The 104,475-nt window shown below is 37.1% G+C and overlaps 12 protein-coding genes and 1 pseudogene across 14 annotated transcripts; 10 read left to right on the forward strand and 3 right to left on the reverse strand.

Moving 5' to 3' along the window:
* The first annotated feature begins 4,776 nt into the window (after positions 1–4,776).
* Positions 4,777–7,800, forward strand: LOC148158399 (P2Y purinoceptor 1-like). Its single transcript, XM_088007124.1, has one exon. The coding sequence runs from the start codon at positions 4,800–4,802 to the stop codon at positions 5,796–5,798; it is 999 nt and encodes a 332-aa protein (XP_087863250.1). The 5' UTR covers positions 4,777–4,799; the 3' UTR covers positions 5,799–7,800.
* A 677-nt stretch (positions 7,801–8,477) lies between these two features.
* Positions 8,478–11,975, forward strand: LOC106909840 (P2Y purinoceptor 1-like). The gene has a single exon (XM_014976318.2). It carries the CDS (start codon positions 8,741–8,743, stop codon positions 9,737–9,739), a length of 999 nt encoding a protein of 332 aa, XP_014831804.2. The 5' UTR covers positions 8,478–8,740; the 3' UTR covers positions 9,740–11,975.
* A 5,366-nt stretch (positions 11,976–17,341) lies between these two features.
* LOC106909837 (P2Y purinoceptor 1-like) lies at positions 17,342–18,870 on the forward strand. The gene has a single exon (XM_014976316.2). It carries the CDS (start codon positions 17,484–17,486, stop codon positions 18,483–18,485), a length of 1,002 nt encoding a protein of 333 aa, XP_014831802.2. The 5' UTR covers positions 17,342–17,483; the 3' UTR covers positions 18,486–18,870.
* Positions 18,871–19,009: 139 nt separating this feature from the next.
* LOC106910838 (P2Y purinoceptor 1-like) lies at positions 19,010–23,157 on the forward strand. Its single transcript, XM_088007125.1, has 2 exons — positions 19,010–23,002; positions 23,109–23,157. The coding sequence occupies exon 1, from the start codon at positions 21,305–21,307 to the stop codon at positions 22,289–22,291; it is 987 nt and encodes a 328-aa protein (XP_087863251.1). The 5' UTR covers positions 19,010–21,304; the 3' UTR covers positions 22,292–23,002; positions 23,109–23,157.
* LOC106910842 (P2Y purinoceptor 1-like) lies at positions 22,927–26,633 on the forward strand. Its single transcript, XM_014977529.2, has 3 exons — positions 22,927–22,977; positions 23,504–23,641; positions 24,715–26,633. Exons 1-3 carry the CDS (start codon positions 22,927–22,929, stop codon positions 25,705–25,707), a joined length of 1,182 nt encoding a protein of 393 aa, XP_014833015.2. The 3' UTR covers positions 25,708–26,633.
* A 7,180-nt stretch (positions 26,634–33,813) lies between these two features.
* Positions 33,814–35,121, forward strand: LOC106910839 (P2Y purinoceptor 1-like). The gene has a single exon (XM_014977527.2). It carries the CDS (start codon positions 34,001–34,003, stop codon positions 34,991–34,993), a length of 993 nt encoding a protein of 330 aa, XP_014833013.2. The 5' UTR covers positions 33,814–34,000; the 3' UTR covers positions 34,994–35,121.
* Positions 35,122–36,162: 1,041 nt separating this feature from the next.
* Positions 36,163–41,370, reverse strand: LOC106910843 (UDP-glucuronosyltransferase 2B17-like). Its single transcript, XM_088007126.1, has 2 exons — positions 41,025–41,370; positions 36,163–38,713 (listed from the first exon to the last, which is right to left on the reverse strand). The coding sequence occupies exon 2, from the start codon at positions 38,709–38,711 to the stop codon at positions 37,119–37,121; it is 1,593 nt and encodes a 530-aa protein (XP_087863252.1). The 5' UTR covers positions 38,712–38,713; positions 41,025–41,370; the 3' UTR covers positions 36,163–37,118.
* Positions 41,371–47,456: 6,086 nt separating this feature from the next.
* On the forward strand, positions 47,457–50,316 carry LOC106910844 (P2Y purinoceptor 1-like; annotated as a pseudogene).
* Positions 50,317–51,599: 1,283 nt separating this feature from the next.
* Positions 51,600–52,973, forward strand: LOC148158400 (P2Y purinoceptor 1-like). Its single transcript, XM_088007128.1, has one exon. It carries the CDS (start codon positions 51,856–51,858, stop codon positions 52,843–52,845), a length of 990 nt encoding a protein of 329 aa, XP_087863254.1. The 5' UTR covers positions 51,600–51,855; the 3' UTR covers positions 52,846–52,973.
* Positions 52,974–55,943: 2,970 nt separating this feature from the next.
* On the reverse strand, positions 55,944–60,735 carry LOC148158401 (UDP-glucuronosyltransferase 2B20-like). Its single transcript, XM_088007127.1, has 2 exons — positions 60,633–60,735; positions 55,944–57,581 (listed from the first exon to the last, which is right to left on the reverse strand). The coding sequence occupies exon 2, from the start codon at positions 57,577–57,579 to the stop codon at positions 55,990–55,992; it is 1,590 nt and encodes a 529-aa protein (XP_087863253.1). The 5' UTR covers positions 57,580–57,581; positions 60,633–60,735; the 3' UTR covers positions 55,944–55,989.
* Positions 60,736–61,620: 885 nt separating this feature from the next.
* LOC106911944 (6-phosphofructo-2-kinase/fructose-2,6-bisphosphatase 1-like) lies at positions 61,621–78,678 on the forward strand. 2 transcript variants are annotated; one of them, XM_014978765.2, is made up of 14 exons: positions 61,621–65,285; positions 70,418–70,543; positions 70,653–70,749; positions 71,426–71,492; positions 71,738–71,812; positions 72,757–72,813; positions 74,037–74,158; positions 74,562–74,769; positions 75,069–75,215; positions 75,340–75,444; positions 76,017–76,146; positions 76,244–76,306; positions 76,386–76,450; positions 78,056–78,678. In XM_014978765.2, the coding sequence occupies exons 1-14, from the start codon at positions 65,234–65,236 to the stop codon at positions 78,113–78,115; spliced, it is 1,374 nt and encodes a 457-aa protein (XP_014834251.2). In that variant the 5' UTR covers positions 61,621–65,233; the 3' UTR covers positions 78,116–78,678. The 2 variants fall into 2 exon arrangements, with proteins under 2 accessions (XP_014834251.2, XP_014834250.2); XM_014978764.2 differs by lacking the exon at positions 61,621–65,285 and adding an exon at positions 68,805–68,953.
* Positions 78,679–78,776: 98 nt separating this feature from the next.
* On the forward strand, positions 78,777–93,481 carry itih6 (inter-alpha-trypsin inhibitor heavy chain family member 6). 2 transcript variants are annotated; one of them, XM_015003393.2, is made up of 17 exons: positions 78,777–80,485; positions 80,954–80,989; positions 83,147–83,301; positions 85,135–85,245; positions 85,358–85,605; positions 85,959–86,128; positions 86,207–86,323; positions 86,440–86,611; positions 86,695–88,233; positions 88,622–88,648; positions 89,061–89,078; positions 89,176–89,223; positions 89,304–89,327; positions 89,402–89,497; positions 89,575–89,688; positions 90,596–90,979; positions 91,931–93,481. In XM_015003393.2, exons 1-17 carry the CDS (start codon positions 80,378–80,380, stop codon positions 92,176–92,178), a joined length of 3,615 nt encoding a protein of 1,204 aa, XP_014858879.2. In that variant the 5' UTR covers positions 78,777–80,377; the 3' UTR covers positions 92,179–93,481. The 2 variants fall into 2 exon arrangements, with proteins under 2 accessions (XP_014858879.2, XP_087863255.1); XM_088007129.1 differs by having other exon boundaries at positions 89,453–89,497.
* gdi1 (GDP dissociation inhibitor 1) lies at positions 93,246–103,851 on the reverse strand. Its single transcript, XM_015003376.2, has 11 exons — positions 103,533–103,851; positions 101,240–101,347; positions 101,039–101,138; positions 99,590–99,724; positions 99,286–99,484; positions 99,061–99,192; positions 97,925–98,024; positions 97,665–97,836; positions 97,186–97,330; positions 97,019–97,073; positions 93,246–95,492 (listed from the first exon to the last, which is right to left on the reverse strand). The coding sequence occupies exons 1-11, from the start codon at positions 103,575–103,577 to the stop codon at positions 95,340–95,342; spliced, it is 1,344 nt and encodes a 447-aa protein (XP_014858862.1). The 5' UTR covers positions 103,578–103,851; the 3' UTR covers positions 93,246–95,339.
* Between the last annotated feature and the right edge of the window lie 624 nt (positions 103,852–104,475).

Below are 104,475 nucleotides of genomic sequence, written 5' to 3' on the forward strand. Positions count from 1 at the left end.
AAAATAAATAATATTGATTGTATATTCTCAGAGAAATGGGTTCGGTCTTGGAGCGGATTTTTTTTTTTTTTTTCATTAGTGTGCCGCTTACGCTACAACCAGCGGTTAAGAAACAAAAATATCAATGCTCATTATACATGCTAGTTATTAAAGATACGTTGTTACTTCATTTCTCATATCGGACTCTTTTTATAGACTATTTAATTTTACTTGTCTGGTGACATCGCAGCACAAACGTGCGAGGTTTCACAGACGAGAGTCTGTGAAATCGATCGATTTCCCAATGTCTGTGTACAGAAAAACATCCGACATGACAGTTCATGGATGAAAAAATAAACAAATGAACATGGTGTTTTTTCATGTTTATTAGTTTTATTTTGTGTTTTTTTTTAACAATAAGATGTGTTCATTTTTATAATCAAAATCAACGTGAGCAATAAAGAAAATCAGGGTATCTAATTTCAGTAGAAGCTCAAATACATGTAAAGCTTAAAAAAATTTGATATTGAGAATATTCATTGCTGCTTTCTTGTTTTTCAGTGAATGATGACTACTACTCGTTAAAATACATCCTGCTGTTCACTGGAAAAGGGCGTCGACCAAGACCACCGTCCTTGGCCTGCACATTCCAAACAATTCTGCAGTTTGTTCTCCTCAAAAATCAAACTGAGGCATCTTGGGAAGCTGTGTCTAACCTCTTCATGAGTGCTTTGTCTGGTGAAGTGACTGGATGTGTCCAAAAAGAATAAACTCTAGACAATTTTTATGAAAAATGGCACCTTCTTTGGCACTTTTTCAGATGGTCGCTAATAGTGAATTTTCCATTAAAAAAAGGAAAAATCTATATTTTCTGTGCCAGCTTTATTAAGAAAACTACTGAAGATAGCCCTAAGTAAATGTCTTTATCTGATGCAGCAGCCTAATTGACATCTAGGAAGGAAGTTTCTATGAAACGCATAAAACAACAAACATTTTGGAGCAAGTCAAAAATTGTCTAAAATACGAATTTTTTAAAAAACGCCTCAAAATCCATCTTTCCTACCTGCAATATTAAGGAAACTATTGAAGGTAGCCAAAAATGGATGTCTTTATAATGTTCAGCAACCTAATTTACTTGTACTAAAGAAGTTTCATTGAAATCCAATGAAAGATACAAATTTGAGGAGTGGTCAAAAAATACTCAATTTTGTCTATTTTTGAAATTTTGTTCCGTCGGTCAAATTAGCTTAGGAAGCATTTTTGCAGCCAAATAATTTTTTGTTTGACTGTCCCAGACCCCTACAAAAAATTGGGCTTGTTAAAATCACATAGCAGCCTGGGAAAAATGGCTTTTGGGCCTTAGTTTCAATATATATTTTTTAATATCATATCCCAAACATGCCATCTCTGCTGTCAGGGTAAATATTGAAATTTCTGTTATTTTAAAAATTCAATTTTTTAAAGAACCTTCATTTTTAAAGTAAGCTAATTATACTGCACATTTTCATGTTTTACAATATAATTTATATCTATTTAAAGAATGTAATTACAAATAAGTGTTAAATTGATTTATTTTTTGAGTAATCGACTTTCAAAAACCACATCTTTTTCTACTCCAAGGTGTGTTTGTGGGAAGGTACACCTAACCCCCAAAATCTCAAAAACCGTTAGAGATAATGGGCTGAAATTTTTTCTGCTCTTTTCTGGTAATACACTTAGTAGAAAAATGCATTTAGAGTACCAAAAATCTAAAGAAAAAAAATTGGCTGCCGGTACCTACTTAAAGGTGTTTCTTTGTCACTTTAAACCTTGATTTATTATCTTCCAATTTGGTTTGATTTTGCGTTATCTCCTGCTAAAAGTGTCGGATCCTGCTAATGTTGTTTGCTATAGCTACTAGGGGTGTAGTGATACAATAATCTCACAATACGATACGCGACATTCTGCTCATGGTATGATATATATCACAATGTTCGGCAATTGATACACTTTGATACACTTATGATTTTCTGAAAGATTTTAGAGGGACAGAGTGATTTTGGTGATGTTTTGTGTTCATAGGCTTGGATTTAATCAGTTTTCAGTTGGATTTAATTAACTGAAAACTGATTAAAAGCATCAGCTACACCAGTGGTCCCCGAGCCATTGTCATCATGGCAATCCTCACTGCGCCCAGACTCCGGCTGCGGGTTTCCCCTCTTTGTCTTCCAACTCAAAACAGAGCCGTCTGCACGTTCATTCTTCAGGTAATCCTTTATATACAGAACTAGAGGTGTGCCGATCGATCGGCCACCGATCATAATCGGCTGACTTCCGTGAAAAAGTGTATGATCGGTACGTTCATTCTTCAGGTAATCCTTTATATACAGAACTAGAGGTGTGCTGATCGATCGGCCACTGTTCATAATCGGCTGACTTCCGTGAAAAAGGGTATGATCAGTGATCGCCGATCACGGTCTCTTGTTGCCGATCACACAAACCGATCACCTGCATCTCATTTCGCAGCCTGCCTGTGCAGCTGGTCTCCTCTTTCCTTCACACCGCGCAAACGCGTAGCAACAAATCCTAAGCGATGTGGAACTATAACGCACTGAGTGAATGGGGAAGTTTGCGTGTTGCAGCGGAAAATTGAAGCACGTCAAAATGCATCAACACAACGAAGCTAATACGACATAAAAACAATGCCATACTTGACGGAGTTTGGCTACATCGAGGCTCACTGCAGTAAAAAAGACATACGGAGGATCAGATAGCAGGTAAAGCAGCGCACAGCTACAAACACTCACCCGGATTAGCATGACGGTCAGAAAGCTAAACAAATAACCCGCAAAATTATTTAAGTCTTCGAGCTGCGATGTAAGACGCTGGTTCTGCTCTCCTGTTGAACCGCTGCTACGCTACAGGTAGTAATATTTCACAGACGGAGCGCCGCTTCTGCTCCACCTGGTAGTGACTCTCACACCGAACCTCTGCTTAAAGCTGCAGCATCTAACTTAAAAAAAATTAATTTTACATACGTATTAAAACTTTCGCTGTCCTAACATGAGACAGATAATCTCTAAAAAATAATCGATCTCCTCCTAGTTCTGCATAATTACTCCGCTCAGTCAGAAACAACCACTCAGAACCAGCAGTAATCAGCTAGCCGCCATGCTATCAGGAAGTTTTCATTCAGTAACTCTGGATTGTTTATTGTAATGGAACCTGTTTTTGCCTTTGAATGTTTTATACTTTAATTTTTTTGGCAATGTTGAGAGGTTTTATTTTGGCTCTTTGCATTGTTTAGCCTCTTCAGAGCCTTCATATGTTATCAGTCTGTTAAAGATAGTATTATCAATAGCAATACAATTTGCACAATGCCTGCTTTGTTTAGTTTTCTTCTTGGAAAAAGTTATTAAAAACAAGTTTTTGTCTAAATTAAGGTGAATTCATGGTTCCTTTTTCCACATAATGTAACCGGTACTGTTTATGATTGAAAAAATAAAAATTTATATGATCGGTATCGGTGATTGGTATCAGTGATCGGCCCTCATGGGTGATTGGTATCGGTATCGGCAGGAAAAAACCTGATTGGCACATCTCTATGCAGAACAGAAACCATTAAGCTAAAAACAAATTACAAAGTGGATGTCACTGATCGCTTCAATATCCAAACTTTGCATTAATTTTGCAATCTCACTACTTTTGCCGCTACTCCGTTTGCGCTGCTACACCGTTCCACTTCTCTTTCACGGTTACTTGCGCAACCTTACTTCGTTTCTTAGCAACAAAACACAGCCCATTGTTTTTTGTTGAAGATTTGAGATTTCTAAAAACAAAGGAATCTAATGTTGCATTTCATTTTTTACGTGTGAAAGCTCATTCCCTGTCACATAACAGGAAAAGCTGGTTTTTGACATTTCTCTGACATTCTGAAAAATATGGTTTACTTATTTCAGCATAACTCCGGTTTTACTTGGCCTATTAACACAATTTAAAAACTGGTGTGTAGTTTATAATGTGCTCTTTAAGCATAAGTTGAAAGTGAGACTGGCGGAGGCGGAGTCTTGCTGCTATGCCGTCACAAATCAAACATGTAAAAAAGACGCATATCAGCCTAAGGACCCCTCTGGTTTAATGGATCGATATTCGGGGATGAAAAATCAATACCTTCTGAGGGGGGAAAATATCGATACATATCATAGAATCGATTTAATTATACAGCCCTAATGGCAACTATAGTAGATCACATTCTTGTGATCTACTATAGTGTGATCAGCTATCTGCTACTATCACATAGCAGATAGCTGATCACACCTATTTGTTTGAACAGATATGTTGTGAATAACAGCACACAAAAACTTTGAGGCAGTTTATCTCAATCCAGGCATTTTGTGAGCTGCCTCATCAGTCTCCATAACCTTGACGACATTTTATTTAATTTTTGATTCTCTTTGTGAAATGTTGTGAGACTGAGACCCTATTAGTCAGTTATTCTCACCGTGTGTTTCAGCTTTTTGTCAATTTCACTGCAGATGTGCATTAGGTTAACTATGTGGGTTCTTGGGTATTCCTTTTGGTTTATTTATCAGCTATATCTAACATGAATGTTTACAAATAGGCTAGTAGGTTATTCTGTAAAAAGATATCTACAATTGTTGACAGGCAGAGCCCTGCGGAAAGGGTTTGTGGTTGTTTTTATTTGAACTGATAAATTTAGCTACAGTTGAACTTGAGTTTGAAGAGGAAGTTATTTAAGTTGCTTTCGTCGACTCCACCTTCATTTTGTGAGCAGAGCCTCAGAGGAGAAGAGCTGAATTGACTTGTTTCTGGAAGACAAAATGAATAAAACTCACTGTCCTCAACCGGATAAGAAATTATTTGAACATACAATCCTGCCTGGTCTTTACATCTTGGTATTTGTTGTTGGACTGGTCCTGAATGTATGGGGAATGAAGTCTTTGCTGCACAACTGGAAGAAACTTTGGAGTATCAACATTTTTGTTCTTAACCTTGGACTAGCAGACATGCTGTATCTGCTGACTCACCCCTTTCTCATCGTGTACTACCTTAAAGGAAACAAATGGACCTTTGGAGACGGATTCTGCAAGGTAATAAGATTCTGCTTCAACCTGAATTTATACGGCAGTATCGGATTCCTCACCTGTATAAGTGTGTACCGGTACCTGTCTGTTGTCCATCCAACGAGAGTGATGGGGAGATTAACTACGACTCACTCTGTGATCATCTCAGCAATTATTTGGATTCTGGTGAGTGCTCAAAGTCTTCCAGACATGTTCTATCCAAAAACATATCCAAACGGATCAAAATGCTTTGACAGCACCTCTTATGAACATTTTGAGAGTTACCTGGATTACACCATCGCATGGACATTCTTTGGATTCTGCATCCCTTTTGTCACTATTGTAGGCTGCTATGGACATGTGACTTTTGTTATCTGCCGCTCAAATATGATGAAAAAAGACCAGAAACGACAAATCTTAAAACTGATGGCTCTACTGATTCTTCTGTTCTCGCTTTGTTATGCACCCTACCATATTTTCAAGAACCTCAGCCTGTATTCCAGACTTCTGCGCAAGCAGGGAGCATGCCCCAAATGGGATTCTGGAGTTTTTATTGCCCGTCAGGCAAGCCGTGGTCTTGTGAGCCTGCACAATGCTCTTAACCCGCTGGTTTACCTGTGTCTATATGAGGAAATGGTTTCTCACTTCAGGCAGTTGCTGCATGGAGGACACCAGATTTTCAGTCGTCGTTTCAAGTCGAAATCCAGCTCTGTGGCAGTACCACAGACTGAGAAAGAATCTGAATGTGATTTATGATAGCAGGTAGTGTTTTGTCATGAGTAAAATTGTAACAAATAGGGTTAGGGTATGGACATGTGACTTTTGTTATCTGCCGCTCAAATATGATGAGTGGCAGATAACAAATTCAAAATTTGAATGTGTGACATCACATTCAAAATTTACCATTTTGAATGTGATATCAAAATGGTGAAATCTAGTTCAGTATGTTTAACCCTTTTATTGTCAAAATTATAAAGTTTTTGAAAAAATATTTGACTCACTGTAGTTCAGAGAATAGAATACTTTTGCTGGTTTATAATTCATAAAAAGGTTTTTTTTTGATAAATGATAATTGCAGTTCTTTCAACCTTCCACACTATTTCTTCTTACTGACGAAGTGCATTTTTGTTTTTGTATGAACAGAAATACACTGCACACTTCCTGTCTTACAAACTGCATGGTGATTCTTTCCAGGAAACCATGTTGGTTAGTTTATGTGTAAGATAAGAAAATAATTATATTAAGTATGTCTTTTGTGAGCCACACTGTTAAAAAGCAACCTAAGCTCCGCATACAAGATTAGTTTTGCATAGACTATGCTGAATGTCATAGAAATTTAATTTGAAGTCTAAATAAGATGTAAAAAAATTCCTTATATCATAAAAGAATATATTGGCTGGTGTCATGTGGTTTTGTCATAAACATTACATGACATATGGACTATTTCTTTATCTGGAATTTATTTGTTCTATGTACTAAGATTTACATCTACTAGAATTGCATGTATAAAAACAAAACTCTCATTTCAATGTTTCTTTTTAACAGATTTAACCCTTTTTTGGTAATATCACTGCATTTAAGGAAAAGATTGTAAACAATGTACCAACAGTTAAGCCTGGTATTGGTAGCATCATACTGAGGTTATTGTTGCTGCTGATATATTGGACCCTCTCAGAATTAAAGGAAATCCATAACAAATTCAAGTGTTTGTAGTTAAAAAACCCCTCAAAAAACAAAAAAGGTTTTACTGTGCATAACCAGTCCAACATGAGAAGGCTTCAAATTAATCTTTGATTAATTATGTTTATAAATATGAGTGTGTGTTCATTTCTGGTCTTTGTCCTATTTTATTTATTCTTCAAATAAAAATAAAAAGGTGAACACACTTTCATTTTCAGAAAGTTTGAGTTAATAGCTTTGTAATAGACACACCCATGTTCCAAAAAAGATAAGTGTGTGGTTTAAGAAAACTTGCCACATCCTGTTGTGTTTTTGAAGCTGCAATAAGAAAGTCTGCATGTTTCCATCTTGGACATGAATGCCACATTATTTGGGCCCTTTTATTGTTTGTTTAAACCATTTCTTTATCAGGGTGGACTTCTAAGTTTTAAGAACAATATATGAATGTTTTAGTTGGATTTTAACCTACAGATGAGCTAAAGAGTCATTTGCAGTAAAACCCAAGAAATGACACTACCACCATGCTTAAACAGCATACGTATTGAATACCACATTTCGACGCCTCAAAACAGTTTTCATGCCGTATCCAAAAAGTTCAAATTTTTGACCAGAAAAAAAGGCATGTCAATGGAGAAGATGCTAATGTTAAGGGACAGTCGTGATCACTCAGCAGTGATGGTAAATGGCTGGAACTTGTATATGTTGCTAAAATGTTACTTGTAATTTAGTACAAGTAACATTTGCATAGACTACGCAATGCAAATGCGTAGTCCCAAAAAAAAAAAAAAAAAAAAAAAACTAGAGATGACACAAAAATACTGGGTAAGATTTTGTGTATTTGCAGTACAAGGACACAGCGGCTGAGTGAAAGAAAGCTTTTACAAGCTGGTTATCAGAAGATCTATGTTTTTGCTCAGGAAGGACTATGCTTGTATTTAAAGACATACAGGAAATACAGAAAATGTCTAAAAAGATGTTGTGTTTTAAAGCTAAGAAGTTATTTAAAATATATACAAAATGATCTGTCACCAATGTATGCACTGGTTCAATGTTTTAATAAACACAAAATATTTCAATACATGAAGACTTCTCAACCCTTTTTGGCCCAGAGCTCCCTTATCCAAAATCCAGATCCTTTACAGCCCCATCAAATAAAATATAGGCTACTTGTACTAAATATTATTTTATTAAGAATATTATCGCTATTGCCATTTTTGTTGCTTTTTATGATCACATAAGTATTAGTTCCCAATCGGAGACACAAAAAAGCCTGAAATTATTTTTATAGGTGTATTATGAATGAAATAATTCATTTACCATTTTACCATTTAACCAACATTCTACTTAAATTAGGAAGGCAGCAGCCAATCTGAACAGTTTGAATTAAACGTTTTAATTAAAACTGACTGTTTATCAGCCATTCAGTCACTAGGTGGCAGCAGTGTTCAAATTAATCAATAGGGCGTTAATAAATTGAACTTGGAAATTGTTTTAAGACTTACAACCATAAAATGACCTGCAACAACTTAAATTTGAAGTTGTTGCTGCTCATTTTAGTAATCTGTTCTATTAATCAGGCCATAGAATGCTCATGCCAGTGGTTTGTATAGACAAATTATTAAATATCAGATTATCTATAGCATTTCATTTCTGGGAGTAAAATGGTTGCGAAATAAACATATGACAGAAAATAATTGAGAAAGACTGGTCATAGTGGCTGGAGGAGCTATATGCTTGGAGAGAGAGGCGGGGACTTTATTAAATAATACATTTATTGGTAATTTATTGTCTGTTTCACTGCATTTGTCCATTAGGACTTTCAAAAATGTTAGCAACCTGCTAACAAAACCTCTGACAGGAACTGGTATTGTGAAAATTTTATTTAAGCTGATAATTGTGGTCGAGCTAAGCTTGAATTCAAGGAGGAACTTAAGTTGTTTTTGTCGACTCCATCTTCATTTTGCAAGCAAAGCCTCAGAGGAGAGAAGGGCTGAATTGACTTGGATCTGGAAGACAAAATGAATCGATCCTACTGCACTAAACCTGATAAGAAATTATTTGAACATACAATCCTGCCTGGTCTTTACATCTTGGTATTTGTTGTTGGACTGGTCCTGAATGTATGGGGAATGAAGTCTTTGCTGCACAACTGGAAGAAACTTTGGAGTATCAACATTTTTGTTCTTAACCTTGGACTAGCAGACATGCTGTATCTACTGACTCACCCCTTTCTCATCGTGTACTACCTTAAAGGAAACAAATGGACCTTTGGAGACGGATTCTGCAAGGTAATAAGATTCTGCTTCAACCTGAATTTATACGGCAGTATCGGATTCCTCACCTGTATAAGTGTGTACCGGTACCTGTCTGTTGTCCATCCAACGAGAGTGATGGGGAGATTAACTACGACTCACTCTGTGATCATCTCAGCAATTATTTGGATTCTGGTGAGTGCTCAAAGTCTTCCAGACATGTTCTATCCAAAAACATATCCAAACGGATCAAAATGCTTTGACAGCACCTCTTATGAACATTTTGAGAGTTACCTGGATTACACCATCGCATGGACATTCTTTGGATTCTGCATCCCTTTTGTCACTATTATAGGCTGCTATGGACATGTGACTTTTGTTATCTGCCGCTCAAATATGATGAAAAAAGACCAGAAACGACAAATCTTAAAACTGATGGCTCTACTGATTCTTCTGTTCTCGCTTTGTTATGCACCCTACCATATTTTCAAGAACCTCAGCCTGTATACCAGACTTCTGCGCAAGCAGGGAGCATGCCCCAAATGGGATTCTGGAGTTTTTATTGCCCGTCAGGCAAGCCGTGGTCTTGTGAGCCTGCACAATGCTCTTAACCCGCTGGTTTACCTGTGTCTATATGAGGAAATGGTTTCTCAGTTCAAGCAGCTGCTGCATGGAGGTCACCAGATTTTCAGTCGTCGTTTCAAGTCAAAATCCAGCTCTGTGCCGGTACCACAGACTGAGAAAAATGCTGAAAGTGATTTATGATAGCAGGTAGTGTTTTGTCACGAGTAAAATTGTAACAAATAATGTGATGTTGTCGAGGTAACTTGAGATCATCCCATTTCCCCGTGCTGGACATTTTGGTTTAACAGTAACAATACATGAAATTACCTGTAAATTAATCATACAAAGTAGCATCTAGACCAAACTGTAGAATCAAACTTCAGTAAGATCAGTATGGTTGTGCTTTTCTGTTTTATTTCATGCAAATTTTGCTTTAATTATATTTTTTTGTATTTAATCATAAAAAGTCATAATCATAGGCAGAGAGAGAGTGCTGTCTAGCCATGAAAAAGGAACAACAGATTGATTTCCTGAAAAAATAGGAAGTAAGTTTACAGCCTGCAGAAAGTTTTAAAGAATGAATTGTAAACACTTTAAGTGATTGAATAAGACCCGATGCAAAATACTTGTATTGATGTTTTGATTCTGAATTAGAGAAACTAAAGAGTTTATGGATGTGATTTTGACAATGAACTTGAAATGATGTAAATTATGTAACTGCAATCAAAGATCACTGATGTGTGTTGGAGGCAGATACTATGTGAAAGGTTAGGAAACGGAGAATCAGTATTAATCATGTTTAATGTGTTTGTGAATCAGAAATGACCTGTAACCTCAGTAAAGTTGATCAGAGTTTAACACTGGTTGCTGACATGTAGTGTCTCAGAGGTGAGATGGTGCTGATCAGGAAGCAGATGAATGACCCAAAAGAGGAACTGAAACTGCTGAACAGAAGATAGTTTTTTCATGTTGTGGTTGAGGAGTGGACCCAAACTCAGCAGGCAGTAGACGTAGTATATGATGGATATTTTAATGAAGAAAATCAATTAACAAAATTCAAAATCCACAGATACAAGGAAATCCAAAACAAAAATAAACTGGAGGCACAAGGGTAACAAGGGTAATGACAAGTAGAGTGACAAGCAAAGTGATGAGACGGACTGGTAAGTTGTGACTGAGATAGAGGAGCTTTAATACTGGGAGGTAGCAAATGGACTGATGGACCTATCTAGATGAGCCAACTGATTGCAGGTGTGAGTAGTTGGGACAGGAGCTAGCTAAGGGGCAGGGAAATGGTGGCACAGGGAGACAAGTAGATATTCTGGGGAATACAAAAGGGAGGAAACACAAGGGAGCTGAAAGTACTTCTAATACTAAAGAAATACTAAGACTTAAGAAAACCTGATAAACTAGAAGAGAAAAAGACATGAGGGAATACATAAACAAACCTAAACAGAAACAAGGCTCATCTAACAATAAGAACTCAGGAACATAGAGCTAGATTAACTAGAAGGACTAAACAAAGAAATAATCTAACTAGAATTGCTAAAGAAAGATGGGCATATATTCAGACAAAAAGACTAACTAATTTAAAGTGATAGCTTAAGAAAACTACAAATACTACGGGGGGAACTAGAAGGACTTAACTGGAACCGCTAAAGAAAGGTATGCCTAGACTCAGACATGTAAGAATAACTGAACCTAGAGTGATGAAATAACTAAGAAAAAAACATTACTAGAAACTACAGGGGGGCTGAAATAAGGAAAATAATAACAAGACAATTCTAACCACAACAAATAACCTCAAATAACAAAACTAAAATGACTGTGAAGGGCTAATGTAAAGGGAGCTAAAACATAATAAATAAGATGAAAAAGCAAAACCAAACCCAAAAACCCAGAGTTCTGGCAGTTTACAGGCTAAAGGATGGAGTGTGACCCTTGAGCAGGCCCGGGACAAGAATACTGACGTGACATGATGTCTTCAAAGCAAAGATGGATCTGAGGTAATCTATTTAAGCAGACAGCCAGTGGAAAAAGCCAGACTGTGACATGAGAGTGCCCTTTGAGCATTGTCAGGATGCTTAAAAGTCTGCCGCAAAAGGAGAGAAGGAATTTTTTTTCTTTCTGTAAGGTCCTCTTTGACAACTAGACGGATCAACTACGCCTTGGGTCTATGTGGAAGGGACCCAGAAGCTACTGGACTGCAGTGGAGACCTGTACGCGCCTGAGGAAATTCCCCCAAGTTCCAACCCCAGCAGCTTGATTCAGGACTCTTCCAGCATCCGGGCCTGCAGGCCTCAACTCCTCAGTGACCGTGTCCCCCTCGCTCTACCGGGACTGATCCTATGCCAACGGACTGAGCTGAAGTTTGTAGTTCTGTACTACGTCTCACAAATTGTTCTCCAACCCATAATTAAATGAGCATATGAAGGGAGTCACATGGTGGACATTCTTTCTGTGTGTCACCCTGGAGTCCTCTGATAGGTGTAGTTAATCATGGTGTTCGAATAAATAAACCGACAAGGTGCAACTACCAGTGGCTAAGCAAACAGAAGATAAAAATATCTCCTTTACGACTTGTAACTTGACACAAAAATCCTGACCTGGGCAAACTTTAAGAGCATGTTGTGAAAAAGATGAGAACGTCCGTTAATGGGTGTGATCTGTGGGAGTTAACTCGGTTACCTAGTAAGTTATCAAACAGAAGGAAGCGAGGAGGAACATTCTGGAAGAAGGACAGACCCAGGCAAATCTCCTCCCTTAAATCCAGCTGAAATGTTCTGCGTGAACTTGGCCATAGACTGCAGCTGGATGGAGCACTAGATCTAATCCTGAAATAGTGCTGACAACAACAATGTTAATGTGATGAAATCCAGTTCAATATGCAATCTCTTTTTAATCCATTGTCAAAAGTGTAACGTTTTTGAAATGACTCACTGTAGTTCAGAGAATATAATACTTTTGCTGGTTTATAATTCATTGGAAGGCTTTTCGAAAAAAATGATGACTGCAGCTTTATCAACCTTCCACACCTCTTCTTACTGACAAAGTGTATTTTTTTTTAACTTTGCACACTTCCTGTTTTATAAAGTTCATGATGAATTTTTCCAGGAAACCATGTTGGTTAGTTTATGTGTAAGATAGGAAAATAATTATATGTAATAATTGTATGTATTTTGAGAGCCACACTGTTAAAAAGCGTAGTCTATGCAAGATTAGATTTGTATAGACTACGCTGAATGTCACAGAAATTTAAATTGAAGTCTAAATAAGATGTTCAAAAAATTCCCTATATTCTAAAATAATATATTGGCTGGTGTTATGTGGTTTTGTCATAAACATTACATCACATATGGACTATTTTTTTAAATCTGGAATTTATTTGTTCTATTTATTTGCACAAAAAATTACATCTAGAATTGCATGTATAACAACAAAACTCTCATTTTAATGTTTCTTTTTAACAGATTTAACCCTTATATTGGTAATATCACTGCATTTAAGGAAAAGATTGTAAACAATGTACCAACTGTTAAGCCTGGTGGTGGTAGCATCATACTGAGGTTATTGTTGCTGCTGGTACATTGGACCCTCTCAGAATTAAAGGAAATCCATAACAAATTCAAGTGTTTGTAGTTAAAAAAAACAAAACAAAACAAAAAAAAAACAGGTTTTACTGTGCATAACCAGTCCAAAATGAAAAGGCTTCAAATTAATCTTTGATTAATTATGTTTATAGATATGACTACGTGTAAATTTCTGGTCTTTGTCCTGTCTGTGCAGTCCTGTCCTGCTCAGACAGGACTATGCTTCCTGTCTGAGCAGGACTATGCTCAGACAGGAAATACAGGAAATACAGAAACTGTGCAAAAGGGATTTTGTTTTAAAGCTAAGAAGTTATTCACAATTTATACAAAATACTACATATTTTATATTGTCAAATTTTAATCTCAGACCACTCAGGTTTTCTGGTTCAAGCCCAACTTTAATTTTCCAGAAAACTGCACTTGTACTGTTCTTAAAAGACTAAAAACACACTTCTCCAGATTGACTTTGATTAATAATAGCTGAAACACTGGTTTATTTTAGTCTTCATTCCAATATTTGATGTTGATTCTTGATTTTGATGATGGCATTTGAGATGGTGAAGGAAAAGCTAAAGGCCTGATTGCGAGTGGTGCATGAGAAAACAATCTGGCATCTGCCTGAGGGGATCTGCTCTTCTCGGTAATCCTCCCTGATTGGGGCTGATAAAGTTCAGTTAGAATCACACAACCTACTGAATGTGCCCTGCAGAGAAAGTTAAGAGATACACCTTTACTTACACACACAACCTTGTACTTCTATACATACTGAGGTATTTTTATTAACCTCCATTCATTTTGGTAACTGGATTTATTCATAACCTAGGTATTTTTCCTATTCTCCTAATTTGAACCATTACTAGACTATTGCTAATCTTAATTCACACATTACCTCTAAATCTAACTACCCAGCAAATTCAAAAGTGTTAGATTTCCAGTGTAAGTGTTGTATGTTAAAAATACAGTGTTAATTCAACAACATGAGTATTAGTGAGTGTTAGTTTCCCTAAAGAGTTCCAAAGAGTTAAATAAAAAGCAATCCAGTCCAGTGTTGATTTCTAAATTAACACCAACAGTAACTCAGTCTGGTTTTGATTTAGAAATCAACATCAGACAGTTCCTCCCAAAATTGTAACATATTTGTGACATCATTTCAGGGAAGGAGCTACAGGCAGCAGGCCACTGGCCTGGACCTATAGGGGGCCCAGATGGGAGGCAGAACATACCTTCAGGGATCCAACGTTTTTTTTTTATTACATCTGACGAGAACTGTAAAAGGAGAGCCCTCTCCTGTTGAAAACTGTGTACGATACCCCAGTAGGTTATATAGTAGCTTGACTCGGCTCGGCTCTATTTCGGAGTTACCGCGTTTCCACCAGCCCTTCTTGGCTCTGTAGCAGGGTGCCGCCTCCTGGCGGCGGGGGGTGTAGCCTCAGAGTTGTAGGATGTCTCATCAGTGTCCGTCCTCCTGACTTTCTGGAGCAGGAATCACATGAACTCAGTGTGCTGATGAAACATTTCTAATTTAAAAAAAATGTGGCTGATGTTCTTACAGAGTTGAATTGCATTAACAATCTGTTGTTTTTAACTTCTCAATACATTTAATTATGAATCATCAGATGTTCAAGTTTACTGAGAACAAATAAATCCATATTCCTTCTAATTTAACTGGTTCTAGTTTTAATCAAACCGTCCATGTTTTCACATTTTGGTCACTAAGAATTGTTCGAGGGCTTAAAAGTTTAAACTCAGTCGTATTTATCACTAATTAAGGTTACAGGTTTTGGACACATTTTCTCAGTTTCTTACATTGAAGATTGTCCAGAAAGACAGCTAAACAGTGAGCGGATAGAACGATGTTGTACAAATTAGAAATGAACAAATATGACTTGTATTTTGGGTTCTTGTTAATAGCAACCCTAATAATAATGTCAAAATGTCTGGTTTGCTGAATAATGTATTCACTTTTGTAAGCCTTCATTGGTAATCTACAATGTTAAGTGTCAATGAAATATTTATATACTAATATGTTATTTTCACTCTGTCTAAAGCTCCTCACATTCTTGGGAGGATTGTATTAGGACCTTGAAGCCATACAAACTACAATATGTACAATAATGTGTGGAGTGAGTATAAAAAAGAGACTTTGTTCATTGAGACACAACAACTTTTATTTTTCTTCTGTTTGCCTCAACCCTCTCCATGGAGCTCTGCTATCTCTGCTGGTAGCTGCTTCTTCCTGAAGGAGATCCAGTTGTTGTTCTGTCGATTCTCCTCATTGTTCTCCTTCATGTCAGCCATGTTCCTCTTCTGTTCCCTGGGAAAAGTAATCAGATGTCATAGCTTGTAGTACATAAATGTAGATAAATAATAGTTACTAATGTGGAAGTTACATACACAGAAGGAATTAGTTAAAACAGACATGTTACTTTATATATACATAAACACCTTTTTTCCTTCCAGACATACAGAATTATAAATAACTGGAATAGTTGTGTAAATTAAAGACAAAACGTAATTACTTGTAAGTTTTAGACCTATGCAGACATACACCCATGAATAAAATACCACTATTGTTTTCTTCATCCTTCCATCACTTCCGTGTTGCAGCGAGTTTGAAATGTTGCACCTTCATTTTTCTTCTCTCTTTGGTGCTCCGTCTGTCCGCTCAGTGGTCTCCGTCTGTCCGCGCCCTCGACCAATCAGTGGATAGCAGCTGATTGTCTACTGATTGATGGACAATCAGTGGACAAAAATAGCCGCTGGAAAAGCTCTACAAGCGAGCGGAGCGGAGCCAAGCCGGTGGAAAAGGGGCATTAGTGCTGAACTTTACCCTTACCCCCCAAATCTGGTGCCTACAATGTAGTATGCGTTAGGAAAATGGTCCTTACAATGTATCAAATACAAGTCCACACACAGTTGTCCACACAGCTGTGTGGAAAGGACATAAGCTTTTAGAGACATTTAGTGGAATGTCCTCTTTGCACTGACATGTAAAGCACTTTGAATTGTCCTCTTGGCTGAATGAGCTATACAAACTAGACTTGCCTTGAGTATTTTAGTGAAATCTCTACAAAAATCTCAGTTTCATTTGAAGAGAGATAACAATAATTGATGATGCTGTCATTCCCATATCACAGTGTTGTTTCTACTGGTGAATATCAGTGTTGAATTTGTGCCAAACATAATGACAGGAATTGTGGCCTAAAGTTCACTTTAACAGTGGATAACACATTGCATAGCAATGTTTTGCAAGATATTAGGCATGTCTGGACTTGTTCTATGAAAGAAAAGGATTCAGTCTCTCAGCCTTCCCTAAGAGAAGTCTTAAAGTACATTGTGTTAACAGATGACAGCTTATTTTGATTAATAAAAAATGAGGATTCGTGTGCAAATACATGACTTAAAAATTCCATCTTGAATTTTTAAGCTGGAATTCTAAATTCTAAATGTTGCTGCAGTTTTTCCTCAGATTTAGACCTCAGAATCTTTTAAATAATCTGAAAACTATTCATCATTCATTGGTTTGTGACTGTTTTTCTTCCTTTTGTGTACTGGTGGTTATGTAGAAGCAGCATGATATGCTCAGTAACCCACACTAAGCCATATTTCTCCTTCTGGGTAAGGAGATATATTGCCCCCATGGTATAAAGAAGTCTTGAAAGCCCGTCATCTTGAAAGTATTGTGAGCCTGAACTGTGCTCTTATCCTGCTGGTTTATACGGGTGCTTAGTTCAGGCAGCTGCAGCAGCGTTGTGAACAGATGTTCAGTTTCTGTTTCAAGCTGAAATCCAGCTCTGAAATAGTACCATACACTGTGGTCTAACAAGTTTTATTTATTACAACTTAAGTTTTTGTTAAAAGAAGTTTTAAAGTACATTGTGTGACACTGATTTAATAAGAAAAAGGGTGTCAGGACTGCACACAAACACATTATTAAACTCTTCACCTTTACTTGGACTTTTAAGCTGGAAATTTTAATGCAGGAAATTGATCAGAAATTCTGATTTCCTAAGATATCTGAAAACAACTTATCATTCAATGATTTGTGTCAGTCTTTCTTTTATGTGCTGTCTGTTACCTGGAAGCACCATTATATGTTACAATTTTGGGCTGGAAGCCAAATTTAGTTGTGAAACCAAACCTACTTTCTAGGAATCAAAGTTAACGCCCTCTTAGGCTTGAGGCATTTTCTGTACTATTATGTTGCTTTCATCTGAAAGACTGTTGGGCTTGTCTGCCGCTTCACTCATGTTCAAGGAGGTACCCATCTAGGTTGTTTTCTTACTTGCTATCTTTATTTTGTGAGCCGAGCCTCAGACGAGAGGGACAGATAGGACTTGTTTCTGGAAGGCAAAATGACTACAAACAACTGTACGAAACTGGATGAGGAATTACTCACCAATAACAATGTCCTCCCTATTTTTTACATCTTTACATTTGTTGTCGGATTGATCCTGAATGCTTGTGGAATGTTGTGCTTGGTGAATAACTGGAAGAAGCTTCGGATTATTAAGATCTTTTTTCTGAACCTCGAATTAACTAACCTGTTGTTTTTGCTCACTCGGCCCTTTATGATTGTGTACTACTTTAAAACGGCTAAGTGGACCTTTGGAGAACCTTTCTGCAAAGTAACAAGATTCTGCTTTAAACTGAATTTATACGGCAGCATCGGATTCATCACATGTATCAGTGTGTATCGGTACCTGGCCATCGTCCATCCAATCAAAGTGATGGGGAGATTAACTGTGATTTGCGTGGTCATCTCTGTGGTGGTGTGGATTCTGGCGAGTGTTGGAAGTCTTCCAGACGTGATCTACCCCAAACAATCAGGGAACAATGAAACATGTCTTCCTGCCACTGATAAAGAACACATTGAGGAATACTTTGACTACAACCTCATCTGGACAATCTTTGGATTCTGCATCCCTTTCATCATCATTGCAGGCTGCTATGGACATGTGGCTCTTGTCATCAGCCGCTCAAAACTGATGAATAAGAACCAGAAACGAAAAATTCTAAAACCGTTGGTTATTTTGATTCTTCTCTTCTCACTTTGTTACACACCCTACCTTGTTTTGAAGAACCTCAGCGTGTATGCCAAATATGTGGGTTTTAAGAACCCACCTTGCCCCACATGGTATGATGAAGTCTTTACAGCACGTCATGTTAGTCGTGGTCTTGTGAGCCTGAATAGTGCTCTTAATCCTCTTATTTACATGTATTTTAATGAGGACCTGAGTGCTCAGTTCAGCCAGCTGCAGCAGCGATGTTGGCAGATGTTCAGTTGCTGTTCCAAGCTGAAATCCAGCTCTGAACCAGTACCACACACTGATAATGAAGTTGAAAGTGCTTTATGACATGTCTTTTTTTTTTCTTTTTTTTTTTACTGACCATGTAACGAGTGAAATTTTTGCTCACTATGCTTTGTATTCATCTAATTTGTTGCTTCTTTCTACTAGATGCTAGAGATAATTACATAAGAAATTAAGCAAAACCAGTTTCACTATCGCTGCTGTACTGCAATAACAATATGAGAAGGATGAAAGTCTTAACACATTTCATTGAATTCATTGTTATATTTTTGTTCCTATCCACACATGGTCAAAATTATAGAATTTTGAAAAGTATTTATCTTCTCGCATATTTCTTCTGTTCCTTCTTTTTTGTCACAGTCAAATTGTGATAACCAAACTCATAATAAAATGTAATAAAAGACAATTACATCCTGAGTAAAGACAAAAAGCAATTCTCAAATTATGTTTTTATAAAAATGCACGGTTTCCCCCAGTGTATTATAGGCCTGGTGGCCCGCCATGCTTTACTAGCGCCACCACCAGGCTAAGCCTTTCTTGTTTGTTTTTAGGAAAATAATAATAATAAAAAAAAGCTTTTTTTTCTTTTAAGCTGGATTGCAAGGGTCTCTCTTGCTCTTAGTGTTTCACTGGCAGAGCAGATTTATTCCTAAAAGATATGTTTATAGAAGATAGGTTTATAGTTTATGCATTTAAATCTGGACCAATCACACCATTGTCGCCTCTATGCATTACCTAGCGTGCTGCTGCAGCTGGATGTCTAAAGTTTACCTCAGCGCAGATTGCGGGCGCCTTCTTTCACTCAACCTGCTGTGAGGAATTATGATTCTTTCCAGAGCTTTTGATCAAGGTAGGAGTTTAAACCCCACTCTGGTTAGCTCTGGTTGTGCAGCTCTATGTGAACAGCAGGAATAACTTGTAGTCACGCTCTCAGAGGTGCATTGAGCGAGCGGTGAGAATGATTTATATTTGTGAACAAAACATTATGCAGCGTTTTCATTTCAACACCCTGCCCAGCGTGTGGCTCTGTCTGTGCTGATAAAGTTCATGTATGTGTTCCCGGTTGGCCGGACCGTTAGTGGTTAACGAACCAACGCTAATCATCATGCAGGTTCAGCCCAGTGAGGAGCTTTTGCGCTCTCCTTGCAGTCACGCTGGTTTTATATTATTTTATTATTATTTTTCCAGTTACATGATGCATCAAACCGTATCAAATGCTTTGTCCACTTAGTCAACCTGAGTTAATGCGCGCGGCCGCGTGGAGATCTGAGAAAATTGCCCCATAAACTCAACCAACCAGAATACTTTCTGTGTCCCCTTGTTAAAAACTCAACAGACACGAAATAGAAGAGCTACTAAAGACACATTGGCAGCATTGAATTAAATCTCCTGTTTGTTGCGCATCTCTGCGCAGTGTAGCGGATTTAACTCATCATTTAGGACCGGTACTAGGTTGTATAAGGCCTGGAGCAAAATTTGACTTGGGGGGCCCGTTTACTAAAAACATCAGCACCTTTCACAGCTTCTGTGTTAGATTTAATCTGGGAGAAGGGAGTAGTTTAAATAGTCAACCTAAAAATCATTAAGTCATAATTGCAGTTTACTAATTTGTATTTGTGAACAAACAGAGCTCAAACTCAAAGATTAAATTCACAGCATCAGAGTGCAGCTGTGGTAACAAAGCTGCACAGCTGTGTGTTAGAATCATGGCAGCAAACCATCGGGCAATGTCCTCCCATGCTGCCGGGCCTGGTAAGACTGGATGTTAGAAGAACGAATCTTTAGAACTGAATGAGAGTAGGTAATGAAGAGACTGATGGTTGATTCGTCAAAAGACGGAAATGGGAGATAATAGGTTGCATGAAAAAATCTGAATCGATTCCAACCGGACAGATAAGCTGATAGAGTGTGGGGAGCTAAGCTGGTGAGGATACTGAAGAGAAAGCTGGAAGCCAGGGTTGTTTGGATGACTGTGGTGCTGATGCTTGTTGAGGACCTGAGGATGAAAGCAATTGGAAAAGTCTTAATTTATTGTTTGAACAGCTGAAAGGAATTCCTTTGTTTCTCACGGAGCGTTGGAGGCGAGCGACTGTCCAAGACTTCAGAAGTTGGCATGTTGAGAGATCTGGAGAGGACCGCTGAGATGTAGACGGGTTTACGTTCTGAGGTTGAGAAGCTCGGTAATGGTGCTGAGATCTGGGAGAACGAGTTTGACGATTACCACCACGACGCAGTCCGCGGCCGCGGTGTTGAGATGAAGTTGAAGGAGAGGGATGAACCGTGGTCGAACGGAAAACTGCTGGAGAAGAATGAGACTGGGTTTGAGGATCGAAGATCACAGAGCGCAAGTGTTTGGATCTTGAGACTTGTCTCCTAACTTCAGGAGGAAAGTTTTTTGCAGCAGATGGAGATTTGAAGAGGTCGTCCGAGTCGGAGGGGTTGAGCTCAAGAGTCAGGGCATCTTCCATGGTGAGTAGATTCTTGATGAACCAATTTTTTGCGAGTCTGAAGTGATGAACATAACGTTGACGAAACATAACTGACAAGGATGAAAAGCGAGCAGGGTATAAATAGGTTACTTGATTTAACAATATGAATATTGTCTCGGATAAAAAATAAAAATGTCTGACACCTTATGGTATGAAAAAGCATATCTACAAATATTTGACATTCAAAAATGTGCAACCTGCTAATGAAACCTGACAGGAAAGGGTCTTGTGGTAATTTGTATTTAAGATGACAATTGTGGTCACAGCTAAGCTTGAGTTCAAAGAGGAAGTTATTTAGGTTGTGTTTGTCTACTCCATCTTCATTTTGGAGCCTCAGAGGATAAGAGCTGACCTGACTTGTGTCTGGAAGACAAAATGAATGCATCCAACTGCACTCAACCCAATAAAAAATTAATTGAGCATACAATCCTGCCTGCTCTCTACATCTCGGTGTTTGTTGTTGGATTGGTCCTGAATATATGGGGAATGAAGTCTTTGCTGTGCAACTGGAAGAAACTTTGGATTATTAACATTCTTGTTCTTAACCTTGGACTCGCAGATATTTTGTATTTACTGACTTACCCCTTTCTCATCGTGTACTACTTTAAAGAGAGTAAATTGATCTTTGGAGAACCTTTCTGCAAGGTAACAAGATTCAGCTTTAAACTGAATTTGTACGGTAGCATTGGATTCCTCACCTGTATCAATGTGTACCGGTACCTGTCCATCGTTCATCCAATGAGAGTGGTGGGGAGATTAAGTACGACTCGGTCTGTCCTGGTGTGGATTCTAGTAAGTGCTCAAAGTTTACCAGACTTGTTCTTCCCCAAGAATTCAGTGAACAAGACTGAAAAATGCTTTGATACAACTGATCATTATCATGCTAAGGAATACCTGACCTACAGTCTCTGCTTGGCATTCTTTGGATTCTGCATCCCTTTCGCCATCATTGTGGGCTGCTATGGACATGTGACACTTGTCATCTGCCGCTCAAATACGATGACAAAGAACCAGAAACACCAAATCCTAAAACTGATGACTTTATTGATTCTTCTGTTTTCTCTTATGTTGGTTTTTTTGATTCTTTTATTTACTTTTTGTTATGCACCCTTCCATGTTTTCAAGAACCTCAGTCTGTATTCCAGAGTTTTGATTAAGCAGAAGGAATGTCGTACGTGGATTAATGGAGTCTATAATGCACGTATTATAAGTTTTGGTCTTGTGAGCCTGAATAGTGCTGCTAACCCGCTGGTTTACCTTTGTGTTTCTGAGGACATGGATACTCAGTTCAGGCAGCTGCTGCAGGGATGTCAACTGATGTTCAGTTGTTTCAAGCTGAAATCCAGCTCTGAGCCAGTGTGAGGAAGAAGCTGAAAGTGTCATGATTCGTGTTTCTGTGTGTTTATTTTTTCAGTCCCGTTTTCCTGTAGTCTCTGTCCTGTCCTCCTGTTGATTGTTTCCCAGGTGTGTCTCATCCCCTTGATTACCCCGTGTGTATTAAACCCACCTGTTGTCCTTTTCTCTTGTTGGATCCTTGTCGTATGTCGCCTGTTTCTCCGTGCTGGTCCCTGGAATTCATCATTTTCACATACATCCTGGGTCTGCATGCGTCCGCGTCCTCACCTCAGCAAACCACATCATGACAGAAAGTGCTTTGTGGTAATATTTCTTTTTAAATTGACCATGTCATGATTGAAATTTGTGGTCTGTTCTGTTTGCTTTTATTTGGTTAATTGGTTCACTTGTTTACTTTCAGAGATTCTAGAAAATTAATAATAAGAACTTAAGCGAAACTATTCTCCCTTGCAAGTGAGTTTCACCTCAGGGGACGGGGGTTGAACCGACTTGTTTCTAGGAGTCAAAATTAATAAAACCAGCAGTGCATTAAATGATGAATTATCTGAATAAACTACTGCCTACTATTTACCTTTTGGTATACATTATTTGTAGCTAACAGGTGGATATAGCATTTGCAGCACAACTTTCTATTTTACAGAATGGGAGTCACATTTGTGTCAATCAGACTCTTCAGGAACGTCCTGATGTCCGTGACGAGGACAGAGATGCAACTGTGTGAGAGTATCTCTATTTTAGAATGTTGATATTTTATGCTTCAATATTGTTTATGTACAAAATGTAATTATGCTATGTATTGATGATGCACAAAAATGTTTTCCAGCTGCATCCAGGACCTACTGCCAGTCATCTGGATGTAGCTAAATAAAGATGTAGGTAAGATTTATTACTAATCTAGAGATGTCACAATTCCTTGAGTGATTAAAGCACTGTGATTTATTAAAATCCATCAAAGCAAATTATCTGCCTCAGAGTTTGTTGAACTATGTTTTGCTATTTATTACCAACTGCTTTTAATTATTTTTTTCTTCCAAGTGTTTTCTCTTTTTCATTAGTTTTTATTTTTTTGTAAGAATGTATTAATGTGTTTTTTTTGTTTTTGTTTTAATGTCTCATGTGTGCATACTAAGCTGGAAGTTGCCAAACAATTTCACTGTAGTTTCATAATGACTAAAAGATGCCTGTAGCTCGTAATGATTGTCTGTTCTGTATTAACAGCTGATGGAGGTGGCATTCTGGGAGGATGGCAGCGATGAGGCGGTGTCAGGATGGACCCCAAGTTCCTCCAACCAGGAGCTCAGTGACATCAGGATTACATTACAGGAAGAGACGTCAGGTCTATGCTGCAGGAGAGATGTTGGGCCTGTCCTGAACGCAGCATAATGTTTGGACAAAAAAACACTGCCAGATGGTCCAGAAAGAGACAAGCATTTATCTTATTTTGTGTGCAAACAGTAAAAAATAAAATGAAAGATAAAAAAACTTCTTCGTCTCCTTTATGTTCCTCATATATGAACATGTTGCATATAAGCGATATCAAATGCTTATACAATACAGCATTTATTTTTATAGAGATTTTTTAAAATGCAGCATTAAAAATATTAATGATTGGGGCAGGGTTTATTTATAAAGTCATAAGTGCTATCCAATGGGCAGCACATCAACCAATCACATGTCAATGATGAACTGTGATGTCATTGTTTTTCATCCAATGACTGAGAATCCACGTGGGTCTGCTGAAGTGCCTTTGCATATGCTAGGGCTATTCGTATGCTAAGTAGAGTCGTTAACACCTCCTGCTCCCCCGCACCGCCGCTTCTCCCCTCCAAGGATTCCACATTCGACAGAATTCGACTCCCATGACTGAAAACGTTGATTGCTGATGTCGGTCGCTGATGAGCTGAGTTTGCATCAGAAATAGGATGTTATGAGTGCAAATAAACACATTATTGAACTCTTCCTGAATTTTTAAACTAGATTTCTAAATTCAAGGGTTATGGCTGTTTCTCTTATTTGCATGTCAGAAATTCTGATGTTCTCTAGACAATTTCATTCATTGAATTGTATCTGTTTTTCTTATCTATGCCAGCCATTATGTGGAAACAGCATATTCTGTTAAGATTTTAGACCTGAGGCCAACTTTACCAGACTTATCTTCAAGGAATCAAAGTTATCGACCACATACAGTTCAGGCATTTTATCTGCTACTACAGCAGTCTGTAAAAAAATAATTCACTGGTATTTGCATTTCTCTAAGCACGGCAAATAAGGAAAACAGAAATAAATGGCATGGATTTTATTCAATTTCCAACATTCCTTGAAAATACTCAATAGAAGACTTGCATTCAAATAATCTGCTATTTTCACCATACATTCCAGATTATATCCATCAGCTACTTTTCAACTCAATGTCAGCTTAAACCACACAGCTTAAAACGAACTGCACACTGGATAGGTTATTTGAACAGAGAGTCCTGCCTGCTCTTTACATTTTTGTTTTTGTTGTTGGATTGGTCCTGAATGTATGGGGAATTATATCTTTGCTGCATAACTGGAACAAACTTCGGAGTATTAACATCCTTGTTCTTAACCTTGGACTAGCAGACATGTTGTATCTGCTGACTCACCCCTTTCTCATCATTTACTACCTTAATGAAACTAAATGGACCTTTGGAGACGGATTCTGCTTGGTAACAAGATTCTGCTTCAACCTGAACTTATACGGCAGCATTGGATTCCTCACCTGTATATGTGTGTACCGGTACTTGGCTGTTGTCCATCCAATGAAAGTAATGGGGAAATTAACTACGACTCTTTCTGTGGTCATCTCCGTCCTGGTGTGGATTCTGGTGAGTGTTGAAAGTTCTCCAGACATGTTGTTCCCAAAACATTCAGGGAATAAGACCGAACGATGTTTTGATACGACTAGTTCAAAAAACGTTACGGCATACTTGAACTACAGCCTCAGCTGGACATTCTTTGGATTCTGCGTCCCTTTCGCCATCATTGTGGGTTGCTACGGACATGTGACTGTTGTTGTTTGCTGCTCAGATACAATAAAAAATGTCACAAAACAACATATTTTTAAGCTGATGGTTTTTTTGATTCTTCTCTTCTCTCTTTGTTATGCACCTTACCATGTTTTCAAGAACCTCAATCTGTATTCCAGAGTTCTGAAAAATCTGAGCAAATGCGCCGCATGGGATTCTGGGGTTTATGTTGCCCGTCAGGCAAGCCGCGGTGTTGTGAGCCTGAACAGTGCTCTTAACCCGCTGATTTACCTTCATGTAGATGAAGATATGGGTGTTCAGTTTAGGCTGCTGCTGCAGGGATGTCGACAGATTTTCAGTCGTTCGTTCAAACTGAAATCCAGCTTTGTGTCTGTACCACAGACTGAGCAAGACGTTGAACGTGCTTTATGACAGCAGGCGGTTTTCTGTTAAACCGTCCATGTTTCCAACGTTTCACTTCTACATGTTGACTCTTGTTGAAATCAAGCCAAACTAGTTTCACCGTCACTGCTGTACGGGAATAACAGTTTATGTACATATATACAGACACACAAACACACTCATCAGTTGTCCTGCTCAGTTGCTCTGATGTCACTACCTGGAATTGGCTTCGCCAAGCCAGGATGTTTGAGTTGTCACAATTCTTAAGTATTTGCCTTTTGTTTTCGGCAGAAGTACGTAGTAGCTAATAGCTTTTACTTTGTTACATTTACTTAGGTAACATTTTGGGAAAATACTTTTTACTTTTACTTGAGTAATATTACTATGAAGTATCACTCGTCTTACTTGAGTAAATCTTTTTTGAGACATTTGAATGTGAAAACTTTACAGTAAACACTACATTGTCACTGGAAATTCTTTACCCTGTGTTATATTGAAGAAATTATTTGGAAAAGTGTTTTTTTTTTTTTTTTTTTTTTTTATTTAATGTTTTTATTTAACTACTTCATAGTTTCTGCCACAATACTTTTTGTCTGCCTGATGATATCATTTTAAAATATTAAATCAGATGTTCTTGTCAGTTGCTTAGTACTTGAATAGGCCTTTTTACCAAATGTTTTTTTTTTACTTTCACTTGAGTAACTTCCTAGGTAGATAGTAATTACTTTTACTGTTTCAGTAATTCATGCTTCATAGTTTCTGCCATATTGATTCGCTCCTTAAGGTATTTTTTCATAGTTCATTTGCAGAATATTCTTCTTACATTAACCTTTAACACTGGTTAAAGTGGCTGACATGAGGATTTGTATATATACGTGTGTGTGTGTGTGTGTGTGTGTGTGTGATCTGTTAGCAGAAAATAAAGAAATACACAAATAATAAACAAATAAAAAACATTATTTGTGTGAAATAATTGTCTTCACAGCACGAATAGGTGACATACTTTCAGCATTTGCCATATTTAACTGTCAGCACCACAACAGCATATTAACAAATTACTGTAACCATTACTCATAGCAACAGAAAATTATTTATAACAACATGAGGCAACGGCCAAAAAAACAGCTAAAAAACAAACATTGGCATTAGTAACATTAGAACAATAATCACCTACTCTAATGGTTAGGTTCATAAACAACACATGATGAATATAGCAGTAAAACGTTAAACAACACTTACTTCCTTTCATGAATACATCAGTGTAAATAGGTCCAGGCGATACTCAGACATCCACTCACACTGATCCCAGTCTTTCTAACATTATAGTGTTCACTTTCCTAAATATTTTTCTTCCTTAACATTTTTTAAATATTATATGCAGAGAAAATTTGTGGTCATTGAAGAAAAACACAATTTTATTTCTGTTTGGGTCTTAAAAGAAAATAAAAATTTAAAGCATTTACAAAAAGAGAATTGGTACAATTAAACATTACTGGAACTTTAATGACCATTTGATGCAGGATTCTTTTCCATACAAAAACAAAGAGGAAAAAATACTGCGTTTGTTACATCTATATTTTAGGTTTTGAACTGTTTAAGTCAAATTATTAGGAGGTGTTGGAGGAGGTCCATAGAGCTACTTACGGGTCCGAATCCTCAGGTTTCAGATCCATGCTCTAGTTGCTGATGTGTACAGTTAGAGCACTTTGGATACAGACTGACAGGCTGCACAGCTGTACGGCTGTACGTATGCGAGGCATATTGATGGGGAAACAGATTGTTGTAAGACATATTAAAACACCAGAAAAAGAACAGATGTTACACCAAAGGACATTACTTTTTCACAGCCCTCTTCAGGTGAACTTATAGATGTTCTGTCATATTTAGTTCTGGGCTTATGCCAGGCCATCCAACTGACAGGAAAGGGTCTTGAGGTAATTTTTAATTAAGGAGATAATTGTGGTTACTGCTAAACTTGAGTTCAAGGAGGGAGTTAAGTTGTTTTCGTCGACTCCATCTTCATTTTGTAAGAGGAGCCTCAGAGGAGAAGAGCTGAACTGGCTTTTTGATTCTTCTCTTCTCATTTTGTTATGCACCCTACCATGTTGTCAAGAACCTCAGCCTGTATTCCAGAGTTTTGATTAGTGAGGGAACATGCCCCGAATGGGACTCTGGAGTCTTCAATACTCGCTATGTAAGCCGTGGTCTTGTGAGTCTGAACAGTGCTCTTAACCCGCCGGTTTACCTGTATGTATATGAGGAAATGGTCGATCAGTTCAAACAGCTGCTGGAGAGTGGTCGACAGATTTTCAGCCACTCTTTCAAGCTGAAATCCAGCTTTGTGTTTGTACCAAAGACTGAGGAAGAAGCTGAAAGTGCTTTATGACATACAACAAGAAGTTTTTTGTTAAACTGACCATGCCATGAATTAAATTGTTGTTCAGTTCTGCATGTTTTGTATTCTTCTAACTCGTTGACCATTGTTGCCACATACTAAAAAAAAATCATAATTAAATCCTAAATCAAACTACTAGTGCTATTGATTTTGCTGCTTTTTTGGAATAATGGATAAATATGTGAGGATGTGAAATCCAGTTCATTATACAGTCTATTTTTACCCATCTGAATTTATTTATTTTTTTTGTTCTTGTCCTCACACAATCAAAATTATGAATGCAGGTGTTTGAAAAAGTATTTCTCCCCTTGCATGTTTCTTCTGTTACTTTTTTTTGTCATCGATCTTTGATGTTTGATCACGACAATCAACAAAAATTTTTTATGTTTTAGCTTGATCTCGGTGTTTTCTTAGAGAAAAAAAAATTCTGTCTTGCAACCAAACTTTTTGTCCAGAAATATGAATAAAATAGGAGATTTTGTTGCTTAAACACAACCAGCAGTTTGAGAAATGTCTTCTCAGCCGCTTGTCATCCTCACTCACCAGTTTGAGTCTATTCATTCTGTACAATTACTGGTCTTTTTCTTCATTGTGTCATGGAGTAAAAAATATATTTTTCATAAATTCACACCATCATGACTGATACCTTTATGCAACTGAGTTTTTTGAATCCTTTGTAACTTTTTCATCTTTATCTTTGTTACGTCTCCAGATGGTGCTTAGGAAATGATGGGGATATAACAATAAATGATGTTCTGGGAAGAATGAAAAGCCAACAGACAGGAAAATAGCAAATTAATGGAGTTTATTAATAAGTAAATAATAATGTGGCTTGAGCCTCCCAAAAGAAAAAGTTAATTTAACACCTTTACTTTCCAAACAAGAGTAAATTTGCAACCTAAGATACTCCTCAAAAATAAGTGAGATCTCTAAACCACACAGCAAATGCCTCTGCCAAACAAGCCAAAATGGATGAGTGGAGGAGTGAGAAAAGAAACACACTCAGTGCTGCATGTTAAAATCTGAAGGAAACAAATAAGCAAAGGTTAGGAAAATTCCTGCGAAAACAGCTAGCTGTTCTTATTTCAGGTTAATCATATTCACTGTGTTTAATGACAGGCGTAAACTCAGTACTGAAACTGGATGAAAAGGTGGTTGAACAAGGTGTTGTGTGTGCAAAGTCATGCAAACAGGTTATTGCAACTTTTGTTTCATCTTCTCCCCCAACCAGTTTGTTCATATTTCAGTTTAGCTGCAGGACTCCTGGCAACACTTGTCCAACATCTACATCAGCACTCACTGTACTGCACATGTTGCCTGAAAGCAGCCAGCAAGAATACATTATCCTAACTTCACAGTTAGGCTAATAAAATTATTTATAGCTCACAGCTAGCACAGATCACCTCTCTTCGCACGGCTCCCCTACTGCAGATGTCGGAGGTTTTCTTTTCAGTACATCTGTGTATCTTGCACTGCGTTCTGTTTAGTCTGCTGCTCTTTTGATTTCTGATGGTTTAGTTTAACACCTGTCTTGATGGCTGCAGACCCATGTTCATTCCCTTTACTTGTGACCAAAATAAGAAGAAATTATAAATTCTGGGGGCGTTTAATGCATATTTACAGTTTTAGACAAACCCTGTGGATGTGTTTGTTTTATTTAGAGGGTCTCTAACTGCATTAAGGTGCCAGAAATATGCATAAAAAACTCAATTAATACTCAGAAAAATGAAGAAATGCTGTAAGTTTTAATTATTTTTGATAAAAACAGCACATTGTAAGTACACTCTCTTTAGTAGGAGAAATTGGCATGGACATTTGCATGGATGGAATGGTAACTTTTTAAACATTAGTCAGTTGTGAGTGACATTTTTACCAGTAATGTAAAGAGTTGAGAAGGAGGACTTTAGCAATTAAACAATTATTAATATGCCCATTGAATCAGATAGTAACCGTTTTATGCATTTAATTTTATATTAAGATAATCTTGACCATGTTGTGCTAGTCCTTGGCCTGCAGTGGGCTGCTGCATGAATGAGACTTAAACATTGGATGTATGCAAACCTTTTGTTTTGCTGTCTGCAGCCTTGCTGAAGGATTCATCACAATGTGTCACATTAAATCACTTAAACATTTTGTATTAAAAATATTTCAAATATGTCCTGAATTTACACATTTTGTCTGACAAAAACTTACAGGAACTAAGTTAACTCTGTGTCTCACAGGTAGGATCTTGACTTCACAAACTTCGCCAAATATATTTAATCACTGAGTAACATCGCCCTGTTAGGATCTCAGACCACGGATTATATAAATAACCCATTTCATGCACAGCGGACAGTGGACAGCCAAAAGCCGTTTTCTTGTGAATATGTGAGTTTTTATTTTGTAAATGCACACAGACCACTAAAGTGAACACAAGTGCATCATGCAATACACTGGCATCTACTGGCCATCCACTGCAAGTGAAAGAAAATTTAGTTAAATCCAATATGGCAGACAGATGAAAAAGGATGCCGACCATCTCAGGAATATCCAGTCCCTCCTTCTAGTGTAGAAAACTCTTGCAGGTAAAAAAAATATTGTGACATCAAGCAACCCCTAAAGACTAATACTACCGATGTATTTTCCAAATAACAACTTTGAATTTGGAGAAATTACAACTGATCACCTGTCCACTGAAGTGGATGGCATACATTAGTGGCAATATTTTGACAGGTATTTATTGATGTCATTGCTCTGACTGTAGATCTACAATATGCACCATTACCAGCAAATATTTTGGCTGTAAAAACATTGACTTATATTTTAGTTCTTACCTTGAATATTTAAGGAGAAAAGTCAATTGTTGCCATTTTAATTTGTAACAAAGTTAGGCTTTATTGTGGTTCTTAAAATAACTATTTTTATTTATATTTGAATGTTTACATCTTTCTAAGATGACCATGATGGACAGAGTGACTTTAAAGACCAATACATTAAAACCCTTCTCTTATATTCTTTTTAACTAGTTGAAACCTTTAATATAATGTGTGTTGTTCTTTGACAAAAGCTGAAACACAATAGTTCGCTTTCCTTATATCCAAGAAAATTGGCATAGTAGCTTAATATTTAGTTCTGCGTACATTACCCGTAAACGTAATATTCAGCTACCTAAATCAGAATTTAATATCTAGTTCGTAAGCTAAATACTTAGCTTGCTAAATAAATATTTTGTTTGAAACTGTGGTATTTACCAATGGATGAATAACATTGTGATAATATGACTGAAAAATGAACCTCCATTGTTTTCTCTATCAACAGGCTAAATTACCCAAATTATTGCTGGTAATCTGTGACTGTGTAATTTTATAGCATGTTGGAGATTATCCTTTCTCCAGCTTGGTTGGAGATGTAACGTATGAGGTTCAAGAAGAGTCAGCGAGTTGAAATCAATACATCGCTGATCCAGCGCCAGGTTTCCTTAGGGGAAAAACCTCCGCCTTCTGTCTAAGGTCCTGATGTCATTTCCTTAATTTATGTGTGTATACACGTGCATGCGTGTGCAGGCATGTGTGTGTGTGCTTCCACGGCCCGGTCCCAATACTCAGGCTGCACCCTACGCCTCTTGATGAAGTGTGGACTCGGTTGAAATGCACATAAAGGTTTGAGTGCGCAGGTGTGCAAAAATGTGAGAATCGAGACAGTACGCACCGTGACGTAACTTTGAGATCCAAAATGGCTCGACTGGTCGCTGCTTAGGCATTTGTGCTGCTAAAAAGTACAAATATAACAATAAAAATATTTTAAATGTACTTTAAAGGTATTTTTGCTTTCCAAAGTCATCGCTGGATTTATATTACAGTTCAAATTTGTTTTATGACTTGTCGAATGCAGAACAAAATTCAATGGAATGACACATGTTTAGTAGATTGAAACAAAAATTATTTCAATACTTTTGAAAGCTGATTTTTTTTCTTATTTTTTGCAACAGACCCAGCTTGCACCTGTGAACATTGCCATATTTCCAAAATGGCAGAAAATATACATTAAAATGTACAAATGTTCAATTTAACAGTCTGCGATTTGACTAATTAGAAACATGATTACATATTCAGCTGTTACTCGGAAAAACAAAAAACTATTTTATGCAGCTATAATGATTGCTGATGAAAGACTGGCATTAGCCTGTGTGTTCACACAATTGGAAAAAATTTATATTACAACAATAGTTTTTTTATTTTTACTATACCTAATGTGTATTTTTACACAATGAAGTGAGATTTTTTTCCCCATTTAACTGGAGATTTTTGCATGGAAATGCAACCTTTTGCTGCTGCTGCTTTCTTTTTTCTCCATTCAGATGTTTTTATTGCTGAAAATTCTGCAGCTCTATTGGTTTTGTTGCTGCAGCATATATGTATTATGTATCCTGCACGCGCACCCATCCACACGGCTGTTACTATTGAACCAAAACAAAAGAATGCATTATTGTGGTATACATGATTTACTCAACAGTTGCTCTGCATTGTTCTCCATTTTTAATCATTTCTATTTATTTATTTATTTTTGTATTTCTTTCACTTTCAAACGAATAAAGTCTGCTCAACAACTGTAATAACAACAAGCCTACACTAGCCAGATCTGGACAGGATATTGCAGTTACATGCACAACCAAATCTGCCTGCGGGTAGGCAGGGCATCAAAAGAAAGTTATTTAGGGCGTGTTTTCCCGGTTCCCGGTGAAGGGCTGAAAGGACTTGTTTCTGAAAGACAAAATGAATACATCCAACTACTCTCGACCCAATACGAAATTATATGAACATACAATTCTAATACATGACAATACTAATACATATAATACATATAAATAATTTGGTTTAAACACAAAGTATTACTCAGTTTTACATGGCAACCCCACTGACAAGGCCCCAAGCTATTTCTAATCTTTACTCTGAAATTTTTTGGAACTGAAAGTATTCAACCAGTATAGCATTGGATCTCTTCAAAAACAAAAAAGAAGCTCCTTACTGTTTTTTTTTTGGTTGAGAGCTTATTTTTGCCCTAATTTTATAAAGTTACTGTATCATTTTTGTTTTTGAATAACTTCATTTCTAACTAAAAACTGCATTGTTTCCAACTGCCTTCTCTCTTCATTACCAGACCTTATTTATTGTGTGAAACCGGACCAACGGGGGACATAATGGTGTAAATTACTCAGAACAATTGAGGAGATAATTGAACTCAGTGAAACTCAGGGACAACCCAAGAACAAAAAAATCTTTAATGTAATTGAAACTGATGGAGGACCAGAGCCAACATTCATAGTAAGGCCATCTTGTCACTAGTATGCAATTAGTCAATAATTCCTCAGTTGATGTAAAAGTACTTGTTCCATTGGCATATTATTTCATTTATAAGAAGACATTTATCCCATGTCATATGTTAATATTCCAGTAGAACTCGTATTTTATCAATATTAAGGAATTATTTACTAAAAACAAGCTTATTTCAAGTGTACTAAGATATTTACAGTAGAACCTAGACCAAAAAATAAGATTTTGTTTTTGCAGTGCACCTGTTCTTTTGTTTTATCTGAAATGATGAATTAAAAATTACTTGTCATTTTTAAGGGCTTTGCTACAAAGGTCATATGTCATTTCCAGGTTTTATTATAATGAATCATTTGCACTTCTTAATTTCTCTTTCACTTCCAAAGAAGTAAAATCTGCACCATAACTTAGTGTGATAAGACTCTCTAGACAGGTTTGGACAGGGTGTTGTAGTTTTTTTTCTTTTTCTTTTTTTTTTACATGCACAGCTATATCCGCCTACAACTAGGCGGGGCTTCAAAAAGGAAGTTATTTAGGAGTGTTTTCTTTCAGTTTATATTCATCTGTGAGCAGAGCCTCAGAGGAGAAGGGCTGATATCATTTGTTTCTGAAAGACAAAATGAATAATACCAGTTGTCCTCAACCAGATAAGAAGAAATTATTTGAACATATAATTCTGCCAACTCTTCACATCTTGGTGTTTATTGTTGGACTGATTGCTAATGGATGGGGATTGAACTCTTTGCGGCGCAACTGGAGGAAACTGGGGAATATCAACATCTTTGTCCTAAATCTTGGACTAGCAGATATTTTGTATCTGCTCACTCTCCCCTTTCTGATCATGTACCACCTTAAAGGAAATACATGGATTTTTGAAGAAGGATTCTGCTTGGTAACAAGATTTTGCTTCAACCTCAATCTGTACTGCAGCATTGGATTCCTCACCTGTATAAGTGTGTACAGGTACCTGTCCATCGTCCATCCTATGAGAGCAATGGGGAGATTGACTACGACTCACTCTGTGATCATCTCAGTCGTTGTTTGGATTCTGGTGGGAGCTCAAAGTCTCCCAGACATGTTCTACCAAAAAACATTTCAAAACGGATCAAAATGTTTTGACAGCACCTCAAATGAACATATGGAGAGTTACCTGAATTACTCCATCATATGGACGTCATTTGGATTTTGCATCCCATTCCTTATCACCATTTGGAGCTACGGACATGTGACTCTGGTAGTCTGCCGCTCAAAAACGATTGACCAGGACCTGAAACAACGAAGCTTGAAGCTGTTGGTCATTTTGATTCTTCTCTTCTTGCTTTGTTATGCACCCTACCATGTCTTCAAGAACCTCAGCATGTATTCCAGAGTCCTGATACATCAGGAGACATGTCCCAAATGGGATTCAGGAGTCTTCATTGCTCGTCAGGCAAGTCGTGGTCTTGTAAGTCTGAACAGCGCTCTTAACCCGCTGGTTTACCTCCACGTTTATGAAGACATGGGTGCTCACCTCAGGCAGCAGCTGCAGGGAGGTCAACAGATGTTCAGCCGATTGTTTAAGTCAAATTCCTGCTCTTCGCCGGTACCACAGAGTGAACCAGATGAAGTGTGACATTTTTCTTTTTGATTCAATATAATAATTGGTACCTTTTTATATTTTTGTATTGTTTTTTATGTTTTGTTTTCTTTTTTCTTATGTTGTCAGATGCAAAAACATTTAATAAATTTAAAATGAAGTCAGATCGGTTTCGATGTTTTACTAGAATAGCAATAGAATAATGAGAATCCTATTATTTTAGAATAATAAGACCTTGTACAATGTTAGTTAGTCCACTTTTGACTTATGCTTATATTGGTGTGTTAGAATCTGGACTAGAGGGAATATATTTTATAAAATTAAGTGGTATACTGATCTGAAAATATATTTGTCACACATACAGTTTCAATATTTACAAACACCCCTCCCAAACATGAACATCTTAATTATTTTATGTTTTATGTGATTCATCTTTTATCAAAGATCTTGATTATTCACCGCAGAATTGCAGTGCTTACAAAACGGTTTCAGTTGTCGTACATGAAGCAGCATTTCTGTAGAAATGTTGCAGGTACCAGAACCTTTTTGCCAGTTCATTAGAAACGACATTTTTCTTTAGATGGCAAACCAAGTGTTACTAACAATTTTAAGGAAACAGCACCAACATTCATATTCATGTCTGAAAGCAAAAATAACGGTTATACTTTTAAAGCTAATTACAGCTTTACATTTTGAACAGTTTTGATCTCATTTACATGTTATTTAGGAAATTAACTTGAATATAGCACATGAACCGCTGTCAGTGTCACTGTGTCAAATCCTGAATGTGAGCTGAAACTCTGCCTTCTTCTTCTTCCAACAGATAAAGTAGTCATGCACACCCTGACTGGAAATTATAGCAGTGCAGAATTATAATTTGTTGTTTTTCTTCTAGGCACTATAAGTGTTTCTAAAACAGGAAGACACTTTTTTTAAACAATGTTTGGTGTGGTGTCAAGACGCAGTAGCTTTTTCCATCTGATAATGCAAAACACATTTTTTCCTGTTACCAATTTCTGCTTTTCTGATGTACCTTTCAAGAATTGTGTGATTATAAACCTGCAACAGTTTTCTGCACTAGCCTCATGCATAGCAGCAATAGATTTAGGCAGGACTCAGAAACCTTTGAAAGTATTCATTCTGTTCACACATTGAGTTGAGATTGAAAAACTGCCTTTCTAACCAAAGTAATCAACTCAAACATATACATAAATATTTATATGCTTTAATGAAAACATCAAATAATGACATGCATTGATATAGTTGTACATGTACTTAGTTTAGCCATGTGGCAGCACTACAGAAAACTCTTTAGCAGCTTTCTCAGAGACATATTAAGGATTCCCATGTGAACTTATTTCATTTTAAACTTTGAGAATTTACATCTTACAATAATTAAATATTACTCATTGCTGATATGGAAACTAAGTGAATTTGGAGGTTTTGTTGCATATTACTTTCCACTCCTGTATGCTCTCCTCAAAGAATCCATAAAAATGCATTTTGCAAATGAGCAAAAACTAGTACAGTCTTTGATTGTTTTGGCAGCACTAGTCAGTCACTATCGCTATTTACAGTTTGAGACATTTGTAAATAATTAAACTTTTCATAACGACAACAAAGTTCTAAGATTTCCAAGTGCCACCATATTGACAGACACATTAAAATAGCAATAAAGCTAAACAATCCGTTTTCATTTTTCAGTATCTTGCTACAAAATAATAACAATACAAAAACAATTAGAAAATAATCTTAAACTGCTGAATAAAAATGTGATATGCAGTAGTGTTGGTGCTGCCTTTGCTAATGTTTTTCTGCTTTGTTTAATAGCAGACAAAGACTCTGGGTAATGGGTTTTGTATCCGATTCATTGTTTCCATCTCACCAAAAGAGTTGCCTTGTTGCCCAAAAAGTTAACATCGAAACTACTAATCTTCTGATAAGTAGTAAATAGTAGTAATAGTTGTTCCAAAATGTTTTTTACTGGAGTATCAAAAATGGTTTCATCAGGTATATACTGTGGTGTTTATTGAGGTTAAAACTTTTTTCACCATATTATTGTTTAGAGGACATATTGTGTGGCTCATGATAGTATTCTCAAGAAAATGTATATGGTAATACCCTGTACATTTTTGCTCTTGCTGACTTACAAGAACTACCTCTATTCAAGCTTAGACTTCCTGTTTCTTATCAAACTGTTAAAGCAGGCTCTACAGGAAACCAAGATCAACAAAATGATAAGTAACATAATTGCTAAACAGAATGCCATCACATCTAGGCAGTAGTAGGCATACCATGGCAGCTTATAAAATTCGGAGCGCAAGTGTGGCGCACCCCGATGCCTCATGACATACTCGATCCAGAATACAGCACTGTCAAGGGCTTTCATTGGTTTGTCATGATGAAGCTGTGATAGTTTGACCATGTTCTGCTTGTAGGGCTTTTCTGGATCTAAAATGGACTTCAGAGCACTTTTCAGAGAGTCGACAGTCATTTTTGTCACGTCGACTATCTCAGCCACACCTCTTGCCTTCAGACGGATGATGTTGTCGTACTGGTCAAAGATGAGTGGAATGCCTAGAACTGGTACACCATGGTAGATGGCCTCGTAGATGCCATTGGTGCCTCCGTGTGTGATGAAAACCTTAGTTTTAGGATGGCCAAGGATGTCATTTTGAGGCAACCATTTAACCAGCATAGTGTTGTTCCCTAAAGCAGCTGGTTGTTTACCAATATGTCTCCACAAAACTTTCTGAGGGAGGCTGGCAAACACTGATGCAAAGGTTTCTGACATCTCAGGGCCAAGGTCGCTCAGCAGAGTGCCCAGAGTCATCACAATTACTCCATGTTCACCAGAGCTCTGCACAAACTCCTCTAAATCCGATGACAAAGGCTTAGATGGTTTACCTTGGAAGCCCCCAATGTAGATGACGTTGGGCATAGTGGGGCGAGGGAACTCAAAGGTAAAATCAACCCGCATTAGCCAGAGATCTGCAGCCTGTATTAGAGACAAAGTATTCACGTCATCTCTAAAATATTTATCACATATAACCCGGTATTTTGGACCAGAAACAAAGTATTGCATGTAGACCAACATGCCGTGAAAGATAATATTATGGATTCTTTGGACAAAGGGCATTTTGTCAGAGAAATGGGAGAACACAGCAGGAATGTAGGACAGTGGAGAAGGAGCGAGAGAAAAGTGACCCTCTCCACCGGGAATCCAGCGTACATTCAACACCAAGGGAAGCTTGAGATAGTGTGCCAGCAGCACTCCTCCTGGGGACTCAGGGTCCGTCAGAAAAAGATCATATCCAGTTTCATTTAGCTGCCTTATCAGAGTCTCATTCTCAAAGATGCTGGTGACCATTTTTACTGCACCCTTCTTTCCTGCACCTCCAAACAAATTGAACAGATTCCTGTAAAACTGAAAGAAAGCCCATAATGTTCCTTTATTTTGACGGATTTCCATAGACCTCTGCAGGAAGGAAGTCATGACTTCTTGGCTCTCGAGACTTTCTGGCTGCTCCTGGGCAATCGTAATGGACGTGTAAAGGGGGGAAAATTCAGAAATGTACCAGCTGGTTGAGGAGCGGAACACCGTTATTTCATGCCCCCGAGAATGTAACGCCTCCAGAAGGATTTTCATGTTCAGCCAGTGACTCCCATCCACTGGGAAAACCAACACTTTTCCACTGTCACCAGTAGACAGCAGCGATGCAGACAACAGTAGGATCACCAGAACTGGACTCATTTCTGTGAAACAGACACAGAATGTCAGATTCAGATTAACTTTATTTTGGTAAATTTACAATGTTAAATAAATAAATAAATAAATAAATAAATAAATAAATAAATAAATAAATAAAATGCTATTTTGCAAACCAATAAATTACCAGTAAAGGAATAGGCTAAAGCATACTTTATCCATAGACTCAGCAGCTAATGTCCATATACATGCATGCATGTACACATACACTGATTTATATTTAAATATGCATGTATACACATACATTGCATATATATCTTTACAATAACAGCTAAAAATTTGGATTTTGGATACTTTTGTTTGGACCTAAGAGAAGTATGTTAATTGTTTCCAGTACTTGTGCCACTTTAGAAACATTTGAACTTCTAAAGCATCCATTGCCACAACTGGAGTCAATAAATCAAGCAAATCTCTCTATATAATAACAAAATAATAATAATAAAGAAACAGTGGTGTAAAATTTACCTTTCACAAACTTCTATCCAATTTCTGTTTTTTCCCAGGTTATTTAGTTTTATACTTGATCTTTTGTATTTGAAAATATGTTTTAATTCAAACCCCTTAAAGTTTATTCATCCAGGAACCCAAAAATTAACAGAAAAATCAATCCCACTTTTCCTAGAAAACATCTTGACAATATTGAAGACAAATTGAGAAGACAAAAGTAAAACCTGTTGTGAAGGTGCAAGTCCAATTAAAACAACTTTTCAGGAAAAAAAAAATTAGAAGTTAAAAAGTGGTGGTAGTGGTTTGATGGTCTCTAGCTGCTTTGCTACTTTAAGGCAAGACAATTTTGTTTGCGTCACATATTTTCAGCAACAAGGCAACTCAAAGTGATTTACATGTTTATCTTATCGTAATATATTTTCAAGCAGTCCAGTCAACTCCTCCAATTAAATCAACATCTCTCTCTACTGAATATGAATGACTACAATCAACAGTGCTTGTTGTTTACGTTGGAGTTTTTCCTTTTTTTGATCATATTTCTGTTGCCACTATTCTCGGCTTCGTTGTGACTTTTTACCTGAGCCACATCCTCTAACCAGCAACCTAATAAGATGGTTGCTGGTTAGTTATATGTGCACTTGTTAGCACATATAGCTTACATGTGCAAGCTATATGTTCTCGAGACAGACAAGCCAGAGAGAAACGTGAAAAAAAAAAAGATGAACAGACACAAATACAGATGCAGATACAAACAAATCATGCAACTGTACATGTTCTCAAGTTGGAAAGTTTGATTGCTTCCAAGTTTGATAATGCAGAACATGCATAACTACATGCATGATTGCAGGGTGTATTATTGTGTATTATATGCATAGCGGCCCGCCATACTTCACTAGCCCCCCCTCCAAGTTAAGAGGCTAAGCGTTGCTTGTTTTTTTATGAGAAAAGTTAAAAATCCCCCCTCAAAAAAACAAATTCATAAATTTAATCCGGATTGCTAGCGTCTCTGTTGCTCTGAGCGTTAAAGTTGTAATTGCAGTTTACAAATTTGTATTTGTGAACAAACAGAGCTTAAACTCCAAGATTAAACTCATAGCATCAAATTGTTGCTATGGTAACAAAACAATCTAACTATGAATATTGTTCTTTGAACTGCTACAAAGTAAACTTGCCAGCTCCTTAAAATCTTACATTTAAATGTTAAACATTTTAAAATACTTAAATTTATGTATGCTGAAACCATTAAATCAAATTTAGCAGCATTAACAATCTCAATAAATAAATGTTACATTTATGTATCTGTGGTCTCTGTTAAAATATTAGCATTTATGGGGCCTCTGAACCCCTGGGGGCCTTATGGAGCCACTGACTTAATTTGGATTGAAATGCAAATAATTAATATTCATTTTAGTTGTATTTTTTGATTTGTTGTTTTTAAGACTAGTTGTTGGTTTAAATAGCAGTTCACTGGCAGTGTTTTCCCATAACATATAATTACCCAGTAATATTTTTACATTTCCTGTTAACATGTTTTAACATCTGTTCACTGGCAGTCACGGTAGACAGCCAGTAAATCACCTCGGCGCCCCAACCAACGGGCTTAGCAAGTTGTCTGGGGAAAACTCTGGATTGGTTTTGCAAAGTGAAACAAAAAGACAATAAAGGTGTAGGCAGCGGCCTCCGTTCCTTCAAAACTGAAATGAGCACAATTGTGAGGGGAAAGTACAGCATACAAGTAAAAAAATGAATCAGTGTCTTAGTAAATGTTGCAGCATTTATCTTTGAAATGATGAAATGCAGTATTATCTGCAGTAAGATGAAATCTGATAGGTTGATAAAACTGAATCTCACCTTCAGCCTTGGTAGTTTCCGTTTCTTTCAATTCTAATCCAAACTACTGGCAATGAAATGTCTGCCCTTGTCATGCAGCAGTCATGGTCAGCTGCTGGGTGAAATGCAAGTGAATATATAACTTCATGTTCCTAAATAAACCTGCCCATAGGCTGGCTCTACATGTAAGCATATTTTAACTAGCCCCCACCAGACCCTCTGTAAACACTGCAAATAAAAAACTGTTCCCTCCTAATGTTTGCTTTGCTATTTTTGTGCAGTCTTGCTCAAATGCATCAATAAATCCAACAATCACAGGGTCAAAAGAAAATATTTTTGTCTAAGAATCAAGCTTAATGTACAAACCTGTTCAATAAATCAGAATATTATGAAAATTCATTTTAATTCAGGAACTTTATCACTAAGTCTAACCATTATGCAGATTAGTTACAAACATGGTTGTTTGACAGCCTTTATTTTTATTAATTATGAGGATTTTTCCACTTATAATTAATGAAAATTTATTCACAATTTGGATATTAAGTCAGACCTTTAAAAAATGTCATACATAAATGTAGCTGTATTGAAAAGTTGACTACCTACAATTTTCGAAAGGTACTTTTAATATAAAATTGAGCCTCAAACATCACAGTCAAGACTGGTTAATATCTTTTAAAACATTAATTGTTGTTACAGTTGAGTTTAAGTAAACCAAACAGGTCAAGTTGATGAATGAATATCCTAGTATAACATGAACAATGCATAAGTTTTACTTTATTCAAATCAGTATTATGTATTTTACATCTCTGTTAAGTTGCATGGTGTTTTCAGAATCCAATGTAGGAAGTAAACAGATGAGTGTTTCTTCACTGACCTAAAGTGAAACAGACTTCTCTAGTGTTAAAGACAAAGTTGAAGCTATTCTGTGAATAATCAAGTTCAATTTGAACTTGAAATTATTGTGATTTCACATCATTATAAAAACATAAAAAACATCATACAGTTATAAAACAAGTCAACATTAATGTTCAAAAAGCAAAACATATAAAAAAATCCAGCTTAATTTCTCTATACATGATGTATTTCATTACCATGAAGTCAGAGGTTCCTGATTTTTCATTTCTGTTTGCATATGAATTACTTTATTACTGTTTTTACTTTTCTGTCACACTTAAATAGTTCACATCATCAAAATAACTTCAATATTATATCAAGACAACCTGAATAAAAACAAAAAATGCATTTAAAAGGTTATTTAATTTAGTAAGAAAAATCGATATTTGGCCCTGCATTCAAAAGTAATTGCCCCTAAAAATCTAAAGCCTCCAGTTGTTGCCGGGACCAGTTGTATTGTGTAACTACTACTTGTGTGCTTAGTGGGAACACAAAGTCCTGACCTCTGGACTGTTGGAGGCCTAAATAGCGGCCGGTTAGAGCCCACACATGCACTATGTGACACGACCAGGAACTGATGGACGCAGGGACTGAACAGTAAATACAAAAACTGGTGTTTAATAGGAAATAAACGATTTCTTGGTCAGACAGGCCAGGGTCAGAACCAGGGAATCCAAATCAGGGTCAGGCAATTCCAGATCTCAGGGTCAGACAGACAGGGGGTCAGAGCCAGCAGGACCAAATCCAGATCAAAACGGGTTCCAGATCTCAGGGTCAGACAGACAGGGGGTCAGAGCCAGCAGGTCCAAATCCAGATCAAAACGGGTTCCAGATCTCAGGGTCAGACAGACAGGGGGTCGAAGCCAGAAGGTCCAAAACCAGTGGTGGGGGTCAGGATCGGGGACAGGAGAGGCAACTAGGCAGAAGGAAGAGACAGACAGGTTAGTTACTGGGCAGTTAGCTCAAGTTACTACAGTAGTCCTGACGGTGTTACCGCTGAGGGTTTCACAGCAATCTGACGCCGTGCAGGGGGAAGATCCGTCCTTATATAGCAGCAGCTGGGGATCAAGGTGATGATGATCAGGTGTGAGTGGTCACAGCTCAGCAGCAGCTGTGACACTATGAGAATCTGAAATCTCCTAACGGGGCTAACAGCACCGACAAAATGGACCACAACATTCCCTCAAGCTTTTCCAAGTTTTGTGGGCAGTTGCAGAGGTTGCTGTTTGCTTTGCATGAACTGCAAACAGGTAAAGTTGCCTAATTGCTGACCTCTACTCTACAGCAAACATGCAAAAATATGAAACTCAGTTCAACTTCTAGACCGGAGTATTTAGGCGATATTACCAAAAATAAATAAAATTATGAAAACAAAGTTGGACGAGAATACAAAATAAAATGAGAAAATAGTCGTAATGAGAATAAAATGAGAATTTTGAGAATAAGGTTAAGTTACGAGAAGAAAAACTAATATGCAAATAAAATAACAATATTACAAGAATACTACAAAAATAAATTCGTACAAGAATAAGGTTGAAATAATACAAGAATAATGTCATAACAATATGAGAATAAAATCTTATGGTCATGCAGTGACTTTATAGATTTATTGTATCTGCTGATGGCTCAGCACCAGAAGCTGCTCAGACCTGCTGGATGATTGTGCAATTTTCTGTTATATAAGCAATGAGAGCAAAGTCCGTTTTTAATTGGAAGCTTGTTTTAACATGTCACAAGCAATCTTCCACACAGCTCTACCTGCTTCTGGGAAGGTACATCAAATTATGGCTTTCCCTGGAAAACAGAAACTCTACTTTCTTATCTTCAAGATGGCACTTACATTCCTTCCCATCACCTAGTGATGAACTATTACATAAGACAACAGAACCTAAAATTAATATTTCCTAATATTTCATTGAATGGGAACCACACAGTTTGATTTTAGATCAGGTCGATGTAACTTCTGGTGAGGATGTTAAGAGAAGCACTATACTTTAACTTAACGGGCTCAATCATTTATAGTTTAGATTCTGTATTAACTACATGTATTTCCCAACCTGCTCTGTTTGCACATAGATTAAAAAGTAAGTGAAAATTTAAATGAAAGATTAAAAAGTTATCTTTTTAAGATTACTTAGAAAAATCTCAAAGATCTCCTGTAGAGATATAACAGTCTCTCTTGACTGTTATCTCTCTACAGGAGAGATAACAGTAATGAGAACAGCGACAACATGCAGTTGTTGCAGTTGAACAGCAACATGCAGGTTGGCACTGCATGTTGCTGTTCAACTGCCTTGTTGAACAGCAACAAGGCAGTTCAAAGTGCTTTACATGAATTAGAAGGAAATGCAAACAAAACAAACCAAAGAAATAGACAAAAAGGTAAAAGTATACAACCAAATATTGGTTCCCTGTGTTCAATAAGAATAAGTAGTCCATAATTAATAAATTACTGGCTTCTCTAGATTTTCGTTCTGATAAAGCTCGATGTTGGTTGTCTGTGTTTGGTAAGCATGACTAACTCTTTTGATTTTAAAGCACAGGGACCCTAAAAATATACATTGAAGTTAGTGGTTACCATGTGACAAAATGTTAAGTGAGGCAAGACTTTTGCAAGGCACTTGCCACATTGTCAAAATAAACACCCCTACACACTGTATAGGCTGCATTTTCAGAAAATCCTTGCAGTCTGATTGTATTAATGTGAGGTAACATTCAACCTCTCTGCTTCTCCCAGCAATGTGTGTACATTGTGAACTTTGGCTGTGGTAGACATTAAATAGGGGATGAGAACAAAATCCATTTTTATTTTAGAGTTTTTTAAGAACTTGTTTTAACATATCACAAGCAATCTTCCCCACAGCTCTGCCTGTTTCTGGGAAGCTATATCAAATGAAGGCTTTTCCTGGAAAACATGCATCCTATTTTCTTGTCTTGAAGATGGCATTTACATTCCTTCCCATCACCTAGTGAAGAACTATTACATAAGAAAAAAGAACCTAAAGTTAACATTTCCTATTTTACTGAATGGGAACCTCACAAATTTTAGATCAGGTCGATGTAACTACAAGTGAGGATGTTAAGAAAAGCATCGTACTTTAACTATCGGGCTCAATCATTCATAGTTTAGATTCTATATTAACTACACGTGTTTCACAACCTGCTCTGTTTGCTGTAAGTGAAAGGTTGAAAAGTACAAAAATGCAGTCCCCTTTAATAATTCAAACATCAAATACATCTTAATTTGCATTAACACACACAGTGGGCATCCACAGTCTCACTTATTTGCACTCTTGAGGGTACAGCCGATGTCAAAGAAAATAATGGCACTTCTGGATTGGTTGCTTTACAAATGCCAGCCAGCCACTAGTGTTGGATGGACTTTCTGCAATGAAATGTGAAAAGACTTTGTGCAATTATATTTACAGTGAACTCATACCTATTGACTCTTTCCCTATTTGCAGATTCACCTGTTTGTGGATTTTTCTGTGAAACATGACTCCAGTAATTAACCCATCAATTAGCTGATTTTTTTATTTTTTTGTAGAACGCAGTTAAAATATTTTTTTAAAACTGCAGCTTGGGAAACTGAAATATCAAGGTGCAATGTTACTTGACACACACACAATACACAATGGTGTTGTGTGGTTACCAGCTATATACTTCCTCATGGAGTTACAAATTATTCATTTTTTAAATTATTTTAGACGCTATACAAATGTCTGCATATAATTTCTACAATGAAAAGCCGTACAAGGATCATTTTCTGGCCCTTAATTTGTGTAGACTTCCCTTTCAGTGGAAATCCATGCTGATTGTTTTAATGTGAGACAACAGTCAACTTCTCTTTGCCCTTTGCCTTTTCTACGACCTCATACACGTGCGCGCGCGCACACACGTTTATATAAAACTTGGCAAGGCCATTTCTTATTTTAAAATAAAAGTGTAACCTGTCCTCTAGTGGTGGTTGAAGAAAATTTTAATATAAACAAAGCCAAATGTGCTCATCTAAATTCATGAGCAGTTCCGTCTTTACTTGGGCAACTATTACAACATGTTGCTCGCTCTCTCTCTCTCTCTCTCTCTCTCTCTCACCAGCGTACAGTATAAAAGATTAGGAATAATTAGACATGATTTATTGCTGTCTGAGGTTTTATTTCCCTTATTGTCAAATCTGAGTCTGAAGCAAAGCGTTTGATGTCTGATATTAAGAGTTTTCACTGAAATCCAGATTTGCTTTGCAGAAATTTGAGTTTCCTTGTGTAACTCTTGTTCTTTTAATGAAGTTTAATTATCTAATGACACAAACCTCCAACAACACTGAGCCCTACCGAGCTGGATTGCACCTAACGAATGTTGATTTCCTGAATATTTAACCACTGACCCAGTCCAGAATTACATGCTCTCTGTGTTTTTTGGTGTATGTTTTCCCATCAGCATCTGTGCCTCAGTTCTGCAACTCCCCAACGGTGATTGTGATGGTAGGATTACCTGCGAGAGGGAAGACATACATACATTTTGTTTGTAGAGCACTTTGAATTAATATCAACTGTACAATTATGTTATTAACCGGTTTGCAGGTGGGGAAGAACACCAGCTTGGGCAGGTAAAGTAGTTTTAATATGCAACAACAGGTAGTAAACAACTGTGCATCAATTTCTGGTCTTTTTCTGCTGGCTACCTGCTTGACGTTTCATGACATCTTACCAGCTGCCAATAAGTAATCACAGTATTTTTTTCTGATTGAAGCCGCCTTTATGCTTGAGTTGTTGATCCAACAACTCAAGCATAACCAACATCATGTTGGTTATGATGTGGTAGAATCCCTCTCTTTACTTGTCCATTTTGCCAAATGTAGAAACCGCTTTGCATTCATGACAGAATCTGATTTTCTTGGGTAAATACTTATAAATGCATATAATATACATAATTATATGTTTGAGGACAGTTTGTTTAATTAATAACTGCTAAAAAATACAGATATGTTCATGTAAACACCAGGTGAGTGTAATAATTTTCACCACCACCAGATGGCACCAAAGACTCAATCCAACTTAAAGAAAGGTCAAAAACAAATATCATGAATTTGAGGTTTAAACTGGTTTTAATTTGGTTTAAACACAAAGTATTGCTCAGTTTTACATGGCAACCCCCCTGACAAGACCCCAAGCTGCAATTTTCATAAACAAACCACATAAATGGAAAGTAATCTCTACAGAAGAGTGACAGAAACAAGACCATTTCTAACATTTCCTCTGAAAATTTTTGGAACTGAATGTATTCAACCAGTATAGCATTGGATCTCTTCAAAAACAAAAATAAGCTCCTTAAATTTTTTTTGAGCGCTTCTTTTTGCCCTAATTTTATAATGTTACTGTATCATTTTTGTTTTTGAATAACTTCATTTCTAACTGAAAACTGCATTGTTTCCAACTGCCTTCTCTCTTCATTCCCAGACCTTATTTATTGTGTGAAATAAGTAAGGTCTGGGATGAATAAATTTCATTTATAGGAAGACATTTATCCCATGTCATATGTTAATCTTCCAGTAGAACTCATATTTTATCAATATTAAGGAATTATTTACTTTAAACAAGCTTATTTCAAGTGTACTAAGATATTTACAGTAGAACCTAGACCAAAAATAAGATTTTGTTTTTGTAGTGCACCTGTTCTTTTGTTTTATCTGAAATGATGAATTAAAAATGTCATTTTTTAAGGGCTTTGCTACAAATGTCTTTTGTCATGTCCGGGTTTTATTATAATGAATCATTTGCTTGTCAAATATGCACCATAACGACAGGGTGTTGCAGTTTTTCTTTTAGGGTTAAGGTTTTCTTTTTTTTTTGACATGCACAGCTATATCCGCCTACAACTAGGCGGGGCTTCAAAAAGGAAGTTATTTAGGAGTGTTTTCTTGCAGTTTATTTTCATCTGTGAGCGGAGCCTCAGAGGAGAAGGGCTGATATCATTTGTTTCTGAAAGACAAAATGAATAAAACTATTTGTCCTCAACAAGATAAGAAATTATTTGAACATATAATTTTGCCAACTCTTCACATCTTGGTGTTTATTGTTGGACTGATTGCTAATGGATGGGGATTGAACTCTTTGCGGCGCAACTGGAAGAAACTGGGGAATATCAACGTCTTTGTCCTAAATATTGGACTAGCAGATATTTTGTATCTGCTCACTCTCCCCTTTCTGATCGTGTACCACCTTAAAGAAAATACATGGATCTTTGGAGAAGGATTCTGCTTGTTAACAAGATTTTGCTTCAACCTGAATCTGTACTGCAGCATTGGATTCCTCACCTGTATAAGTGTGTACAGGTACCTGTCCATCGTCCATCCTATGAGAGCAATGGGGAGATTGACTACGACTCACTCTGTGATCATCTCAGTCGTTGTTTGGATTCTGGTGGGAGCTCAAAGTCTCCCAGACATGTTCTACCCAAAAACATTTAATAATGGATCAAAATGTTTTGACAGCACCTCATACAAACATATGGAAAGTTACCTGATTTACTCCATCATATGGACGTCATTTGGATTTTGAATCCCATTCCTTATCACCATTTGGAGCTACGGACATGTGACTCTGGTAGTCTGCCGCTCAAAAACGATTGACCAGGACCTGAAACAACGAAGCTTGAAGCTGTTGGTCATTTTGATTCTTCTCTTCTTGCTTTGTTATGCACCCTACCATGTCTTCAAGAACCTCAGCATGTATTCCAGAGTCCTGATACATCAGGAGACATGCCCCAAATGGGATTCAGGAGTCTTCATTGCTCGTCAGGCAAGTCATGGCCTTGTAAGTCTGAACAGCGCTCTTAACCCGCTGGTTTACCTCCACGTTTATGAAGACATGGGTGCTCACCTCAGGCAGCAGCTGCAGGGAGGTCAACAGATGTTCAGCCGATTGTTTAAGTCAAATTCCTCATCTGCGCCGGTTCCACAGAGTGAACCAGATGAAGTGTGACATTTTTCTTTTTGATTCAATTTAAAATGAAGTCAGATCGGTTTCGATGTTTTACTAGAATAGCAATAAAATAATGAGAATCCTATTATTTTAGAATAATAAGACCTTGTACAATGTATGAACTCCAATTAATTTGATTAGTCCTCTTCTGACTTTTGCTTATATTGGTGTGTTAGAATCTGGACTAGAGGGAATATATTTTATAAAATTAAGTGGATTACTGATCTGAAAATATATTTGTCACACATACAGTTTCGATATTTACAAACACCCCTCCCAAACATGAACATCTTAATTATTTTATGTGATTCATCTTTTATCAAAGTTCTTGATTATTCACCGCAGAACTGCAATGGTTATAAAATCCATTTTATGGACACAAGCTCAAATTGTAGGTTTCCAATTCATTTCTCAACTAAACATTTTCATTAATCTGCATGTGTGTGTTGGTGGGTTAATAGCGAAAAAACTTTACCTTTTATTGATCATATTTCTGTTACCACTATTCTCGGCTTGGTTGTGACTTTTTACCTGAGCCACATCCTCTAACCAGCAACCTAATAAGATGGTCACACACTCACAAATGTCTGTGAGTGTGTGTGCACGTTGGCCAAAGGAAGATGTGCAAGCTATATGTTCTCGAGGCAGACAAGCCAGAGAGAAACGAGAAAAAAAAGATGAACAGACACAAATATAGATGCAGATACAAACCAATCATGCAACTGTACATGTTCTCAAGTTGGAAAGTTTGATTGCTTCCAAGTTTGATAATGCAAAACATGCATAACTACATGCATGATTACAGGGTTTTCCCCAGTGTATTATGCGTGTTACTTTTCCTGTTAACATCTTTTAACACCTGTTCACTGGCGGTCACGGTTGACAGCCAGTAAATCGCCTCAATAAACTGAAATGAGCACAATTATAAGGGGAAAGTACAGTATACTAGTAAAAATAATGAATCAGAGTCTTAGTAAATGTTGCAACATTTATCTTTGAAATGATGAAATGCAGTTTTATCTGCAGTAAGTAGAAATTTGATAGGTTGATAAAACCAATTCTCACCTTCAGCTTTGGTAGTTTCCATTTCTTTCAATTCTAATCCAAACTACAATGAAATGTCTGCCCTTGTCATGCAGCAGTCATGGTCAGCTGCTGGGTGAAATGCAAGTGAATATATAACTTCGTGTTCCTAAATAAACCTGCCCATAGGCTGGCTCTACATGTAAGCATATTTTAACTAGCCCCCACCAAACCCTCTGTAAACACTGCAAATATAAAACTGTTCCCTCCTAATGTTTGCTTTGCCATTTTTGTGCAGTCATTCTCAAATTCATCAATAAATCCAACAATCACAGGGTCAAAAGAAAATATTTTTGTCTAAGAATCAAGCTTAATGTACAAACCTGTTCAATAAATCAGAATATTATGAAAATTCATTTTAATTCAGGAACTTTATCACTAAGTCAAAGCATTATGCAGATTAGTTACAAACATGGTTATTCATTATTTTTGACACAAAAACCTCTTTGGATGAGTAGGAATTTTGTTTATGATTTCTATCGACCGTCATCAGTTTATCTTTTTTAAGACATGTTTATTCAAAATTTGTGACGATATTGTTTATGTTTTAGCTTATCAGAATGGGTGACAATTTTACACTATCTTGAATTCACAGCAAACCCAAGAGCTATGTAGACTTTGTATTTTCTGGTCTTTTACTGCTGGCTACCTGCTTGACTTTTTCATGACATCTTACCAGCTGCCAATAAGTAATCACAGTATTTTTTTCTGATTGAAGCCGCCTTTATGCTTGAGTTGTTGATCCAACAACTCAAGCATAACCAACATCATGTTGTCAGTAGGTGGTAGAATCCCTCTCTCTACTTGTCCATTTTGCCAAATGTAGAAACCGCTTTGCATTCATGACAGAATCTGGTTTCCTTGGATAAATACTTATAAATGCATATAATATACATAATTATATGTTTGAGGACAGTTTGTTTAATTAATAACTCCTAAAAAATACAGATATGTTCATGTAAACACCAGATGAGTGTAATAATTTTCACCACCACCAGATGGCACCAAAGACTCAATCCAACTTAAAGAAAGGTCAAAAACAAATATCATGAATTTGAGGTTTAAACTGGTTTTAATTTGGTTTAAACACAAAGTATTGCTCAGTTTTACATGGCAACTCTCCTGACAAGACCCCCAGCTGCAATTTTCATAAACAAACCACATAAATGGAAAGTAATCTCTACAGAAGAGTGACAGAAACAAGACCGTTTCTAACGTTTCCTCTGAAAATTTTTGGAACTGAAAGTATTCAACCAGTATAGCATTGGATCTCTTCAAAAACAAAAATAAGCTCCTTAATTTTTTTTTTTTTGAGAGCTTCTTTTTGCCGTCATTTTATAAAGTTACTGTATCATTTTTGTTTTTGAATAACTTAATTTCTAACTAAAAACTGCATTGTTTTCAGCTGCCTTGTCACTTCATTCCCAGACCTTATTTATTGTGTGAAACAGGACCAACGGGGGACATAATGAGTAAAATACTCAGAATAATTGAGGAGTTAATTGAACTCAGTGAACTACAAAAACAAAATAAAATTTTGTTTTTGTAGTGCACCTGTTCTTTGGTTTTATCTGAAATGATGAATTAAAATTACTTGTCATTTTTTAAGGGCTTTGCTACAAAGATCACATATCATGTCCGGGTTTTATTATAATTAATCATTTGCTTGTCAAATCTGCACCATAACTTAGTGTGATAAGACTCTTTAGACAGATTTGGACAAGGTGTTGCAGTTTTTTTTTCTTTTTTTTTTTACGTGCACAGCTATATCCGCCTACAACTAGGCGGGGCTTCAAAAAGGAAGTTATTTAGGAGTGTTTTCTTTCAGTTTATTTTCATCTGTGAGCAGAGCCTCAGAGGAGAGGGGCTGATATCATTTCTTTCTGAAAGACAAAATGAATAAAACTATTTGTCCTCAACCAGATAAGAAATTATTTGAACATACAATTCTGCCAACTCTTCACATCTTGGTGTTTATTGTTGGACTGATTGCTAATGGATGGGGATTGAACTCTTTGCGGCGCAACTGGAGGAAACTGGGGAATATCAACATCTTTGTCCTAAATCTTGGACTAGCAGATATTTTGTATCTGCTCACTCTCCCCTTTCTGATCGTGTACCACCTTAAAGGAAACAAATGGATCTTTGGGGAAGGATTCTGCTTGGTAACAAGATTTTGCTTCAACCTGAATCTGTACTGCAGCATTGGATTCCTCACCTGTATAAGTGTGTACAGGTACCTGTCCATCGTCCATCCTATGAGAGCAATGGGGAGATTGACTACGACTCACTCTGTGATCATCTCAGTCGTTGTTTGGATTCTGGTGGGAGCTCAAAGTCTCCCAGACATGTTCTACCCAAAAACATTTAATAATGGATCAAAATGTTTTGACAGCACCTCAAATGAACATATGGAGAGTTACCTGAATTACTCCATCATATGGACGTCATTTGGATTTTGCATCCCATTCCTTATCACCATTTGGAGCTACGGACATGTGACTCTGGTTGTCTGCCGCTCAAAAACGATTGACCAGGACCTGAAACAACGAAGCTTGAAGCTGTTGGTCATTTTGATTCTTCTCTTCTTGCTTTGTTATGCACCCTACCATGTCTTCAAGAACCTCAGCCTGTATTCCAGAGTCCTGATGCATCAGAAGATATGCCCCTTATGGGATTCAGGAGTCTTCAATGCTCGTCAGGCAAGTCGTGGTCTTGTAAGTCTGAACAGCGCTCTTAACCCGCTGGTTTACCTCCACGTTTATGAAGACATGGGTGCTCACCTCAGGCAGCAGCTGCAGGGAGGTCAACAGATGTTCAGCCGATTGTTTAAGTCAAATTCCTCATCTGTGCCGGTTCCACAGAGTGAACCAGATGAAGTGTGACATTTTTCTTTTTCATTCAATATAATAATTGATACCTTTTTATATTTTTGTAATGTTTTTTATGTTTTGTTTTCTTTTTTCTTATGTTGTCAGATGCAAAAACATTTAATAAATTTAAAATGAAGTCAGATCGGTTTCGATGTTTTACTAGAATAGCAATAAAATAAATAATGAGAATCCTATTATTTTAGAATAATAAGACCTTGTACAATGTATGAACTCCAATTCATTTGATTAGTCCTCTTCTGACTTTTGCTTATATTGGTGTGTTAGAATCTGGACTAGAGGGAATATATTTTATAAAATTAAGTGGTATACTGATCTGAAAATATATTTGTCACACATACAGTTTCGATATTTACAAACACCCCTCCCAAACATGAACATCTTAATTATTTTATGTTTTATGTGATTCATCTTTTATCAAAGTTCTTGATTATTCACCGCAGAACTGCAATGGTTATAAAATCCATTTTATGGACACAAGCTCAAATTGTAGGTTTCCAATTCATTTCTCAACTAAACCTTTTCATTAATCTGCATGTGTGTGTTGGGGGGTTAATAGCGAACATTGATTAGCATACTGTTTTTAGATGTTTTTCTGGCCTGTTTGATCTTTTGAGCAGATCAAATGGTTAAAAAGAGAAGAGCAAAGACGTCTGGTTAAAGTCACAGAGAGATCAAACCCCTGACTGCTGCTTTGGATGGCCGCTCTACATCTACAACATGCACTGCCCTGAAACATTTAAAGCATTGAATATATGCATCATATTTTACCCTCAACATGACAAAAATAAATCATATTAAGCCCTTAATATCTTTATATTTACAGATATTCTTAGGATTGTTTAATGTAATGACTGAAGTGATGATAAACCAAAACATACTCCCATTCATTCATGAAATATCAACATGAATAAATGGAGTAATAGCAATAGGACAATACTAATTCATACACTATTTGCTGGCATTTTCAAAGCATCCAGTCCAGGAGCAGCATCAACCAATCATTGGTGCTGATTGGTTGACTGGGCAGGTTGCCAGTCCATCAGAGATAATAAACCAACAGGAGAAAATAATTTAAGTCACTGGAACCCAGCAATAGCAGCTGGCCACGTCTGAAACTTAAACACAACAAAACAAACGGCACGATTTCAGTTGCATGAAGCAGCATTTCCCTAGAAATGTTGCAGGTACCAGAACCTTTTTTCCAGTTCATTAGAAGCAAAGCAATTTTTCTTTAGATGGCAAACCAGGTGTTACTAACAATTTAGGAAACAGGATCAGCATTTATATTCATATCTGAAAGCAAACATAGGGGTTATACTTTTAAAGCTAATTACAGCTTTACTTTTCGAACAGTTTTGATCAGTTTAACTTCTTAAAGTTTATTTAGGAAATGAACTTGAATATAGCACATGAACCGCTGTTTCTTCTAGGCACTATAAGTGTTTCTAAAACAGGAACACACTTTTTTAAACAGTGCTTGGTGTGATGTCAAGACGCAGTAGCTTTTTCCATCTGACAATGCAAAACCCGTTTTTTCCTGTTACCTACTTCTGCTTTACTGATGTACCTCTGATTGATTATGAACCTGTTTTCTGCACAAGCAGCAATTGATATAGGTAGGACTCTCAAACCTTTGAAAGTATTCATTCTGTTCACACATTGAGTTGAGACTGAAAAACTGCCTTTCTTACCAAAGTAATCAACTCAAAAAAATATACATAAATGTTGAAATATATACAGATTTCTTAGTTTAACCATGTGGCAGCACTACAGAAAACTCTTTAGCAGCTTTTTCAGAGACATATTAAAGATTCCCATGTGAACTTATTTCATTTTGGACTTTGGGAATTCACATCTTACAATAATTAGATATTACTCATTGTTGATATGAAAACCAAGTGAATTTGGAGGTTTTGTTGCATATTATTTTCCAATCCTTTGCTCTCTCTTTAAAGAGTCAAAGGATCCATAGAAATGCATTTTGCAAAGGAGCAAAAACTAGTGCAGTCTTAGATTGTTTTGGCAGCACTAGTCAATCACTATCGCTATTGCCACCATATTGACAGACACATTAAAACAGTAATAAATTAGACAATCCCTTTTTCATTTTTTTGTGTTTCACTAAAAAGTAATAATAATGAAAATACACACCCAACAAAGAAAATGATCTTATAAACTGCTGAATAAAAATGTGATGGTGCTGCCTTTGCTAATGTTTTTCTGCTTTTTGTTCATAGCAAACAAATACCCTGGGTTATGGGTTATGTATCCAATTCAATGTTTCCAAAAAGGTGTGTTGAAAAATTTACTTTGATGCCAACCTTTTGGCTTCAAAGTTGGCATCAAAACTACTGACGTTCTGATTAGTAGTAAATAAATTTACAGCTGTGACTAATAATAAAACAAGAAACATGAAACACAATGTGCCAAACAATTTATCATTACAAAAATGGTGTTAATGCAAGATGTTAAGGATTTTGTATTTTATAACAGTTCACACTCAGACCACAAAACTAGTCAGTACCTAGCCTGTTTTTGTGCTGAACATATCTATGTACATTGCACAGATTCTCTTTCACACTTCAAGCAAGTGTCATTGTTCTTCTGTTTTGGTTTGCAGAAAAGCAGAATATTTTGTATTATTTAAATGGTTACAGACTTGCCTATTACCATGTTTAACATTGGAAATATTGTTATACTAATAATATTCAATTATTATTCAATAATATTCAATTATTTTCATAGTAGCTCAGGGAGAAGGTGGAGGAAATTGATCTTTTCACTTATCTGTCTCATAGCGACAGTTCTAACAAAAATGTATGTAGCTTTTTTTGTAAAAGTTACATACTGCAGCTTTAACACTGGTTAAGACAGTGGAAATATTTCATGCTTGTCTGATTATTTTAATTAAAGTCATATGCCTTCAATAATGTTTTTTCTGCAGTATGAACAATAGTATTGCTTATCAGGTATATACCGCAGTGTTTATTGAGGTTAAAACTTTTTTCACCATATTATTGTTTAGAGGACATATTGTGTGGTTCATTACAGTATTCTCAAGAAAATGTATATGGTAATACCCCGTAAATTTTTGCTCTTACTGACTTACAACAACAAAGTGTATTATCACTACTTCTATTCAAGCTTAGACTTCCTGTTTCTTATCAAACTGCTAAAGCAGATTCTACAGGAAATCCAGATCAAGAAAATGATAAGTAGCATAATTGCTAAACAGAATGCCATTACATCTAGGCAGTAGTAGGCATACCAGGGCATCTTACAAGACTCGGAGCGCAAGTGTGGCGCACCCCGATGCCTCATGACATACTCGATCCAGAATACAGCACTGTCAAGGGGTTTCATTGGTTTGTCATGATGAAGCTGTGATAGTTTGACCAGGTTCTGCTTGTAGGGCTTTTCTGGATCTAAAATGGACTTCAGAGCACTTTTCAGAGAGTCGACAGTCATTTTTGTCACGTCGACTATCTCAGCCACACCTCTTGCCTTCAGACGGATGATGTTGTCGTACTGGTCAAAGATGAGTGGAATGCCTAGAACTGGTACACCATGGTAGATGGCCTCGTAGATGCCATTGGTGCCTCCGTGTGTGATGAAAACCTTAGTTTTAGGATGGCCAAGGATGTCGTTTTGAGGCAACCATTTAACCAGCATAGTATTGTTCCCTAAAAAAGCTGGTTGTTTACCAATATGTCTCCACAAAACTTTCTGAGGGAGGCTGGCAAACGCTGATGCAAAGGTTTCTGACACCTCAGGGCCAAGGTCGCTCAGCAGAGTGCCAAGAGTCATCACAATTACTCCATGTTCACCAGAGCTCTGCACAAACTCCTCTAAATCCGATGACAAAGGCTTGGATGGTTTACCTTGGAAGCCCCCAATGTAGATGACGTTGGGCATAGTGGGGCGAGGGAACTCAAAGGTAAAATCAACCCGCATTAGCCAGAGATCTGCAGCTTGTATTAGAGACAAAGTATTCACGTCATCTCCAAAATATTTATCACATATAACCCGGTATTTTGGACCAGAAACAAAGTATTGCATGTAGACCAACATGCCGTGAAAGATAATATTATGGATTCTTTGGAAAAAGGGCATTTTGTCAGAGAAATGGGAGAACACAGCAGGAATGTAGGACAGTGGAGAAGGAGCGATAGCAAAGTGACCCTCTCCACCGGGAATCCAGCGTACATTCAACACCAAGGGAAGCTTGAGATAGTGTGCCAGCAGCACTCCTCCTGGGAACGCAGGGTCCGTCAGAAAAAGATCATATCCAGTTTCATTTAGCTGCCTTATCAGAGTCTCATTCTCGAAGGTGCTGATGACCATCTTTGCTACACCTTTCTGGTTTTCTCCAAACAAATTGAACAGATTCCTGTAAAACTGAAAGAAAGCCCATAATGTTCCTTCATTTTGACGGATTTCCATAGACCTCTGCAGGAAGGAAGTCATGACTTCTTGGCTCTCGATGTTTTGGGGCTGCTCCTGGGCAATCGTAATGGACGTGTAAAGGGGGGAAAATTCAGAAATGTACCAGCTGGTTGAGGAGCGGAACACCGTTATTTCATGCCCCCGAGAATGTAACGCCTCCAGAAGGATTTTCATGTTCAGCCAGTGACTCCCATCCACTGGGAAAACCAACACTTTTCCACTGTCACCAGTAGACAGCAGCGATGCAGACAACAGTAGGATCACCAGAACTGGACTCATTTCTGTGAAACAGACACAGAATGTCAGGTTCAAATTAACTTTATTTTGGTAAATTTACAATAAAATAAAATGCTTTTTTATAAACTGATAATCAAAAAATACTCACATTGCATACATATATTTACACAATACTTATACATGCATGCATGCATACATACATACATACATACATACATACATACATACATACATACATACATACATACATACATACATACATACATACATACATAACAGTTAAAGCTCACCAAAAAAGCTCATAATTTGAGATCATCATTCAATTCATTCCAGTTTCACCCCGATAACTGAAACACTTTTATATTTGCTTCTCTCTTTAGCATGTTGAAATGTTAACAAGCCTAAATATTTTTATTTTAAACAATGTTCCAATACTTTTTTGAAATGGTATTTCTAATATATTAAATATGCTGCCTCCAAGTAAGTTTGTTGTCCAGAATGATACCTAAACATTTCATCTTATAAACTCCATTTATATGTAAATTTACATTATTGTACATCTGATTACCAGAAAATGCCATAAATTTAGATCCATGGGACCAGATTTTTATGTTCTAAATGTTTTGTTTTTGTTTGTTTTTTTCGTCTTGAAGAGTTGTGTTAATTTGTATGTTTTACATTAGGTTTGTAGGATGTACTCAGTTTTAAATGATATGGACCAACATGTCTGAAACAAACGCAAATTATATAAAAATTATGTGGTACCATTTTATTTGAAGGGGGTTGAATAAGACTGACATGACACTGTCATAAACATGAAAAAGCCTTCATGAATATTTATGACTGTTGTCATAAAGCGTCATTCGGTAAATTATGACACTTTTAATACAAAGTTGACATTATTCAAAATGTCTGTTATGACAACTTGACATTAACCAATAAATCATTACTGATATAAATTTGTTATAAAAGTATTATTGATTGCACTTTAAAAATGAGGTAACTTTGTGTTATTAAAGGTAAAGTTTAAACAGTAATGATTTCCTGGTTAATGTCAAGTTGTCATAACAAAGACATTTTGAATAATGTCAACTTTGTATTAAAAGTGTCATGATTTACCGAATGACGCTTTATGACAACAGTCATAAATATTCATGAAGGCTTATTCATGTTTATGTCATGTGTTATGTCATGTTTATGAAAGTGTCATGACAGTCTTATTCAACCCCTTTCAAATAAAGTGTTACCAAATATTTTTATTTATATAGTGCCCACTCACAGCACCATCTCAACATAAACATAAAGACAACCTTTACACACAAATACATAGTTAAATAATGTAGACAAATTTCAAGCCAGTTATCTGAACAGCTGCAAAGCTTCAAAACGAGACACAGTTCTGTTTGGGTAAACCAGAGTAAACCTGCTTGGCCAAAATAGCCTGCAAAGACTCATACCTGTTGAAAACCACACACACTGCGTCAGTTCACACTACAGCCGTGCACATTTCCTGCAGAAGACATCTAACAACCACTTCTTTCTCAAGGGCTATAACTCAACCTGTAGCAAGCAGTTGATTAAAGAGCATTTGACTAGCCAAAATTTGGATTGTGTTGCTTTTGATTGGATCGAAGAGAAGTATGTTAATTGTTTCCAGTATTCATGCCACTTTGCGAACATTTGAACTTGTATAGCATCCATTGCCACCACTGGAGTCATTAAATCAAGCAAATCTCTCTAGATAATTACAATATTACTTTTATACTAGATCTTTTGCACTTGAAAATATATTTTAATTCAAACCCCTTAAAGTTTATTCATTATTTATTCAAAAATTAATCCCACCTTTCCTAGAAAACATCTTGACAATATTAGAGACAAATTGAGAAGAAAGTGGAATCGGTTGTGAAGGTTTAAGTCCAATTATGAGTAGCATAAATCTAACAGCATTCCAGGCAAAAAAAGATTAAATGTTAAAAAAAAAAAAGTGGTGGTAGTGGTTTGATAGTCTCCAGCTACTTTACTTTAAGGCAAGACAACTTTATCGCACATATTTTCAGCAACAAGGCAATTCAAAGTCATTTACATGATTATAAGGAAAACAAAACAACAAATCAGCAAAAAACATTTCATTACAGTAGCAAAGTAAGGGAAAACAATGACAAGTTGGAAAAAATACTGCAGTTTTTCAGTTTTCTGGAAGTTTGTTCAAGACTAGTGGAACATAAATAAGCCCTTCAATGCTGCTTCTCCGTGTTTAGTTCTGACTCTTGAGAGGTAGCGTAAACCTGAACCAGAAATTCTGAGTGGCTTGGAACATTGATACAACAACAGATCTTTAACATATTTTAAACTAGCAAAAGTATCTCAGGTTACTTTTTATAAAATCTCTACCTCCTGGTAATATTTTCGTTATTTTAGCACGTTTTCCAGCAGTCCAGTCAACCCCTCCAATTAAATCAACATCTCTCTACCTAATATGAATGATTACAATCACAAGTTATTGCTTGTTGTGTACTTTGGAGCTTTTCTTGTTTTGATCATGTCTCTGTTACACTATTTTCTGCTTGGTTGTAACTATTTACACATCCTCTAACCAGCAACCTCATAAGATGGTCTTGTTCATGTTTAGTTGCACATTGGTTTCTGTGTGAGTGTGTGTGCACGTTTGCCACAACCACATGTGCAAGCTATATGTGGAGCACAAAATGTTCTCGAGGCAGACACGCCAGACAAAAACGAGAAAAAAAAGATGCACAGACCCACATACAGATGCAGATAAACAAATTGTGCACCTGTACGCGTCCTCAAGTTGGAAAGTTTGATTGCTTTCAAGTTTGATAATGCAGAACATACATAACCACATGCTTGATTGGTTTTACAAAGTGAAACAAGAAGACATCAAAGGTGTAGGCAGTGGCCTCCATTCCTTCAAAACTGAAATGAGCACAATTGTAAGGGGAAAGTACAGCATACAAGTAAAAATAATGAATCAGTGTCTTACTAAATGTTGCAGCATTTATCTTTGAAATGATGAAATGCAGTCTTATCTTCAGTAAGATGAAATTTGATAGGTTGATAAAACCGATTCTCACCTTCAGCCTTGGTAGTTTCTGTTTCTTTCAATTCTAATCCAAACTACTGGCAATGAAATGTCTGCCCTTGTCATGCAGCAGTCATGGTCAACTGCTGGGTGAAATGCAAGTGAATATATAACTTCATGTTCCTAAATAAACCTGCCCAGTAGGCTGGCTCTACATGTAAGCATATTTTAACTAGCCCCCACCAAACCCTCTGTAAACACTGCAAATATAAAACTGTTCCCTCCTAATGTTTGCTTTGCCATTTTTGTGCAGTCATTCTCAAATGCATCAATAAATCCAACAATCACAGGGTCAAAAGAAAATATTTTTGTCTAAGAATCAAGCTTAATGTACAAACCTGTTCAATAAATCAGAATATTATTGAAAATTAATTTTAATTCTAGAACTTTATCACTAAGTCAAAGCATTATGCAGATTAGTTACAAACATGGTTGTTTGACAGCCTTTATTCTTATTAATTATGAGGATTTTTCCACTTACAATCAATAAAAATTTATTTGCAATTTGAATATTATATCAGACCATTACAAACTGTTTTCATACCGAAATGTATCCATATTGAAAAGTTTAATACCATCAATTTCCACAAGGTAATTTTAATATAAAAATGAGCCTCATTCTAATTAATTGAACATGACTGTCGAACTGACAACTTCTCAGTAAAGACTCATTGACGTCTTTTAAAACAAACATGAGTGTTTCTTCATTGACCTAAAGCATAACTAATGGTCCCAAAATTAATGGTCAAAAGTTGAAACCGTTCTGTGAATAATCAAGTTCAAATATATTTTCAGCAACAAGGCATTTCAGAGTGCTTTACATTATAAAAACACAAACATCATAAAAACATCATGGAATTACCAGTTATAAAATGAGTAAACATTACTGGTTAATAAGCAAAAGCAAAACATATATATAATGGAAAATCCAGTTTCATTTTTCTATTTACCATGAAGTCACAGGTTCATGATTAATTTGCATTTCTGTCTGTCTGCATATGAATTACTGTACAGTTTTGCTTTTCTGTCACACTTAAATATTTCAGATCATTAAAATAACTTCAATATCAGATTTTATCTCAGACAACTTGAGATAAAATCCTTTGAAAAAGATTATTTAATTTATCAAAGAAAATAAGTATTTAAAAAGTAATTGACCCCAAAAATCTAAAGCCTCCAGTTGTTTCTGGCATCAGCTGCATTTTGTAACTACTTGTGTGCTTAATGGGAACAAGAAGTCCTGACCTCTGAGATAAATGCAACCTCAACCAAAGCCCATACAGGTTTTTGGACTGTTGGAGGAATCAATAGCAGCCGGTTAGCACCCACACATGCACTATGAGAATCTGAAATCTTCTAACGGGGCTAACAGCACCGACAAAATGGACCACATTTCCTCAAGCTTTTCCAAGTCTTGTGGGCAGTTGCAGAGGTTGCTGTTTGCTTTGCATGAACTGCAAACAGGTAAAGTCGCTGAGAAATATAGTCCCTCCAGCGTGTCCTGGGTCTTCCCCGGGGCCTCCTCCTGGTGGGACGTGCCCAGAACACCTCACCAGGGAGGCGTCCAGGAGGCATCCTGACCAGATGCCCGAGCCACCTCAACTGGCTCCTCTTGACGTGGAGGAGCAGTGGCTCTACTCTGAGTCCCTCCCGGATGACCGAGCTTCTCACCCTATCTGTAAGGGAGAGCCCAGCCACCCTGTGGAGGAAACCCATTTCGGCCGTTTGTATCCGGAACCTGGTTCTTTTGGTCATGACCCAAAGCTCATGATCATCGATGAGGGTAGGAACGTAGATGGACCAGTAAATCAAGAGCTTCGCTTTTTTGCTCAGCTCTCTTTTCACCACTACAGACCGGTACAGCGTCCGCTTCACTGCAGACGCCGCGCCAATCTGTCTGTCCATCTCCTGTTCCATTTTTTTCCTCATTCGTGAACACGATCCCGAGATACTTAAACTCCTCCAATGGAGCAGAACATCCCCCCGACCCGAAGTAGGCACTCTACCCTTAGAAGAAAGGGTAGAGTGGGAATAAAGTCATAATATTATTATTTTTATAATATTGTGGCTTTATTCTTGTAATTTTGTGACTTTATTCTTGGAATTCTATTTATTTTTTTATTTCTAAGTGTCACCCTAACACTCTGTGGTAAACGTCAGCTTGTTCTCATGAATCTAGTTTTCTTTGAAATCATGTGACTTAAAATAAAAGCCTCAATGATATTACCATGCTGCAAAGCCGGTTAAGCAGTTGTACTTTTTACATGTAACTTTGGCCTCCAAAGTTCCCGGGTCCAGATCTGGAAACATCTGGCAGGTGTGCTAGACAAATATCCCCAATCCAGGAAGGCCGACGCTGTAACTTTATAGATTTATTGTATCTGCTGATGGCTCAGCACCAGAAACTGCTCAGGGCTGCTGGCTTTGCTTTGGAATTTTCTGTTAAATAAGATATGAAAATGTAATCCATTTTTATTTGAATCTTTTGAAAGCTTGTTTTAACATGTCGCAAGCAATCTTCCCCACAGCTCTGCCTGCTTCTGGGAAGCTACATAAAATTATAGCTTTCTCTGGAAAACAGAAACTCTACTTTCTTATCTTCAAGATGGCACTTACATTCCTTTACACCACCTAGTTTTAACTATTGCATAAAAATATAGAACCTAAAGTTAAAATTTCCTATTATGTGTGGTTTCCATTATTGAATGGAAACCACACATTAAGTTTTAGATGTTAAGAGAGGTATCATACTTTAACTATCGGACTCAATCATTCATAGTTTAGATTCTGTATTAACTACACGTGTTTCACAACCTGCGCTGTTTGATGATGCAAGCGAAAGATCAAAAAGTACACTATATTGCATGATGGTTATCTCCTGAGATTAGAATACAGACATCCACATTTGTTGAAGAGCGTTGGCAAATGGACATATTTCTGAAGATTTTAGCATTTTGTCATGTCACAATCACCAACTAATGCATTTTATGAGATTTTATGCAACAGATAAGTGAATAATTGGAAGGAAAATTATGCAAGATAATTGTAAGGGCAATTGGATCACAATTGTAAGGGCAATAGGTCCGACTCCCCCTACTCAGTGTTTACACTCGCACATGGAAACAGCTGTGCAATTGCATCTTTGAAAAGCAGAAGTGGATCCTCCTGCACAACCAACAAGAATGCAGCAGTGGTTTCTGAATGGTAAGTCAACAACAAAACATTTGTCTTTTCCAGCAGCCATTCTACAGTGCAAACAGCGGTAAACCAGCTGACCAAATGTGCTGGAGCTTTGCTAGTGTAGCTAGATAACAGCGCAGTGCCCGTCGAATTTGGCTTAACAATAGGAAGGTTTTTGAAACGGGTCATTTTTTAGACACCAAAAACCATTAAGTTTTTACCAAAACATGACAATAAGGAAAATAAAACCTGATCTTAAAACATTTTTAAGTGTTTGTGATGTTTTTAGAATTGGTAGAAACCCAAATGGAAGTACAAACATGCAGTCACTTTTAATAATTAAAACAACAAATACATCTTAATATCCGCACACACACACACACACACGCACGCACACACACACACACACACACACACAGTGGAAACCATCTTAGCGTTTCCGCTGAAGCTAACATCCACAGTCTCACTTATTTCCGCTCTAGAAGATTCAGCCAATCAGAGCCAGAGAAAATAAATGGCACTTCTGGATTGTTTTGGTTGTTTTGCAAATACCAGTCAATTGTGTCAAATAGCGCTGCACCTTGATATTTCAGCTTACCAAGCTGCAGTTTCTTTAAAATATCCTAGCTGTTGTCTGGAGAAAAAATAAATAAATAAATAAATCAGCTAATTGACGGGTTAATATGGAGTCACGTTTCACTGACAAATCCACAAACAGGTGAATCTGCAAAATTGGAAAGCACCAATGGGTGGGAGTTCACTGTAAATACAAATGCACAAAAAGTCTTTTCACATTTTATTGGTAACACAGAAAGTTAGCAATAACTTTACCTCAGGAGGTTATGTAACTCCCCATGGACTTACAAGTTAGGTGTTTTTATAAATCATTGTAGAGGCAATAAATGGCATGAGTAACTCTTTGGATTTGAAAGCACAGGGACCCTAAAAAAATACATTAAAGTTGGTGGTTACCATGTGACAAAATGTTAAGGTCAAGGGATGGGAAGACTTTTGCAAGGCACTTGTCAAATTGTCAAAAGGAACACCTCTAAAGACTGTGCAGGCTTCCTTTGCAGTGGAAATGCAGACAGTCTTATTGTTTTAATGTGAGGTAACAGTCAACTTCTCATTGCCCTTTGCCTTTTCTACAGAGTTCCCTCTGAGTACTGCTTCTCCCAGCAGTGTGTGTACATTGTGAACTTTGGCCGTGGCAAACATTAAAGGACAAGCCCACGTGCTGCTATCGTATGTCCCGCAGGCCGTGGAAAGTGATGGCTTAGAGAGCAGGGGGCTTGGCTTGAGAATGCATTGGCAGGGGGGGGATCCGTGTCTTTAAAAAGATCTGTGCTGCCACATGATCCTGTTTGTGATTGTGATGGTGCACTGGTTGCTTCACTGGAAGCGTTAGAAAGAATGGAGCCTTCCCAACTGGAATACGTAAGGCGCCGCAGGTGTGACAGTGCAGGTGAGCCCTTTCTGGGGAGCATGCCATTGCACAGTTATCTATTAATGTGTAACACCTGAGTGTGTTCAGGCTGACTGGGTTCAGCAGAGTTTAAAAAACAACATCTGTGCCGTCATGCTTCGTAAATCAAGTAAAACTTCTCTGCTTTACTGTCGAGACTTCAAAGAAGCATGACTAAGAGACAAAGTTAACAGACGTCCATCATAGTTAATCAGTTTAATCAAAATTTCACTATTTTCTCCACAGCTACCTTGATGACTTGTAATAAAAACCCTAATGCACTTTAAGAGAAAATATCTAAGGGGTACATGACGCTTGACATCGTCCAAGTCTCCAAAGCTTAAGGTTGTTTTTCTTCTGCAAGATTAAAAAAAAGGAAAAGATTCATTGCAATACATGGATTTTCCTCAATTTGCTGCAGTAGCCAGTGTATAAAAGGGGACAGAGAAGACAGTGATGAAAGTCTGTGCTGCTGTTGTTTACGGTTGGTTTGGTTGAACTCTTGAAGGCTTAAATATCAAAGAACGTTACGTGCGGTTCATAAGCAGAACACACAGTCCTGTTAGATTTTGAATTCAAAATAAAAACTGATTCATAATGATATTTTATTGGAGATCTTTGAATTGTGGATTTAAATATGTTGTTCCCAGAGGTAGACAGTATAATTCACAGGTGTCAAACTCCAGTCCTCGAGGGCCGGTGTCCTGCAACTTTTAGATGTGCCTCTGCTGCACCACACCTGAATAGAATAATTAGGTCATTAGCAGGACTTTGGTGAACTTACCTACACAAGGAGGAGGTAATTAAGCCATTTCATTCCAGTGTTTTGTACCTGTGGTACATCTAAAAACTGTAGGACACCGGCCCTCGAGGACTGGAGTTTGACACCCCTGGAATTGGTTGTCAAGTTCAGATGCTAATACTTTCTTAGTAGGGAATAGAAACAAAATATGCAAAGACTGTCTCTTCTTGGTCTTTTAAAACATAAAACCAGATCATTTGGGAGAAAAACTTATGACTTGATCTGATGTTGGCATTATTTTAGGTAGTTTGCATTTAAAAAGCAGGTAGCCTATTTTTTGAAACTGTTCAGCAGAAAATATTTTCATCAAGAGAGTTTTTAGTGTGAATGAAATGTATATGACTGAATTACAGAATATTTTAGGACATAAGTCAGGATCCCAGGTTCAAGCAGCTGAACTGATGTTCTTGTATTGAAGGGATTCAGCCTAGATGGGTTTTGTTTTGCATGATTACCACAGATGCATCGCTATGCTTTGGACGTCGTTGACTTCATGTTTTGTGGTTCGCAGACTGTGAATTCGTTGCTGCATCCTGTAAAGCAGAAGTACATCATCATCTAATTATAAAGCTAATTATAGTTAGCCACCATGTGATCAAATCCACTTGCACGGAAAGCGTCAGATGACTTTTTCTAGTCTGAGTAAACTTGAATATATCTTAAGAACAGCAAAAATTATTTCATTTTATTTAACAATGGTGCAAATCTTTCTTAGAAACATAAAATTTCCCTTGTGCTTTAACTCTCAGAATCATTGAGAACTAACTGGAAATGAATAAGAAACATTACTGTAAAAGTGTCATTAAACAGAAACTAAGCCCAACAAAACATAACAAAATGTAAGCTGAGCATCTATTTACAACATCCAACCCAGAAACGTTAATGTGTACAAGTCTGACTTCACATTCGTCAGATCAGCCAGTCATCAGTAGTATTTTTAAAAGTTGGAACTTAAGACGGAAATGTGTTGTTGTCCAATAGAGAGGAAGTTCAGACAAACAACGGAAAATAACTAAGAACTTGTGTGATGGAAAATGTTACCTGATTATTATCAGCAACTTTAAGAGGTGGCACAGTCATCCTGTAATAATAATGGAAATTTCCCATTTTTGTGTTTATTGAGTATTTTTAACATGAGACGGAGGACGTAGTTGTCATGTCAGTCGTACTCAGCGATTTCAGCTTGCAGTAAAGACTAGGAAAAAATGGTTGTATGTGTTCAGAATGAATGTAAATGTTAAAATTCAGTAGTTTCTGTGTTTTTAAAAAAAAAATGGTATAAAAAAGCATCTTTCTTCCAATCATAGCAATCAAACAAAGGAGGGATTGAAGTGACTAAGATGACTTCCTGTGTGTGTCAAGAAACCCCTATTCTGCATTTGCGCAAACAAAACTTACACATGCCTGACAATTGCATGAATCTCTAAAAAACCCTGTTGGTTGTTTCTGCCGTTTGACAGATTCTGAGCAGTGATGACTTTATGGTGGTTTAGCATTTACAGTAGACATCACATATGAGCAGTCAGTGGAATTTTAAAACCATAGATTACAGATTACAATAGAGGAACAGGCCAAATGTAAGTGCTGAAAGATGTCCTGATAAGGAGCTGAAAACATTTTCTTATCAGCTCAGTAACAGAAGAGCCTAACTAAAGACTCATCTGATTTATTAATAAAGCTGCATATTTAAATAAAATGTATGCATTTAAAAAGGCAGACATCTTCTAATTCATTCAGATGCAACAGTGTAAGTAAGTTAAACCTGCTTCCACTTGTTTTAAGGGCTTACACACTTTAGTGATTTGACCCAAATTTGTTTCCTCAAACACCTATCTTTGCCAAGGAACGTATAAAAGTTGAACAGAAAAAAAAACTGTGGTTCTGTTAAAAAAAAGTTTTCTTGCAAGTGAGGCCTGTTGCAGTTCGCCTGCAGGGTTTGCTCATGGTGACACATGACCAGCTGAGTTGTTGGTGTTCTGTAAAACTGCAATGCAAAAGTAAACCGGACCACATAGAGGACACTTTCTACTGGCAATATAGCTTGCATTTCTACTAATTAGATGGTTACACACGCACGCACGCACGCACGCACGCACGCACGCACGCACACACACACACACACACACACACACACACAGATACTTCCATCAACCTGAGGACTTTCCATTGACTTCTATTCACTTAATAACTGGAGGGATGACTAACCCAGATATTCTCAATAATTGAAACTATTATTAATTTGTTCCTAACCTCAACCTTAGCCAAAAAAAATGCAGTTGAACCTCACTTTCTACAGTGACCTCAGTTTGTGGGTGAAAGTGGTAAACATGTCCTCTGTGTGAGGCATATACAATAACACACCACCAGAGGGAAACCTGCCCTCTGGTGGTGAGTTGAAGGAATTTCCCATATAAACAAAGCCAAACGTGCTCATCTAAATTCATGAGAAGTTCCTTCTTGTGTTACTTGCTCAACTATTACGACATGTTGCTCTCTCTCTCTCTCATACCAGTTTACAGTATAAAACATTAGGAATAATTAGACATGACTTATTGCTGTCTGAGGTCAAAGAAGAGGCTTTGGCAGCTCTTACAAGGAGTTTTTAATAATGAAACAGATTGTAAGGCAGACTAGCAGTCTGGCCTCAGGTCCTCTGCGTCTCCTGCTCGCCAAGTGTTTTCCCTTAGCAACAGTCAGCTGATCTGCGGATCTCCATGTAGTTTCAGGAAAGCACACAGAACAGTGCACCTCGGCCGTTCACTCGTTCACTGTACCATGTCCACAGAGCATAAAAACCTCACACAGACCCCTCTGCTGAAGATCTGGGTGCCGTGCATGGGATATAACTTGAATCGCAGGAGAGGATGTAAGTCCTGTGAAGAAACTTTAGTTCTGAAGTGAGATTCCAGTAAAACTTTTATTTAGTTTTAGCATTTGCCTTTTGGTTGAACGCTTCCTGCAGAGGTGGTAAATGCTGATGTTTCTGAACACAGGTTGGGAACACATGTTGAGGTAAACGTTTGATGAAACCTCTGTAAGAGCTTAAAATTTAATTCTGTAACACTGTTTATTAATGTGCATGGTTATTGTATACTTATTGTATATTTAGATATTTTTTTAAAGCTGAGAATGCAACTTTTGTAAAGAATATGTTTTTAAATGTTAAAACTGTCACCATGAAGTGACACTTTAATATGAGACACATAATCTTTGAAAAGATAAATCTCCTCCATCTCCTCCTTGAGTTATTCTTGCTGTCTGCAGAAATGCACGGCTCCCGACCAAAAATGACCAATCAGAGGCAGGAGGAGGGTCTTAGCGCTGGCAATCGAACTCATGTACTCGCTGCTAAATGTGCTAATAGTAGAGAAACAACTCGCTGTTACAGGAAAACCGTTTAGCCACCAACACCGGTGGGTGTTCTAACTAGCATTATCATCTGGAACAGGCTCAGAATATTAAGGTCCAAAAATCTAATTTTGTAACATTGTTTATGGTTATTTGTGTGTAATTATTGCATATTTAGATATTTCTTTAATAGTAAGATTTTCTTTTAGCATGTTTTTGTGTAAAGCGTCCTCTAGTGGAAGTACTGTGTGACAGGAGGTCAGAAAAAAATTGATGTGAAGTAGCTAGCTTGTTCCATATCTGCTCAAGGAGAAAATTACAGGTCATCGTTTATCAGACTTTGTGTGGGTTATTGTAAGTATTCCTTCAATTCATCAACATCAGATGAACAGGAGCATCTAGTGAAAAAGAAACATGTGAACTAAAAACTAAGTTACTGGAAGTAAACAAGGAGACACTGGAACAATATCGTGGCTTTAACTTCAACAGGCTTTAAAGGAGCGCACTGGTTGTTTTGACATCCGTCATGGCAGAGTGGGCAGATTTCTGAGGAGCGTCAAGTGCAAAGGGTCAATAAACTCATTCTTTTAAGTTTCTGCCTGTAATTCACTGGTATCTTTTGTAGGTAAAGGAGTGACAAACTTTACCCAGCTCCATCATGTTTGGATAAGAAAAATAAATGATTTGAAGATCAGGTTTTATTTCCCTTATTGTCAAATCTGAGTCTGAAGCAAAGCGTTTGATGTCTGATATTAAGAGTTTTCACTGAAATCCAGATTTGCTTTGCAGAAATGTGAGTTTCCTTGTGTAACTCTTGTTCTATTAATGAAGTTTAATTATCTAATGACACAAACCTCCAACAACACTGAGCCCTACCGAGCTGGATTGCACCTAACGAATGTTGATTTCCTGAATATTTATCCACCGACCCAGTCTAGAATTACATCCTCTCTGTGTTCTTCTGTGCATGTTTTCCTTTCAGCGTCTGTGCCTCAGTTCTGCAACTCCCCAACGGTGATTGTGATGGTGGGATTACCTGCCAGAGGGAAGACATACATCTCTAAGAAGCTCACCCGATATCTAAACTGGATCAGAGTTCCTACAAAAGGTCAGTTTGAACCTTTAAATTCTTACATGTATTAATTTTTTTAATTTATATAACATTTATTTGAATGCTGCATTCTCAAACTCTGATATTCTCTTTGAATTTCCACCAGTTTTTAATGTGGGCCAGTACCGCAGAGAGGCAGTCAAGACCTACAAGAACTTTGAGTTTTTTAAACCTGACAACGAAGAGGCCATGAGGATCCGCAAGTGAGTGCAAAGCTCAGGAAAACTCATGAAACTGAACAACAGTTGATTTTTCTTTTACTTTTAAGTATTTGACCAGATTTGTGATATAAACTGGTTCGCCTCTCTTGGCTAACTGGGAGTAATTTTTGTCATTTGGAAATTATGAATCTGAGCAAACCAATATTACATGTGGTGTTCCTCAAGGCTCTGTTGTTAGGCCACATTTGTTCAGCATTAACATGATTCCTGTTTCTCAGAGCATTTTATTTTTCTGATGAAATACAGCTTTATATTTCTGCCACAACATTATTACAAACACTGAGAGTGTGTCTGTTGTATCAACAGGTTGATGGAGTATAATTTAAATTATTATACTTCCTTTTCTTCTTGTAGAGCAATTTTAATTTCTATTAACTTATTAAAAGATCAGATAGAGGTTCCTCAAGGCTCTATTGTTGGGCTCTTTTCTGTCATAATTTTGATTTTAGACTATTACACCTTAGCACTATTTATACTGAAATATCACTTTTTATTTCTTTGTCACCTGTTAGCCACAGTGCCCAACTGTAATAATACTGTATATTTTTCTGTAAAGAACTTCTGTATGAACGTTATCATGTCAAAACTGTTTAAATACATTGTTATCTTGCCATTTTTTGTCATTGTTGCCCATTCAAGCTTGCCTTTTCTCTCTCAGGGCCTGCGCTTCAGCTGCACTCAAAGACGTCGCTGCCTACTTCACAAAAGAACTTGGACAAGTAGCCGTAAGTTAACTACTAATTAAAACTTTCCTTCTAATTACTATCCAACATGATTTTGTTGTTTTGGAGGACAGACAATAAAGTGAAACAAAACATTCTGACTTTTTTGGCAGCTATTCACATATTTTAGAGAATTTGTCATTATTGGTGGATCTTACTGCCTGATCTGGGTGTTTCAGATGGTAATTTTTCATCTGAAGTGCTAAAAACAATATGAGTATTGATAGTGATGGAAACATGTAATGCAGGTGTTTGATGCTACTAACACCACGAGAGAGAGGAGGGCCGTCATCAACAGTTTTGCAAAAGAAAAAGGATATAAGGTAAATTACAAACTCATTTTTGGAATCTCTACTACTGATATTTGTACTTCTTAACATAAAAAAAACCTTTTCATATTTTTATTTGGAATACTGTTGAATTTACTAATCATTTGTTAGCTACTCATTAGATAAATGTTATTTTCTGTCAAATGAGGCAATAAGTAAATATATTAAACAATGAATATCCATTTACTGCCTGAATTTTGTATATTTTTATATATCAAAGCACTTATTTTTAATGTTGTTTTAAATTATTTCATTTAGTATAGCATTATTGTAATATAGGAGAAATTTGAAACATCTATCAGTCCTGAAAGGGTTAATGCCATTTTTAAAGCTTTGCTACTCCAGCAAAATAAAGAATACATAAAACAGTAAAAAACCTTTACTTTCATCAGTGAAAGTCATAACAAAAATTGAGCAAAAATTGCATCAGTGGAAGATTTACAAGTTGAAAGCAACAACTGATTGAAAAGTACAAAAGTCCGATGACATTACCAGAGAAAAAACATTTTGATGAGCCCCAAAGCTTTTGAGAAAAACAATCTGGGGACTGAAGAGACAATAAAGTTACCAGTCCAAATACATGTAGCTATAAGCTAAATTAGCTGCTTCTGGACCCAAATACCTCAGAAACATCAGTTCTGCTTTCTTAAAAGAAAACTTTGCAAGAGATTGTTTGACTAATAATTTGTGACTTGTTAGGGTAGGATGTTCTCCCATAATAAATTAAATTATCACTTGAAAATACATTTTTGAAATTTACTCAGGATAACCTTGGGTAATTATACAAATTAGTTTGATCTTATAAAATATTTCCAAAGTGTAAGACCGGAACAAAAACAGGAAGTCTAGAAGGAGGCAAATACCTTTTCATAGTAATGTAAATAATGACTTCAATGTACTAAAATTACAAAAATGTTGAAATTATTTCTTATTTACAGGTGTTTTTTGTAGAATCGATCTGTGATGACCCAGACATAATAACCGAGAATATAAAGGTGAGGCACAAACAAAATATCCATACTTGTTAGAAGTGGGTATTTTAATTAAAACCTCTTAAGCCCGACGATCCCTCGTGAGGGATCACTTTTCGCGAGAACGACATAGACATAATATAAGATATATATATTCTTATATTATGTCTATGGAGAGCGAACGTATGTTGTGTTCGCTTCCACCTGAGAAATGTTCTCCTTCACCCTCACGTCACTTCCTTCAAGGGGCAGGGGGCGCCGATTTTTGTGTCCGCATCCACCTGAATAATATGTAGTTGCGACCCTGCGGTGATGTGTAAGTTTTTTCCCCACAACTTCAGACAAAAAATTCGATGTTTTGGTTTTATTTATTTATTTATTTATTTATTTATTTATTTATTTATTTATTTATTTATTTATTTATGTTTTACTGAAAATATGTTTTTTACTAGTAAGTATTTCATATTTATTTGTTCATTACTTTGTAGTAAAACACTCATAATGTTTTTTAATTACTATTATTATTCTTTGTTAACTATACTTCAAAAATTTCTTTTTTACTGTTTTACTGCTTTTCTATGAAGGTTTTCCAGTTGGAGTCAAAGTAATAGCATTCAGTTCATTATTATTATATATATTATACTGTGCACAATGGTACATTTTGCATATAAATGGGTAAATGTCATGACCAATGGTTATATTACATGTACTAAATGTCATTCAATGGTAATCAGCGATTTAATTTAAAGAAATTCCCAGTATTGATGTGAAAAACACATTTGGCACAGTTTGGAGACATTTTTGGATAAATGTCTCCAAATGACCTCTCCATCTGAGACATTTCTCAGTAAAACATTTATAAAAACTATATTTTTCAACCGATTGAGTCCAAATTTGGTGAACTTTTACCCAACATGTAGATTTAAAAGGCTAACAACTGCATTTTTGTGTGAAAAATATTTTAGTGATGTTTTTCAATATTTATTTATAACAACATTTTGGTGAGGTTAAAAAAATGCTAAATTTATTGTATTTAATTCAGGCAGGGTAGAAGCTACAATAGTACCGACACCAGGAAACCATTCTTTGATGTCTTACCTTTACAGAGGTACCAAAAGTTTGCACTTTAATCTGATAACTGTGAGGCTATTAGTGATTTATTTTGGTATGTTTTTGCCTGCGGACATTTACCTTCCCACCCTTATGGCTTAAGGGTTTATTAAAGTCTAAAACCAACTTTTTTACAGCAAGTAAAATTTGGCAGCCCAGATTATATCGACCGTGACATAGAAGAGGCCATGTCGGACTTCATCCAGCGCATTGAGTGCTACAAGGCGAGCTACATGTCAATAGACGATGAGAAAGACAGGTACTGAGCAACCCATGTGTCACAGCACTGCAAAAACACAAAATCCTACCAAGTATTTTTGGTGTTTCTCAAACTTTTTCAGGCCCAGCAAGACCACTTACCCCATTTAGCAAACACTCACGGTCCACCTATCTTGACATTGTCCCTACAATAACACAACATCTCAATATATATAACCTGAAATACAAAGATAAGTCTCTTAACTCATTGTCTTTATTCCTCCTAATGTGAAGGATGGTGCTGTTTTGTAAATGTGACTGACCACAATAAAACCATGAACAAGTCTACTAGAGACGCTTATGATAGAATACACATGGATATCAAAAGCAGTGAAGAAGGTGAATGGATTAAATATTTCAGTAATTGTTTATAAAAAACGTCCGTTTCTCCTTATTTTGACTAGGAAACTCTCCTACATAAAGATCTTTGACGTGGGCAGTAGGTTCTTGGTGAACCGAGTCCAGGATCACATCCAGAGCCGGATTGTCTACTACCTCATGAACATCCACGTCACACCGAGAACCATTTACCTGAGTCGCCACGGAGAGAGTGAACTCAACCTGTTGGGTCGGATAGGCGGCGATTCGGGTTTATCACCACGAGGACTGAAGGTGAGCTTAGATTTTAAAGCTTTTTAAGCTTTTTTCAGTCCTCAATTTCTCTGAAACTGTAGCAGGGATTCTTACACTTCTGACGGAGTCTCCCAAGTGTTAACTTTATTTTGATACCAAGATTATTGAAATAGAAATTGTAATTGCTGAGAAAAACTAAATTAGATTTGGGTATTTTATTTCAAAAAGAAGCTTTAGAAAACCCTGTGGTGCTTAACAATTAAGGAAATTCTGAAAAATGTATTTTACATTCTGAATAACAACATAAAAATGTATCTTTGCCACCTTTTTTCCTGCAGTATGCTGATGCCTTGGCGAAGTTCATCAGAGGTCAGAACATCAAAGACCTGAAGGTTTGGACGAGCCACATGAAGCGGACCATCCAGACTGCAGAGGCTCTGGGCGTCCAGTACGAACAGTGGAAAGCTCTCAATGAGATCGATGCTGTGAGGTTAAAACACTTTTACAAACATAAATGGTTTTGTCCTAAGCTTGTTTGTATTATGTTTTCTATAAAAACAGTTTTAGACTCTCAGTTTAAATTAACACTTTATTCCTGTTCTTTCTAAGGGTGTATGTGAGGAACTAACATACGAGGAGATTCAGGAGAACTTTCCTGATGAGTTTGCGATGAGAGACCAGGGGAAATATCGTTACCGTTACCCAAAGGGCGAGGTAAGAGCTGCTTTCATTAGACGATGACTTTTTCTTAATTTTATTTTTCTATTTAATGGTCTATCACTTCTAACTTTTGGATTTGCAAACTTACTTATGCTGGAATTAACTTTTCAGTTACTTTTATTCCAACTGGACTAACAGGCAAGGTAAATTTAACAGTAATAATAAAATATAAGTACCTCAAGTAAAAACACTATTTATGTAGAATCATTCAAGTAAGAGAAATTTGTATTTTATCATAAAATATTATAATAAGCTGTGTTTTTAGGCATATATATTTACCTACTTTACAGGTAGAATATTATAGAAAGTGTTAAAAACATTTTAATAGAATGTTAGCACCAGTATTTGTAAATATTATAGCTGCATTTTGTTTTCAGTTTCTACATTGATAAAATTACAGGTAAAAATAGCTTTTATTGAACGATAAAATGATATTTAAACACCCAACTGTAATCTTTAAGGTTCTTTTATCTGTCATTATTGAAACTGGAGGGCCACACAAAAACATGCAGTTTAAAGTTTTGGAATCAAAGCTAATATTAGTTTGATTTGTCTTTATGAAAAAGTCCTATGAGGATCTAGTTCATCGTCTGGAGCCGGTCATCATGGAGCTGGAGAGGCAGGAAAACGTCTTGGTTATCTGCCACCAAGCCATCATGCGCTGCCTGCTATCCTACTTTCTAGACAAATCTGCAGGTACTGAAAGAGATGGACTGATTCACCTTCCTTCTTATTATCACCACAAAATGTTCAGCTCTAAATGCTAAAACATTGTTTCTAATCACCTGTGAAGACGAGCTGCCTTATGTTAGGTGTCCCCTTCACACGGTGCTCAAACTCACTCCGGTAGCTTACGGTAAGCAATAAATTATGTATCTTTAATAGCTGATCTCTGAATGTCTTCTTGACACTTTTGTTTTTGTCTTTCCTGCCAGGTTGTAAAGTTGAGTCATTTTTTCTCAATATTGAAGCTGTCAACACACACAGAGATAGGCCAGCGGTAAGATCCACTGGCAAATATTTTCTCTCTGAAGTGGATTGAAGATTTGTCCTGTTCAGTAAACATAAAGATTACTGGGGACATATTATTAAAAAAATTCACATTTTGCATGTTTTTGTACTTCCATTTGTGTTTCTACTGCTTCTTAAAACAGCCCAAGTGATTAAAAACACACCCAGACAAGTTTTTTATAATAGTGTTTTTTTTTTTTAATGTTTAGAAATTAACCTTTTCAAAAACATCTGGAATGTAACTTCACAAATCAGCAGGAACTTCCTGTTACCTAGCAACTCCAGCCCATTACCTAGGAACCTAAGCTGAGTTCCAGCACGTTTGTTCAGCTGGTTTTACTGCCATTTTACAGTGGCTGCTGGAAAAGACAAATGTTTTGTTGTTGACTTACCATTTAGAAACTACTTCCTGCATTCTTGTTGGTTGTGCAGGAGGCTCCACTTTTACTTTTCAAAGATGTACGGTTGTATAATTGTGTATGTTTACATGTGTGAGTGTCAACATTTAGGTGCAGCAGCAACATATTTAGATTGAAAAAGAAAGGATCTCAAAACAGAAAGAATTGTCCAGACTAAAATAATGATTTATGCTAAAAATGTAATGAACATATTGTAAACCTATCCTAACTTGATAAAGGAAGCATAATAGATCACCTCTAAGAATATATTTTGAGAGAAATAGTGAGTGAAAGTGAAACAGGAAAATGGAAAAATGTTGGTAACTGAGGACATCTAGTGTCCAGAAGAAGAACTACAGCACCCTGAGGGAGAGTGACTGAACAGGAAATATGATTTTGAAAAAAAGACAACCAAACATGACAATAATAAAAGTTTACAGAAATAACAGAATAACACAGGAAAATTCTCAGCTAAAAAAGTAAAAAATGTACCAGAAAAAGATCAGGATTTTTAAACTAAAAAAAGGAAATTTCTCAGTTTAAGGTGGTTTGAACATAAATGCAGTCTGACCATCAATTTCTATTGAGAGATTTTTTGGTAATTAGTAAATAGTTTATACCTCATAACTTTAAAGGTGAATAAAAAAAATTATAGAGGATTACTCCAAAGCCTTTTCATGAGGGTTTTCTCTCTAAATAATATCCACCAGGTTTTCAAGCTCAAGCTACATGTTTGGTATTAGTTTTCTTCACAATTAACACAAGTTAAGTCTAAATTATGAATAATCTTCCAGACTTTTAAAACATTTTAAGCTAAAAGAACCAAAAATCAACACAAAGACTCTAAAAGAGAACCAGACAGATCCACCCTGAAAAACCTGATGTTTTTTTGCACACATTGGAGTATTATTATTTTAGTTAGAGAATAATTTTAGAGGAGCATTTTTCCAACTTTATAACTTTTCTGCAACATAAGAAAATGTAACATTTATAAATCTACATTTATTTAAAGGTTTATATGTGAACTTCTTTGTGTTTTGAGAAAAACCTCTTATGTATCCTTAGTTTTAAAAATCTGGTTTCAATGAGCAAAAGCTATTTCTATCAGGTTTCCAGCACAGTGGTGGCCCTATCATGCTTGGTAAATACTAGTAGCAGCCAGTAGGAATTTAATTTTTGTTTCTCTTTGCTTGCAGAATGTGAGCGTCAGCAGAAAGACAGAGGAAGCTCTTCAGACAGTTCCTGACCACAACTAAAGTCAGATCTGGGAGAAATGGACTATAGTAATAGGTCGCAATAAATCTTAGAGAGCCACATAAATGTTTTCTGATGGTAAACAGAAGAGAAATGGATCAACACAGAAGAACTGGAGGAGATGGAAAGCGTTAATCCAGACTCAAATGGGCTTCTGTTACAATACTGGAGAAGAAAAAAACACCTACAACTGTGGATAGTTACTGTTTTCTGTGTGTGGTTGAGGTTTCTGATTATGTTGAACGCATCACAAACAAGTTACCGATTGAATGGTGTAAAAATGCCCTGTGTGTGTGGAGGTTAAACGCTTCATGCAGATCCTCTTCAGATGATGAAAACCGGATTAGGAATCAGCACCATAGACAGCTCCCAACAAACAGAACATTTTTTGTTTACTTTAACTTCTCTCTGAATAAATAACATCAAGACATACAGTTATACATAAATATATACAGAAAATAAATGGAATGAAGAATTTTATGTAAACATTCAGTAGCCTGGAAAAGTACTCAGGCTCTGAAATGGTTTAGATTTTGTCACATTAAAGCCAAAAACTTCAATATAATTTATTTGTTTGTTTTTTGTGTGTTGATTATAAGATTTACATCTGGACTTTGACTGGTTCATGCATGACACATGTATTGTTTTGTTTAGGATGTTCATCTTTCTGGAGAATAACCGTTTGACACCATTCTTGCTATTATGGCTGTAACTGAAGCTATGACGGTGAATCGGGGCCAGATAGTTTTTATTTTTATTGTATTAAAACAAAAAACAAAAACAAGGACATTTCTGAGTTCCAAAACTCTGAAAAAAATGGAAATTAAAACCAGAAAAAAACCCCAGGAAATTTCTAAACTCCAAAACTTCCCCCCAAATTTAGAAATCAATCTAAAAAAATTCAAGAAAAAGGACAAAAGTCTAAAATCTGCAACAAAAAACATTTAATTTTTTTTTTAATTTAGTCTCCCAAATTTCCTAGAAAAAAAGTCGACAATTTTTGAGTTTGGAAAATAAAAATGTCAACGCTTTTTTCTAGAAAATGTCTTTGTGAGGATTTGGGTTTTCATTGTGTGTTTATTTTTGGCTTCTGTTTTTGTGAGTCTCTGTGTTGTCCTGTCAGCCCCTGATTGTTCCCAGGTGTGTCTCGTTCCCTTGATTACCCCGTGTGTATTTAAGTCCAGCTGTTGTCTCTGTCTCTTGTCGGGCCGCAGTCTGTCAGTCACAGTAGAACAGGTTAAGTCCCGTGTCGGCGTCAGCTCCCATTATCAGTCTTAACTCTATTGCTACCGGTGTTCAGCGCTCGCTTTGTTCTCTGCCGTGCTGCCTGTTTACTGGACTGCAGAGCTGTTCATTAAAATTCTTCATAATCATCACAACCTGGGTCTGCCTGCGTTCTGATCGTTCTCATTCACCTCATCACCGCTACTTCTTGGTTTTTTTCCTTACAATTTTTCCAACTTTTGAAACTCAGAAATATTCTTGTTTTTTCTAGATCTAAATCTAATTTTTTTTAATCTACAATGACCCTGATACGCCGTGGTTTTGCGAAGCCTCTGAGGAAAATGATCTTTCAAACATTTAAACATTAATGTGACATTACAGTAATTCACAGAATTGTCTAAATTCAGCGTATTGGGTTTTTAAATAACGTGACAATGAAGGGCGTTCTCATGAGGATTTTCGCTGAATGGAGATAAAACTTTTTACATTTTCTAATCCATCCATTCTCTCTGGCAGTTAATCTATGTTGGGTCAGTAGGAGGGTTGAGTTGGTGCGTTTTGGGAACCTACTGGACAGAAACTAACAGAGCCAGATATTTATTTATCTGACTAAATGTGAGGTGAGAAAATACATTCGCAAACTTCAATAGGTCTCAACCGCTGCTGCACGGATTTATTTATTTAGGTTTTTCAAACCAGCAGTGGAAGGGGAGGAGATGGAGGCGTTTTCATCCAAACCTTGGAGCCGGGTTCCAGTCACCCCTCATTTCTCTCCGACCTCGGTGGCAGCATGTGTGAACCCGAGCCGTGCGCAAACCGCGCATCAGGACTGGCGCAAACCTCCCTCTGAAGTCTGAACAGCTTTTCTTTTGCTCTCACCTATCGCAGGTGTAACTCTTGATCAGGTATCATTGTTAGGGCGCTCTCACATGGATCGGAGCTAAAATTACTCCCGCTTGTAGCTTGTGTAAAATGCGCCCAACGTGAGATCACCGGACGTTTTTCTTCGATTTTAATCTAAAGGTTGAATCGTTGCAAGCATGAAGGTTTTGAGGATTCAATGTTTCCTTCTTTGCGTTTATTACTGCGTACAAGAAGGATTATCGGGGGATTTTAAGACGCATCTTAGGAGGAATTTCCAATTCCAGGTAAGGATATATTTAAATTTTTATGCAACTTTCTGGAACACGCCTAGACTTAGTAAATAAAGGAGTAATTTACATCTGGTATAGGTTGTATAATATTTTTCCTGTGAAGGGTTTCCACCCTGCAGGTTGTTTATGTTTAAGTCCCACCAATGCACAGGATATTTGGTAATGGACTGACACAGCACGGACTTGTGTGCAGAATTAACAGGAGGCAGAGCGTGCAATCCTGTGTACAGTGAGAGCATTTATTTCCAGTTCCACTTCCCCTTCATTCATTCATTCATGAATGGCTAATTCAACCTGTTTTGACATAAGATCTTGACCCAACCCTCATTTGCTCAGATTGGTGGCGCAATTAACCCAGTTTTGACCTAATTCATTGTGCAGTTCAGCATTTCTGTATAGCACTGATTCCCAAAAATGCATAACACTAGATACCTGATGATGTTTTTGTCTGTTCTTTTCCAGAGAACAAAACGTCAAAGCAAACCAGCAAAACCAGTGGTGAGTTTCAACTGAGTCTACTGACACACAACACCAAATCAATCAATCAATCAATCAAATTTTATTTGCATAGCACATTTCAGCATCAAGGCATTTCAAGGTGCTTTACATAATTAAAAACAAAATAAAAACAGCATGTGACATTGAATAAACAGTAAGAAAGAGAGAGAGAGAGAGATTAACCAAGACGTCCAAACTTTAAAAACATAAAGAGACGTTTCTGGTACTTTGAGTCATGCCGCTGTGGCTTTTACCTTCAGTTTGCTTCAGGGCTAACTAATCTTGTCTGTGTAGCACAAACCACAGCGTTCTTAAATACCAGTGAGTTGAAGGCCTGGAGTGGCTGTCCTCCTCCTTCATGTCGCCTCGTAATGGACTCATGTGGCCCACACTAACCAGATCAGGCGCCAACGTCCCATAAGTAAACAAGGGAAGGGCACCAAAGTGATGCATCTCAGACTGGCACAGTTAGTTTAAGATAACAACACTGCTTCCTTTCTTTCTGCTTACTCACATACTAAAATAGCTCCACTAAGACAGAGTTCATACTTGTGTCTAAAATCTGCTTTATTGAGTTGCAACACACTTAAATAGAGGAAGAAAAGCATGGAGGGAAAAAATCTAATTTTAGTACAAGATTGCAAAATTGGGAAAATCTAAGTTGTTTTGCTAAAAACGTCAAGGTAACGGCTCAGTGGTTAAACGAGGGCACCGTCACACATTTTGTTTTAAAGAGTAAACCCACAAGCCACATAATTGCTTTATACTGTTTAAGAAACTGAAAATGCAACTCCGTGTCAAACCTCACCAGCTGCGGGTAATGCTAGGTGCCAAACTTAACATTTCACTTGCAAGATTACCATTACTCCTCAGACTTTTTCAGATTTGGGTACAACCACAAATTTTAATGCATCTTACTGGGATTATGGACCTGAGTCTGACCCAGCACACCTAAATCAAATGTCAGATTGTGGGGTCCTTGACATGCAGTCAGGTTCTATCGAGTTCTGTTTGGCAGAGACACATGGAAGTTGCAGCATTCCTCAATCTAATCATCAACATTTTGCCCAATCATTTTTGCAAAAACCAAAATACTTGCACCTTGTCAGATTTGTTGGAGAGTGTTTGAACATCAACATTTGAGTCTTTCTGCAGACTGGATTTAGGCCTGGACTTTGACCTAAACCATTGCATTGCAGTTCTGGTGACTGGAACTGATGGAAGGTGAACCTCATCACCATTTGTAGTCTCTAACTGTGTTTCTGGCTCTATCCACATGACTTTTTATGGGCTTCTTCTCGGCACCACAAAGGTCAGATTTGTGGAGGAAAAAATGTTTCTCCATGGCATTGTTTGACATCATGGTGTTTAACTGCCATGGCTACTCAGCCTTGTAGTAGCAGCAAAACAATCGAGTCTGCAACCTTGGGTGAATTTCCAGTGTACTGCGAGAGAAATTTGATTAGATAGTGGTACCTGAACAATTGTTTTAAAAAGCACAGAAAGAACTAAATATGGATGTTAATTAACATTAGCAGCCAATGATAGATGCTTGTTTACATGAGTGGTGGCATAAAATTTACGCCATAGCTTCATAGCGTCAAACTGCCACATTAATTACACATGTCACAGACAAAAGTTATCAACTAGGTAAAATTTAAAACTTCAGCAAAGTCCACCCCCCCCCAGGAAGGAATCATTTCCCAATGTCTGAGTATACCAGGCTCCAGTTCTGCTATATTCTTTCCGTTTTCACATTATGGATTAGCCAGTGTTATGTACGACTTTAAAAACGTAGGGTAATATTTTTTATTATCTAAGACTTATAAAGAAAGTTGGTTGTTCTCAGATTTGTTTAGGGGTGTAAGAGTCAAGAGGAATGCAACACTTTTAACATTTTATTTGTTAAAAAGCTAGTTTTCCTTTCACTTTACAATTATTTACTATTTATTGTTGATCTGTTATATAAAGTCCCAAAAAAGTTATAGTTCTGAGATAGAAATATATGTTAAAGCTCACAATACTTTTACAAGACACTAAATGCATCTTTGTTTTCCAAAGACTTTGGCTCAGAATATTGTGTTTACATTCTGATAGATAAAAATCCTCCTTTATTTTAAGTTTTTGTGTTGTCATGCGTGTTCTTTGTGCCACCAGCTGAAGGTCACAGACTACCATGTCAGGTGTTCGGTGGCGTCTCGTTACGCTGTCACAACGATCCAGAGTTCGGTGTGGAACCAGCTGCCCATCACTAAAGAGGCAGCGTTTGAGGTGGACCTGCCCTCATCAGCTTTCATCTCCAACTTTACCATGTAAGAAAACCAAAACAAATTCATTTTATCTGCATGTTTCAGCTCCTACTGTAAGTATTAAAACCCTTCCACAAACACATAAAGGTAGAGCATAAAAATTAAAACATGATTTAAAAAAAACAGAAAATATACAAATATTTAGGAACACTGTAATATTTGAAAAGACATTGGGATATTACACTGGGATTTATTTTATTTTATTTTAACAGTTTATTTTGGTAACTCACTAAGTGAAACACATTACAGAGATTAATTACGCACTAATTGATGTCTTCAAGTTTTGTATTAATTTTGAAGATTTTCCTCTTATAGTTAATGAAAACACGACTTAAGATTTGAATAGAAGAAGTTATCAGATTAGTTGCCGCAGCTGTGCAGATGATATACAGCTCTACGTTATGATGTTACCATGTGACTGTGAACCAGTTCAAGAGCAGAAAAGATGCTTAGAACAAGTCAATATGCCACAGCTCTATTCAGCTAAACAGAAAAAAACTAAAGTTATCTTTAGACCTAAAGAGGAACAATTTGAGTCACAGCTTCAAAAATCATCAATACACATCCACATCAAAAAGTTGGTAATTTCTCATGTATGTTGCTCTAAACAGGCGGGTTTTTAGTCTTGATTTAAAGGAACTCAGTGTTTCAGCTGTTTTGCAGTTTTCTGGAAGTTTCTTCCAGATTTGTGGCTGTTTCTCCATATTTGATTCTGGTTCTGGGGATAGATAACATATTTATGTCACAAAGGGCCCTTTGGTTTCACAAATTGAGCTAAAATTCACATATTTCAAATCTTCATAGCCACTGGGACTAAACTGAGACGGATATCAGAAATGTTCTTGATGACAGCCACAATCCAGAGATAAACGTTTGGATAAATGGCATAAAGAACTTTGATTCCATTACTAAACAGCCTGGCATCTATTCCATTTTAAAATGCTAAATATAAGTAAAACAAACAAGTGGGCTTTGCTGGATTTGGGAGCGGAAGCAGGTCAGGAGGAGGGGAAACCAGAAGCTGAATGAATACCAGGCTTTGTAAATGGAAGTCAGAAAGTTAACAGAGAAAATGACAGAGGTTGGCCCAGTCACCCCTTTTTTCTCCCCACATCGTTTACTGAGGCAGCCTGCCAGTTTTCATACACTTACTCCACACAAGCCTACATCTACTGTATACTACATGCATAGGTGGATGTAGACTTCGCATGTGGAGTCAATATTTTAAGTATGTGTGAGCTTTTTTCTCATATTTTCACACACACAGGACCAAAACAGCCCTATCTCCAGATACCTTGAGGGAAATTAGTGTGGCAGACCATTACGTTGGTTCTTTGGCATTTTTGTGTGTGAAACTAAGAAGTCTGTGTTCTGTGTGATGTTCAGTCATTTCCTCAGCCACTAAGCCAGCCACATGCATAAATACACCCGGCACACACACACTTTCCACTCTCCGCTTATGTGATTTCTGCTCTGTGTCCAATAAGACCCAGTTGATTTTAGTTGCACCTTTTTGCTCATTAGAAATATTCACTTAAAAGACATGACCTTAAAGTGACACCCTGTCACATGACATCATAGATCTTCAGTCTTTTAGAACTGAGAGTATTTATAGATCAACCTGAGAAGATCAAAGTACCTCAAGGTTGTTGTTGTTTTTTTTTCATTTAAAACTCCCAACCCTCATAAGGCATGAACGTTTGCTTTACTAAACAAGTGGCAAAATAAAGTAAATCTCTCTCAAAAATTCACTTCAGTCCACTAAAAGTAACATAATCTGGCTACTGTGCATCACACAAAGAGCTGCTTCTTTCTCCTCTTCCCTCTATCCCACAGTGCCTCCAATGGTAAGGTGTATGTTGCCCAAGTGAAGGAAAGAGCAGCAGCCAGGAAAATTTACGACGCCGCTAAAAAGCAAGGAAAAACAGCCGGACTTGTCGCCACCAAGTTAGTTTTTTTTTTTTTTTTAAACTTCTTGTGAGCAAATAAATTTTCTTTACATCTTTGTTTCGTAGAGCTTCTTAAAAACTACCTGAACTTATTCGTTTTGTCAATGCAGAGAAAGGGAAATCGAGAAGTTTCGTGTAGCAGTGAGCGTCCCGTCGGGAACCCGGATGTCTTTCGTCCTGACCTACGAGGAATTGTTACCTCGTCGACTCGGCCGCTACGAGCTCAGTTTGGGTCTGAGGACCGGGCAGCCGGTGCAGAACCTCACATTGGACGTCAGCATACATGAAAGGACAGGGATCAGTTTCATCAAAGCTCTTCCTCTGAAGACGAGTCGACTGCTGTCGAACTCTGCCCTGGGTAAGACGCCAGGAAGTATAATTTAAAACAGAAAAATCACTGAATACTAGTTTTATATCACTTGGTACGTTGCCAAGTGTCCACTGTGTTTATGAGAATAAATTCCAAAAGTCTGGAAATTCAGACACCATAAAAGATAGGAATTTTGTGTATATATTCCAGGGAATAATAAATATATAATAATGCAATTAATTAACTGACAATCAGCAGCTCTGACCTATTCCAAGGCAAAATGTCAACAGCTTTGACTATAGATCCTTTCCAAAGAATGATTTTAGATATTACATACCTCAATTAGCATGTTAATTGTTAAAGTTCATCAATATGCCTGATGAATCACTGCTTTCCTTCAGGTGACTCCAGCCCTCCTGCCTCCACTCGGGTTGAGCAGAGCGATAATTGTGCTAGAATTTACTACAACCCAACTCTACAGCAGCAAACGAGCGCATCCCCCAAAGGGTTAAATGCAGACTTCATCATTCAGTATGATGTGGAGCTCAAAGACCTCTTGGGTGACGTTCAGGTCAGCTACATCGTTCCACTTCTGGTTTGTCAAAGTCACTTGAATCTCACTAAATCTTTGACTTCTCACACCCGTTAGGTGTATGATGGCTACTTTGTGCATTTCTTTGCACCAAGAGGGCTTCCAGTGGTTCCCAAGGATATTATATTTGTCATAGATGTCAGTGGGTCTATGATAGGCACCAAGATAAAGCAGGTAAAGAGGAGAAAGCATCTGGAAGATGAAATACTTTCTCTAAAATAGCTTTACTTTTCTGTTTTTTCTGCTTAAGACAAAAGTCGGTCAATGACACCATTGATTTCTGTCAGTAGACCAAGCAGGCGATGAATACCATCCTTGGAGACCTTAGAGAAGGAGACCACTTTAACATCATCACCTTCTCAGATAAGGTTCACACTTGGAAGAAAGGTCGAACAGTGCGAGCAACTCGGCAGAACGTGCGAGAGGCCAAAGAGTTTGTGAAGAGAATTAATGCAGAAGGATGTGAGTTGAAATTTGATGCCTTGCATCAAATGTATGTTGTTTTGCCAATAAAACTGATTGTGTTGACTTTACTGTCGCATCAGGGACGAATATCAACGCAGCTCTTCTATCTGCTGCCCAGCTTGTTAACCCGTCATCCTCTGGATTCTCCAGCCGCCCTGCATCCCAGCGGGTTCCCCTGGTTATCTTTCTGACAGATGGGGAAGCGACCACTGGAGTGACATCTGGTGACACCATCCTTAATAACGCCAAGAAGGCATTGGGCTCGGTTACTCTGTTTGGCATTGCCTTTGGCGATGACGCGGACTTCCTTCTCCTAAGACGCCTGGCTTTGGAGAATCGAGGTGTGGCCAGGATGGTGTATGAGGAAGCAGATGCAGCTTTGCAGCTGAAGGGTTTCTATGATGAAGTGGCCAACCCTTTGCTGTCAGACGTCCAGCTTTCCTACATGGACGATCAGGCATTTGACATCACCCATACCCTGTTCCCAAACTACTTCCAAGGCTCGGAGTTAGTTGTGGCAGGAAGGGTAAAACCTGGAATCAAAGACTTAAAGGTGTCAGTCTCAGCAACCGATTCAAAGCATAACATAAGCCTGGAAGATAATGTGCTTATTTCCAGTGCAAAAGAAAATGGGAGTAGAGGTTTTTTAAACTGCTCAGGAGAGTTGGAAGGAGTGTCCAACTTTGTGCGTCGTCTCTGGGCATATTTCACCATCAAAGAGCTACTACTGGGCAAACTCAATGCAACTGACCCTGCAACTCAAAGGTTACTGGCAGACAAAGCCACCAACCTCTCCCTCAAATATAACTTTGTGACCCCAGTCACTTCTTTGGTTGTTGTAAAGCCAGATGCAGATGAAGCAGCTCAGGCATTGACCACTGTGAAACCCACAACTACTGGCACCACCACCACAGCAATAACAACAACAGCAACAACAGCGCGCCCCATCGAAATGTTAACCACTAGAGTTCCCAGAAAGCCCAGCCTTAGGTTAGCCAAACCACACCCACCTCAACAACCTGCAAATAAACAGAAAACTAAGCCTTTGCCAGTGTCCCTGGCTAAAACAAAGGCTCCACCAGCCAAAAAAACAGCCATAAACCCAAGTCCCAGTCCTATCAAAACTGCCCCAGCAACAATCTCTGGAAAAAAACTTGCTGCCTCCCAGGATGATCCTAAAACACCCCTTCATTCTCCAAAGTTATCCACTTCTCTTCTAAATGCTCTAAAAACCGCACAGCCTCCTGCTCCTGGCAAAACAACCACTATCCCAACGACAACAGCTATGCAAACATTGGATACCAGCACTTCACCACACCTCACTTCATCCAGAACCGACCCTGAAGCTGGAACAAGGAGAACCGGTCCTGGGAAAACATCAGGGCCATTTTCAGAGGTGGAGAATCGCACCAAGTCTGGCCCAGATCTTCATCAGTCTGAAACTCCTGCAGCCACACTGCGCTCGCCCACCCCGGCCTCACCGCCAGACGTTGGACACAACAGCTCAACTCTAGACGTTGACACCAATCTGAGCTTTGCCACCCTGGTGTTGGGAACCTTTGCTCCCATGCCCGGTGTTACAGAAGGACCAGGACTGTGGGAAGCAGCCGGACTTCTGGGTAAGTAACACAGTAGCTGCATTTCCATTGACCAAGTCATTGCGTAACTTAACATTTTGATAATAATGGAAACCCGCGGCAATAAAAAAAAAAACTCTTCCATAAAAAGTTTTGGTGTTAGGATAGTTTTTTTGGCCTTATCGAAATTGGTTTATTTTGCAAAACTGCAATGGAAACGCTGATCACAAACCAGATGTTGCCACTGGCGCAAACGTATTCACACGTGAGTTTAATTGCGTTTCTTGTTAAATGGAAACACCACAGTTGGGGAAGTTGTGTTTTTTCGACAATAGCGGACTACTGACAGAGTTTTACAAACATTTGTAATGGAAACGCTGCTACTGTCTGCTATTGTTAATTCAAAATAAATCCTCTCTTTCTCCCCTAGATGTCTCTACCTCCATTCAAAGTGAAGGTACATTTCATTTGCCTCTAATCTATTTAGATTTTATTTTGTTGTTCATCACCTGAGTGTCATTGGCTCCTCCTGTTTTCTTTTATTCAAACGAAATTGGTGTCAAATGTCTATGCTACATTTTGTTTGTTCTGATGTCATTTTAAAGGTGTTACTAAATGTTTCGAGGGGTCATCAAAGGTCAGCCATCCATTTTGTAAATATAGCTGGGCTAGTTGACCTTTGATCACCTCTGGAAACATTTAATATTAATATCTTTAAAATGAGAGCAAACCTTGCACAAATCAATTAGTTTAATTTGAAGAAGGTGGGGAAGCCAACTTCACTCAGGTTTTATAAACCTATTTCTAATTTGGAAAACCTGCTTGTGATCAAGAATTTAACTAATTTCTACTCTTTTCTTTCTGAATAGATCTGAATCTTGTTACAGGTATGGGCAACAACTCTTCATTTTAAAACAAAATCTTTTCACATAAGCAGTAAAAGTGATTATTTTTTGTTTTTCAATGACTCCTTCTATTTGCCAGATTTTGATGCAACATATAATTATGACTACGATATCGGCTACGACACCTGTAAGTTAATTTTTTTTTATTTGGTAAAACAAATTAAACATCTGATGTTTTACGTTGAAAACATTCCTGTGTTTTCTCAGGGGACGACAGCAGTGATTCATTTGGTGAGTATTTCAAAGGAGAGTGTAATCCATAGTAGTGCTGTTCTCTGCAATAGAAATCCTGTCATTGGTTTCAGTGCTTGGGAGTGAGGAGGACTGTCCTTTAGTTGAATGTCTTGTCCTTTTAGAACCTCAATCCAGACTGAACTCTGTGAGACTCTTCTCCTCATCAGGTCAGGATTTATTAATTATTTTACATCTCAAAGTCGTGACGTCTGGCTTTGTTTAGCTGCTGAATTCTCTGTTGCAGTGGATGGAGATCCTCATTTTGTGGTCCAGCTTCCAAAGTTGCACCAGGATCTGTGTTTCACTGTGGACGGCAGAGCCAACGACGTTCTCAGACTTCTGGAGGATCCAGAGCGAGGTAAGCATTCGATTCAATTGCTAACATTTGCTTATTCTAACAATTAATCGAGTAAAAATTTGTAGGTTCTGCAGATTTTTCATTAACCACTTAAGCATATTTTATACACGGTTAGAAATACTTAATAAAAATGCAAAAATTTTAATTTTGTATACACGTTTTATTGTCTAAAATGCATTTGCATAGCATTCCTTTTGTGAACGCTTGATCATTTGAAGCAAAGCCTTCATCTGCAGCTACAAAATACTTCAACATGTATGCAATATCACACTTGTATATATATATTTTGTATATGGTTATTTTTTTTCTGCATGCACCAATATTTAACACTTAGATTGGAGTAGCTGTTGGCATATAAGCAATTTCCCTTTGGGGATCAATAAAGTATTTTCTATTTTACTCTATTTTATGTGGAAAGGCTCATCCCTTTCTCCATTAATAATTAATTACATAATAATTAGACATAAACAGGTGCTTTGTAAGTGTTTTTATATACCTTTTGTTAGAATTTGAACCAGGTAAAGCTAAAACTAGGCCAGTTGAGTTCAGGGTAGAACATATTTATAGATAAAGGCTTTTTTTATTTATTTATTTTTATCTTAAATGCAAAATGCAGACGTACAGAGACATTCTGGGGCTCAAGTGGAAAAAAAAGGCACCTTGTGCATCACACTGAACCACCAGCTTCTTTAGGAATATGAGGGTTTTTTTAAAGGCACTACTTGAATAATATATGTATTTACCTATTTCTGATCAGTCATGTGCTCTCTCGAGTCACACACAATACACTGAAAATAATAAAAAATTTCAGAAGGGCACCTTTTTTTCCAGAGGAAAAGGAACCAGTGCTGTAGCACCTCCTAGTGTCTATTTTGGAGTATACACAGGGTGTGTGTTGCTCTTCCAGGTATCATTGTGGATGGTCACCTGATGGGGGCTCCACCAAAGCCTGGAGCAGAACTCCGTTCCCGAACGTACTTCGACCGGCTCACCATCTCCTTACCGGCTGGCAGTTCGGCTGACATCATGATCACCTTGACGCTGGATGGGGTGGTAGTGGATGGGGAAGGAAGGGAGATCCTCCCCACCAATCAGCAAGGATCTGTGACCAGGCAGGGCATGACTGTAACCGTGGACAACCATCAGAGCTGCTGGATCGAGCTGGCGAAAGGAGTGCGCTTCCTGGTGCTGTTCCATCACTACAAACACCCCAACCACCTGCAGATGGCTCACCTGGGGTTTTACATCACAGATGGAAGGGGGCTGTCAAGGTCGACACAAGGCCTTCTGGGTAAGCAGGAGATCTTAAAATCTTACCTTTTGTCAGGTATGTTGAGTTGCAGAGTCTTTGGTTTTAGTAACGTTATTGCTTCTTGGTGAAAAATAGCTGGTGAGGAACACATCCAGGGTTAAGTTTTAACTTAACATATTTTAAAAAATCATTAACCAATCAATTTTCACTACAAAACCACAAAATCTCACCAAGTATTTTTGGTCAGTACTTGTTGCACTGGCAGATTACTTATAACATGAGAAAAATGTCTTATGAATGAAATTAGGGCCAGGTTAAAGGAAAAAAGAGAAATATGAGAATAAAGTCATATTACCACCTGAATAAAGTCATAATAACATGAGAATAAAGTCATAATATTTAGACTTTATTCAGACTTTATGCAGATTGTCTGCATAAAGTTGCAGTAGTAATACAAGAATAAAGTTGTAGTATTACCAGAACAAAGTCATAATAATGAGAATAAAGTTGTAATAATATGAGAATAATATCATAATATTACAAGAATAAAATTGTAGTATTACCAGACTAAAGTCATAATGTTATGACTTTATTGTGATAATTTTACTTATTTATTTTATTTTTCTTTGCCTGGCCCTAATACTCCACTGAAAAACCTGTGTGAGTTAAGAAAATGAAAACGTAACATGATGAAGAAGCTGATGGAGACTAAATTAACAAGGACTTTTTTATTTGCTTGTCTTTTGTCAACCAGTTTGCTAGAACTACAAATCCAAGGACATATACGCCACTGGCACAAAAACATTGAAATTCTGAGCATTTGTAAGATTGTAATAGGTCTAAAAGTAACATTTATTAAAGTTATGACTTTTTAAGACTTTGAAGAAACGCTCTGTGTTTATTTCACTGTTACTTAAAACCTTAAATTATAATTTCATGGTGAGGAAATGTAGTTAAAGTTAATTATTGCTCCTCTTTATCTGCCTGCAGGCCAGTTTCAGCACTCTGACATGACTGTAACCGTGACAACCGATCGTCACCCCAAAAACAAAGACAGGGTTCAAGCGAGGGGAATCCTGAGGTGGGCAGCACAGCAGATGGATGTGACTTTACAGGACAAGACGGTGAAAGACTCGGTGCAAAAGCGCCACCTGGGCAAATGCTGGGTGGTTCCCAAGGCGGAGATCGAGAGACTGCTGAGTCACTCCTATGAGAGTTACGTGGTGAACAATATGTAACCCGAGCCGAGTCCACTCCACCTGTTGCTGGCCCTCAGCACGGCTCAGGTACCAGGACCCACACAAAGGACGAAGCTGACTGGGAGTCCGCTGGATAAAAACGACAGACAGAGGCGGTTGTGAAACAGGAAGGGCTGGGTGGCGCAGCTTGGAGGCAGAAAGGAGAAGTTAGGAAAATAATAGTTAAAATCTACAGTTACTCAAATACAGAACTGAACAGAGGCTCTTTATCTCTCCCTGGATTCACTTTGTGTCTGTAACAGAGACTCGATGTGCTTCTGGTCGCTTGGCAACAACAGATCATCTATTTATGGTGCCGCTTTGAAAGTTATTTATTGGAATGATCTTATATGTCGTTCTTTATAATGGCACAATAGGTCTATTGCAGATAGAAAAAACAAAGTACATTTCTGATTAAAAAAGTTTCTAGTTGATAATGAGTTTGAAAAGTTGTAAATTTGCTAGAAAAAAATAATGTTTGATTAATCAGATGTTTTTGTGAAAAAAAGAGTTTCAAGTCAAAAAATGTGCTAAAAAAAGTCTGAAATTTTCTACAAAACAAAAGGAAATTTCTGAATTTGTAAAGTTGGAAATTTGCTAAAAGTCCCGAAATTTTGAGAAAAAAAAGTTTTAAGTCAAAAATATGCTACAAAAACTCAGAAATTTCCACTTTTGAAACTCAGAAAAATTCCAGGTCAAAAAGTTTTTGATTTTTTAAATTCTGATCTTTTCCTGTTTTTTTTATATATCAAGAACATTTCTGAGATTAATCTCTCAAAATTTTGTAGTTTTTTTTTCTAGCAATTTTTCTACTTTTCCAAAATAAATTTCCTTTTTAGAAAAGATTTTTGAGTTTAATCTTAAAATTTTAGGGGTTTTTTTTGTCAGAAATTTACTCTTTTTTTATCCTACAGTGGTCCTAATTCGCTACAGTATTCCTTTCTGTCTAAATCATGTGTAATTTTAAAAAAGCATCACTCCTTAAGCTGTTCAGTCCAAGTGTATAAGGTTTTGTATGTATGTGAAATTATATTATTCCTAGAAAATGAAAAAGAAATCCAAGGCACTTTTTCCAGGTTTGCCATGTGCTTTTTATTTTTCTATCATTTCATTTCATAGTTTAATTGGTTTTATTTGTTACACAAGACATTAGGTATTGTTCACATACTAGTGATCAAACAAGGACAGTAAGTTTTCTACTACTCAGCCTGGACTATTTCTTTTGTCAATTTTCGAGGGATGTTGTTGATAGTGGTTTTCAAAGGCCATACTGGATGAAAATAAAAACAGCAACACCACACAAGGCTTCTGTTCTCAGTAAATAAAAAAGGAGAGGATGGTGAGGAGAGAGAGAGGGAACAACAGGTAAACAATATTCCAGTTTTCTTCAGGTGACGTTTCACACATGAAGCCGAACGGTGCACAGTGTGAATTCAAGGCTGAGGTTGATTTTTCCTTCCACCAAAACATGTCAGAGGAACGCTAACGACGTAACATTAAATCATGGAATGATCACGTAATAAGGTAAACATAACATATGACACAGCAAATAAACAAATTAGAGCAACAAAATTTTAAAATGAGTCAGCATTTGACGTCAGCAAGAATTTAAATAAATAGATTGTAAGGATAAGACACAGACATGAGATTAGTTTGGAGTTGGTAGAGGGTTGGTGGTGGCGGTAAAATGAGATGAAGCCGCTTTTCTAGCAAATGACAGCAGCAGCCTGTCTGTTTTCTCTTAGTTGTATGATAAAACCCTTAAACTGGTATGAAACAAAACAATTTCCCTTCAGCTCTGCACTCTCTGCTGATGTGAACTTTAATCGTCGCCAATAACAGAAAAGTCCAATTTTGGCACAAGACTGACCTGCAAACAACGTTCTGAGTTAAAACAAAGCAGTCGATTTTTCTGATGGTGTCCATGCGTCGGAGACGGACCGGACGTTAAGGCTAAATAAAAGCAACTCGGTTCGTTCAGAATGGGTCGCACGTGTGACTGCGTCTACGCTACAAAGTCCTCCTTCCACCTCATATCTAGAAAGGGAACAACGTCAAACACAAGGGATCAAACAAACAACCGAGACAAGACGGGGTGGTTCCACCGAGAGCTGAAATTTCAGTCTTCATCTTCAAAACCCCGCAAAGGAACCCAACAACATTCCCAACATTCAGTCTTTCCTTCATGCCACATTCCAATCTATTCCTATTTCACTTCTTCGAAGGCCATTCCCCCAAAAAAGATTCACAAACCAACGTCTGGTCTTTGTTTTCCACGAATTCCCTTTTTTTTTTAAGTTCGACTTGAAGACCACAGTTTCTACCACTGCTCTGTAAACTTCATAACTTCAGCCAGTGAAATGTGCACCCATTATATAGAAATAAACTCTTTAATAATTTAACAAGTTAGAAAGTAAACTATTCAGTTTCAAAACTGTTGTTACATAACTCAGACAAAGAAAAGTGTTTATTTTATTTTATTTTTTTATGTAGAGGGGTTGGAGGGCGACAGGTATAGCCACTGATTAACTTGCCTGCTTGCACTGAGAACACAACAGCGTTGCAAAAGTGAGCACTAACAGTTGACAGAACAGCCCATTTATATGCCTGTTTGATCACATTTAAGTTTTCGCCAAAAAAGGAGCGGCGTCTGTTTGAAGTCACGCAGGTAAAAGACGGGGAGTGAAAGCAGGGTTGATGGGAGCGGTCCGGTCCTTAAACCGCTGAGTTGATCCAGTCTATGTACAATAACTACTGTGTAAAAGATGCATGCATGCCAACTGGAGGTGACCCTGCGAGAGGATTTTACGTTAAGCTCAGACCTGCCGAACAGCAAAAGCCTGATATGAGAATGACGGACAAAAACGGACTGAAATGTTCTGAAAATCTGTAACAAGTCAAAAACTCACCCCTAACGATGAAGCTAAAGTTATGGTTATACTGTATATTTCACAACTGAAAGAAAGACCTAGTCAACCCTGCTTTTCTGTGTCAGAGGAAGGGAGTGTTTGAAAAGCATGTATGTGTTTTCTTTTGTGAGCGAATTTCATTGAGAGTGGAGAGAGGGAGGAAGAGAAAAGAAAAGGAGGCAGACGCCGTCTCTCGGCTCCTTTTCCGCCTTCGCTTCTTTTTTCTGCTCCCAGAAACCCCTCAGACCGCCCTCACTGCTCGTCCTCCCCAAACACATCGTTCTGTTTGCGCTTCATGTTCTCAAAGTCAAAGTCGGTCCCGGTCATGCGCTTGTAGATGTCCTTGATGTCGTTGCAAGTGGTCTCGAAGTGAGTCGTGGCATCGTAGGACCTCGAGGCGAAGACCTGGAAGAAAGCAGTGAGAATCGACGACAATTTATGTATCATTTTATCTCTGATTTTCAAAAATGGTTGTGAATTTTATTTTATTTTTTTTACAAATTTATGACAGCATTTCTTCTAAATTTCAAATAAAAATATTGTACTTTTGAGGATTTTAAGGTAGAAAGTGACAATGCAGCAAAATACAGTGCTTTACCTTATAATACAAAAAAATCTGTTTCGACAAAGTAGTCATTGCTAGAGTTGGGCAGTAACTGGTTGCATTTACTTCAGTTGGGTTGCTAGGTAACGGCCTGGGTTTTGCTGGGGTTGCTAGGTAACGGGCAGTGCCCACTGTGGGGGCCTCAGAAACTGCATAGAAAGAATTTAATATGTATATGTACTAAAAAAATTAATAAATGAGCCCTATGAAAGAAAACATGATGGTTAAAAAGAAAATCACATTGCCCAATTACACATTTATATATAAATATATATATATATGACACTACTTGATATTTTACAAAACCATGCTTTATTTGTTCACATTTAGACCTGCATAAAGAGTGTTTGTAGACACACTAACACATCAAAAACATTAAAAAACAATGCTTAAGCAGCTTAAGCTAATGAACTGGTGCTAACGCAGCACTAGCTTAGCACTAAGACTGAGGCAGCAGATGTTTGGAGCTGAAAGCAGTTTTGAAAAAATGCAGGTGTCTAAGAAGCAGTTCGTTTTTTTTTTTTTGCATTTTTACTTTCACTTTTGAAATCATTTGCATGATAAAATATTAGAAAAAATATTTTTTCTGAGCACTGTGCGAGCTGAGCACACTGCTCAGCTAGCAGTGGAAATACATTATGCAGTTGCAGAAGTCTGCAATGCAAAATATCTGATCCCTGGAAGTTTAAAAGTGACCTATTGTGTTTCATTGAAGAGGTCTGCGTGATGTACAAAACATGTTCATTCAATCTTTTTTTTCACAAAATAATTTTTCGACAATGAGATGGACAATTATGCAATCATAGATCTTTGAAAAGCATTAGTAGAGCCTCCAGCACAACCAACAAGAATGCAACAAGTAGCTTCTGAATGATAAGCCAACAACAGAACACTCGTCTTTTCCAGTAGCCATTGTACGGCGCATAAGAGTGGTAAAAGCAGCTAACTGGAAGTGCTGGCAGTCTGTTTGGGGTTGCTAGGTAATGGGATGGGTTCCGCTGAGGTTGCTAGGTAATGGACAGTGCTTGCTGATTTGTGACGTTACATTCCAAAGGTTTTTGAAACGGATCATTTTCCAGACACCAAAAAACATTAACTTTTAGAAGCCGCAGAAACCAAAATGGAAGTACAAAAATGTGCAAAATGTGAAATTTACATGATACATCCAATTTCACAATGTGAATTCAAAGAGAATATTCACCAGGACATGAATGTAATGTAATAGTTTGAAGCTGAGCACATGAATGTTGAAAGATTTCACAACAAAGATCTTTTGTTTTATTAGCATATTAACCAAAAACTACACATAAGAGGGAAATAATCTTACCTGGCTCTCAGTGCCGTCGTCTGTGGGCTCATAAAGGTCACTAATAGCCACAAACCTGAGGAAAAAGAAACAGTAAATACTATATTTTTGCTAATTATCAAAACATTTCCTACAGATGCTGGGTTGTTAAAGCATAAAAGCACGAAGTGTCAACAGATGGCACGGACTTTTGATCGATGGGCTCCAGGAGCTCCAAGGCCGGTTCGATCTCAGCCTCGGGTTCGCTGGTCTCCACTGTGGTGCTGACGATGGCTATGTACTTCCCCTGGGCCGCCACGTTGTGAGCGTAAGAGATCATGCAGACGTAGATGTCTGGTCAATAAAAACAAAAAAGTCAATCAGAATCCCTTCAGACCTGGTTTAGATCATTTGTCCACTTAAACATTCAGACTTTTTTAACAAAGGTGCCTCCATTTTGGCTGATTACATGGAGTATAGCTTGAAATAAGTTTTATCACATTTTGTGTCAATTATTATATAATGCGGTTTTACTGATGTTTAAATAAATTTTAAAACATTACATAATGCAACATTACAGATTTTTAACTGTATTTTTAAGATGACTGAAAAGAATCTACCTCTGGTAAATATGTGCCGTTTAATCAAACGTAATCAGATCCTGCAGTTGTAATTCAGTAATGCTCACCAGAGTTGCGGTTGACCTGATTCTGAGGGATGATGATCTGGCAGGAGTTGGCGTCGTTGGTGTTCTTGATGGGGTGGCTCAGGATGCAGATGACCCGGATCACCTGACCCGCCTTACGGACACGGTCCGGGATGTAGCTGGGGTCACAGATGAGCTGCTTGCACCGAGCCACCTGCAGACAGCAGGAGAGAAATGCATACATCACGTTTAAAGACACTTATAGTTATTACATAAATAATAACATACCCCCGCTGTCATACCTCGCCTTCTGACTTCACTCCAATCACTTTGCCACCCTCCATTACGATGTCATCTACAGGCTTGTTCAGCATGTAGGTTCCTCCGTAGATTGCGCTCAGCCTAACAGACGAATTAAATCAAATTAAATTGAGTTTTTTTTCACCTTTACTGTTTTTACAGACATAAATTCAAACAATTAATTCTTATGTTACTGCAGAAGCAAAAAATTAAGTTAACTGTTTTCAACAAACTTATATACCACTGGTTTTCTATAGGATTGAAAAGGACTAAGCTGTTCAGATATGAAATCTGATTCTTTTTTTAGGTAACCAATTCTGTGGTTACCTAGAAAGTTAAAGAAACTATTTTCAGTATTTTCAGTAAGAACAAAGTTTTCAGAACTGCTGAATTAGAAAAAAACTGTCCCATTGTATCAAATATCCTCTGCTGTATCTAACAGTGGATCTTGTGTACTTTCCGCACATTTATTTTTTTCTAGAGCATTTGTATTTCAATCTCTGTACTCCCACCAGCCCTGTTTAATCTGCTTCTTTCAAACTCCAGTCCGTTTGCCTGAAAAGTCCGGTTCATTTGGGGAGGTGTGAATGAGCAATCGACCTTTGGTTGGGACCAAAAATGTGAACTCTAGTTTGCCTAAAAACCTTGGTCTCGGTTCAGTTGGCGCAGTTTGAATGTGTTTGTAAACACGAAAGCAGGAAGTGGACAGCAGCGCACGGCATTCTGGGTAAATACAACAAAAACAAACATGCAAGTCTATCGCTAGCGGGAGAATTCACTCATAGTGTTTTTACCAGCGACAAAAGAGAAATCCTCCAACCAGTAAAATCGTTTATCCAGTTTTGTTGACATTTTGTGAAGGAGGAAGTTGTGTTCATTTTGTTTTTCTGAGGTTTTCACGTTGTTTCCTTCAGTAATTCTTGGTGCAGCGCCACCACTGGCGAGGAGGGGAACAGTAATTGTGCAACTGGTGATATGTTAAAAATCACTTCTTTACATAGAAATGTTTCTTTCCCGAATAAATGTACTCAAACTAAAGGTTTGATTTTAAGGGTGAAATTATGCAATAAAAGAGGAACAAGCTTTTTTCTCCTTTGTACAGAAAGTTTGAATAAACAATGAGAAATAATTTAAAAACCTGGCAAATCCCTGCGGCAGCTCCCCCAGACCGTACAGCGGGTAGAGGTAGGGGCTCTTTCCATAACGTGCCAGAGATTCGCTGTACAGTTTGATACGATTGATCGTCTCCAAACAGGGAACGTCAAGATAGCTGGATCCAGATACAAAACAATCAAGTAAATCTTTACATTAAATTCATGAAATATTTGTAATTTTTTTCAAATTTCTTTTTTCCCACTCTTACTCATCTGTCCGGTAGAGGGCCAGGGCGTGGCCAGTGAAGTCGATGACGTCCTGGCCCAGGTCAAACTTCTTGTAGACGTCCCTCATGGTGGTGGTTTTAGGGTCAACCCCCTCAAAGGTCTTGGGGTCGTTCTCGTCAAAATTGGCCACAAAGACCAAAAACTTCCGAAACCTTCTCTTCTCGAACATTCCCATCAGATCTAGACGTTAAAATAAGACGATTCATCTCAAAATGTACCAAGAAGCTGTTACAAACGAGAGCAGCTCTTTGTGAATTTGTATCCGAGGAGTTTTGTGGGTCTTACTGGAAGCCAGTGCCTCTGTCTCGGTTGACGGCACCTTGTAGATTTTTCCTCCTTTGTAGACGAAGCTTCCCTCCACCACTTTAAAGTCCAGGTACCGAGTCACTTCTGTGTATAGCAGCATCTTCACAAGCTGACCTAAAATACACACACTCGTTCTTTGAATCTTTCACTGCAAAAACACAAAATTTTACGAAAGTATTTTTGGCTTAATTTCAACTGCAAATATTTCAGTACACTTGAAATATTTTTTCAGCATTAATTCCTTAATATTTATTAAAAAGTGTTACTTCTACTGGTAGATTATTTCACTTGAAATATGAGAGAAATATATTGTTTTAAGTAAAAATAATATTCTTTTAGTACTTTTTTAAAATTAATTTTTAAGGAATTATTTAATCAAATCTAATTCCAATATCTTCCTGAAATGTTACTTTTGACCTACTTATCACTTATTTCAAGTGCATTAAAAAGCTAGACTAAAAATACTTGGTAATATTTTATTACCATCTCATTTTATCTTACGTTTTTGATATTTAAGTTTCTACATTGACCTTGAAACGAATATTATCCCTGGGAAAACAGGAAGCCTCACCGTATTTTAATGAGACTTTAAGCAGAACAACCAACACAAAACACCACATGATTTTGAAACAGGAAGTAGGAGAAGAATGGTTTTCAAATGGATCAAAGAGCTGAAACTGTGACATGAACAGGCCTGTCGCAATAAGCAATAAATCAATTAATCACATGATAAATTAAAAGAAGATCAATAATTTCCATTAGCATGATTTATTGTTTTTGTCTTTCTACCAAAACCTGGATGATAAAAGTCTTCAGTCTGGTGCTTTGGTCTCAACTAACCCATTTTTTGAAGGGTGATTTTGTTTACAGACACTTCATAACTAATTGTTGTTTGAGTTGTTTTCTTTATTTACTTTCCATATTTAAAATGTTTTTCAGTTCCAGTGTTAAGTGCTCATTAAAATTTAAAATTTATTGATGTTTCAGATTCTATTCTTGCATTATTGTGCCATTACTATTATATTACATGAAAATGGCCTCAAAATAACAACATTGTTGTTTATTTTAATAACTTCTGGGATAATTTATTGTCCAGGAAACCTTATTAATGTGACAGGCCTGCATTCATGATCCATCTTTCATTACAGTTACAGTTGGAAGTATTTTTGGGGGTCTTTACCAACTTTAAACATATTTTCACCATAACTCGGTGTCAGGAAAATTGGATGGAGAACATCTGTGCACATCAAATTTCACATTCGTAATTGGATTTCAGTCTGGACTTTGACTGGACCGTTCAAATATATGAACACTTAACCATTACTGTGCTTCTTTCTGTTGGAAATCCCAATAAGAAGATAAAGTTTGTGGCTGTGACGTGACAAAAAGCGGGAAAGTTTAATGCAGTTTATTTAAGCTGATACTGACCATTAGCCATGAGAAACTTGGGGATGAGATCAACGTTCCAGTCCCTTCCTCTGCCCATCGACTCCGGTGGGCTATCGGGGAGAGTAAAGCGCTTGTAAAGCTGCAGGACATGAAAGAGAAAAAGCAAATTAAATCAGCTCTTATGAATTAACAAAAATGTGATAAACTAATTCTTTAAATATGATTTGTTGTCCACCGTACCTCTTCCAGCGGTGTAATGGAAGAGCTTTCCCCACCGTAGTAAGGGTTCCTGTCCATGTGCAGAACCTTCTTCCCATTCACAGACATGATCCCAGACAGAATGCATTCCTGCATGAAACATTTAAACACCCAGAAAACACTCAGAAAACAAACAACCAGAGATCAACTAACAAAAGCTAACAGTACACCACCACAACCAGAACACAACTGCTGCACTGTTACTGCAAACTTCTATAAAAAATGCATTTTGATGTTCAATATTAAAAATAAATCCTAGAATTTGTCTTCAAACGAGCAAAAACAATGATGATAACCATAAAGAGTACTAATCATTTCACCCCAACATAAATGTTTCAGTCTAAATCTTTACATCCAAAAAGGAGCTGAGTGTCACGGGACGCCTCACACTAACCACAAATTATTTCAAACACAGCACAAGAAATTTCTATATTCTGTAAAGAAATGTGATCAGAGTTGATCCAAAGTATAAAATAACTTTGTAATTGTTTAGTCACCCTGCTGGCACAGGGCACGTTTATAAAAGGACTTGTTGAATGTATATTTAGTTATTTTATTGTTACTTTACACAATTCTACTGTGTTTCATAACCTCTGTAAAAAAAATTTTGTTGATCAATAACTAATAATCTAATCTTTAAACGTCACCCCTCTTCTCTGACTCTCCAGCATTTGTAATAATTTCAGTCGGTTCAATTGGAAAAACAGCTGCAAATGAAGTTCTGCTAGGAGCTTCATTTGCTCCTAGCAGTGTTTGAGCTACTTGCTATCTGGTAATGATAAATATATATAAATAAATCTTTAAAAAATATTCGTCCATCGATCTTTTATACAAACTCAATCAAATTATTTCATTTTTGATCATTTCAAACCTCAAAATGGTCAAAAAGTTGAAAATGTTACATATATACAAGCAAAATATATGTTAAGTACATAGGGAAGTAAGTATTATTATTATTATTATTATTATTATTATTATTATTATTATTATTATAACTACTAAATAACTAAAAATGTCACTCGCCATGGATTTGTTACAGGTAAAATATAATGGATCTTTGAATTATTTATGCTATAAATTATTTAATAAATGAGTATTTTTTACTTAAGGTTAGAGGATTTTACATAAAATCATGAATAAATTTTATCATTTCCAGATGCAAAATGGTCAAAAATCAAAGCAGAAACTTTTACATGGATATGTGCAAAATAATAAGTGAATAGAAAAATAACTTTTATTATTATTGAAAATAACTATAAGTAAATTAAAAAACCAACAATGTAAAAAGATATATTGGGTCTTTGGATCATGTATGTTATAAATAACTAAGGAAAGGGATATTTTTTACTTAAATTTAAAGGACTTTACATAAAATAAATGAAATTATGGACAACTCTGACCGTATTAGAAAAAAACTGTTTCTTCAGTCAGAGGCTTCTTCAAATTCACTGTAATACAGACTGCTACAGGAGAACCATCACTATCAATAAATAACTATTTGAAATTTTTGAACTAATGAGTTACAAACACATTAAATTGAATTTGAAGGTTATCATGGCTATAGAAAGTTAATATTAATATTAATAATAACTTGTTTAATTATGTTTTAGATACCGTGCTTATTAAGTGAATTATCTCTAATCACATCTTATTAAATTGTTTTTTAATATAGTTTTTATTTTCTTTATTAAACGCATTGTTATTATTATTTTAGATAATATATAAATAAATGTTAGAGAGGCGTGTGACACATTAAACCTATCTAAATATAGCTGCAAATACAAACATGATGGATATGAAGCGATCACATCTTCCTGGCCGGCGTGTTTCTGTCGCAGTGCGTGTTTAGGGAAAGTAAAGCCGTGAATAAAAAGCTGTGCCATAAGGCCTGCGCCAACCCCAGGATGGAGGCCTGTCTATGCAAAGAGAACCATGACACACTGAAGGGTTACGCCTAAAAGATGCTACAGGGCGTAACACAACACTGAGCACAGTCTGCAGCCGAAATAATAAGAAAAAAATATTTTAAAAAATCACCCAGCTGACTCTGAGATCTGCGTGCTTCTTGGTGACAGACGAGGAGCTCAGTTGTAGTTTTATTTAGCGATATTTCTAATGCGCAAATCCAAACACAATTATCTGATGTCACAGCGCACAATTGCAGCTGAGGCTTTCACTCCAGAAACGATAGCAGGCCTTATCTCTGTCTCTGTGTGTGGAGGGGGGAAATCATTTAAAAAGTTCACAAACTCTGTGTTTATTTGTCTCTACTCACTGTGAGTCCGGTGCCCAAAACGATCACATCATATTCCTCATCCATGTTGTATCACCGCCTCTCCCGTCTCGCCCTCTTTTTTTCAGCCTTGGGAAATGAAAGGGTGCTGAAGGAAATAATGCCAGTGGGTCCACAAAAGAAGCTGAGAAATAAAATTCCTGTGTTTTCTCTCAGGCGTGGCTGCTTTAAAAGGCTCTTCAGCGGTGCGTGTTATTTATTAATCATTGGACATTAATGATCAATGGGGAATACAGCCCACACTGTCACCGGCGGAGACGACCAAAGATGGCCCTGTCCGTGGAGCGATAGAGAACAATGTCACTGCGCGTCGGGAAATAGTGCGCATCCTCCTCTCTCTCCCATCTTCCCATAGACGTAGCGAAGCAGAGACGATGCGTCAGCGCGTCCGCCATATTGTGAGTGGAACGTTCGCCTTGGAAAGCAACATTTACGTTTCAAATGATTTTGCTGAATTAATTTCTGTACAATATATGTTCTGTGTAGTCCAAATGTTAATTAAACAATGCTGCAAAAAATATATGAAGAATCATTAAATTGTATGTTTTTCTTATCACTTTTATTTACTGTTCAATAATTATTACATTAATTTCACATAAATGTTGCCTCACAACTTCTGATTTTAGTTGGTAACTAGATCCATTCAGAGTTGGGTAGAAACTAGTTACATTTACTTGAGCAACATTTTTGAAAAAAGTATTTTTACTATGCTGTACTTTGTACTTTTACTTGAGTAAGTTTATTAGTATACTCTTAACTGAGTCAAATTTCTACCCAGAATGAAACTGTTTTAACAAAAAATTCACCAAACACACACATGCAAGTTTTATTAGAGTTTCAAAAGTTTTTTTATTGAAAGAAACTGATTTGGAATTTTTTTTTTCTTTTGCCTGATTTTATTTTTTCGTCTTTTATATGAATTATC

Source organism: Poecilia mexicana, unplaced genomic scaffold (genome assembly GCF_051168715.1).
Source record: "Poecilia mexicana isolate PSO_F unplaced genomic scaffold, ASM5116871v1 scaffold_7, whole genome shotgun sequence".
NCBI lineage: Eukaryota > Metazoa > Chordata > Actinopteri > Cyprinodontiformes > Poeciliidae > Poecilia > Poecilia mexicana.

Excerpts from the sequence above, each read along its gene's own strand:
- LOC148158399 (XM_088007124.1), top strand. The coding sequence starts at position 4,800 with ATGAATAAAACTCACTGTCCTCAACCGGATAAGAAATTATTTGAACAT.
- LOC106909840 (XM_014976318.2), top strand. The coding sequence starts at position 8,741 with ATGAATCGATCCTACTGCACTAAACCTGATAAGAAATTATTTGAACAT.
- LOC106909837 (XM_014976316.2), top strand. The coding sequence starts at position 17,484 with ATGACTACAAACAACTGTACGAAACTGGATGAGGAATTACTCACCAAT.
- LOC106910838 (XM_088007125.1), top strand. The coding sequence starts at position 21,305 with ATGAATGCATCCAACTGCACTCAACCCAATAAAAAATTAATTGAGCAT.
- LOC106910842 (XM_014977529.2), top strand. The coding sequence starts at position 22,927 with ATGGGAGTCACATTTGTGTCAATCAGACTCTTCAGGAACGTCCTGATG. Across the intron at positions 22,978-23,503 it reads TCAGGAACGTCCTGATGTCC|CTGATGGAGGTGGCATTCTG; the intron begins GTGACGAGGACA and ends CTGTATTAACAG. Across the intron at positions 23,642-24,714 it reads GTCTATGCTGCAGGAGAGAT|CTTAAAACGAACTGCACACT; the intron begins GTTGGGCCTGTC and ends TAAACCACACAG.
- LOC106910839 (XM_014977527.2), top strand. The coding sequence starts at position 34,001 with ATGAATAATACCAGTTGTCCTCAACCAGATAAGAAGAAATTATTTGAA.
- LOC106910843 (XM_088007126.1), bottom strand. The coding sequence starts at position 38,711 with ATGAGTCCAGTTCTGGTGATCCTACTGTTGTCTGCATCGCTGCTGTCT.
- LOC148158400 (XM_088007128.1), top strand. The coding sequence starts at position 51,856 with ATGAATAAAACTATTTGTCCTCAACCAGATAAGAAATTATTTGAACAT.
- LOC148158401 (XM_088007127.1), bottom strand. The coding sequence starts at position 57,579 with ATGAGTCCAGTTCTGGTGATCCTACTGTTGTCTGCATCGCTGCTGTCT.
- LOC106911944 (XM_014978764.2), top strand. The coding sequence starts at position 68,863 with ATGTCCACAGAGCATAAAAACCTCACACAGACCCCTCTGCTGAAGATC. Across the intron at positions 68,954-70,417 it reads CTTGAATCGCAGGAGAGGAT|CGTCTGTGCCTCAGTTCTGC; the intron begins GTAAGTCCTGTG and ends TTTTCCTTTCAG. Across the intron at positions 71,813-72,756 it reads CAAAAGAAAAAGGATATAAG|GTGTTTTTTGTAGAATCGAT; the intron begins GTAAATTACAAA and ends TCTTATTTACAG.
- itih6 (XM_015003393.2), top strand. The coding sequence starts at position 80,378 with ATGAAGGTTTTGAGGATTCAATGTTTCCTTCTTTGCGTTTATTACTGC. Across the intron at positions 85,606-85,958 it reads GCTGTCGAACTCTGCCCTGG|GTGACTCCAGCCCTCCTGCC; the intron begins GTAAGACGCCAG and ends GCTTTCCTTCAG. Across the intron at positions 89,224-89,303 it reads CGATATCGGCTACGACACCT|GGGACGACAGCAGTGATTCA; the intron begins GTAAGTTAATTT and ends GTGTTTTCTCAG.
- gdi1 (XM_015003376.2), bottom strand. The coding sequence starts at position 103,577 with ATGGATGAGGAATATGATGTGATCGTTTTGGGCACCGGACTCACA. Across the intron at positions 97,837-97,924 it reads GAGTGAAGTCAGAAGGCGAG|GTGGCTCGGTGCAAGCAGCT; the intron begins GTATGACAGCGG and ends TGCTGTCTGCAG. Across the intron at positions 97,331-97,664 it reads TCAGGTCAACCGCAACTCTG|ACATCTACGTCTGCATGATC; the intron begins GTGAGCATTACT and ends TTTATTGACCAG.